The following is a 144179-nucleotide window of genomic DNA, read 5'->3' as shown; positions in this document are numbered from 1 at the left end:
AAGGACAAGAGGGTCACCCATATTGTAAACTAGGTTTTTATATTAAACTCTAAATCCTCGACCAACAGCCTGAGCGCGAGCAAAAGCCAGCCCTTCCTATGTTGATGTCAACAGGGCTACATTTTAAACTAATTTTGACCAATTTTGACGTCACACTCATGTGGAATTAAATTTAAATTTTAACACTGATGATGGACCTTAGTGTCCGAAAACCGGTTATGTTTTAAAAAAGTGTGTGCTGTCGACTGTATATAATGAATAATAATAATAACAAAAGGTTCTCAAATATGCACAGTAGGAAACCAAAACGCCCGCATCCTTTCCAGTTAGTTTCTGACAGTCCACAAATGTCGGTTGGATGTTTCTTTGGTTCTCTTTCTACAATGCAAAGTTTTCCCGCCTGAAGTAACCCTCTCACATTCCATGTAGCTATTGTTTTACCTTTGCAAAGTTCGTCTGCATTTGGTCGATCAGTAGCAGATTTACCGTGCGAGACCTGATCGTTCACCCCTGCACATCCGTTCGGTACATTTCACATCGTTCGGGCTGAACCCAAACTGACGCCGATCGCTACTCGGATCGCGCAGCATACCAGTATTCAATTTTTGACTCTGCATGATTTGCTCATGGGATGATAATCAGGTGGTTTCCCCTTGCCTTCCTGATCCTATGCCGTTGGCCATCCAGTGCCTCTTCCGCTTTTAGGGGCAGCTTCCCACCCCAAGGACAAGAGAGTCACCCATATTGTAAACTAGGTTTTTATGTTAAACTCCAAATCCTAAGTAACTGAAAAGAGAAGAACTGTTTGTGAAAACTTTTTTAGAGGACATTTAGAGAATTTACAAAGGTCCTTGCTCCACGAACTTGACATTTGCTTGTTTCTAACATATTTTCATGATATACAAGAAAATGGTGGGTGATGGAACATGTGCATATCCATATCTGTTTATAGCTCATAAATCGTGACATAATATGCCCATTTTTACCTATGTTGCAAAATCCTTGTTGACTAGTGTTATTTTTTCAAAATATGTGTAGGTGAGGACATTTTTTTCCATAGTACCAAATGATGTCTGCTGGCATAATGTTGTAAGCAATAATTTTTATAGTAGTTCTGAGATTTTGAAGATGAAAATCCACAGCCTGTTTCCAGTCATTCGACCGGGTCAGGAATGGGATGAATGAAGCCCCATCTAGCGGAGAGGATAGGAATTGTACCAGCTGCCGGAGTCTATCGCACTTCTCTGGGACAATGATTAATGAATGACAGATGAGATGATATTGGAGTGTGTTGCTGGAATGAAAGATGACAGGAAAAAGCGGAGTACCCAGAGAAAAACCTATCCCGCCTCCGCTTTGTCCAGCACAAATCTCACACGGAGTGACTGGGATTAGAACCCAGTGGTGAGAGGCCAGTGCGCTGCCACCTGAGCCACGGAGGCTCCAGTTTTGAAATTTTAGTAGGTAAATATATTCACTGATACGCATTTCTAAATGGGGAAGATTATACTTTATGTTCGCATAGAAGAAACTTTGGTAAGAAAAGGTTAATATTTCATCAATTGTGTACACAAATAAATGTATAAATACTATATTTTAGACGACAAATTTAACTATTTCATTACGTCTGCTTACAGATGTAAATTGTTGTTTAAAATCAGTTTAAAATCAATTCTTATTCACACTCAAATACACTATAACACTCCACGGACATAAGGTAAGGTAAGGGTGTATTCTGCCAGAAGGCAGGTCCGAACCTCGCCAGAGGTGTGCCTGAGCCGGAGTTTACGTACGGTAGGGTGGCCAGTTCCTTTCCGCTCCTCCAAATAACTATAAATTATAATAACGTTTATTATAATAATTTATATAGCCGTCCGGCACCATGGCTAAATGGTTAGCGCGCTGGCCTTTGGTCACAGAGGTCCCGGGTTCGATTCCCGGCAAGGTCGAGAATTGTAACCATAATTGGTTAATTCCCCTGGCACGGGGACTGGGTGTATGTGTCGTCTTCATTATCATTTCATCCTCATCACGACGCACAGGTTGCCTACGAGCGTCAAGTCAAAAGACCTGCACCTGGCGAGCCGAAGTCCTCGGACACCTCCCAGCACTAAAAGCCATACGCCATTTCATTTAAAAATAAATATAATATATATAATATAATAATATATTATTTACTTATAAACATGAATGTGTGGCAACCATTCTGGATGAAATCTAGTCGGGCACCCAGACTTTGAGGCTAAAAACTGAGTATTTTGTTAACAAAAATGAATTTGGTATTTGAATTCCTTGCCATAAATCATTGAAAATTACTTTAATATTTATTTCAGGCTCTTAATTATATCTGAAAGTCCGCCTACCAGGATGAATTGTCAGCGTATTAGCGTAGGGACCCGGGTTCATTTCAAGGATGAGTCGAGGATGGTGGCCCGCTCCCAGTAGAGAGTGTAATAACAATAAACAGCAGCAGCTGAGGATATTAACCATGTTTGGTTCATGTTCGTGATGAACTTACTGCACCTTCCTCTACACACAACATATCACACTACTAACCATCCCGGACATTTCTTCTTTGTTTTCTACCGCTTTTCCCACAACTGTGGATTCGCGGGTGTGAACTGTGTCCCACATGTAGATTTGGCCCTTTTACAGCCCGATGCCCTTCCTGATGCCACCCCTATACGGAGGGACGTAATCACTTTTGCGTGTTTCTGTAGTTAACCATCACAGAAACACACAACAGTAAATAAATCCCCCCAACATAGGGTGGGCATCTGGCTTCCATAAAACAGGGCTTAATCCACATTAGTGCCGATCCCAGACAACTGGGAAAAGGCCAGGAAAGTGGAAGAATCTCTTGACTACCTATATCTGAAACATGATCCGCATGAACTGATAACAACGTCAAAAAGTGAAGACTATGGTAAGTTTCTAGGATATAATCATTTCAACGTCCTACTCGTTGGCTGAATGGTCGGCGTACTGGCCTTCGGTTCAGAGGGTCCCGGGTTCGATTCCCGGCCGGGTCGGGGATTTTAACCTTCATTGGTTAATTCCAATGGCTAGGGGGCTGGGTGTTTGTGCTGTCCCCAATATCTCTGAAACTCGTGCATCACACACAACACTATCCTCCACCACAATCACACATGGCAGGTGGCGCCCACTAGTGATGGGCAACGCTCTCGCTCGAGACTCTCGAGACTGACGTCGCAGATCTCGAGACCGATCCTCCTGTGGTGCAAGCTGTGCGACGTACCAGTAACTACGACTGTAAACTTGATATTATATCATTGGCAGTTATTGCGTGAAATAACGTTCTCATATGAAAAGCCAATACATTTTGTCAAAAGCCTGGAAAAGTAAGCCTACTGCGTGTTCAACTATGAACCCCTTAATACCATTAATGAAAGTGAAAACCGAATGTCAGTATCTTAAACTGTTCGCGGCTCATTTGAGGTGGACATCTTAGCTGAATTAACCTGCATAATTTGTGAATACACCTACTTGGATACCAGAGCGTGCATTATTCGAACTAGAGACAGGGAAGATGTGCTTTGCTACATATGCAACCCCCATTACACATGAGTGGAACGTGTAATCTACAATGCCCGACTTTGCTCCAATTCTTTCAGCAGGGGTGATGGGCAACGCTCTCGAAACCGATTTTCGTGTGCTGCGAGCTGTGCGAAGCGACGTTCCAGTAACTACGAGTGTAAGCTTGATAGTTAGCATCAGCAGTTCTCATATGGAAACGTATGTGACAATAAATTTTGTCAAAAGCTTAGGAAAGCACTGCATGTTGAACTATGAGCTCCTTAATACCATTAACGAAAGTGAAGACAGAATGCCAGTATCTCAAACTGTTCACGAGTTATTTCAGGTGGACTTATTAGCTGAATAACCCGTATAATTTGTTAATAACTGTTATTAGGATGTAAACCTACCTGGATGCCTCACAATAGTTGTCGGCAGGGTAGCTTCTTTTGATTCAGACCGGGCCTGAGGTGTTCTGTGACTATTCCTCTTCATTTATATTATGTGTTTTTAAGTTTCGGGTCATCACAGAAGTATTTCTGCCGACGTATTTTACTTATTTTGATTAAACAACACAGCGAGCTATGCTATGTGGCATCTCTTCAAATTAACCGACATCCACGACTCACGTTGCATTTCGGACATTGTCTTCAAGTTGTCGCGAACAACTAGACACAATTACACATTGCACTGTCATATACCTAATTATTATTAACAAATACATCGCAAGTGAGAAATATCCCTGTGTAACAATAACCAGCATATTGATGTGGGCAAGTTTTCCTTCGTAAACAGGACCATAAGAGATTGGAATAAATTACCTGCAGCAGTCTTTGATAGATTATTTTCCGGTATCAAATCGTTTAAGATGATGATTAGTGCTAGTGCAAAGTAAAAGCTGTAAACGACGGACACTGAATTTATGATTTCCTGCTGGATTTAGAATGTTAAACTAGTAGTATTTCTTATAATATTTTCTCTCCGTGGAATTTTTTGTTGTACTCTTGTTGTTGTAGTTGTTGGGTAGTTATGTTTTAACTTTAATATCACTTGTAGTGTTAAGCTAGTAGTAAGTTCAACCTATAATATTGTAAGTCATAGTGTTAAGTAATGGAAATACTTAAGTTGTGTGTGAATTTGTGTATAATAATACTGGATTTAGAAGGTTAAACTAGTAGTAATTATTTTCATATTTTCTTTCGTTGTCGTTATAGTTATAGGGTAATGATGGTTTAACTTCACTTTATTATCACTTGTAATGTTAAGCTACTAGAAAGCTCAACCTATAGTATTGTAAGCAGTAGTGTTAAGGACTGGAAATACTGAATTTGTTTATGATGGTGCTGTATTTATAATGTTAAATTAGTAGTACTTCTTGTAATATTTCCTTTCCATGGAATTGCTTGTTATACTCTTCTTGTTCTTATTTGGTAATTGTGCTAACTTTACATATGACGTGAATACTCTATAACATTGTAAGGAATTATTTCCTTCGTCACCAAAATATCGGTAAACACAAGCAGTGGTCATAATATGATATTGAATGTGGGGTCTGATCACGATGTACACCTATCTATCGAAAGAAATGGATCAAACTCAAGCATTTTAGATTACACATTCCACCCATGCTGATTGATTGGTGGTTAGTGGTTGCATATGTAGCAGGGCGCATCTTGCTTCGTCTCGAGTTTGAATAATGCACGCCTCTAGTACTGTATCCAGGTAGGTGTACCTACAGTAGCCGTCAGTTTCTGTACTTAGCCTATTCATTCGCGTACTTACCATTGCATACAATGCCAGAATGCGTATCCTTCATAATTATGTTATACTACGTCAAAATAGAGCTCGCTAGAAATGAGAGAAATGGACGCACTAGTCGCTTGTTGACACGTATTTACGGAATGGAGAATGTGCGTGGTTTGCTATTCGCATACTCGGCGAAAACAGCGCTCTCGAGATCTCTCGAAAGTTCTTGCGAGAAATAGTGTCTGCGTTAGTCTCGAGAAATCTCGAGATCTCATCTCAGACTGCCCATCACTAGTCGACAGAGCAGCTTCTTGTGATGCAGACCGGGCCGGATGTGTTCAGTGACGATTCCTCTTCATTGATATTATGCGTTTGTAAGTGCCGGATCATCCCAGAAGTATTTTTGCCGAAGTATTTTACTTCTTTTGAACAAGCTACACAGCAGACTATGCTATGTGACATCTCTTCAAAATAACCGACATCCACGACTTTCGTTGCGTTTCGGACATCGTCTTCAAGTTATCGCGTACAACTAGTACAATTTCACATTGCTCCGTCATATATCGAAGTAGGCCTACCAATTATGACGGGAATACTCTATAACATTATAAGGAATTATTTCCTTCGTCACCAAAATATCGGTAAACACAAGCAGTTGTCACATGTTATTGAATGTGGGGTCTGATAACGATGTCACCTATCTGTCGAAAGAATTGTAGCAAACTGAAGCATTTTAGATTACACATTCTACTCACGCGTAATGGTGGTTGCATATACAACAAGGCGCATCTAGCTTCGTCTCGAGTTCGAATAATGCTCGCTTCTAGTATCCAGGTACGTGTGCCTACAGTAGCCGTCAGGTTCTGTACTTAAACCATTCATTCGTATACCTACCAGTGCATACAATGCCAGAATGTGTATCTTTTATAATTATGTTATACTGCGTCAAAATTTACTTCGGTAGAAATGAACGCCCTAGTCGCTTGTTAACACGTATTTACGAAATGGAGAAGGCCCGTGGTTGGCTATTCGCATACTCGGCACAAACAACATTCAGCTCCGACTATCTGTAGGCCTACGGCACGCTGCTCGCCGCACAATGCGGGGACAACGCTCTCGAGATCTCTCGAAATTTCTCGCGAGAAATAGTGCCTTCGCTAGTCTCGAGAAATCTCGAGACCTAGCCTCAGACTGCCCATCACTACCGCCCACCTCATCGGAGGGTCTGCCTTATAAGGGCTGCACTCGGCTAGAAATAGCCACACGAAATTTATTATTATTATTATTATTATTATTATTATTATTATTATTATTATTTCAACACTTTAAATATTTAGACAATCAACTTTTTGTTCTCCATTTTCTGTATTTATACGAAGCTAATACAAGGCTCAAGGGAAGCATTTTAGACAAGAATGACTTAGTCGGGAGTGTAGATAATTGAATGTACGTATGTATGTATATCCAACGCTTGTCCCGTTTATCTACGGGGTCGGCTATGAAGTGAGAATCTTCCTAGCGAGTTTTTATGACCGGATGGCCTTTCTGACGTCAGTCTCATCAGAGGATTTAATGAGATGAAATGAATGACGTGATATATGATAGTAGGAAGAGACAGGGTGAAACCCGGTGCCGGCACATAGCCTACACCCGTCGAATAGCACCAAGGGGTCTGCTCAAAGCTTAACGTCTCCATCCGACGGATGAATCGCCATCAACAGTGGCCTCACTCCATATATCCTTTGTGGAGAGGTTTGGAACTTAATCCAGGCTTTTGACATGCAATCTAGTGATTAGAATTTGTACACCACCACCTCCCCTACCCTGCCAGCCAACCTTCTGATGGTGATTTTTTCGACCGACGGGACTCGAACCGGGTAACCACGGTGTCAGACCGTTTAGACTTCAATGCATTAACGACCATGGCCACCAGACAGGCTCAGGATAGGTAACTGAATAATAGTACATTATTAAAAACATTTAAAACAATCAAAATTTGCCAAAATTAACATGTTCATTTTCTCAGTAAACTGAGCTATATTCAGAGATAAACCTCTAAGGATTTATAAAGTGTTATAGGTTAAATTCAATTATTGTTTTATTTTCCAAAGTCTTGATTTCATAATAGCTTAATGAGTTGAGTTTTTGAAGACCGTTATGTGCTGTTTAAATTTGTCATATTTTCTGTTTGGGAGTTGGAGTTTGCAGGTCACTGAGCGTACTGAGTAACCTCTCGAAGCCGATGACATACAGTCCGACGGGAGATGTGTGACCCAGAGGTTACTGCGATGTCGCCAACTAGTACAGCTGTTGTGCTGGTTAGACGGGCAATTGAGGCACGATAACGATCCTGACGCTGGGTTATAGCACGTGGTCGACCTTACCTGTACTGCCATTGAATGTTTTCTCCCTCCTGGAATCTTCTCCACAGCCGTGATTTGGTGCCACAGGCGACTTCAACTCCCGGCCCACTTCGCGCTGGCTGTGGCCGGTCTCTAATCTGCCGATGATCTGGCTATGTCATCGTGGTTTCCTACAACTCAAATACTATGTGCCAAACGCTCACAGCATTTGGTCAGAACCGCTGTACCCAAGACTTCTGCCCACACGGACTGTTTCAGGCACACTAATCGGTCTTGTACTGAGCCTGGCAGTTGATTTCATGAGTTTCCATGTTATTTGGCTACAGTTAAGTCCACACATCACCACAGTGGCAGTCGCCCCTCTTCCCAACCCACTTTGTGGAGAAAAATAAATGTGTATTTCATTTTGGCCGCCTGAAGCTAGGAAGCTGTTGTCCTTTTAGCTAATTCTTTCCTTTAATTTCTTTAATTATTACGAAAAATACAGATGAAATACGCACAAGCTGTCGTTCGTCGCGGCTAACCTATTTGTACAGCGCCACAACAAATAGTGGAGATGTGGAGACCCGCGCAGCAATGCATAGCATGCGCTGCGACAAAGAATAGTAGGGGTATATTTATGCCAAGGTCACGGACGCAGATACGATTTACCCGTTTTCCGTGCGCATACGTCAGTCTGACAGTCTCACTGAATTTGTATGCCATTTTTTTAGTGTATAGTCAAATAATAAATTACTTTTTTAATTGTATAATCACACTGTACTTCTGTTTAATTGTAATACATATGTAATTATTGTTCTTTTGGTGAAAGTTCGCTAACCCTGTTATAAAAATGGAACAGTCTAGCCTGTACTCTCTTAAGCTGATTAGGAGATGGATCACTCACTTCAAAAAACTTACTACGGATGCTAGCTCGATGGTGTTGTCCGTGATAGTGGAGAGAGCCTCATCAACTTCATTCTACCCCAAAACTGAGATACAAATTGGTAATTCTAATGACTCTTTCATTTTGGTGGTATCTGCCGCAACCGTGCCTCCAGATTAAACATTTCTAATAAGTAATTCATAAGTTAATTCCTCCTAGCGCAAGTACCCGGGATGGAGGACTTCACGAGGGCCAGACATGACGATAGAAAATTTCCAGCGACCGAGAAAATACTTAGAGTTCGGTGCGGATTCTATGTTCAGTCAAAAAGGGCTTAATTGAGAAGCATTCAACCACGCTCTGCTACCACTTGTTACGGGGACAGCCGTGGGGCAGAAAGAAGTTAAAGAAGGTGCCGGGGTGAATGGGTCTATCTACAATATCAAAATTAATTTAAAACTTGAACTGAAGGTTATATTTTTTCAGAAAACAACAACTTAACAATTTTCACTTGGTGAACATAAAAATATATCAGGTACAGTGCCAATCTTGAAACCAGATTAGGAAAAATCCAAGATTCAGAACCTTAACAATTTTGGTGTTCAAGCCCCTAGTTTTACAATTTTAAAATGGAAGTGGTATTACTTAGTTAAGGGCAGAAATCCCCTAATTCAAGAGCACTTGCTCCCTCAATCCTCAATCTCAATCCTCCCAAAATCCTTACAAAATCTTTGAAAAAGAGCAAACAGGCTCTCGGTTCCTTACTACCTACTCAAGGCAACCGTACATCAATCTCTTGCCTCCCAAACTACCATTTACAAATGGCCTACTGGGCCTTCATGGAAAAAGAATAGGTTAGATAACTGGCCCAAACACAAAATGAATGGAGGCGCACCCTGTGTTCCAAGATAATGAACACTTAAAGTCCTAAAGGGCTCTAGGCCGTTGAAACAGGGGCAATTCCCAAACTACTGAGGTGACTCGTATAGAAATGACTTTAACACATTACGGAAGGAAACCGTTACAAAACCTTAGACCAAGATGAAAGGGAGCTCGAGAGGGTACATCACTCTCTATCCCCGATTTACAGTTAAAGATTTTATGAAATTTTACATTAGCCGGAAGAAAGTTACATTTTAGAAACGTAGGTTACATGGTTAAAGATTCGAACCTTCCCCTTGGAATAATCTGCGGAGGTAGCTACAAAAAGAAAGGTGTAGTTTATGTGGCCATTACCATATAGATGTTCTGCTGCCGACGAAAGGGGCCACCCGCCTCCTGCTACACACACACACTCAGATAGACGTCGATCAATTGGCCAAGAAACGAGAAAAGCCGCAGTTCATAAACCCTCAGGGAAGGTTCGAGATCATTCAAGACTGAACCAGCCACACTCTCTCAATGTAATTGGTTGAGTTTAAAAGTAACACTCAGAATCGAACAAGAATCCTGTGATAGGTTGAAAATTAATTACAGAAATTTTTCATTAGCCAGATTCAAAACTGGCGGAAAGGAAAAGGAAATATTGCCAACCCAAAAATAAATGAACATCAATCAGTTACAAACACCTAGAAATACAAAACTTCTTTAAATTATAAGTTCTTTCACTTTGCACCAGGGTGCATGATCATAGTTTTTAGTAGTGTCACCTGTGGAGAGATGTCCAAACTTCTTGATGTATAGCAAACAAAACTAGGAGAAATTCAGTCAGTTTAGGAAACTTCACAATAACAAAATTACTCAATATTTTAGTGGTGACATCTTCTGATTAAAGTTCCAAGTTTGTGTAGTTTCAGTTTCACTGTTTTACCAATAGAGGAGTTCATTTGTGCGCTAATTTTGAATGCGCGGCGTTGAGGTGTACCTCCCGGTACAGTATAGTATTAAATCAATATGTCAAATATTATTACCGCCCTTTTAGTAGACTTTTTTTTGCTATTGGCTTTACGTCGCACCGACACCGATAGGTCTTATGGCGACGATGGGACAGGGAAGGGCTAGGACTGGGAAGGGAGCGGCAGTGGCCTTAATTAAGGTACAGCCCCAGTATAAGCCTGGTGTGAAAATGGGAAACCACGGAAAACCATCTTCAGGGCTGCCGACAATGGGGTTCGAACCCACTATCTCCCGAATACTGGAAACTGGCCGCACTTAAGCGACTGCAGCTATCGAGCTCGGTTTTTAGTAGACTGTCAACCTCTACGTCTCTATCGAAATTCGCTCATAGAGCATCAAACACTTATGATTATTTAGCTTTACATTGATGCCTAAACGCCGCCCACTATATCTATAGGACCCAGGTACTCTTCTGTTGTCTACACATTTTTGTGCCTCCCTTCCCGCTTCTAATTCCCAATCACCACTACATCGCCATGATGTAATGTTTTCCTGTGGATCTCGAAGATCCCTTAACTTAGGAGCATTAGTGTATATGGCATGTTTTTACGGCCGATGCCCTTCCTGACGCCATCCTCAGTTGAGAAGCTAACGAAGGTAAGTGATGTTGAATGAAAATGGGTAAGTAGGTGGAGGTGAGAGAGAAAGTGGCCAATGAATAGGAATTGTTCCAGCATTTGCCTAGAAGTGAAAATGGGGAACAATAGAAAATAGAAAAGCCGACGGTGGGATTCGATCCAGCGTGTTAGCTCACACGGCCACGCTCATCTACTCATCAACTCATTTTGCGCTACGACAAATGTTTGAATAGCTTCGGTTATTATGTTGAAAAATAAAGGAATGATCCTAAAATCCAGTATTCTCCATAATGACATGTCCTCACATATTCACTTACAAGACATTAGGTAAACTTATGTTTTGATAGGTTAATAGGATGCATCGTGGAATATCAGTGAATTGTTCACTTAATTCTTAAGTTTGACATAACTATTGACACCATGATCATGGCCACAGAACTTCAAATTATGCATCCACATCACAGGGACGTGGCTTTCCATTTCAATAAGTCCGCATGCATTGTTTGGGGATCGAACCATGGCAGCGTTAACGAGATGCCAGTGGAAATACCACTCGACTTTCTGGCTACCTTAAAGAGAAGAGTATGTGGTTAAAATAACGAAGAAGCGAAGATATGAATCACTAAATAAAGTCATATCATCGTGTTCCAATCCTGTCATATATCATCTTAAATTGCTTATAATTAGGAACGTTTCCCTTCCTCATTAGAACTGATGCATGCAGCCCATTCTAAATATGTTTAACTTCCACTGACATTATCACTTCTAAAAGTGCTAACAAGTATTTGATGCAGTATCAGATGAAATGGATTGATTTTATGTCACAATGAGCAGGCTTGCGTTCTCGAATTCAGCTCTTACAAGCGTGTTACCGGTACTGAAGATTCACAGGCAACGGCAGGAGTTCAGAACATGATTGTGGACATTGGTAAGGCCAATTATATAGTAAATATTTTCGTCACGATGAAGGGAATTATTGCACACTCACTTATTTATTTATTTGTTCAGTTATTTATTTATCGACTTAGTAAAAACAGTGTGTTCTGGTTGGACGAATAGACTAGGAAATTGTTTGATTCATATCCCAGCGTAGGACGTCCGCGTTAGATATTGTTGTTTCTTCGCGTAAGGCATTGGGGACATGTTGATCATAAATACTGTCCACTGCGTGTAAAGTTTTGTGATGTCTATCCCAGTGCTTGTATTAGAAAGACTCGAAAGTCTCGCCTACATCCACAGTATCTCCTACCTGTCACATGAGGCGACTGGAAATGAAACCCTCAGTGGCTATCAACTACGGAGCGTGGGTTGGTAACGAGTCCCCTAGCTGAGTCTGGCATTACTTCCAAGTACTTGCACTAAGCCAAGGCCAAATAGATAGAAAGGCCTCTTTGAACAGGCCATAAGGCTCCCCCTCCACTTCCGGCGCTACGTCACACAAGTAGCCGGCCGCTTCATTTTTCGCCAGTGACTTGTAGGCTGATCTGAACATGGTTCGCTTCAACATTTTTCGCATTTTCTGAGGCGTATAAGAAGATGACAGTCAACGTTCCTTATAATGCCTCACGCTGTGTATGTACAGTCTTTTACTGCAAAACTAGGCACGGGAAATTCGGGTATAGATTATTCACATTGGAATTACTTGAAAAAGAAACTAAAATTGTTAAATGAACATGAAAGATTTTGTAACTTGTTGTTGGACGAAGTCTATGTAAAACCTGAGCCTAACTATAAAGGAGGAAAGGTAGAGGGAGTTGCTTCTAGTAGCAAAAGTGGAGAAAATAACACAACATTAGCTACAACTGTACACGAAAGAAGTGAAGAGTTTAAAGAGGGTGATTGGTGTAGAACAATACAGGGCATAGGAAGATGGCAGGGGAGGAAGGAGAAAGAAGAAGTGAAAGTGGGAGGAAGCAACATGGAAAGGGAATGAAGGGAGAGACGATGCTGATAGCGGCATTGATTATAGTAATGCTATGGATCGGGGGAGTTGAATTGAACCCCAGGCCGATCTCCAGTCGAAGCATGAGTTGGGAAGACATGGAAGTAATCGGAAGGGTAGTAAAAGAGATGATAGAAGAAGTGTGCCCAATTGAGCAACTGAGATATATGATACAAGAGCAAACAAAGGAGTTCGAGAAAATGAAGAAATGGTTCCAGGGAAAGACAGACGACATAACATCCAAAGTGAGAAACAACGTCGAAAAGGCTGCAACATTAAGGGAGAAAATAAGAAGATTAGAAGAGGAAGTGTTGAAGCTTAAATCAGATGTAGAAGCCAGTAGTCAAAATCATAGAAAGAAATGCCTATGTATATATGGTGTTCCAGAGGAGAGGAGGGAGGACAAAGTGTTTACAATTCACTAAGTGGTGGAGCTAATCCAGGGGAAAAGGAAAATTAATTTTAGCGAAGTAGATATAGACGATGTGGAAAGAAAGGTAAAGTAAAAGGAAATAGGCCTATTAAAGTGAAACTGTTATCCACTTTGATGGCTGAAATAGTGATTAGAAATGCGGGTAACATACAGAGTGAAACAATATGGATTGAGAGAGACATGGGAAGTGAAGGGATCAAGAATGCTAAAATTCCTAAGAAACATTCGGTAAGTTCTAGACACCAAGGTTTGAACGCCTTTATCCGGGGACAGCAATTAGTTGTGACAAATGGCAGGCGGAGAAGAATTTCGACTGTGACCAAACTACTGGACCTAGAAGAAAAAGATGAAACAGGAGGAAGATAGAGAGATGAGTGCGGGAGAAAGGCGGGATGATGGAAAACCTCCTGGTGAGGATAGGCATGATAAAAGGGAAGTATCAGAGTCCAATGAGGTCATGGTAAATGCCTCGGAGGTGACACGTGATGGGGGAAGAAAGGGAGATGTTGGAAGTGATGGAGTGGACAGAAACAGTGATAAAGGGAGGCTGATGAATATGTCGCCGAGGACAGCTCTCAGGACTGTTATCACTGAAGCATATAAGGAGGCGTACTCGGGGGTGAATGCGGAGATGACGAAGTACCGCGAAGGCAGGAAGGAGTTAAAAGTGACACTTAGCCAAGGAGAAACTTTGAAGAAAGGGAGAAGCATGAGTTTAAAAGAGCTGTGGTGCAAAAAAGACAGGAAGGATTCCGTGATTCAAATCCCGGTCACTCCATTTGAGATTTTTGCTGGACAAAGCGGAGGCGGGACAGGTTTTACTTCGGGTACTCCGGTTTTCCCTGCCATATTTCATTCCAGCAACACTCTCCAACATCATTTCATATCATCTGTCATTCATTAATTGTTGCCCCGGAGGAGTGCGACAGGCTTCGGCAGCCGGCACAGATCCTGTCCTCGCCGCTAGAGCGGGGCTTCATTCATTCCATTCTTGACCTGGTCGAATGACTGAAAACAGGCTGTGGATTTTCATTTGTTTCACTCCCTCCTCTGGTGGTTCTAGGGATGTATACCCCGAACAGTATTTTTTCTAGATAAGAAGTCATGCTTGTACCAATTTTGGTTGATAGCTACGCCAGAACATACATACGTCCATTCTCTCGGTCATTTTGGACAATTTCTTTCTTATCCTTTCTCACCCTCTATGCCAAAGGGAGCTGAACTTGGACTTTAAAAAATCCGGAATGTCACTGTTCATCTCAGCGACAACTAAAACTATGGATTCGACACTATTTTCGATTATTTATACAGTATATTCCACCCCGCTAAGGGTGCTAGGTGTGTCTTGTCCCCACCTGGTTAGTCTCATGATAGTCGTAAGTGTACCAAGTTTGGTTCAAATCGCTCCAGTAGTCCTGCAAACTATGAATACGAAATTATTCTTGGTCGTTTTTATTTATATTCGTATTTCACCCCCTTATCCTAGGCTTTCTTTGGGTGTCTTGCCTCCACAGCATATTTCACAACTAGTAGGCCTAAGTAATATTTGTACCAAATTTAGTGTTTAGTTAGGCTGGAAAATACACACATACATAATAACGGTAATTTTGGTCATTTTATTTTTCACCCTTTTTCACCCCTATGCCAAAGGGGACTGAACTTGGACCTAAAAAATCCGCAGTGTCACTGGATTCGACACTACCGTATTTTAGATTACTTTATGTCTCAACCCCTCTCAGCCCCACCACAACGGCGGCTGAAATTGGACTTGAAAATATCCGGATTGTCACTATTCATGTCAGCAACCCAGAAAACTATGGATTCGTCACTATTTTCGATTTTTTGATATCTCACTGCCCCCCTCACCCCTGCCACAAAGGGGACTGAACTTGGTATTATAAAGAATCTCGAGTGTCACTATTCATCTCATCGACCCCGAAAATTGCGGATTCGACACTATTTTTGTTTATTTTATATCTCACGCCCTCACGCCTCCCAAGGATGCTAGAGGTGCCTTATCCCCACGTGGTTAGTCTTGATAGTAAGTTATATGTATACCAAGTTTGGTAGAAATCGCTCCAGTAGTCCTGAAAACGATGGTTCCAGACCAATATCGATCGTTTTTAGTTATATGTATATTTCACCCCCACCCCTGGGCGTTCTAGGGGTGTCTTGCTCCAACAGAATTTTTCACAAATAGTAAGTAATATTTGTACCAAATTTAGTTGTCAGTTGTGCTGGAAAATACAAACATACATCCATAATCTCGGTAATTCTGGTCTTTTTTTTTTACTTTTTCTCACCCATACGTCAATGGGTGCTGAACCTGGACTTTAAAAAAATCCAGAGTGTCACTGTTCACCTCAGTGACCCCTAAAACTTAGGATTCAATACTATTTTCGTTTATTTTATATCTCATTCCCTCCTAAACCCCCACCACAAAGGGGGCTGAACTTGGACTTACAAAAATTCCGGAGTGTCACTATTCATCTCAGCGAACCCCGAAAACTATTATCATTATATCTAACTCTCATCTCGCCCCCACCCCAAAGGGGGATAAAACTGGACTTTAAGAAATCCGGAGTGTCACTATTCATCTCAGCGACCCCGAAAACTATGGATTCAACACTATTTTCGATTATTTTTATATCCCCCTCGACCAGCCCCCTAAGGCATAAAAATTCCGGAGTGTCACTATTCATCTCAGCGACACCGAGAACTATGGATTCGACACCATTTTCAATTATTTCTATATCTCATTCCCGCTTGCCCCCACCCCAAAGGGGGCTGAACTTGGACTTAAAAAAATTCGGAGTGTCACTATTCATCTCAGCGACCCCGAAAAGTAGGATTAGACATTATTTTCGATTATTTTTATATTTCAAACGCCTCGCCCCCACCTTTAAAGGTACTTGTAGTGTCTTACCCACATGAGGTTTGCCTTCTGATACTAAGTCATAAGTGTACCAAGTTTGGCTGAAATCGCTCCAGTGGTTTTGGAGGAGAAGTAATACATACATACCCAGATACAATTACATTTATATAAATAGAGCTATATATAGATTACTTTGCACACTCGACGTTGCTGGTTGGGAATCCCCAGGCATTGCTGGTTCGGAATCCCCATTTGCTCTTCGTTAGGAGTAGGTGATAGATAACTCGTGTCATTCCACTGTTGATATTCTATATATTTCACAGTTTCTCAAATATTTTACACATCTAATACACAGCTACATTGTTCAAACTGGTCTTACCTATCAAAGTTGGTCCTATGACATGAAAGTACATCTCGATCACGACATGTTGGATTGCTATTTCCAAATAACAGGCATAAAAATGAACCTCCTAATGGCGGCGTGTTTCCATCCTCCTATACACAGCATTTATTACCGGACGATCATGATATAGCGTAAGCTGCTGTTGCCTAGCGACAATCTGTCCATTAGGGTCGATCCAATCTTGGTGCAGCTTTGCAATTTAATAAAATAGCATAGAATTACTCATAATAATAAAACTACCTGTCCGATTTCGTCCAAACCACTTCATAAACTCTCTCAGAAGTAATAAGACCAAAATGGTGAAATTTTCAGCGAAATCAGTCCAGTATTTTTTAGGTCTACTAATCTCAAATATACCAACATCCAATTATATATAAAAGAGATAGATAATGAGGAGCAAATAAAGATGCTTTACTGCAGTTGATTATTCAGGCAAGGATAGAAGTAAATAGAGGACATGGAAGAAGAAGAATTTCTTGGCTGTAGAACTTCAGAACATGGTTCAGTACCGTACCTGTTCAGATGTTACAGATAAAGGACATATTGTTATAATGATCGCCTACACCCGAAACGGATAGGCACACCAAGAAGAAGACGAGGTGACCCTTCCCTTTCCTTCGCCAATTGGTTCATTCTCGAAGGAGCAGACACCTGCCTTTTTCTCTTCTAAATACTGTAGCGTGATGAGGGGATATTTACCTTGATGTACACTTTCCCTTGAAACAATTACCATCACTAGTTCCGGAAGCCAACGATCCCTGACTATATTTGTGTTAAAAATGGCATCAACTGCAGTTGTGATAACAGAGCTCTGTAAAATATTTTTACTGTAGAACAGACAAGAGTAAGATAATAACCCAAAGTACAGCGGAACCGCGGTAATCCGAACTAATCGGAGCTGTGGTCTGTTCGGATTTTCCTAAAAGGCATGTAATACTCATGCCGTATATACTGTACTAGCAAGATACCCGTGCTTCGCTACGGTATTATACTGAAATTTATAATTGAATGTTGTTTTAGATATATAATCAGCCGAAATTCTCGATCTGAATCGTTTTCTGCGAGAATCCGCCAAAATTCGCGATCTGACTCGTTTTCTAATAGATTATGGCAAGTTTCCTCCCATTTTTCAATCTTTATTTCCAGCAATCGATTTCGTACTTCCCAGGCTAGGTCCAGGTATTCCACCCTGTCAGTTGGGTCCCTAAATCTTTGCCATCTTTTCTTATAAGCATTTCTAATATGGAACAAATCCTTCAGGAGATCCGGCGTGGTGTCGTCTTGGGTGCCTTGGCGGTACTGAACCCGCGGCCAGACTGCATTCTTAGTCATTACCCGTCCAGGACCCGTTTCCACCGTGGTCCGCACATTTGACGACGGTCCAGAACATTATTATTATTGTTACGGAGTTTTCCGTGGTAGGTAGAGGTGAAAGAAGGTGCGGGTGTGAATAGGTCTCCAGCTACGAAAGTAAAATTAATTTAAAATTTAACAAGGTTATATTTTCTTTTTAAAAACAAAGAAATAACAAGCATGACAGGTACAAAGTAGCAAATCAAAAAGGGTAGTTACAATATTTACAGGAATTGGGCTTCGCGCCCTGATTTTACACTGCTTGGGCAATCAGCTCAGTTTTACCCCAAACACGAGTTTTAACAGAGGGGCAGAAAACCCCATTCATACCTAGGAACCCTTGCTCCAAATTACACAGAAAAGCCTCCACGAGGCATACAACACTCAATTTTCAAAAGAGCCACACGCTCTCAAAATTTAAGCCTCTCCCAGGCCACACCAAACTCCACCTTCAAGTTGTCCTCACTGGACATAGACACAGGGGTAAAATACCCAACCTACTGAGGTCTATTAAATAAAAATGGGCAATTACATGACCTCTAAAATAACAATTTGAGAGGAGGCGATCTTGCACTCCTAATACACTTGTTTTTAAAAACCTAATCTGGCTCTAGGCCACTAATGCAAGGGCTAATCCCATACTACCGAGGTGACTTTAGAAAAGAGCAATTTGTTTTACATTAACGAAGAATAGGTTGAGAAAATAAGTTCACCTCAAGACAATGTGAGTGGGAGCTCGAGAGGGTTAGCACTCTCTATCCCAATATGCAGCTTAAAAGAGAACAGAAGAAAAGATCGTTACATTTTAGGAAAAGGTTACATGGAGGAACGCTTCGCACCCGCCCCGAGAGTTAAACTGCTGAGCTAGCAAAGAAAGAATTTATTAATCGGCCATTACCTTATTGATGACCGCTGCCGAGGAAAGAGGCGCTTCCCGCCTCCTGCTATGTACTTTATACACTGAAAGATGGAACAGAAGTGGCCCGGAGACCCTAAAATCAGCAGTTTAAATACTCTCGCAGAAGGTTCTAGGCGTTAGGGGAATGAAAACACCCTCCCGCGATGATTTTATTGGTAGATCAATAAACCCCCTACACAATACTAAGAAGAAACACATAATTGGTGGAAAATTAATTCAAGAAATTCGGGATAGGCTAGATTTAAAACAAGGGGAAAGAAGGGGTTAATATGCCAACTTAACCAAAGACTGAAAAAAATTTAGCAAAGAACAAACATTTGAAATAAAAATTTCTCCAACAAAATAGTTCTTTGACTCCGCACTAGGTTGCACTATTGTTGATCTTCAGTAGTGTCCTCTAGAAGAGAAAGTTCACACTTCTTACTTCAAGCGAAACAAAACCACATCAAAAATGACACAGTTCAAAAACTCAAAATTTTCCACGTGGTGACATCTTCTGAGAAGGTAGAGAATGAATAGCGTAGATAAAGTTCAGACTTCCTCCAGCAGAAGAGTTTCAACTGGCGCAAATTTTAAATTAGCGGAGTGGAGGTGTACCGCCCGGTACAGACTTCCCCCCCTCCCCCAAAAGTTCCTCCCGGGGTGACACATGAAATTGTTTGAAACCAAGGTCCAAGTTTTGATGTAGATATGGAGATTAATTGCCACAAAAATTTATAAGATTTTCTTAATTTGGTTTGATTCAGTTTCAAAATTTTGTTGTTGCAGGTGAAGTAAAGTCTTTATATTGTAGAAGTTGAATTCTGAAGATAAACATTTAATACTTAAAAGTGATGAAAAATTTTGCAATGTCCACCAAATATTGCTGTTGAATTCCCAAGTGTAGTCATTGCTTATCGTAACTGGCCATGTAGTTGAGGTTGATGAAGTTGGATGGCCAGACCGGCCGTTGCAGCTTGCGTCCAAAGGAGGCCGCTCGGACCCCTCAAGTACCCTGAGATACCGCTCGCCCGCACTATGAGGGGAGCAGAGGTGTTGAAACACGCCGCGCCCGCGGTGAACATATACAGGCTGCGGGCAAGTAGCAGGTCGTGCGCCGCACATCAGCCTTGGCCGGGAGGAGAGCTCCGGCTCGCCGTGCACATGTCGTCCTCGCTGGGGCCGAGGGGGCCCTTCCTCAAACCCAGTTGCGGCACGGCGCCGCGCGGCTGCGGGGGCACTGAAACATTAAAGCTAGGCGGCAGAATTGTGTTGGACCATCATGTTTCTTTTGAGGGCACAGGCATGTAGAGAGATTGAGGGGCCAGCGGCGTGCAGATATCCATGGCATTTCATCTAAGCCAGCCACTGTGTGTAGTGGAGCAGAAGACGGGAGCGTGGTAATGGCCGTGGCAAGGACAGGATGGCAGTTTAACAAATCGGGGGAGGTTTCACAGAAATGCTTACATATAAAATAAAATAGAAGGAGCAGAATGCCTTAAGAGTGGAACTCAAAAAAAAATATAACCTTCATATTCCTATCAAATTATATGAAGCAAGTTGACACAAAATTTACACCGGTTTCACCTGGGACAGGTGAACCCTAAATATCCTCTCGGTGGCTGGATTGCTTACTAACAATGTAACCGGCGTAAGAAAATCGAGAATGATGCATGGCCCATGAAATCTGGGGGCAAGCTTGCCCGCGGGAACAAAATTCTTGACCATCACCTGGTCACCTACCTTCAAAGTGGTGGGTCTCCGTCCACGATCATACTTTTCCCTAACCTTTTCATGAGATACCTTAAGATTGGCTTTAGCCTTCTTCCAAAGATCTTTAATATTATCCGGATCTATTGTCTCGGGTAGAATGTCACTCAGAGACCAAAGGTTAGAGAGCGGCGTGTTGGGAACAAACTTGAACATCAAGGAAGCTGGAGTGAACTTATGAGATTCATGAACCGCCGAATTCAAAGCAAAAGCTAACCAATGCAGGGACGTGTCCCACCTGGAATGATCTTCATGATGATAGGCAATAAGTGCGGACCTGAGATTACGATTAACCCGTTCAGCCAGAGATGGTTGAGGGTAATAAGCAGAAGTAGTTACATGAGAGATGGATAAGTCAAAACAGAATTTACGAAATAAGTTAGATGTAAAAGCCTTAGCATTATCAGATACAATATATTGGCACGGACCAAAAGAAGCAAAAATAGAATTTAAGCAAGTAATGGTAGACTGAGCGGTAGCCAGCTTAGTCGGAAATAACCAAGAAAATCTGGTAAAACCATCTACACACACAAGGATGAACTTGTTGGCATTACCCTTTGACTGGGGGAATGGTCCTACATAATCAATATACAGGCGTTCCATGGGGCGCGACGCTTGCTGAGAAGACAAGAGGCCTACCTTGGTGGACATGGTCGGTTTACTAAGCAAACAGGATTTACAAGCCTTTACTAGTTCACGGATTTCACCGTCCATACCTTTCCAGATGAACATTTCACGAATCTTTTCACGAGTTTTAAAGATACCAAGATGCCCTCCTAATGGGGTCTCATGATAATACTTGAAGATCATAGGTACAAGAACCGCTGGAACAACAACTTTCATCATCTTATCATGCCTCGAACGGCAACATAGAACACCATTCCTCAGAACATAAGGGACAACATGTTCCCCAGAAGAAAGGGTTTCCATTATCGGAGCCAGCGTCGGATCTTCACGTTGGTATTTCTCGATATCCCTAAAGAGCATGGGAGCATCTGTTAGGATGGCATTAACCTTAGATAGTATGGACTCGGAAGGTGATGAACTGTCGACCGGTTCGTGGGTCTCGACGTCGTTAGAAAACATACGGCTGAGTCCATCAGCAACAACATTTTCGGTACCTCTGATATGTCTAACATCAAACTGGAAGGCAGAAATACGGATGGCCAAACGGGATATACGACCAGTACGACGCGGCCTACCTAAGACCCAGCTTAAGGCTTGATTATCTGTCTCCAGGTCGAATTTGACATGTTCCAGATAGAGACGGAACTTCTCTAAGGCGAATAAGACTGCCAAACCTTCGAGCTCATAGATGGAATACTTGGCTTCTTGAGCCGACAATGTCCTAGACGCATAGGCGATGGGGCGCCTCCCCAGTTCAGTCTCTTGAAGAAGGACTGCAGCTACCGCTGACGACGATGCGTCGGTTTGGACAATGAATTTCTTCGAGAAATCAGGCATAGCAAGTACAGGGGCATTACAAAGAGCTAATTTAAGGTCTTCAAAAGCGGCTTGTTGAGAAGGTCCCCACTCGAATTTGATGCCTTTCCTACGAAGAAGGTTTAAGGGCGCCGCTCTATTAGCGAAGTTAGGAATAAACTTCCTGAAGAAATTCACCATACCAATGAACCTGGCGATACCTTTAATGTCCTTGGGAGGTTTAAAATCACGGATGGCCTGTGTTCTAGAATGATCGACTGCTACACCATCCGGTGACACAATATGCCCTAGGAAAGACATAGAGGGCTTAGCAAAGGCAACCTTGGACAACTTAACAGTTAACCCAGCCTTACGAAGGCGATCGAGAACTTCTCGCAGATGATCTAGATGTTCTTCAAAAGTCTCTGAAAATACGACGACATCGTCCAAGTAGTGATATAAGTACTCAAATTTGATGTCGGAGAAGACCCTACCTAGTAGCCTAGTGAGTACAGCTGCTCCCTGGGGAGCCCGAAAGGCACGCGGTTGTATTCGTATAAATTCCAGTCCGTGGCAAACGCTGTAAGATGTTTAGACTCTTCGGCAAGGGGAATTTGATTATAGGCCTGATTCAAGTCCAAGATAGTAAAGAACTTGGCCTTACGAAACCATGAAAAACAAGAATGAAGGTCGGGAAGGGGCACAGATTGTAACACCACCTTCCGATTGAGAGCCCTGTAATCAATGACAGGCCTGAAGCCTCCTTGGGGTTTCGGGACTAAAAAAATAGGCGAAGAATACGCTGACTTAGAGGGCCTAATAATACCGTCCTTCAACATCTGATCGATGATTTCTTTTAGAGCCTTCATTTTAGGTGGAGATAGCCTATAAGGTGGAAAACGGACAGGAATCGAATCCGTGACCTCAATTTTGTATTCAATAAGGTCAGTAACACCAAGAGTATCAGAGAACACCTCGGGAAACGACTGACACAATTTGCGAATACTATCAGCCTGCTCCTCAGGTAGATGTCTAAGGTCTAACAACATCTCATCCTGGGTAGGCGAAATAGAAGAACATGATGCAGAATTACACTTTAATAGAGGGATATTACAATTAGAGGCAAATTTGAAAGTGCAAGACCTACTCTGAAGATCGAGCACAAGACCAGTGTGAGAAATAAAGTCCGCTCCCAATATAATGGGGCAAGACAAATGCTTGGCCACAAACAATTTAACTTTCCATGTGAATTGAAAAATACGAATTTTGACATATAAGGAACCGAGAATTTCTAATGGAGAGGAATTAGCCGAAACGTATTGGATCGCCGACAAACAATAGTTAGGAAGCTTACAAACAGATTTCAATTTTGAATACCAATCAGCCGAAATAATAGAACAAACACTACCTGAATCTAAGAGAGCTGTTATAGGTTCGTTATTTAACTCAATTTTGAGAAAGGGGACCGGTGCGGGGGAATCCGCCGCAATCCTAAGACACTCTTTGGGACCTTCAAAAGATGAATTTGAAAATTGCTCGTTCCCTGAATTTACAACCTGTTTACCCGGGGCTGAGTCTCGGGAAGATGGATTAGTCGACTCAGCCGAAGCCACTAGTCACTTTTTATTATTGGCATAGGTGGAATTTGCACCAGAAGTTGAGCAGGAGGGGGTGCTATTCGAATTGGGACAATCCTTGGCGATATGTGAGAAAGCCCCACATTTAAAACAGCCTTGTGATGACCCGGCTCCATTCCTTGTCCCACTTGACTTGATCAGTGGACACTTGTTGCGCAGATGGTCAGGCGACCCGCAAGCATAACATTTACGGGGATTGACTGGTCGGCGAGGTGGAGGCCGAGTATTACTAAAGGAAGGCGGGGGTTCTTTCGCGACACGCAAAGAATCGGCGTATCTAACTCCTTCCGCTGAGACGGCCAATGCTTCAAGTTCAGAGAAAGTTTGCGGGCACGCCGCGAAACACAAATATGACCTGTAGGGTGGTGAAATCCCTTCCACAATAGCTTGTACAATCTGATCCTCAGGGAAATGAAGAGCAAACACCCTAGTATAAAACTTAATGTCCTGTATGAAATCAGCCAAGTTTTCATCCAAGCGTTGTACACGGTAATAGTACTTCTGAATAAGGGAGGACCTGGCCCTAGCCGGGATGAAGTTAGCTAGCAAATGGGCATGGAAATCCTCAATAGATGATTGCTCGGCAATGGCTCTTACGATTTTATCTGAGAGAATACCAATAGCATACGGATAGATAATTTGCAAAATTTGACATGGAGAAAGAGAAAACACAAGGGCATGATCCTGAAATTCAACTAGAAATCTTAAAAAAGAAATTACATCACTGGTGGTATTAACGGAAAACTTAGAGATACCTCTGAGCAACATTGCCAATGGATGAGGCAAGCTGCTAAACCCGGGTGACATAGTAGGTAAAGGTTTCAATGGCAAGGAAGTTAATTCAGAACGGATGTTACTCAATGATGCACGACGTTCAGATTCGTTGTCCAATGGGGCAGGGATAGTTTGAGCAGCAACGGTTATCCTATTAACTTCTCCCTTGGGAGGCGCTTCCTCACTACCTGCATTCACTGTGGTGGGTAGATCGCTTTTGGGAGGAACCTCCCCTGTTAACAATTGAGTGACCTTGCTAGATAATTCAGACATATTTTCAAGCAGCGTACTAGCTTCCTTCTTCTGAACGTCATTCAACTTTAGAGACAACAGATCGTTAACCCTATTCGAAAAATGATATAGCCTAGCTTGCACACGCTTAATTTGATTAGGAGAAGGATCATTTTCATCAAAAAAACTAACTACAGAAGCTAGCCCAGTAATATTCTCCGTGATCGTGGAAAGAGAGTCGTCAATTTCTTTCTCTCCCAAATTGGGGATGGAAATGGGCAAATCTAGGGACTCTCTAAGCTTGTTTGTGTCTACTGCAACCGTGCCTCCAGATTGTACATTTCTAATAGTCAATTCATAGATCAACTCCTCCTTGCGCAAATAGTTAAGATGGAGAACATCGCGAGGGCCGGGCATGGTGACAGAACAATTTTGAAAAACTCAAAAAATTCCAGCAACTGGGAAAATAGTTAGAGTTCGGAACAAACAATGTTTAGCCGTCAAAAGGGGCTAAATTGAGACCCATTCAACCACGCTCTGCTACCACTTGTTACGGAGTTTTCCGTGGTAGGTAGAGGTGAAAGAAGGTGCGGGTGTGAATAGGTCTCCAGCTACGAAAGTAAAATTAATTTAAAATTTAACAAGGTTATATATTCTTTTTAAAAACAAAGAAATAACAAGCATGACAGGTACAAAGTAGCAAATCAAAAAGGGTAGTTACAATATTTACAGGAATTGGGCTTCGCGCCCTGATTTTACACTGCTTGGGCAATCAGCTCAGTTTTACCCCAAACACGAGTTTTAACAGAGGGGCAGAAAACCCCATTCATACCTAGGAGCCCTTGCTCCAAATTACACAGAAAAGCCTCCACGAGGCATACAACACTCAATTTTCAAAAGAGCCACACGCTCTCAAAATTTAAGCCTCTCCCAGGCCACACCAAACTCCACCTTCAAGTTGTCCTCACTGGACATAGACACAGGGGTAAAATACCCAACCTACTGAGGTCTATTAAATAAAAATGGGCAATTACATGACCTCTAAAATAACAATTTGAGAGGAGGCGATCTTGCACTCCTAATACACTTGTTTTTAAAAACCTAATCTGGCTCTAGGCCACTAATGCAAGGGCTAATCCCATACTACCGAGGTGACTTTAGAAAAGAGCAATTTGTTTTACATTAACGAAGAATAGGTTGAGAAAATAAGTTCACCTCAAGACAATGTGAGTGGGAGCTCGAGAGGGTTAGCACTCTCTATCCCAATATGCAGCTTAAAAGAGAACAGAAGAAAAGATCGTTACATTTTAGGAAAAGGTTACATGGAGGAACGCTTCGCACCCGCCCCGAGAGTTAAACTGCTGAGCTAGCAAAGAAAGAATTTATTAATCGGCCATTACCTTATTGATGACCGCTGCCGAGGAAAGAGGCGCTTCCCGCCTCCTGCTATGTACTTTATACACTGAAAGATGGAACAGAAGTGGCCCGGAGACCCTAAAATCAGCAGTTTAAATACTCTCGCAGAAGGTTCTAGGCGTTAGGGGAATGAAAACACCCTCCCGCGATGATTTTATTGGTAGATCAATAAACCCCCTACACAATACTAAGAAGAAACACATAATTGGTGGAAAATTAATTCAAGAAATTCGGGATAGGCTAGATTTAAAACAAGGGGAAAGAAGGGGTTAATATGCCAACTTAACCAAAGACTGAAAAAAATTTAGCAAAGAACAAACATTTGAAATAAAAATTTCTCCAACAAAATAGTTCTTTGACTCCGCACTAGGTTGCACTATTGTTGATCTTCAGTAGTGTCCTCTAGAAGAGAAAGTTCACACTTCTTACTTCAAGCGAAACAAAACCACATCAAAAATGACACAGTTCAAAAACTCAAAATTTTCCACGTGGTGACATCTTCTGAGAAGGTAGAGAATGAATAGCGTAGATAAAGTTCAGACTTCCTCCAGCAGAAGAGTTTCAACTGGCGCAAATTTTAAATTAGCGGAGTGGAGGTGTACCGCCCGGTACAATTATTATTATTATTATTATTATTATTATTATTATTATTATTATTATTATTATTATTATTATTATTATTATTATTATTATTATTATTATTATTATTATTATAGATGTTCTGGATCCCACAGCAAGATGCAAGACCGCTACTTGGCGGTAAATTACATCTGCTGCCATTGTTATTGTTGAGAATGTGACCAGCACCAATGTCGCGCGTAGGCAAGTGTGCGGGATTTCTGGCGATACAAATGACATACTTCCGTGCATTATTGACCTTATTATGGAGGTGAACAACTGGACGGTCAATCTCATTCCTATCGTTTATTTCAAATGTGTTTAAATTTTTATTCATATGCCAGGAGAATCTACTGTAATATAAGAACGTTCTCCGAAGGAAAAGTTGGCTGTTGAAAACGAACCCAGGAAAATTAAAAAGATCGGTTTATGATCAGAATAAGTACATCGAAAATATACAGCCTGTTTCCAGTCATTCGACAGGGTCAGGAATGGAATGAATAAAGCCCCATCTAGCGGCGACAGTAGGAATTGTGCCGGCTGCCGAAGCACTCCTCTGGGGCAATGATCGATGAATGACAAATGAAATGAAATATTGGACAGTGTTGCTGGAATGAATGATGACAGGGAAAAGCGAAGTATCCGGAGAAAAACCTGTCCCGCCTCCGTTTTGTCCAGCACGAATGTCACATGGAGTGACCGGGATTTGAACCACGGAACCCAGCTGTGAGAGGCCGGCGCGCTACCGCCTGAGCAACGGAGGCTCCTTATAAGTACATTATGAACAGCAAAATCAATTGGTCTCACCTCCTTTTACACCCCACCGCCGTTAAGTTTATTTACCCCCCCCAAAAAAAAAAATTAAAAGAAGGAGTGTTTCTTTATGTTTAAAGGAGATTCCAAACCCCAATGTTCACGTCTATTACCTTGAGTTTTGAGATATAAGTATCCCCATAAAAATAATTCGCTTTTTTTACTTCCTTTCACCCCCCCCCCCTAAGTGAATTTTCCGGCAAAATTTACTTGTTTCTTTAATAGTAAAGGATCTTCTAAATAGCAATTATCACGACTCTAACTTCTTCAGTTTTTGATTTATGTGTCCTCATGAAAGGAATTCAACTCCTTTCCACTCCCGCCCACCAAGATGGTTTCCCCCACAAAACGCGTATTTCTTTGTTTTTAAAGGAGATCAAAATACCAATTTTCACGTCCGTAACAACTTTATTTTTTATTAGATGTATGTTTTCTCATACAATTAAGTCAATTAATTTTAGAATTCTTCCCCCCCCCCCCTTTCATTGGATTTTCCGAGAATACGTGTTTCTTTATTTTTAAAGGAGATCGAATATACAAATTTTTAGTTCTGTAATATATTCAGTTTCTGAGATGTATTCTCATTAAAGGCATTCAACCCACTATTCACCCTTTTACTCCCCTCCTATTGGGATTTTCAGAAAACGAAAAAATACTTATTCCTTTACTTTTAAAGGAGATTCTAAATACCATTTTTTACATCTGTAAACTTTTAAAGTTTTAAGATATAGACACATTCATTTTTAAAATTCACCCCCCTTTTCACCCCCCATTATCCGGATTTTTCAAAAACGAAAATATACGTGTTTCTTTATTTTTAAACTGGATCCCCAATACCAATTTTCAGGTCTGTAATATCTTCAGGTTCTGAAATATAAGTAGCCTCGTTAAAGGCATTCAACCTCTTTTTCACCCTTTTCCACCCTTCCTATCGGGATTTGCAGAAAACAAAAAAACGTGTTTCCTTTTTTTTTAAAGGAGATTCTAAATACCATATTTTACATCTATAAACTTTAAAAGTTTTGAGATATAGATACACTCATTTTAAAAATTCACCCCCCTTTTCATCCCTATTATTTGGATTTTCCAAAAACAAAAAAATACATGTTTCTTTATTTTTAAAAGAGATCAAAGATACCAATTTTCAGGTCTGTAATATCTTCAGTTTCTGAGATATAAGTATCCTCATTAAAGGCATTCAATCCATTTTCACCCCTTTTCACCCCTCCTATTGGGATTTTCCGAAAACAAAAATAACGTGTTTCTTTATTTTTAATGAAGATTCTAAATACCTATTTTTACATCTGTAAACTTTAAAAGTTTTGAGATATAGATGCACTGTTTTTAAAAATTCACCCCCCTTTTCACCCTCCCATTAATTGGATTTTCCAAAAACAAAAAAATACGTGTTTCTTTATTTTTAAAAGAGATCAAAAGTACCAATTTTCAGATCTGTAATATTTTCAGTTTCTGAGATATAAGTACCGGTATCCTGATTAAAGGCATTCAACCCACATTTCCCCATTTTCATCCTTTTCACCCCTCCTATTGGGATTTTCTGAAAACAAAAAAATAAGTGTTTCCTTACTTCTATAGAAGATTCTAAATACCAATTTTTACATCTGTAAACTTTTAAAGTTTTGAGATATAGATACACTCATTTTAAAATTTCAACCCCCTTTTTCACCCTCTTAGCGACGGAATATCCAAAAATGCTCTCTTAGCGAGCACCTACATCTTAATATGAATATATCCCCAAAATTTCATTTCTTTATGTCCAGTAGTTTTGGCTCGGCGATGATGAATCAGTCAGTCAGTCAGTCAGTCAGGACAAGTTATTTTATATATATAGATTAGCAGCTGGTTGCTTTACGTCGCACCGACACAGATAGGTCTTATTGCGACGATGGGACAGGAAATGCCTAGGAATAAGAAGGAAGCGGCCGTGGCCTTAATTAAGGTACAGCCCTAGTATTTGCCTGGTGTGAAAATGGGAAACCACGGAAAACCAACTTCGGGGCTGCCGACAGTGGGGTGAACCCACTATCTCCCGGATGCGAGCTCACAGCTGCGTGCTCCTAACCGCACCTCCAACTCGCCCGGTATGTATCAGCAGCCGTAAAGCACAATACGCAATAAACAATTGCTTAGGCTACAGTATTTTGTTTCTATTTTCAGAGTTTGATTTTTATTACAACTAGAGTACGGTACACTATAATTTGCTTAACAATGTGCTGTTCTGTATTTGGACTTTATTCACTGAATAAGATAAAGTACCTAAAAAAGAAATTATCCTAATAAGCAATACTAATAAACAATTTCCTCCAGGAACTGCTCTTATCTTCTGGAAATATATAAACTTGTTGTTTGTGCTTATAAGGCATCGTGTCATCAGTAACGAAAGTGAAGCGTAACTGAGAACGTAATTTTGTTTTGTGCAGCTTTCCATTTTTGATAGTGACTTAAACAAGAGTTCAAACAGCTAAAATTACCGGCTCAACTTCTGAGGGCGTCGTAAAATTTGCAGTGTAGCATATAAAAATATGGCTCCTAATCAGAAACAGTATAGTTTAATAGGAGCTCAAGGTAGGCCTATGTCTTATTACGGAACAGTGAGATTTGAAACTGAATGGCTCCTTAAATTGAAGTACCTTACCAAGGATGATATTGGTTTTGTCTCTCTTCTTTGCGGCAGCTTTGTCTTCGTTGCTTCAGATACGTTTGATGACTTTTTCTACAACATTTTTCAAAAAATGAAAGAGTGATAGGGCCTTTAATTTTAGTCCTCACTCGTTTCTCTACGTTAGAGCGCTTCGTAATTTCGAACTAATGATTTTAGTAGTCTACATTTGTGATGATGTCACATCTACAAATATTAATTTGGACAAAGCATTTTTACTTTATACAATCGAGACATTATTGCTGTGGAGGACGCCACTTATTCCCTTGGGATCAAATGTAAACGAAGAGAGCTATAAACGTTTGAAATTACCTCTGCTAGAGTCAATGTGGGGACCCCATGAGTGCATGTCTAAAAAGACGTTAATAAGTTGAAAAGGTTGGAAACGCTGCTCTAAAACAATATGAAATATCGACACTGACACACACTATAACTGAAAGTACCAACATTGTCAACGAATAGACACCATTAAATGCACATGAAATGGCCATATTTTACAAAACTTAATTTCCAGTCTCAGGGTTGAGAGTGGACACAAAATATCATATGTTCCTTTTCCAGATATCAGTTGCTGAGAGCAGCAACATTCAAAGCGGACTAAAGTGCTCCACGAGGTTGTTCAATTACTGTTTTAAAACAGTAGAAGAGTTGATCTAAACTTAAGATGTCACTAATGTTTAGTAACTTATATTTCGATCAACTTTCATTATAGATATCTTTACCACATTTTCATTTCTTGCAAAGGATAAAAAGTACCTAATTTTCTATCTTTTTGCGCTACTGTCTATTTAGATTAATATGAACTCATTTCTCACAAGTTAAAGTAAACTTATACAGTTCTTCGCCTGCTCATTCTTATTTCTCTTATTTATTGCAGGTTTATACACCAGAAAATCTGGCTATAATGAGACGAAAGGCTTGAACAGGACTGTCGTAGTCTTGATGGAGAACGTAAGTTCATATTTCCTATTTCATTCTTCTACTATGCTGGAATAAATATAGCATTTCTTATAACTGGTATATTGAGAACAGCCTAGATACATTTCTGTCAATAGAAAGTGTTTACAGTGTTTTACGTCTTCTGGTATGGACTTGGATAGAACTAATTTATTACTTTCCACTGAACTGTCTTAATCTTACCTTGGCTTTTTTTAAAGTGTAATGCCATTCCTTATGCAGCCAGTCCATGTCATGAATGTTGTGAAAATGTCGCTCAATGGGACAGCTGGTGCATGCCTTTCTGTGGGCGTGACCGATTGATTTGTAACGACCACAGTAGTGTAGCTAGGTATTGTCTGTTGTCAGTACTTTTTACGTGTAAGGACAACAGAGTAGAGCCCTCAGATAAGTAACATGCCTGAGATACTAGTTCTTCAATCAATCAATCAATCAATCAATCAATCAATCAATCAATCAATCAATCAATCAATCAATCAATCAATCAATCAATCAATCAATCAATCAATCAATCAATCAATCAATCAATCAATCAATCAATCAATCAATCTCCTCAACAATCGCCTTAAACTCATCCCAGAGTCTATTTACATTTTTATTTACCGTTTTCACCGATCATAACTTTTAACTAGTATCCATAGAAACACACTCGTAAGTATTTTGTGAAATATTCTGAACAGTATATCGTACGATTAAATAGGAATATGTTACGTTTATTTTCAAAAGGTTGTTGTCAACTTGCCAAAGTTGAAGGAATATCCTATAGATCTTTCATCTCTTCGAACGTTCGAGATTCATATCCATCCTGGCTATTTGAAAATCAGATGTTCCAGCTTCTTTGTTTCAGACAAGATATTAACTCCTTGAAGCGGTAATTAGTTTTTTAATCAGACGGTTGAACTTCGAATACCACCCTTCAACGGCATTGTTTGTTCGGTGGGTGTCGTTTCCATGACGATTCCACAGCTCAAATGGTATTATTTTGTAGATTGTCCAGTCATTGAACATTGAAGAAGTCGAAAACATCTTTACAATAAATAACAACAAATCCACCCTAAACGAAGCGAAATACGGCACCCAGCTAGTAAACTCAAAGAACTGTTTTAACGTCCCTGTCGCCTATGCAGCTACAGTTAGTGTAAAAAGTTGTCCGACATCTGCATTTATTCACACATAGCCAAAAAAAATACAAACATAGCAGTAACAATGCCTGGAAAATCACAATAAGAAAGAAAACGTCTCTTTTTGCGGCGACAAAATGTATTCGGACACCTGGACATTTGGGGATTTACGCGGAGATCACGAGTGCGATAACGTCGTCATATGATTCCCATTGTTCTGCCTGACTTACAGTATCAGACAAACAGGTCAGTGGACGATCAATATAAAAACACTCTGAGAAATTGCAACGCTCACGGAAAGGCCAAAATTGACGGTGTATGAAGTCATTGAATGTTTTGTACACCGGAAAATGGTGTAAAACAAGTCACGAAGTGAGCACCTTCACTCCCTTACGGACACGGAGAGGCGGTTCATCGTACGACAGATAAAGAAGAACCCCAAGACCAGTGCTCCTACAATAGAAGCCGACATACGCAAGACAGGAGTGAATGTATCCGTGAGTACAGTGCGTAATGTGTGTCGCGCAGAAGGGTTTCATGGTAGAGTAGCCCGCAGAAAGGGATGGATAAGTGAAGCCAATCTTAAGATGCGACTGCAGTTTGCAAAGGAGCATTATAATGACTCCCCTGAGAACTGGGACAAGGTTATTTTCATTGACGAAAGTAAATTTAATTTTTTTGGTTCAGATGGACTCCAAACGGTATGGCGGAAGACAAATCGGGAACTACAACCGGCGAATCTAAAAGCTACGGTGAAACACGAAGGAGGCTAAGTAATAGAGGGGGGGGGGGTCTGTATGAGCACCTTGGCGGTCGGAAAACTTCATGTTATCGACGGCATCATGAACCATATGAAATACATAGACGTTAAAGAACAATCTGGTGGCTAGTGCAGAACAGTTAGGAATTCGTGACAATTTTGTATTTCAACACGACAATGATCCGAAGCATACGGCGCTAAACACGTGGCTGTCGGTGCTATGTAACATGCCCAAAAGACTAAACATGCCACCTCAGTCGCCGGACCTAAACCTCATCGAGTCCCTGTGAAGTTTTCTCTAGAAGGCAATCCGGAAGAGACATTTCGAGTAAAGCAAGCCTCATAACAGCACTACAGGAAGAATGGGATAAAATACCAACATCGTTAACCAAATCCCTCGTCAAATCAATGTCGAGCCGTCTTGAGGCTGTAATAAAGGCCAAGGGCCACGCAACAGAGTATTAGTTTGTGATATTTGGACAATGTGGGAACCTTGCCCTGCATTAAATCATATCTATAATGGAGTGTCTGAATACTTTTTGTCGCCGCAAAAAGAGACTTTTCCTTTCTTATTGTGATTTAGCAGGTATTGTTACTACTATATTTGTATTTTTTGGTATGTATGAATAAATGCAGATGTCACTGAACAGAAAATGCAATTCTTAAACCACTATATCCCCGTCTTCACGCATATTAGGGCGCCTCCTTGCAAAATCCGCGGTTGTCCGAATAATTTTTGCAATAACTGTACCCAAATTTCCCGGATATTTTGAGACTCATTAGCTTATTTATTCTGGCTACGTTTCTGTCAATTTCGTGTTCGAATATTTTGAAATTGCACCTCAGAAAACAACCATACGGGAGGATAGAATAACTCGGAATCAATCAATTACTGAGCCTAAGAAATCTGTGAGGGAAATCAGGGATTGCTTACAAGGGCACCACTGTTTTGAAGAGTCGCTATATCTAAGGTTTTCTAAAATTGCCAGAAAGCTCCTGTCTAAAGCATCATTTTTTGGGGAAGCGCTTCCTTCTTCATTTCTTGCTGGACTCGATTTCAGAACTTCTCTGGGTTGACAGGCACTATACCACATTTACTGAAACCAGACTTAATGTTTCCGAACTTTCTTAGTTCTATTTCCTCAAGAAGCTTGAGGAGAAGACGGGGAAAGGCATCCTTTGGCACACTTGTCTCCTTCCTACCAGGACCTTTTTTCTACGATTCCAGTACTGATCTTCAAGCATTTTGCAATGGTCTGCAGAAGGCCACGCCTAGGGGTTGCGTTAAATGCGTTGAATTACTCGGTAAGAATACGAAGCTGATATTATGGTCTGCACACAAAAGATAATCTCAAATCAGTATTTTCCTTTCTTGAAGCTGAGAAAAGTAACGAAGAGCAATATATTTGACCCAGTCATCAAAGCAAAATGAGTCTAACCATCCTGACTTGGTACGAGTATATCTCGTTCCTTTCGGCACCCCGTTAGTCTAAGATTGATACAAATTTGTTGCCTTATATACAACATAAGGGGCTAAGAGTGTTCCATCCGCAGCAGTTGCAAACATGATTGACGTGACCGATTTACTTTGATTCAGAATATTTGCATCCTCGCTTGGCAATTATCTTCCTTTTCCCAGGATCATCTGATAAGATTGTTTAATCAAAATGCATTATATTAGATGGAGGGACTCTTCAACCAATTCTTTTTCCAGTTTGTCAAAGTATAGGTCACTTGTGCTCGTGCTCGTTTTATGTTCTGGCTCACACGCAGTGATAATTTTCTCCGTGTGCCACTTTAGAAAACGGAAAATGAAGTCCCGGCTAGGCATATTGTCTCTGAACTTCTTTACGATCTTCCCAAGAGAATCAAGTATTGTTTTGCAATAATCCTCACATCATATGGGTCCATGGGGCAACCCCACTCAGCACATACACTTAACCTATCTACAAGCAATTCTTCTTCTTCTGTAGTTAATACTGTCTGTCCACCTTGTTTCTTTATGGTATCCTTTCGAGTCAAATGACGGTACAATACAGAATAGTTTGTTTCTTGGTTGCGTCTCTATAGCTCAGGCAATTGATTGTGATGTCATCAACTGCTGCCTGGACCGCTTCTTGGCTGTGATTGTGATAGCACTTGCACCTAGGATCGTGTTTATAAGTTCGGAATCAATCAATCAAGGTGTTCTTTCATTCCCACCTACAAGTGAGGTGGGCGGGCCACAGCTAAACGCGTAGCATTAGGCCGTGAGAATTGAGTTTAATGTTGTGGAACGTTGCCGGTAATTGTTTGATTGATGTATGTGGCGTACATACGTGCGGGAGTGAGAGAGGAGTGGGGTTGGCGCAGAGGTACCGAGACCACCCAAGTCGAGCCCCAGAGCAGGGCCGCATCACACCCGCCCGTATTAACCCCCGCCATCCCCCGTTTATTGAGCAATATAGATATACAAGACATGATTATATCCTTGAGGTAACAAATCCAATGTGCTTGAGGAAAGGTAACATTGAGCACCGTATCATCACTAGAAGTACAACGACAAGAACACGCACACGAGCTGGTGGGTAACAAGCGAAAATGTTCTCGTGCCAAGTCCTTGAGCACAATGTTAACGTAACAAAATCACACTGGGGTGCAAATAAAGGAAACTACACCCTTAATTAAGATACAGACAGAGTGAGATGTATAAAATAAAACTAGGAACAATAAGAATAAGAACAATAATAATAATAAATAGGAATAAACAACATAGTAATGAAAGGAAGAACAGAAAGAATAAATTAATACATGAGCGTACAAAATAATAATAATAATAATAATAATAATAATAATAATAATAATAATAATAATAATAATAATAATAATAATAACAATAATAATAATAATTAGCGGAGTGCGATGAAAAAAGTTACCGGGGAAAAGTTACCAGTAATGGACAAAATGACGATGGATTACGCAATGGAAAATGAGAGGTGAAATGAAAAATGAGGCAAACGCAACAGTATGAGCAAGGAATATGAAAGAGATGGCACGCTAGTACGGTACCTTAGAAACTCGCTGAACAGCTGTAGGGGCTTCTTGGATATGACGATACGAGATGTGATCGGAGCCGGGCGAGGTGTTTTTGCGATGTTTCAAAAAATTGGTGATGTCGGTAGGGGTGATAGGAGCATTTAAGGGATGCGTGTAGTCAACTTGGGAGAAGTTTAGGAAGGAAGGTTGAAGTTCAGGTAGGTCAAGGTGGGAGAATTGATTAATAACATGTTCGTCAGGATGGACAAAATTGGGGTTTGAGAGGGGGAAATCTGTCCGATAATAGTCAGCAAAAACGTCGGCTTTATCCTTGTCGGTACGTGGATGTGTAGGAGAATGGGGTAGGTAGGAAGGGGTTTAGTAGTTTTAGTTAATTGTCAAAAAGTTGTCCAGAATTTTCTAGGTTCATGATAGTCGGCTAAGTCACTACATTTATCAATCCAGAGTTTACGTTTTATAGCTTTAATGTAGGAACGGGCATGACGTAATGTTCGTCGGTGTTGTTGTAAAGTTGTCAAGTCTTTGGTACGGACATATGAGTTGTAATATTCGTGACCAATTTAAGGAGACGTAACGCCTTGGGAGGGATGGTAGGAGTGACGGGGGATATGGAGGTTATCGGAAACTATTATAGCTCGTTCTATTGTATCTATGAGAGAGTGAAAAGTGGGAATGGATGTAGGGGGAGAAGAGCCTTGGAGAAGTACAGTAATGGTAGTGCGATAATTAATCCAGTGAGTATGTGAGAAGCGGCGGTTGGGTGGAGGGCGAGGGGGGTAAAGGCGACGATTAGGAATAATTCCGGGAATGGTGAGGAGAGCAGGTGCATGATCGCTACGAAGAGGGACGAGCTGTTGGATGGTAGGGGAAGAGGCAAGGGAAGGAGAAAGGATGAAGACATAAGGGGTGGATTGGTTGACAGGTAGGGTATGAAATGGGAAAGGATATCGTATGCCCTGGAGATGATTACATAAATCAATAAATTCAAGAGATTGGAGTGGAGTATAAGAGGTAATGTTTAGATCAGCTAAAATTATATAATCAGTGAAGGTAGAATCGATATGTTTAATAAAATCAGAAGGGGCTGATAGGCCGGGAGTAAGATAAATAGTAGCAATAGTAATTGATTTATGAAGGGTAAGTACTTCTAAAATAAGATATTCGGAGAAGTTATTGGGAAAAGTAAAATAATGCCGAATGACAGTATACGTTCGTCTGACGCCTACAGCGACACCGCCGCGACCTTGACCAGGACGGTCAGCACGGTATAAGACAAAAGGGGTGAATTGCGGATTGTAAGTAGGCGTCAGATATGTCTCATTAAGGACGAAAACATCCGGGGCATACAAGGAAAGGGAAGTTTCCAGAAGCGGGAGGCTGGTGCGAACTGATCGTATGTTCACATAATAAACCTTGAACATACCGCATAAAATGCACAGTATTTAGGGGAAAGAATGCGAGTATGCAACATCAACGTGAGTATTAAGCACCACCCGAGCCGCTAACTGGATCTGGATCTGGGCAAGGATGTGAGGGCATTACAAAACGAATGATGTTTTCAGAACTAGGGCACGGGAGGGAGGAAGAGGAAGCAGGGGTAGGCAGGTCTTGGGATTGGACTGGGACGGCGGTTTCAGGCTTGTTAGGTTCAGGAAGAGGTTTGGTTTTACATTTATAACTGAAAGACGGATGGTCAAGGTTACACTTTACACATATCGGGTTAGCTTTGTTCGGACACACTTGAGTGGGATATTCCTGACTGGAGCAAATTGCACATACCTCAGGATGAATACGGGCAGCTCCTGGAGCGTGATCGAAACGCTGACACCTGGGGCAGCGGATCTCCTGCGGGAGAGCAGACCTGAAAGGCTCCACTCTGTGGCGCCGGGCGTAGATCATAGCGCCGTCCCGCTAAAACCCGTCCAGTGTAGTGACATCCCGCGACAGGATGCGAACCAAGGACGTTGGGCCGCTCGCGTTCCGGATGCGGATGACTTTAAAGATATCATGGTCTTTCAGTTGAAGTTGGGCGGCCACCTCGTCATCCGTGTAGACCCTGTCCACCCCGTAGGCCACCACAGACAAGATGGGAGCTGGGCGGGCTGGGGGCTCTGGTCGTCTGGCAGGTCGCTGCGTGGACATGTTGGTAGCCCTGACATGCTGTCCCAGTTGATGGGCTCCTATCCGATTGGTGAAATGGGAGAAACAGGGCTTGCAAGTTTTGATATTAAAGCCCCATCACGGGCACGCTGGATTTCTAGCTTGTAGTCAGCAAAGTTCGGCGTATAGCGGGTCAGAAGTTGGTAGATGTTTTTGGTGTTAGCAAATGCAGGATCGACGTGCTGGAGCTTAATAAGGTAATATGGCGGTTGAACTGCAGCCTGGTGTGACGTTTCGATGACACTCCTGTTTCGAATGTTGGGCGGAATGGCTGGGTTTAAGGCAGCCTGGGCGTAGCTTCATACGTTGACAGGCATGTACGGAGTAGGCTGCTGAAGTTGGTAGTTCGTCGGATAAATCGGAGGCAATGGATTAATGCCCAGCTGACGGTCTGGTTCGACCGCTCCAGCTGAATTTTGAACAGAAGGTGGTGACGTATAAACCAAGCCGGAGGAGGCAGCAGATTGGAGGTCCGGAACAGGGCGAATCTTTTTCGTCGACGCTAGAAGTTTCCGAGTCCATTCGGCACCTGGCTTGTTTCGCCTGGGAAGTCCATTTCTGGAGTTGGAGGACGGTCTTGCGAGTTCCGCAGAGGAGATGCACTCATGGCATCGTAGCTTCCGTGGGATGAGTAGAGTCTGGTCGATTCTCCGTTGCTCATAGTAACTGGGCTGATCATATAGCCGAAAACTGAGAGTATAAGTTCGGGGCATGATGAAGCTCTTGTTTCTATTCACCCCGCAAGTTGACCATTTGTGCTGAAAATTAAATTGAGGTTAGATATACAAACACACATTTTAAAAAATGCCATATTTATGGTATCCTTTATTAAACATCAGGCTAAGTATTTCATAAAATAAGATTAGCCAACACCAACATTTTACCTGCTGTCTGAACTCTGAATGGAGTTTTCCCACGCCAGTTTCCTCGTGGTGATTTGGCTCCACTTTACTTGACAATGGCTTACACAGAACAATGTGGGCAACCTTTAAAACATGAATTTCTCTTCAGTACCGTATATGTTATTTCACAAATATATCCAACAAATTTTAAATTACAGCAATCAGTATTATTTACAGCAAATTACTAAACTTTCCTGGTTTTTGTTTCTGTTCACCCCACTATTTTTCTATTCACCCCATTTTACAGTGCCACATGGAAGAGTAAAGAATGGTTAAGTATTTTATGGAGTAACTAAAGTAAGTTCAGCCTCGTCTTGTGTGACGTTAAGAGGTAGGCCTACGGTAGCCTATATTCGTCGACCAAAATATCAGACAAACAATATGTGATACATTAAACATAAATGTGGTTGCATCATGGTGTGGTTTTGTTTTTTTGTCTAAACAAGGAGTTAGTCCTCTCATACGAATGGAAGGGATAGTGGATCGTTTTAAGTACCGTATCATGCTATTCTATAATGTATAATGACACATGATTTGACATGGAAGGAAGAATATGGCTTCAAATTGGATATTTCAACAAGACAATAATTCAAAACATTCCTCTGGCCATGTAAGAAATTTCTTTTCAGAGCAGAAAGTCAAAAGATTTGGAGAAACATAGCCAAAGCCCAGACCTTAACCCTGTTGAACACATCTGCAAGAAATTGGACTGATGTGTACATTGCAGGAATTACTCAATTAAGATCAGTTCTTTGCTGCTTACAAGGGGAATGCATCAACCTTTCATCCATACATTTTGGAGAAGCTTGTGAATTCTATGCAATGAAGATATGTTACCAGTGGCGTATTCTGAGGGCTACCAAGCACATTATCATGTAAGCATCTGGCACATTGTTCCATTTACAAAACTTGAAAGCAGTGAGAAAAAACGTCGCACGTATTTCTGAGAACAAGGCATCGGAGACTGATATCGCAGCCCAGACTCTCGCCTCTCTCACCTCGACTCGCCCCGTGTGGCTTGCTGCTGTATATCGGCCAGGAGCGGGGACCAGGGCGGATAGGTGTGCTAGGCTTCGGTCCGTCAGATCGCCACTGCTAACTATCAACCATGCGTTACTCATCGTATATACTTCACCTCATACTTCTGACTTAATTATATAGATAACAGAGTGCTGGTATTTCACTTTCATTTACTTCTACATCCTTATAGGAAGACACTGCAGGGCTGCTGTTATAGGAGTAATGTAGTTTTCTGTTTATTCGTAGAAAATGAAATGCAATCTTTCAGGTTTAGTGTTCTCTTTCGTTAGCTGGAATCGAACCCGTGATCATGGATCGAACACTACCACTGATCTCCCGATGAAGCTAATTAACCAGTGAACGATGGGCACGACCGCTGTAAAATTCAACATTTTTATTTAATAATAATAATAATAATAATAATAATAATAATAATAATAATAATAATAATAATGGTGAATGGCATCTGTAAAGGCTTGGTGGTGACCTAATGAATATAAAAGGAATGGTGAATACGTCTTAAATACCCAGTCCCCAAGCCAGAGGAATTAACAGTATGAGGAGGTTGATCCTGAAAATTGAACCGGGACCATCGGACCAAAGGCAAGCATTCTACCCATTTAGCCACAAAGCCGGACTTGAAATTGCTAAACCTTAGGCTACCATCTCCACTGATCAGGGGTTGAGCATTGGCAGTAGCAGAGGCCTGGGAAGTAGCTTATGAAGCAGCCTTGACAATACAGCAGGCAACTTGCAGTGGCTACTGGCTGCAACTCAAAACGCTGAAGACTTGACTTTCACTAAACCAACCATTGAAAAGAGGTAACCTATGTCTAGTGGTAGCCCATGTCTTGATCCCAGCATATGCCACTGTATGTTACTGTTGAAAATGAATGAAAACCTACAACCTGTTTTCCAGTCCTTGACCGGGTCAGGGATGTGATGAATGAATCGTATATAGGCTGTTATTACGATGGGGTCGCCACTCCCAAAGTGATTTATATTAATGGTATGTTACTGTTATCAGTGCTTATGTACATGCAACTAAGTACCAGTACCACATTTTTTACCTCACTATCTGACATATTTTTGTGCTGCTGTAATGTTCTATTTACAAAATACTTCTGATCCACAAAATTCTAAGTTTACGTTTTTTAATGGGAAGTTATTTTTAAATGAGAATTGTTTTAATACTAAATCAATCTCAAATTTGTACGTGTTTACATTGGTAACTGATTGTTAGTATTTTAAAGGTTCTCTTAAAATAATTTTGAACAAATGCTGCCCACAAAATATTTTTAGGCGCTTCCAGGATGAATAGAAATTAATAGTGTGACGTTGTGTGACGACTCTCTCTGAATCACATGTTATCAGACAGTATACTTGTTCTCCGCCGCCTGCAGAACTGCTGTCGATAAAAGGTCCAAGTACACATGCTTTTTGTCAGCTTTATGTGGAAGTGTGTAAACATTTTGTGGTCTTTTTCGGTAGTTTTACAGTATATGTTCTCCAGTTTTATACGTGCAAAATATCTGGTGTTAACTTTTCTGAACTGAAAAGTGAAAAACATTACGCATTTGAGAAGTAGGACGTATACTTTGGCATATGCTTCAATTTACTACCGCATCTGAATATATTATACCTATTATACATCTTGCTATGTTCCGAGTTGCAAGTCAGGTTACGATAAACATTCGAATGAGAAACAAATTTTTTTCACCCCCAAAAGATCCCACTCTATTCTCAAAGTGGTGAAGAGTATCCCACATCAAGATATGCCTTTAAGTGATAAAAGTCGCATCTGTGATCTGCAGTTTGCAGCCAAACTTATCCAAAAATGTGACAGTTTCATTATTAATGGTGAAAAAGTGGAAATTCCAAGACAGAGATGGAAACTGGATATCACAGCAGTCCCACACATTTTTTCCTAATCTTCCGAAATATTTATCATGAAACATCACAGTAAGAAGATCTCCATATCAATGCCAGTCTACTAAATTAGATGTTCCCTCCACTTGTGATTATTCCATACTAGACTCCCCTAGTATTAGCTTTGTATGCTCTAGTGCTGGTGATAAATTACAGGTTAGTTCTGATAATCAGAGGGAATTCATCTTAAAAAAGAGAATTAAGAATCTCCAGAGGATGGTTACTTTTTTAGCAGAAGATTAAAAGAAGAAAAGAAATATAATGCTGAACTAGAAAGGGAGCTTCAAGAAATTAAATCATTCAAAAAACAGGTAAATACCACTAATGAAAGGCTAGGCTAAGTAGGAAACAAGATAATAATTTACACCATATTGATGAAGATCAATACCAGAAGTTCAAAAGGCATGCGTTATGATCAGGAATTTCTACTGGAAGCACTCCTATTGGAAATTAAGCCCCGAAAGGTTACAGGCATTGTAGGCAGCATGAACTTCAGCCACTGCCATCACCATCACATCTTCACAGTCTGTTGAAAGGCCTGAAGTGTTCATACAGTATCAGTCATCATTCAGTGAGTGCCATTTCTCAAGCCTTTAACACTTATGATGATGATTGTGACAACAACAGGCTGGGAATAATAATATTTGATGAAGTTAAACTATGAAGAAATACAGTTTAATAGCACTTTTTAAAAAATAGATTGATACATGGACTTCGATGATCTCACATCAGAAGATTAACAAGCAAATATTGCAAATCATGCCATAGTGTTTATGTTTGTACCACTCTTAAAGCACTGGGTACAACATATTGCAATATATGCAAGTCGCAATTCCACACCTGGTGACATACTGTCAAAGAAAATAATCCAAGCTGTATTCAACTGGAAAATGCTGGAATTCACATTGTTGGATTTGTATGCGATGGGGGTCAGACAAACAAGAAAGCTTGGCAAAATCTTGATATCAGTGGTAAACTCAATAACTTAAATGTAATCGTTCCCAATCCTGTGAGCTCCTCTAGAAAGGTTTGGGCATTTTCAGATGCAGTTCATATCCTGAAATGCATTAGAAATTATTTTCTTGCCAAAGAAAATTCTACCTATAAAGGCCACAGTATCAGATTCAACTACTAGGTACAGACTAGTTTACGAAAATGACACCCTCCAGGATTCTGCAGGTTTGTGGGTATGACCAAAAATAACCTCATCGCATATCAACCCTAACAGTTTTCAGAAAATTAATGCTTGTTTGGCGTGCCAGTTATTCATCAGGGCTATGGCAAATGCATATTTTTTTTTTTTTTTTAGAGACAGTTACACCAATGGTTTTGAAAGAAGTGTAGCCCCAGGCATTTTAACGAGGGACTTCAATTATGTTTTTGATGCATTGAACGCCAAAGCTCTTAATAGAACTTACACAGTATTTGTGGAGCCATGGTTCTTTTATGTGCTTACAGCCAAATTCAACCAAGACCCCTTGGAAAGGCACTTTGGTATCCTATGTGGAAGTGTGACTATCTGATAACGTCATGAGCTAACGCTCATAACAGCTGTTTCTCGTGCACGCAGAGCTGTCAGTCACCTCATGGCCATGATTTGCCTTACCTTCAGTAACAACTTTGGAGAAGTAAATTTTCAGCCTGAACTCCCGATGTATCGGCAACCTTTCTGCTTTATTCATGCAGCAGGATGATCTACTCTACAGGAGACAGCCTCCAGTAATGGAATGAAGAAAAATGTAAATAAACAGTTTAATTTTATTACTGTAAGGTGCCTAACCAAAAAGATCAGTCAGTGTGCTGTGGCATAACCAGTTATGGCTGCTAGCTCTGTACTTGAGAGACAGGTGGATTCAAATCCTCCCTCGGCTATTCTTGAAATGATTTTCTGTTTTTTCCCATTTCAACTCCAAACCAATGCCAAGATGTTACCTTTGTCAAGGACACTGGAGCTTCCTTACAGTTTGTACCTCATACAATTACACCTACATACTTCCACAAACAACAGCCTCACACAGCAGTACATGTAATTCATCTCATAGGGTGTACCGGGAAAAGCAGCTATAGAACTGGTGAGCCGAATATGTCGTCGCACACTTCCAGTATTAAAAGCCATATGCTAAAAGATCTGTGTAGTACCATTTTATCTACAAAATATGTTGAAAATGTCCAGCTTTTTGTTCAGCACAAAGCACTATAAGCCTCATAACACTTCTGTGCAATCTTGACAGCATGAAGGGCTTGCTGCTCTATTCCTTCCTACAAAATCATCCCTGTTATCAGGCAATGTTGCAAAAATTATGTCAGGCATGTAGCCCCACAAAAATAAATCCATTTCTTCGACTTTCCCCATACACTAACAGCAAAGCCACCAACTTGTTGTTACTTTGATGCCCCTGCTCCCTTCAAAAACAAGCAAATTGCAACCAGAAAGTTTTCTAATGTTCTCCTTAAGTAAAGTCATAGCATCAACCAATAACCCTCCCCTCGTGTACAATACTGTAAGTCCATCTAGTGAATCATACAAATACTCCTTTTCTTGTAATATGAACCTGCAGCATTCACCTTTAGTAAGAGTAAAGCATCCTGCTGCGCAGGTAAAGCAGAGAGGTTGCCAACACGTAGGGACTTTTGACTGAAAATCTATTTCTCCGAAGCACCTGTTACCTTAGGTCACCCAACTTATTGAGCTGCATGATGTATCTAAAGCACATAGTACTTCAAATGGGAACAATCATTCCACTTAAATTGCTGTCTAAATCCTTGTTTTTATGGGATCTAACTCGAGCGTGACTTTCCTTTCAATAAGCCTGCCTGGTGGCCATGATGGTTAAAGCATTACCAGTAAGTCTTTATGGTTCGACACCAAGGTTAGCTAGTTCAAGATCCATTGATGGAAAAAAACACTATCAGAATTTTGGCCGGCACTGTAAGAGAGGTATTGATGTACCATTAATCACTAGATTGCATGCCATACCTCTCTGTAATTCCTGTAGGGAGATGGTAAGAAGTCAAATGTTGGTGTTTTTTCTTTCTCTTTATGAAACAGGATATTGCTGACATGGCTTTAGCACAATTTATTTCCATTAATATATTTCAGATGTATCATTTGTCCAACCCTTGTCCCGTTTCTCTACAAGATCGGATATGAGGCGAGAAGAATCTGTCATGGTGTTTTTTTTAATGACTGGATCCCCTTCCTGATGTCAGCCTCATCAAAGGAGTTAATGAGATTAAATGAATAACATGATATATGATAGTAGGAAGGGAGAGGATGAAACCCAGTGTTGGCACATAGCCTACTCCTGTCGAATAGCACCAAGGGGTCTGCTTAAGGCTTAACGTCCCCGTCCAATGGACGAATCACCATCAACAGCGTCATGTGCGCTCTCTCCATATGAGCACTGCAGAGAGGTTTGGAATTTAATCTAGGGTTTTGGCATGCAATCTAGGATTAGAAATTGTATAACACCACCTCCCCTACCCTGCTGGCCAACATTCTGATGGTGAAATTATTTTCGACCAACGGGATTTGAACCGGCCAACCATGGTGTCAGACTATTTAGACTTCAATGCCTTAATGATCATGGCCACCAGGCAGACTCCATTACTATATTTCAGATACATTTTTGAATTACAAATCATTTTACCAATTGAAGAACTTTCCTTTCACAGACTCTTAGGACACCACATTATTACTGTAGATTATTCTTGAAAAGGTCTTATAAATTCTTTGGTTGTATCAATATTAGGAGTGCAGAGTCTTTATTTTGTAACAGTGCAGCAGAAGCAATGATGCCACGCATTGTCACTAATCTACTGGCCGACAAAATGCGTGCCATATCTGCGTATTACCCAGCATCGAATAACAATCCTAGAAAGCTATTTCTTGTGAAACGAAGAAATGAAAAACTTATCGATACTAAAAGAGATAATACCAGTATAGTTGGAACCTTATTGGACATTATAAATTTACCAGCTAACTCACTAGCCATTTGTCTCGGTAGGTGTGCTATTTACCAACTGATGAGCCCAATTGGCAACCAGGAATGAGTTAGCTGGAATATATTGGTATTATAAATTTACCCTATATTGGTATTATAAATTTACCCATTCGGGATAAATATTTCAGGTTCCGTATGGAAATCACCACCTGTATTATTAAAAGAGACGCTCAAAGTGACGTGTCTCAGCTCTCAAATATGTTTGGCACCCCATTAACAGTTTAGCAGACCCTCAGTGAATCTCATCCTGTGTGATGTTCAATATCTGTTGTTGTTCTCTTATGTGAGGGTTGTTGGCGTACACTTTTAATTCCAACATTCTCCACAGGTAATCTCAGGGATTTAAATTGGAGAACCCTCTAAAATGTCCCTTATTACTACCATGGACCGAATAGTAGTGTGCACCACTGTTCTAATGTAAACATCACCTTTTAACCAACAATTTACAAGGCGACAGTCACACGGGAACTGCATGGCCAAAATAAATGTATTAACAATACAGCAAATAAACTCCTGCCAAAGTCAATAACAATGAAATTGAAATAATAAATAAGGTAGTTCAACCTATTCAATACAAATAAATATGAAATGTAGTGCTACATTCCTACTTAATTATAAGTGGAAGCATATTTATTTGTATTGAATAGGTTGAACTACCTTATTTATTATTTCAATTTCATTGTGATACATTTCAATACGGAACATTATGAAATTTTTATCTTTAAAAGTCAATAACGTTACTTCATTTATCAGTTTCACATATTAACATCACCCTGCCAATTAGTATCATGCCTACCTTGCACAACTTTCAAATAAAGATCCTCTTCCATTACCAGATAAAAATTAATAAACTTATTGAAATATCAGTTCATTGTGTCACCAGTCTTCTTTCTCAGGAGACGTCTTTGAGATAAAGTCGTTGGTTCTTGCATGTGTTCTGCCACTTCTTTGCTACCTTGTAGTTTCTGTAGCTTTTTTCACACAGATGCCGCCCTATGTGGTAGTCGAGAAACATGGCCATATTTCTGGTTATATGGGAGAAATGTGGCACATTCTTGAGGATTCGTTGCAACTTCATTCAGTGGTGGTAAAGGAGGAGTTCAGAGAAAGTCAAGAGATGCTGAAGATGGGCAAAGGAGATGTGATTCTCCAGCCTACCGTGATAACCTCCGAGGATGTCGACTCTATGGACTTCACCAGTGCCGTCGGCTCCATCTGGTAAGCCAGCTTTGTGTGTCCACAGTGATATGATTACAAGGCAGTAGCACAGGGTGATATTATCGGGCGTATATCTAGATTCCCGCAGCCTGCTGGCGGGAGATGAGTGGAAAGTTCCTGAAGACCCACGTCGATAACAAGCGCGACTGATACCATGCTGATGCAGCTTGTCTGCTGGCAGTCTGAGCTGATGTAATGATCATGTGCGCATACCTGCTCTCCTCTTTGGAAGTGATAAATTTTCTGTCGATGCCTTATCAACTGATTACTGAATAGTGTATTTTGGTGTGTTTCAGATTCCTAAAGCATGAATCTCTTGGAAGAGAAAGAAGGGAATTTCATGATGAGTTCTTCAGTGCATGAGTTCCAACCTGTAATCCAGTAAGGAAAAAATTATGAATAAATTCAAACGTGTACATTCAGTGTTAAAACAGAATCAGTTAGAACCAAAAGTGTTCTAGGATGTAGAAAAAAAAGGACTAGAGCTATCCCCGAGGAAATCCTTAAGAAAACTTGTGCATCAAGGTGATGATTCATATTTTACTGCACAGAGGGCAACGTGAAAACTGGAAACTAGGCAGTTTCTTCTGTCAGTGAACAGTGATGGTTTAAACCTTGCACCGGTTGTTTTCTGATGAGGCGTGATTTCATTTGAATGAGTGGGTAAATGCACAAAATAACCGGTATTGATCCCATGAAAACCCAAGACTAATTCATGAAGCTCTACTTCAGTCCCTCAAGTCGCTACGCCCCTTCCCGTAGTACTGTACAATTGTTAATTATTACAGAATAATGAAATTCTAACCGTTATATTGAGTTGGTCCTGAACGTTTTTTCTTCCCACAACTGACTGAAGAGGAAAGAAAAGGACACTAGGATATTTTCAATAAAATGGGCTATAGCTTGTATGGTACATAACTCAGTGACTGCAGTAATGTTTCCAAGGAAAGTGTAATGAGCACAGGTTTATGGCCAGTTTGCAGTCTTGATTTAATGCCAATGCAAACTTTATTTGTGGGGAAATGTATAGCTTAAGGTGTATAAAATAAATCTGCATAGAACAGTAGAACAGAAAAACGCAATTTGTAGTGAAATTCTCCAGATTCCTACGCCTCAGCTGTGAAGGGTAAACAGGAATATCGTCTCAGATACAATGCACATCTGCCAGCATTTGCTGTAATGTGACAAGTAGTTTGTCATTTTGTTTTATATTTCATTATTCTGTAATAATTAACAATTGTACAGTACTACGGGAAGGGGTGTAGCAGCTGTTGGCCGCAGCGCTTGAGTCATTGGCAAGTTTCCACTCATCTTCTGGCAGCAGGCTGCAATAAACGGATGCACTTGGAAATATCACCCTGTATTATTCAACTTGTAATTTACATGCTCTCAGATATTTATGTCATATGAACTGTGTACAAATGTGTCTTCCCCACCATTGTGAACTCTGTAATACACCCATTCACCATGGACTGCAGTGCCACAGAGGAAGGGCACGTAGGATTCAAACCTTCGGATATGTGGCGCATAGTTACCACAAAAACTTAAAACATCGATTTTCACCCTTCAAAGTAATCCCCTTGGGTAACTTCACACTTTTTCCAGTGTTGGTAAAGCTTCTGGAAACACTCTAGAACCTATCTTTTTCAACCTCCTGTAATGCTACCTGTGATGCTGCTTCTACTCCATTTGCAGATAGAAAATAACACTTCTATAGATGTTGATGTGATAACATCTTATAATGGTAGGAGTAATTACAGCTTAGTAAAGTTTGCATAACGGAATTTGGTGGTAATTAGAAGCCGTCTTACGATAGAAAGTTGCTTACGGATTTCATCAATGTAGGTATCAATGTATGGGGCATATCCTCCACTACATGACTAGATGTGCTGAGAGGGAGGGAGGGGTGTCACGCACATTTGAAGGGGATAAGAGGCAGCATTGCCAACCAGTTGAAGCAAAAAATCTGCTATCATCATCACATAATTCTGCTACTTATTAATTGAATGAATATATGATAAACTCCTCTCCCTGTAAATGAATATATATACACAGTGAAATCTTGACACAACAATACCTTGAGGACAGAAAAAAAAATTGTTGTAGAGGGAGTTTTCATTATAGGAAGGGATTTAGAATAATGGATTTTCATGTCAAATGGTAAACACAACAACATCTGAAAACTCAATTATATAAACTACCTGCCACATCATGTTATTTAATTTGCACAGAAACAAACAAAAAGTATGAAATGACAATACCTTACCTGTTAAAGCAGAGTATGTTCATACTGATCATTTAATTTTAAATTATCACTTGTAATAGCTGTTATTACTATGCACTACCATAGTTAAAGAATCCTGAAAAGACAGAGAAATACACAAAGTTCAAATTGCTTTGAGATTCACTGCTACAGTTACAGCAGTCCTTAAAATGTATGACAATGTGTCAAAACAAGATAATGAAGAGGCTATTTAGTTTTAAGCAGCTGTGCAATAGTTATAGTAGTGCCATTTAAATCCTTCTATTAGGCACAATATCTAGATCTTCCTGGAATTCCATAGCTACCATCAGTAGTGGCGATTGGGAATTAAAAGTCTGGGGGGGGCAAAATTGTACAGACAACAAAATGTACATGGGTTAGTGGGATATAGCGGGCGGAGGGGCTGGGAGGGAGGAGGACGGCGTGGTGTATGCATGTAAACTGAAAAAAAAAAAAAAAAACCCCTCCAAAGTGGGAATTATTTATGCTCTCTGAGCTAATTTCCACAGAGAGGTAAATGTTTTACCAACTTAAGTGGCAATAATTTGAGATTCTGATTCAATAATAGACTATACAAAAAAAATTTCACCAAAGGAACAATATATACATCTATTACAATTAAATAGAAGTACGGCGTGATTATGCAATTAAAATCATTTAGTATTTGACTAGGCCTATACACTAAGAAACTAATAGACAGTAAAGAGACTGCTAGCCGGATGAATGTGCGCGGCAAGTCGGTGAATCATACCTCAGTGTCCATGATCTTGGCAAAAATTATACCCCTGGTACCCTTTCTCACAGCATATGCAAAGTCCCCACTACTTGCTGTGGCGCTATGCAAATCAGTTAGCCATGACGAGCGACATTTTGTGCATATTTCTGCTAATAATTAATGAAAATAAAGTAAAGAATTAGTTGATAAGAAAACAGGGCTTGTACAAAGTGCTTTTGTAAAAAAAATACTCCTATATTCCTAGTTTCAGATGGCTAAAATGGAATAATTTTTTCTCCACAATTCAGTCATGAAATCATCCATTTAGCACTTCATGCAGTCATCCACTCATTCAATTCAGTCATAATGTATGTTCTACTGGTAGGATTCTCCATAAGACTTGTGACACAAAAGGGTTTTTTATTTTTACAAGTTACAGTGACACAAAAGTAAGCACTAAATAACCAAGCTAAGGAAGGGGGGAGATACATGTCGTCCTAGACAATATAGCATTGTTAACGTCTATAGCAAAATAAATTGTATTTAATGTAGTGATAGTTAAATAATTGCAAAAAGGAGAATGTAATGCATGTATCAAATTTAAATGAATTGCAGTAACCGAGCTCAATAGCTGCAGTCGCTTAAGTGCGGCCAATATCCAGTATTCGGGAGATAGTAGGTTCGAATCCCACTGTCGGCAGCCCTGAAAATGGTTTTCCATGGTTTCCCATTTTCACACCAGGCAAATGCTGGGGCTGTACCTTAATTAAGGCCACAGCCGCCTCCTTCCCACTCCTAACCCTTTCCTGTCCCATCGTCACCATAAGACCTATCTGTGTCGGTGTGACATACAGCAACTAGAATTGCAGTAAACGAGTGCTCTCTCCCCAGTTTCAGGTGACCTGGAACTAGTGGATGGAAGTATTCTATTCTTTATAGAGAGTATATGTTAAACAGGATTAGGGACAGGTTACTTCTTTTTGCATCATGATCTCTGCTGTAATATAGTCTCTAATTTTTATGTGAGTTCTTTGATTCCAGCATACTTTCTTGATGATGTTCACATCTTTATTGTCAAGCCCAACATGTTTCAGCTGATGTGCAGGGACATCATGTTTAACATTAACTTTTCCATAATCAGTTAAACAGCACATGTTAGATATTCTTTCATATAAATAAACTGTATCACATGAAACAATTTGTATGTTTCTTCTTGAAACTCTAAAGGCTTTTCCAACTGCAGGTACCAGATGTATGTGAAAGCTCCCGAACCACAAGCTTATTGGAACTCATACTTAACCGCATGGAGTCCTCGCCTGTGGATGGCTACAGCGATGACCATCGTACTGCTTACAGCCGGCCTGTGGGTGGCTCTCAATCTGGAGCCCAGGATGCAACCAGAACCCACCCGCGGAGTGGTTGTAAAGCGCCGCCGGCAAAGCTATCTCCACCAAAGGCGTTACTCAACCTCTCTGGGTAGTTGTTTCCTTTCAGTTCTGGGAAGTATTGGCAATGCTGGTAAGGAAAGAAGTTGATGTTCTTTATAATATAGGATTCTGATTTGTGTGACATATTTTTACCCTGGTCTTGTGATGCTGGTTATTATAGTTTTAAGAGGAAAACTTCCCGGTCAGGTCAGGAATATGCTGCTACCGTATTTGACAGTAGACGGTACGACCCGTGACTGTCTGGCTGAGGGTCAGGCGGCCATTACCATATCTGACAACCAGAAGGGGAACCAACGGCTTCGAGCGGAGGAGTTCCCCTTTAGGAGTCCAGATGAAGCCTTTGTGCAGGAAATGGCACATAAATTCATCAGAAGTTGGCAGTCAATGGCTACAAAGGTGGAAGAAGGAACCTTGTAAACACCTCAGTGGTGGAGTAAACAGAGGAACTGTGAACCACAAACTGCTGCCTTGTAGATAGGGAGAGGACCCCAAAGGCTAAGGGGAGATACCCTGACAGAAAATGGTCTGGCATGACAGCTAAGAGGACAGCCCTCTCATCATGCCAGTTTCTGTAGGACTAATAACCCATGTGGAGCGAAATTAACTATTCAGAGAAACAAGAGAGTAGCCGGACGGATATCAAGGAAACAACCTGGCGTGAACCATTATATGAGAATTGGTACCTGGAATGTGACCTTGCTGTCAGGGAAGGAGGTAGAAATAGTTTAAGAAATGGAGAAGTACAAGCTTGCCATACTTGGAGTCAGTGAAACCAAGAGAAAAGCTAATGGCCAAATAAACTTGGATAAGGGACATGTAATGAGATACTCAGGAGTCAGCAGGAATGAACAGGCAAAAGAAGGAGTGGCCATCATTATGTCCAAAGCAGTAGAAATCAAAGAAAGTAGTATGCTAGTGCAGGTCTATGCCCCCACTGAAGATATGCAAGAAGTAGATAAGGAGCAGTTCAATGTTCAAATGCAAAAAGCTATAGACAAAGCCAGAGAAAGAAGTAGACATGTTATTGTGATGGGGGTATTGGAATGCTAGGATTGGAAACAGGTTATGTCGAGGACATGGATGTATGGGCCAACATGGAGCAGAACATACCATGAATACCAATGGTAAAAGAATGTTAGAATTCTGTATTGATAACGAGCTAAGGATTGGCAACACGTTTTTCACCCATACAAGTATCCATAAAATAACTTTTGAGGCAGTAGGCCATGCAACAAAGAGTTGCATTGACTACTTTTGTTACACCAAGAACACGACTTATGCAGTGCTAGATGTAAGGGTCTTCTACACCCACACCCTCTCATCTTCGATTCAAGAAAGTAAGAATTTTTGCATTCAGGGAGGAAGAGGTAAGGCAGAATTATGTTCAGAAGTTGGGGGAAAAACTTCAGCAAACAGAAAGAGAAGAACCTGAGAGAGGCTGGAACTTAGGAGAGAGATGGAGGGAATTTAAGACAAATATTATCAATGTAGAAGAAGAGGTTTGTGGGAAAACTACAGTAAACACATGAAGGAAATGAACAAAGTGGTGGACTGATGAAGTCAAGGAAGATATAAGGAGGAGACAGAATGCAAGGAGTACATGAGAAGAAGAAGGGCAGAGGACTGGAGGATTTATGTTGAAGCACGTCATGCTAAGCGACAAGTACAAGAGGCAAAAGAATGGAACTGGCAGGAATTTGGTGAGGAAAGGGAATCAGAATACAGAAATAATCAGAAGAAGTTTTGGAAGATACTAAGATCCCTCCAAGGCAAAACTGAAAAGAGAATCTGAAACATTAAAGACAGGAACCAGAAGATCCAAACGAGGCCATGGGACATTCTTGATATGTATGTATGTTCAGTCTTCAGCCCTAAGGCTGGTTGGATCCTCAACAGCTCTGCCATCAGCTGTCATAGATGGCCTAGGCATCACTGAAGAGGCGTACTAGGGAAATGAGGAGTGAGATAGTTTCCCGTTGCCTTCCTCACCGAGCCAGAAGTTGCTATTACATATCAGTCTGCCAAGCCCACTGAAATGCATGCACCAACCGACCCTATGAGCAACATTTTCACACCATTCATAGCAGGGACTGGCCACAGAAGGAATGGCATTACTAGCATCGCTCATACCTCAGTCACTTTCTTATTGTCAAAGCCAAGGATAAGACAGAGACAGATCAATGAAAGTAACAAAATTGCTCTAACCCATATCAGCAGACATAGTGCACTGTAAACACTAGGTCTTGCCAGCAAAGGCATATTCTTGATATATGGAGCACTTATTATGAGGACGTGTTCCGTGCAGACCAGAATTCACAAGACGACTCCGGTAATGGGGCACAAGAAGAACTAGAAGAAGGGGAAGCAGTTACGCAGAGTGAAGTAAGAGAGGCTATCACTGAAATGAAGCTGGGCAAGGCAGCTGGTTGGGATGGAATTTCACTGGAATTGATGAAGTATGGAGGAGAGGCTGTGGTGAAATGGATGTCAAGGTTATGCCAACAAGCATGGAGCATTCAGGGGATTACAAACGATTGGGAGAAGAACATTATTGTTCCTATCCATAAAGAGGCCAGCACTCTGGATTGAGCAAACTATCGAGAAATTTGTCTTTGCAGTGTGGCCGGAAAAATATACTCCCGCATATTGGAGAGGAGGCTGAGACAAGAAGTAGAAAAAATTGGAAGAACAGTGTGTTTTCAGGCCAAATCAATAAATGCACAACTATATATACACACTAAGAACCGTTATAGAGAAAAGGCTTAGTCGTGGAAAGGATGTTCTAGCAGCATTTGTCGACCTAAAGGCCACATTTGACTTGGTCCCCAGGGAACAGCTTTGGGCAGCACTTGAAGAGGAAAAGGTAACCAAGACTCTCTTACGCCACATTAGGAGCATATAAAACAGAGTCCAAGGAGTGGTGAGAATAGCTGGTGAATGCTGTAGGGAATTTGAAATGGTGAAGGGAGTAAAGCAGCTGACAGCTTGAGCCCTCACCTCTTTGTGATCTTCATGAACCAAGTCATTAAGCAGTGTAAAAGAAGAACTAAAATAATTAAGGTTGGCAACTGGAACATGAGACATTCTGATTTTGGCTGGGAAAGAGGAGGCTCTCCAACAATCTCTTACTGAATGGGCTTATGCCTTCCAGAACCTTGGGATGGAAGTGAATGGAAGCAAAACCGAGGTCATGCAGTTCACCAAAGGAGAAAAAGTACAGCTTCAGATCAAGTGGAACAATGAGGATGTTGAGCAAGTAGAATAAATTGAGTTCCTGGGCACCATCTTCAGAGAGAATGGAAAATTAGAGGCAGAAATAAACAATAGAATTAGAAAAGCTAATCAAGTATAAACAACACAATCATAGGGAAGAAAGAAATTATTAGAAACACAAAAATTCGGGTATATATTGCCGTGTACCTGCCAACCCTCTTGTACGGTGCAGAGAGTTAGACAGTGCATAAAAAACTGGAGAGTCGCTTGGTCATCGCTGAGATGAGATACTTGTGGAAAGTTTCCGGGAGAACTCGAAGAGACCATATTAGAAACACCACAGTGAGAGATGAGCTTCAGCGGGAGCCATTAATGGATGTCATTGAGAGGAGAGGATTGGGCTGGATTGGTCACCTAGAAAGAATGGAAGATGAAAGGAAAGCAAAGCAGGTGTGGCGAGCCAGACCAACAGGAAGAAGAACATGAGAGAGGCCACGGATTGAATGAGAGGAGTACATCTTGGGACTAATCGGGAAGCGAGGGAAGACCCTGGGTGATGTTCAGAGAATGGTGCACAACAGAAGAACCTTTAATAAATGGCTGAAATGCCCCGACGCTTAATGGCACAAAGGGAAAGAAAAAGAAGATGATGAAAAGCAACTGCGCAGCCATCCTCTCTTAACACTAATTAAAGTGGAAAAGAAAGAATGAAGGTGTCAGTAAACAAAAGGGAAGGGCCTGGAAGGGCTTGAAAATAAATTGCTCTCTGGTCCTCACAAACCTAATATCAGGGTCAGAAGAGAACAAGTATTGAGGAAGCGAGGTTAGGTGGTGGTGATTATTGTTTTAAGAGGAAGTACAATTAGGCAACCGTCTTCTGTATAACACTAATCAGAGAGAAAAAAAATGGAAGGGATCCGACATCTGACACTTCAAAAAATGAAGGTATTGGTCGAAGAAAGACAAGGGCCATGAAGGGGATGGCAATGAAAGACTCCCTAGGTCTTGAATGTACTAATACTGTTGGGGTGGAAAAGAATAAGAGTTGATCAAGGAAGGTTGGATAGGATAGATTGAGGAGCCTAGCATAATAAAGTGGTATCAATGCCAGACTCAGCTATAGAGGTACATCGATCACTATCTCACGCTCTCCAGTTGAGAACAACTGGGGTCCCCTTTCATTTGCCTCTTACGACAGGCAGGGGATACCGCATACATATTCTGCTGCTCTTACCTGTAGGGGGTTTACCCTGATCTCTTTCCACAAACTTAAGTCAAATTAAGCGCATTTCTAGCTTTTGTGAACATGATGATATGGTTTTAATAGGTCATCTAAATATATATTTTCCTATATTTCATCATTGTCAAATTTAACCAAAATATTTGGTCATATTATTAGGATTGCCCAAATGAAACTAAGACTTTAGTACGAGCATCATTATTCAAAGATAACAATGCGCTTGTATCAGTAGATGGCCACGTATGTCAGAAAGAAATCTATTATCATCACAAATTATTAGCATGCTGTTTGAACATGTGGAAGCAAAATGACTATGTATGGTTTTGCCATGAATTCGTCCAGAATTGCCCAGCGTCGGTTATAGACGGGAGTTAAATATTGTAACATGATAATGTATCCTTTTCCATCACAGTAAACTATTCCACAAACATAATGTTCCACCGTAGACCCTAATATAAAAGTAACTGTCTCAGTGAAACACAAGCAAAGGCAAGGGAGTTCATGATTGGCTGACAGACATTAAACTTTAGCACAGCAGCTTGCTCAAGCATGGACTGCTGTGCAGGCACAAATTATAGTTTTGTTACAACTTAGAGGCAGTACTGACATTCCTTCTCTGTTACAATATAGTTCTGAGAGTATTTATGACACTCAAATATCAGGTCCTGAATAGCCATTACAAGAGCCCCCTTTCCCTCTTGAATCTTTGTCACCAACTGCAACCTGTGGGGCAGTGAGGCAACAGTTGTTATTATTGTTTTTACCAATACAACAGAAAATAAGTGATATACAGAAGAAAGAGCTGGACAAGCCACTTCCACAGCTGCAGATTTCCAGCCTTTTTCTGTGGTGGAAGACAAAGATTTTGTAGCCTTTTATGCCAGATTTACCAAGCAAGTTGGCGATGCAGTTTGGCTCCCTTAGTTGTTTTCTTGCATTCAGGAGATAGTGGGTCCAAAATTCTCTGTTGGCAGCTCCGAATATGGTTTTTCCGTGCTTTCCAATTTTTCACACCAGGCTGTTCCTTAATAAGGCTAAGTCACTTCCTTCCTAGCTCTGTACTATCCCATCATTGTAATAAGACCAGTCAGTCTCAGTGTAATGTAAAAAAAAAAAACAAATAGCAAAAAAGTTCTGGATTAAACGTTGCTTCCTTTTTGTGTGGTAGGACTATTTCCTCATCTCTCATTCTAGCAGCATATGAACACTGTGTGACACTCGTTAGTCTACATATTTTATAAAGTTGGGATCTGGTGTCTCTTTAATTACAGATCCTTGGACATCTAGGAAAACAGAGAGCTACCTAGCTGTCATTGTGCATTTTATAAATTAAAATTTTGAAATATTAGTTCTAGGAATTTAAATGGACAATTATACAAATTTATTGGAATAATTAAGAATGTGAGTGATGAGCTGGTGAAAGGGACAGTGGGACTGAAGAAAGTGAGATGTAGATATAATAGATTCTATTTACATACCAAGTAAGATGTGGTTAGGGTCTGCAAGAAACAACAGGTACAGTAGGCCAACTGTTTCTCCCAAATCTGGCATGTAACTTTTATTATGTTACTTTTGTATCCTAATAGTCCAACCTTATACTACAGCGTAATGGATATACAGGAACATGATACAGGAAAGTAACAATTTGTCCCAAATCTAGCATCAGTTATTCAGTTTATGGTGGCAGATGGTGTTAGCAGAGCTGACATTTACTGTTGTATGAAGGATGTGTATGGGAATGAGTGTGTATCATGCTGTACAGTGTTCAGATAATGTTGGGAATTTCATGATGGACGAGCAAGGACGTGCCAAAACTAGGTCAAGCACAGTGGGCAGCCTGGTGAGAAAATGAAAAATGAAAAATAAAATTTAAATCAAGGAATGCTGGTTTTCAGTAATGGTTCTGCCACTAACTATGGATGTTGTTCACTCAGGGTATCCACCATAATTATAATTATTTTCACACCCAGAGCAGTGATTTTTATTAATATACAGTAAGTACACAAGACTGAATGAAGCAGTAATTACCACATGGGATCAAAAGGTTTATAATTATAGGGCTTGGATTTCTATGAGCTAAAAATCTCTGGAAAACTATATGCATTTATGCCCTAAAAATACCAAAATATGATATAAAAAGCTTGGCAAAATGATGTAAAAAAAATGAATATTCTCCAAAAATTGCTTTGAGACCTACAGGAAACTGAACACATTCTTAACATTCTTTTGACAACTTACTCCTGGCAAAACTTGTTTCCTTGAAATTTCATTTAACCACAAAATATATAACTAAAGGAAGGAAATTTAAAAATTAAAAAATTAAAAAAATCACTTGGCATTATCAGTACAAAACATGTGAATCCTGGAGAATAGAAAAAAATTGTTATACAAGGGTTGCTCAAATTATAATTTTAGGGCACTGAAAGGGAAAATGTTATCAGTTTTCACTATCACATCACTAATAATAAGATTTTATTAAACACACAGTGTACTGGTACATAAATGAAAGACATTGCTGAAAATTACTATCTTTTGCATAAAAAGCTATTGACTTAGTCCTCTTTGGACAGAGGTGTATGTGATACTGCTTGCAGCACTTCCCACACTTCATTGGTGAGACTGTCTTGTCTGGCAGTTTTACGTGGTTTGCATTGGCCCACAAACTCTTGTGTGTTTTGGGTGGGTTCTACATTTATTTGAGTCACTTTTGGTCTTCTAGATTCTAGGATTTTTTTTCTCTAATACCTCTTTCTGGGTATGCAGCTGTCTTTTCTCTCTCTCAAAGCAGCTTTATACGTGTAATTTTTTCCTTGCTTGGAATATTCTGCTAGTGCACCTTCTGATTCAAGCGTGTTTCACCTGTATAGCTTTTCTAGAGTGGCCTTTCTGTACGTACACCATTCTGAGTCAAACCAGGGTTTACTTCTCCATCTTGGTGGCTTTGCCCTCACAAAGCCTAAGAAAGCCGTTTCGATGAGATCCAGTGCTTCGTCGATGCTACTGCTGTCTATGATGGATATTATTGCATCCCTCTCCATGAAGCCATTGGGGTAGTCAGTATTGATATGTCTAGGAATCCATTGCTCTTCTAAGGCCTCGACGGTGAAGCAAGTCTGTATTGGTACGTATTTCTGCTGTGTAATGTTAATTTCTCTTCTTCTGTAAAATACAAAGTCTATTACACTTGAGCCATTGTGACATGTATGTTGGGATAGAGTCCCTGTTGACCTATTTGAAACCCTCTTCTTAGAGAGTGTTGAAGTCTGGTGGTACCTTCCTGTTGGGCTTGTCTCTGCAGCAGTTGAAGCTGGTAGAACTGGTATGTCAGAGCTCATGGATTGTGATGCCTGAAGAATGGTTCCTATGATAGTCTCTGCCATGGCAGAGAGACTTAAAAACATTGCGATGACTGCAAGTCTTGTGAAGATGATGACAACACTATTTACTTCTATATGTACACTCACTGGTTGCTCCATTGTCAGCATAAAAAAGTGTGTTACGCTCCCCAAAGGTCTACCCTCTTGCCTTACTTCTGTAAAGGCATGAATATCATAGTACCATTTGATATGAACTGGTTTCAGTAGGAAAATTTCCTTTAGAATTATCGTATCATTGTCCAGTAGACATGCTTCGGGAGCATTCAGCAAGGATGTTAGTCCTTTAGTCAATGTTTTTTTTTTTTTTTTTTTGTCGAAGTTTACAATCCTGTAACTTATTCCCTACTCTATACAGTATAACATCATCTGCAAAAAGCCTTAACTGTGATTCCAGTTCTTTACTCTTATCATTTATATACATAAGAAAGCAAAGGTCCAATAATATTGTCGTGCAGGACTCCCCTCTTAATCATTACAGAATCAGATAATGCTTCACCTACTCTAATTCTCTGAGAAATTCAACCACCCATTCAATTACTGTTTTGTCTAGTCCAACAGACCTAATTTTCGTCAATAGTCTCCCATGATCTGTCCTATAAAAGTCCATAGATAGGTCAATAGTGATACAGTCTGTTTGTCCTCCTGAATCTAAAATATCTGTTATATCTAGCTGGAATTCTACAAATTGAGCCTCACTGGAATAACCCTCCCTAAACTCAAACTACCTTTTATAGAACCAGTTAGTAATTTAACAAAATGTCTATATAAAATTAGGGAGAATGCTTTCCCAGAGCTTAAATACAACACATGTCTGGCCGACTGGCCTGTAATTTATGTTTATCATCAGGGCTAAGATTTATATATCATAAAAAGTGGCTAAATATGTACATACATTTGGGCTAAAAAGTCTCAAAATATGGAGTAAAATATAGACTATATACATGCCACAAACCAATATAAAAGAATTACCTCTATACTGTAATTAAAATTTTATTATGAGCTGAGTTTACAATTATTATTATTTTTGGGTGGGAGAAGAGGCACATCTTAATCTTTTAATGAGAACTGTCTATTTGCAAAGCAGTGGGTTACAAAACAGTGCTGTTTTAAATGTTCAAAAGTGAAACTGCTCTCTCAAAATTGCTTTGTACTTGCTGAAACTCTGCTCAACATTAAGAGAAGTTATAGGGACCATTCTAAACTTTGCAATGTCTTCAAGAGATAAATCCATATCTAGTTTCACACTTAATTCTCCATTTAAAATTGCACTGATTTTGCCTATATCATTTTGTCCTGGATTCTTGGCTAGCACTGTGTTTAACTACCCTTTTGCTACTTCTCTAACCTTTCCACTACAGCAGTTGAAACGTTCAGTCACTTCCCTTACAATGGCAAGGCTTTTGGGCAGAGTGGATTCTTGCTTTTGGAGAGCATGTAATGCTGTTGTGATGCACAACCGGGCAAGTTGGCCGTGCAGTTAGGAGCGCGCAGCGGTGAGCTTGCATCCGGGAGATAGTGGGTTTGAACTCCACTGTCAGCAGCCCTGAAGATGGTTTTCCATGGTTTCCCATTTTCACACCAGGCAAATGCAGGGGCTGTACCTTAATTAAGGCCATGGCTGCTTCCTTCCCATTCCTAGGCCTTTCTTGTCCCATCATCGCCATAAGACCTATCTGTGTCGGTGCGACGTAAAGCAAATAGCAAAATGTGATGCATGAGATGTTTGCCTTCACTGTTTTGTCACCAACAACTTACTTTGTGGATGCAATTGAAGCAGTGCTGTCAGAGTCTAAACCACTTAACACATTCTCAATGGCTTCAATTTTAGCTGCATTTGCCTCTAATCACGTTTCCCATCCAATTATGATTGGTTTGGTTGGCAGTGGAATATCAGGGTACATCTCTCTCAAAACCTGAATCCTGCTAGGAGCCTTCAAAAACACTTTCTTCATTGAACATACCAAGAAGTACTTAAGGGTAGCTAGCTCAAATAAGTTCTGCACACCAATGAAGCAAGTGAAGAAATCAGTTTCACCAGTTTTGACCATATATGAGGCTGCATTACTCAGAAACATTTGCACATTTTCATATCTAATACTATTTGGCCATAGAATTCCACGAACGTATAGATAGTTCCCAGAGGCAGCTCATGATAAATTCCACCAGTGGGGCCTGATATAAAATTGTTGACCATGAATATTAGATTGAGACAGGCATTTTTGAAACATGGGTTTCTGTACTCTACTGTAGTATACCTACTATACTGTACCACAAAAACTCCAAACGACAGTATATATAGCAGAATACAACGGCCTAAATATATGCAGTAAATGCAGTAGTTAATAATAAAGAAATAGAATTTAACTCACCAAATGGCACATTACTTATACAGCAGTTGAACACACCTATTCTTCTGACTGGCAAACATTTCAATGACTCTGTTGCTGAAGCTGGGAATTTCACCAGTTTCCTCATTATGAATTGAACAAGCAGCGAGTGAATTCAGTGTGTTTTGACCCATACTATTCCTAAGGTAATTATTGACTCTTTTAATGTGCTGAAACTTTGCTCTGCTTCTGCTGTTGAAACTGGTGTAGTGAGTGCAATTTGTAGAGTTTTGTGTATCTCAGAGAATGATTCTTCGAAGGAATGTTTCATGGGGAATGTGAACAAATCACAAACTGAAGGAATATCTTTAAAGGTATCATTGTGATAAATCACTGAAAATTCATAACTCAATTTATCTTGGGAAATAAATGGACTGTAACTCAATGAAAAGGTATTGACTAAATTCGTTAGGAAAATTTCTCTGAATGTAGCAAACTTTTTTGGATCAATAATTTCGAAACAACTAAATATATGAGACTGTTGGAATCTGTCTTTAATTTGGTTGATCACTGTATCATGCACTTCTTTGGCATCTACAGTCAGATTTACACCAGAGCTGTATTTAGATCTTTTTGTTGTTGGAGTAGAACATTCATCTTCGTGTACCTGATACCTTTCAGTGTTCTCTCTTATTTCAGAAACAACTATTCAAAACATTGTAATGCATTGGATAAGGTAAATGCATTGGCACTCTGCATCTGAATCGTGTTATACAAAATATCAACATGTTTCTTCATCTCTCAGTAAAAACAAAAAAATCTGAATTAAGTAACTTTTTAAAACCAAAACACTCCCTTATTGTAACATCTTCAGTCTCAATCTTCTCAAAACATTCTAATAAATGTGATTTGTTTTCATGAACACTACTCACAGCCCAAACTGACAGCTCCATCTTGTTGAAGAAATTATTGGAATCTGCTTATTGCAAACTGATTGCAATACGTTCCTTCTCTTAGGTGATGAAGAGAAAATGTAGTGAATCCAGTAATGTTTGCAAAGAGCAACCGAACACATTTTATGTCCTTGCTACAAGCATTTCATATTACCAAATTTAGTTTATGAGCATAACAGTGAACATACTTGGCATACGGAAAAGAATTCTGCATCAGAGCCTGAACACCTCCCTTAATGCCTTGCATCACTGTGACTCCATCAAAGGCCTGAGCTGTGAGCTTTTCCTCAACATTGAAAGGTTCAAGCTTTTTTTCAGAACCTCACTGAAATCATAGGCTGTCCTATCAGTAACATTTTCAGAGGGAAGGAATCTTTCAACAGATTTATTGTCCTTAATGTACTGCAATATGGTAACAAAATGTCTGTTGCTTCATCTGCCTGCAAACAAACAAAAGTTGCAGCATTGATATCTTTGACCAAGTTTTCAATGTACACTTAATGCATACAATCCAATAGTTTGTTTTCTATAATGTGTGACGTATATTTAGAAACTGATCTGCGAGTGCTGTTCAGCTGATCATCCAACACACTGTCGAGATTACCAAGAAGATATAACAAATCTAAGAAATTACCACAGTTTGCTGAGTCCTATATTTCATTATGGCCTCCACAAAATTTTAAGCACTCTACTACTCTGTTTAGTATGTGTCTATTTTTTGTGACTACTTCATTATGTTTCTAGATTGAGATTTTATATACAGAGTCAATTTGTGCACCAATGTTAAAAGTCTCAAATATTTTGTATTTACAGGCCTTGTCTATGTGTAATGTGCTTTCCTTATGTGTTTTAATTCGTTCACTTAAATGTTTTAAATTCTTACACCCGGTTGTTAACCACAACCCTTTACCATGAAATAACACCCAGTGAAAGCAAAACAGACTTTGTTTCTCTTCACTCACTTTTTACTGAACTATGTGTTACAGAAAGTTCTCTTTTCCTTGCCATCAAGTTGAGATAACATGAAATCATTTGCTTGGTAAGCACCTAAACGTTTAACTTTAATCTTTTCTTCTAGACTTAATGAATTAAAGGGCATTTTTAATAAACGATCCATTCAGTTCATTTAAAATTAGACACTCGCTTGTCCACCAAACGATTGAGAATAGCCGTATCTCAATAATCACACTTCCGTGCACAGCCAAATGAAATGTGAAATAAAGCCAGCGTAAAGCGCCAGCTTCCTCTGGCTCCAAACAGTGCAATAAATCACCAGCAACACCCTGTCACTCTGCCAGGCAGCCGAGGAGGGGATGTAAGCGTCAACTGATGCGCCACTGAGAACATGTGGGGAGATGAGGCGGTTGTGGCCAACAAAGGCTGGCCCGCTCACATGGAATCAAGGCCATTGACAGTCTATTAGCATTGAGTATCATACTCGCTTCATAGTGTTTGCAATAACAACTACAAATAATAAATTACAAAGGATTACAAGGGTGGGGCCTGACTCCTCTGGCTCTTATAGTAGATCAGCCCTGATAATTCCATTGACTCTGCTGGACAAGAATCTGTATCCTACTATGTACCATAGGAAAAGTTCCTATAAATACATAAAACAATATGGATAATGGAAAAATGTAGTAAAATGTATATCAAGATTGTTTCATTAATATTTTGACATGACTACACATCACTGAGATTTAAAGAGATTCTGGGATATAAGTCACTGGTAAGACCCCGATTAGAGTACAGTTCCAGTATATGGGACACTCACCAGTCACTTGGTTACTGGAAAAGATAAAAGGAAAGTAGCACGATTTGTTCTGGGTGATTTCTGACAAAAGAGTATTGTTACAAAAATGTTGCATACTTTGGGCTGGGAAGACTTGGGAGTAAGGAGACGAGCTGCTCGGCTAAGCAGAATGTTCTGAGCTGTCAGCAGAGAGATGGCATGGAATGACATCAGTAGAAGAATAAGCTTGATGGAGTTTTTAAAAGCAGGATAGATATTAAGATAAATCGGGAATTCAAAAGGACAAATTGGGGAAAACATTTGTTTACAGGAGGAGTTGGGGATAAGAATAATTTACCAAAGGAGATGTTTGATAAATTTATAATTTCTTCATAATCATTTTAAAAAAATACTAGAAGACCCATGCTGCTCTGTAGCATTCATTATAAATAGATCAAATACAGTAATGTGTTTTGATATGAAATTGTTCCACGTGTTGCCCGGGTACTTTTTTCAATGTTTACTTTTAGGATTTATATCACCTCTTTATTGTGTGTCAGTCTGCCTCTGTGGTCTAGTGGTTAATGTGATAAGCTGCCACCCCCGGAGGCCCAAGTTCGATTCCTGGCTCTGCCACAAAATTTGACAAGTGGTACGAGGTCCACTCAGCCCCGGGAGGTAAACTGAGTAGAGGAGGATTCCTTCTCTCTTCCTTGTCTATTCCTTCTAATCTTCCAATCCCTCACAAGGCCTCTGTTCAGCAGAGTAGGTGAGGCCTTCCAGGGAAGTACTGGTCCTCCTGAATGGTAAACGAATTAAGAAAGAAAGAGAGTGATAAATGTATGTATTTCCATGTTGCATAGATATGATGTACATGATTCAGATTTCTGGGGATATACTAAAGACAATGGGTTGGGATATAGTACCATATCTGAAGTACTTATTTGATTATTGTTTGGTCGGAGGAGCTATACCAGATGAATGGAGAGTTGCTATAGTAGCCTCTGTGTATAAAGGAAAGGGTGATAGACATAAAGCTGAAAATTACAGGACAGTAAGTTTGACATGCATTGTATGTAAGCTTTGGGAAGGCATTCTTTCTGATTATATTAGGCAATTCGTTTTTAGGAAAGATTATTCCACTGAAGCTCAACTTGTAGGATTCCAGCAAGATATAGCAGATATCTTGGATTCTGGAGGTCAAATGGACTGTATCGCGATTGACCTGTCTAAAGCATTTGATAGGGTGGATCATGGGAGACTACTGGCAAAAATGAGCGCAATTGGAGTAGACAAAAGAGTGACTGAATGGGTTGCTGTATTTCTAGAAAATAGATCTCAGAGAGTTAGAGTAGGTGAAGTTTTGTCTGACACTGTAATAGTTGAGAGGGGAGTTCCTCAGGGCAGTGTTATCGGACCTTTATGTTTTCTTATATATATAAATGATATAAAGGAGTGGAATCGGAGGTAAGGCTTTTTGCGGATGATGTTATTCTCTATAGAGTGATAAATAAGTTACAAGATTGTGAGCAACTGCAACGTGACCTCGAAAATGTTGTGAGATGGACAGCAGGCAATGGTATGTTGATAAACGGGGTTAAAAGTCAGGTTGTGAGTTTCACAAATAGGAAAAGTCCTCTCAGTTTTAATTACTGCGTTGATGGGGTGAAAGTTCCTTTTGGGGATGATTGTAAGTATCTAGGTGTTAATATAAGGAAAGATCTTCATTGGGGTAATCACATAAATGGGATTGTAAATAAAGGATACCGATCTCTGCACATGGTTATGAGGGTGTTTAGGGGTTGTAGTAAGGATGTAAAGGAGAGGGCATATAAGTCTCTGGTAAGACCCCAACTAGAGTATGGTTCCAGTGTATGGGACCCTCACCAGGTTTACCTGATTCAAGAACTGGAAAAAATCCAAAGAAAAGCAGCTCGATTTGTTCTGAGTGATTTCCGACAAAAGAGTAGCGTTACAAAAATGTTGCAATATTTGGGTTGGGAAGAATTGAGAGAAAGAAGAAGAGCTGCTCGACTAAGTGGTATGTTCCGAGCTGTCAGCGGAGAGATGGCGTGGAATGACATTAGTAGACGAATAAGTTTGAATGGCATTTATAAAAGTAGGAAAGATCACAATATGAAGATAAAGTTGGAATTCAAGAGGACAAACTGGGCCAAATATTCGTTTATAGGAAGGGGAGTTAGGGATTGGAATAACTTACCAAGGGAGATGTTCAATAAATTTCCAATTTCTTTGAAATCATTTAGGAAAAGGCTAGGAAAGCAACAGATAGGGAATCTGCCACCTGGGCGACTGCCCTAAATGCAGATCAGTATTGATTGATTGATTTTGTTTTTATATATAACTGTCATTGGGACTGACTGTCACAAGTTTGCCTTGGAAACTCAAGACGCATGGATTAAACACTAATTTTGGTCATTTTGGATATTTTCTTTTTCAACCCTTCTAACTCCCATGCCAATGTAGGCTGAACTTTGACTTAAATGGCATCTGGAGAGTCACTTTTCATCTCACCGACCCCGAAAATGATGGATTTGACACTAATATTGGTCATTTTCAATTATTTTTTTCATGTCACTCCCTCACAACCCAAACCGTAGGAGTGTAGGGGTGACTTACCACCATAGTATTTCTCTCCAGATAGTATTAAGTCATATGTTTACCAAGTTTGTTTGAAATTGCAAGTTTTCCTGTAGACGCGCCTGTCATATCTAATCATTAGGCTGGGCTGAGTGGCTCAGATGGTTGAGGCGCTGGCCTTCTGACCCCAAATTGGCAGGTTTGATCCTGATTCAGCCCAGTGATGTTTGAAGGTGCTCAAATACGTCAGTCTCATGTCAGTAGATTTACTGCCATGTAAAAGAACTCCTGCAGGACTAAATTCTGACACCTCGGCATCTCCATAAACCATAAAAGTAGTTAGAGGGACATAAAGCAAATTACATTATTATTATTATTTTATTATTTTTATTATTATTATTATTATTATTATTATTATTATTATTATTATTATTATTATTATTATTATTATTATTATTATTATTATTATCTAGTCATTTGGCTTCGCCGATATGTTTGCATAAAGATAGTGCTCCTTAACTGTGCGCAACCCACTTAGTACAGTCATTTAGTGATTTACTATTATTCGTCAAAGTTGACTGTACTTAGAGACCTGTCAATGCCTGAAGATTCTTCAGCAGGTAATTGTGGTGAGAATAAAACAGAATGAAGTCAATCAGTCTGGTAGATCAGTTGAACGGACTGAGCAAAGCTGTTTTTAGTAAACTGTTTTAATATGTAGACTAGTTCATAGCTTTTGACTATTTATGAAGGATATTTTCTATTGCTTCGACTTGACAAGGATATCTATACTGCTGTGCAAAACTTAAATACAAAAGTAACTTTTGCATGTTGTGTCACTGCCAAGTAACATAGCCCAATGAAACTTGAACCATACATCAGAAGAACTGCTACAGTATGGTACGGTAGACAACTGAAAGGAATATGCGATGAGATGAACAGAAATGACACTTTTATACAGAGATAATAAATTACACGTAAGTCACTGTGACTCATGATGGTCCCCTGGACATCACAAAAGAAGGGATATGGTTCTTAAAAGGGCCTGTGATCGTTACAGACAGCAATGCATGTTCTGCAATGTGTTCCCATGGCGGCCACAAGATTGGTAAGAAGTTCTTGTGGTAAGGCGTTCCACTCCTCCAACCAGCGCGGTTGACAACTGCTGGATGATATTTCAGGTTCGCTATGGGAATCAGTATCTATATCAACTGATGGATGGTCGTTGTTGCATGTGGACATGCTGCATTACATCTGCCCAACATGTTCCACATGTGCTTGATGGGAATTAAGTCTGGGGAATGGGCAGCCCAGTTCATTCGCCAAATATCCTCTCGTTCCAAGAGCTCCTTCACCTGCGTTCTTCGATGTGATCGTGCATTGTCATCCATGAAGATAAAGTCAGGACCAAATGCACCTCTGAAAAGGTGCACATGGGGAAGGAGTACACTGTCACAATACTTGACCGGTGAGTGTAACCCGTTCAAAGATTTGGAGGTCAGTACGCCCATGCAACATTATGCCTTCACACACCATAACACTTGGACCACCAAAATGATCATGTTCGACAATGTTCCTGGGTGCATTATATGTTCCCTCCTCTAACCAGACAAGGGTACATCTAGAATCATTCCTCAGACTGAATATGCTCTCATCTGAGAAGAGCACACAACCTCACTACACGTCGGTCCAGACCTGGTGCTCTTGGCACCATCACAAACAGTGGGGCCATTGTGCAGGTGTCAAAGGAACACAACATAATGGTCGTTGGGCAAACAGACCACCTCCATGCAGTCACCGTGCCACTGTGGAGCGTGAGACTGGGTGCCTTGCAGTCCTGTTAAATATGGTTGCTGTTCCGGCCTAGCTATGGCTAGACCACCTAGTTACTCGCTACCACTTTAGGACAGATAGCAGCACCCTTCAGTGTGTACTTATTTGAAGGCCCTCAGCTGGAAGTGGTGTGGACGGAAGGGGATGAGAGACTGTTATGCTTGGGTGCCTCGAGCGAGAGGACACGAGAACATGTGACTGACTATTACCGAGAGCATCAGCCCATTAGTACTCAGTATTATGTATTAATAATGTGTTATAAGTGTCGTAAGTGTAATAAATGTTGTTATTTAATCAAGTGAGTGATTTAGTTCAAAACATGGTCCTCCGGGCCGGATTATCTACACCACGAGGACCTCGTGAAAGCAGCGTGGCGTGTAGTTAGTTTCAACAGTCACATGGAAATACTTGGAAGTTCACTTTAATGACATCATCTGGCAGTACCGGGTTCGATGTTCCAGCACCAGAGGTAAACTAAACTGAGAAGGCAGGTCAGTACTATTCATTTAAGGCTCTCCTTTTCTCCTTGGTATTGTCTTACCCCCTCTATCATAGAATCCTCAACAAGGCAAAAGCTTCTTAAGCAGAGGTCGCGATTTAAAGCGCAACTTACCCGCTCGGAAACTTTCGTTGAGAATTTCATCGCTCAACAACATTCGAATTTGCATGAAATTAAACTGCGATATGAAGACATGAGTGCATTAATGTCGAAGTTTGATGACGTGCAGTCAGAATTAGAATTAGGAGACGTTGACAACGAGCAAGCTCATGATCATGCGCGTGCCGAATTCGAAACCAAATACTACAAGGTAAAGGGCGAAATGAGTAAAATAATAGCGAACCTTGAAAAATCATTACGCGACACGTTAGATTCAGGAAGAACTCAGGTCAGCAGTGTCGCGAGTTTAAAGTTACCGGCTATAAACATTCCACATTTCGATGGAAAATACGAAAACTGGCTCTCATTCGCAGGCAGTTTTCAAGTTATGATTCATAACAACAATAATCTGCCAAGTGTCCAGAAATTTCACTACTTAGCATCTGTTCTCAAGGGCCCAGCCAGCCAATTAATTCAAAATTTACCCATCACAGAGGCAAATTATGAGGTAGCGTGGAAAATGTTGAAGGACAGATTTGAGAACAAGAAACTAATAGCAGCTACTCATGTTAAGGCACTCTTAACTTTAAAACCAGTCTCCAGTGAAACAGCCACAGAACTGTTAAGGTACTCTAACACTTTTAATAGTCATTTGAATGCACTCAAGGCCCTAGAACTTAACATTCCACTGCATGAAGTTATTTTGACTCAACTGTATGCTCAAGGACTTGATACTTGTACTAGACGAGACTGGGAATTATCACAAGCAGACACTCGGGTTCCATCACTTGATGACTTGCTGTCATTTGTTGAGCACAAACGGCAAGCTCTGGAGAACTTCCCTAGCTCACAGCACACTGCACCATCGCACAGACAACAAGTTGACAGAAATAAGCCTAAACCTCAAGGGGATACTTAACCACGTTACACTTACACCACTACCAGTCTCATAAAGTGTTCCTGCTGTCATGGTAATCACCCGATATTTAAATGTGAAGGGTTTGCAGCTCTGAGTGTGGAAGATAGACAAAGAAGGGTTAAAGAAATGGACTTATGTTTTAACTGTTTGCGTACACAGCATTCTGCCAAACAGTGCAAATCACGTGGTTGTAAATTATGTAGTAGGAAGCATCACACCTCATTACATAATCCATCAGGTAGAGAGGGAGGTACAGCCCATCAAACTGCATCCAACTCCTCTCACACATTCTGCAATACAAAAGACCCTGTAGGGGTTCTGCTGTCCACTTCCATGGTCAAGGTACTAGATTCTAGGGGGCAAATGCAGGTCTGCCGGGCACTTCTTGACAGTGGCAGCCAGGTTAATCTTTGCACTGAAAGTCTAGCACAGCGATTAGGCCTTAAGAAAATGAAGAATCCCATACCAATCAGCGGCATAAATGATTCCATTTCTCAATCAAGGTACAGTGTTCAGTTAGAATTGCAATCCACTGTAAGTAACTTCACTGTGAGTATGACTTGCTCTGTCTTTCCACGTATCACAGGTAACATGCCCAGTAGTTACATTCAGCATGAGCATTGGAACTTGCCCACTGATTTGAAGCTTGCTGACCCCAAGTTCTTCCAGCCAGGTGACATTGAATTGTTAATAGGCGCAGAACATTTCTTTTCATTACTGAAACCTGGGCGCAGAACTCGATCACCAGATTATCCTGTCCTTCAAGACACTGAACTAGGATGGATTATTGCTGGACACTACCATCGTAGGGGAGAGAAAAATCCTACTCTAACTACATGTTTCTTGAAGTCAGAGGACAGGTTAGACACCCAACTACAATGGTTCTGGGAAATAGAAGAGCTTACGTCACGAGTCATGACAAGAGAAGAGAGAGCTACCGAAAAACACTTTACAGAGAATACTACTAGGGATGCTACAGGTAGATTCATAGTTCGCTTGCCCCTCAAGCAGAAACCTGAGGTTCTGGGAAACTCCTTCAATCATGCCATGTCAAGACTAACTCAATTAGAACGGCGTTTCAGCAGGCAGCCCTCACTTAAGCACGAGTACTCTAACTTTCTTCACGAGTATGGGGCGATGGGGCATATGGTTAAGGTGGATACATCTATTCAGTCAGGGAATGAAGGTGGAAGCTATTATCTACCCCATCATCCATTTTTTAAGCTTAGTAGCTTGACTACCAAAACTAGGGTAGTATTTGATGCATCTTCTAAAACTTCTAACAACATTTCATTGAATGACATATTAATGGTTGGAACGACAATACAACAGGATCTTTACTCTATCATTCTAAGATTCAGAATGCATACCTTTGCCTTCACCGCAGATATTGCTAAAATGTATCGGCAAGTCATGGTTCATGCAGATGATAGGAAACTTCAGCGGATTATCTGGAGGGAATCACCTAGGGACCCACCCTCTCACTATGAACTGACAACTGTAACATATGGTACAGCATCAGCACCCTTCCTAGCTACCAGATGCCTGCAGCAACTTGCTGAAGATGAAGAATCGAGGTTCCCCAGAGCAGCACAAGTTGTTTGCAGAGATTTTTATGTTGACGATTTATTAAGCGGTTGTGACGATATCCAGGATGCTCTTCAGTTGCAGTCTGAAATTATTAATTTGCTAGAGAGTGGAGGATTTCACCTCAGGAAATGGTGTTCAAACCACCCAGCATTACTAGAAGCAGTTTCAGAAGAGGACAGGGAAACCCAGCTGCCTTTAAGTCTTGATGAAGGCACTAGCATGAAATCTTTAGGCCTGTTATGGCATCCAGTTACTGATCATTTTCTCATTTGTGGCAATCTGTATTCAGACAGTCCCTATCATGCTGACTCTCATGTAACTAAATGAAAGGTCTTATCTGTTATTGCATCAATATTTGATCCACTTGGGTTGGTCAGCCCTTTGGTAATTTCTTACAAGGTTTTTATGCAGAAACTTTGGCTAGTCAATCTGAACTGGGATGACAGACTACCATCTCAACTAGTCAGAGAATGGGAAGAACTTCACTTTAAGCCACAGGCAGTAAGAGAATTTTATATTGAGCGGTTAGTCACATGTAAGGGACCCCCTGTTGATATACAAATTCATGGTTTTTCTGATGCTTCAGAACAAGCTTATGGAGCTTGTCTTTATGTACGGTCTGTTGACAAAGGGGGACAGACCTGTGTCAGATTATTATGTTCTAAATCCAGAGTAGCACCAGTGAAGAAACTGACACTACCAAGACTTGAACTGTGTGGAGCGCTACTACTTGCCCGACTACTCCACAAGACCCTTCCAGCTTTGTCTCTGCCAGTCAGCAAGCTGTACCTATGGACGGACTCCACCATTGTTTTAGCCTGGATCGCATCTCCTGCTACTCGCTGGAAAACATTTGTGGCCAACCGAGTCTCTTCAGTTCAAGAATACACTCACAAGGCTGAATGGAGACATGTTCCTACCAGTTGTAATCCAGCAGATTTAATATCCAGAGGTGTTGCTCCAGAACAACTACGAGGCATGAACCTGTGGTGGCATGGACCATCCTGGTTAACTGAGCCCACTGAATCATGGCCAGACACAAGCTCAGCTCATGCAGAAGAGGAACTACCTGAGTCACGAAGCACACTTCCTGTAGTTATGTTGATAGGTACAAACTGGGATGAACTTATGCTGAAGTACTCGTCACTGTCCCGACTGACTCGAGTTACTGCATATTGTTGGCGATTTATTCACAATAGTGCCAATCCTCAAGACAAGAGGTTAGGGATATTAAGTACACAAGAGCTGCAGATGGCCTTGCACTCCTGTATCAAAATTGCACAACAAGTGTGTTACGCTCAAGAGATAGCCAGTCTCAACTCTAAGTGTTGCATTTCAAGGAAGAGTAAAATTGCAGATTTACATCCTTTCTTAGATGATAAGGGAATGCTAAGGGTAGGAGGAAGACTAGTAAATTCAAAACTACCTTATGACACTAAGCACCAGCTTATCCTTCCTCCCCAGCATGCTCTCACAAACCTTGTTGTGATGGCAGAACACATTAGGCTTTTACATGCAGGTGCTCAATTAGTAATTGCATCATTAAGAGAAAGATTCTGGATTCCCACGGCTAGGGCAGTTGTTCGAAGAGTCATCCATAAGTGCCTGACCTGTTTTAGATTCAAGGCGTCAACAGCTGAACAGCTGATGGGACAGCTCCCAGTTACCAGAGTGCAACAGAGTCGCCCATTTCTTAATGTAGGAACTGATTATGCTGGTCCTTTCTTCGTCAAGAGGGGAAATGTGAGAAGCAAACAGACAACGAAGAGCTACATTGCATTGTTCATCTGTCTGGCTACCAAGGCTCTTCACCTGGAGGTGGTGAGTGACCTCTCTACTGATGCCTTTATGGCAGCCCTGAGGAGATTCATAGCTCGACGTGGGAAATGCTCCATCATCTATAGTGGTAATGGGACTAACTTCATTGGTGCCAATAGAAGAATGTAGGATCTCCAAAAACTATTCCTTTCAACCAGCTTTTGTGAAGAGAGAAGGAATTCATTAGCGATGGAAGGCATCACGTGGCACTTTATCCCTCCCAGCTCTCCACACTTTGGCGGACTGTGGGAAGCACCTGTCAAGTCCATGAAGTACCACTTGAGAAGAGTTGCAGGTAATGCGCTACTGACATTTGAGGAGCTATGTACCCTTACTGCACAGATAGAAGCCTGTCTTAATTCTCGCCCCCTATCTGCCTTATCTAATGACCCCAGTGACCTTAATTATTTATCACCTGCTCACTTCCTAATTGGTGCCCCCCTTACAACCATTCCTGAGCCTGACATTACTGACCTGCCCATCAACAGATTGTCTCGATGGCAGCGTATCCAGTCAATGCAGCAGCAGTTGTGGAAGAGGTGGTCTGCCGATTACCTGAACTCACTGCAGCAGAGGAAGAAATGGACCTGTCCCAAGGAGAACCTAGCTACTGGAACAGTTGTTCTTCTGAAGGAGGACAATTTTCCTCCTCTCTGTTGGAAGTTGGCTGTGGTGGAGACTGTTCACCCTGGGAAGGGTGGACTTGTACGAGTGGCTACCATCAGAACAACCAGTGTTCTTTTTAAACGACCTGTTAACAAGTTAATTCCATTAACTATTGAGAACTAAACAGGATCGTTGTGACTAAAACATAATCTGTTTCATGTGAATATTTTTTCTTGTTCATTTCAGAGTGTAATTATGGTGCTGTGTGTGTGATTTGAACTGAGAACTTATAGTGTGCTTAATTCATACTGCATAATAATGGATGAGGACACAGTCAACCTACCTTAGTACCTTCTGTTAACAGTGTGTAAATATTTTGTTGCTTATGTTTCTGTTTTGTCTATGTTTATATTGCCCCCATTTTTCCCGAGCTAAGCCCAGCCATCGAGCGAGAGATCCCAAGGTGGACCGTTCGATCGTTGGCTATCACTTTCTAGAGGCATTTAAGGGATGTTAAGGATTGATGACCAAGCAGGATAAAAAGAAATGTTAAAACAACACTCTGACATTTATTCACATAAGCAAACAACAAATGAAAATATTCTTCCTGATATGTTTTATAACATAGAACTTTCATGATATTGCATTTCTTCCTCCTTATTTAGAGTGACACGTGTTCTTAATCTCCAGCTTTACTGTGCTGTAATGAAAACCAAAGAAAAATTAGGCCTCTTGCCTTCCCAAATCAAAATATTTGATTGAAAGAATTAAATAAGTTAACATAGAAGTCCATAAAATAACTAACAGCTGTCTTGCTAACGAGGGTTTTACAATAAATGTGTTCAAAGTTTTACCAATTCAAAGTAGTCTCAACACGTGGTTTTAAGATGTACTCAACTGAATTTATCATTTACAGTATTTAATATTAGTCAATGACACCAACATGAACTTCAGTAGAAAATGAAAATTGATTTCAAAATTCTCAAGAATAATTAATTATTATTCTAATTATTATTATTATTATATATTTCTCATCATTTAATTAACCTATGTTTCACTGTCACACGATCGTGTTCTCATTACTTTTCCACTGCATCATTTACCCAATGATCGTCATTAGCATTTCAGAATAATTATTTTCAATTAATTATTATGACTTGGTTTCACCATAACTCAAAGTAATCATGCGGCTGACGACTTCTACTTCTGATCTTTGTATTTCATTTCTATTCAAATCAATCTTAAAATATTTCAAAGTTCAACCATAAATGAGTCGGAAATTTACATTATCCACGTGAGAGCTAGTTAAATAAATTTTATTTACAAATCGAGTGCCTTCGTAAAATAACGAGATGATCTTTCCTTTTAAATCTCGCTAATGAAGAAAATAAATCCCTTTTCTAGTCTTCCTCGACTTAAGTTGATCAAACTTTCCCTTAAGGGCATGAAAATTACTTCTTAAGGCAACACACAACGATGAGTGTAATCTGCGTCGCAGCAAGTGCACGACCAGATCAAATTAAATGGGACCAACATGACACAAGAGAAATATACATATTTACACACATACACACATTCACACTAGGAAACACATCTTTTATGTACATTATTTACATCGAATCCTGTTTTGGCAAGTTTATTCATGATTTTTACGAGTGGTCAGGTCGCGTAATATCTAGCAGAAATAATCTGTATACTGAAATTATCCTTCATTAATGGTGGCTAGTGATCGAAGTCATGGGTATCACTTGGTAGAAACACATTTCGCATATCAATGTAAGTTCATCTAACTCATGAAATTATAATGGAAGATTCTAGTAAAATCCATAAGCACTACCATCGTTTGGGCTACAGGTAGAAACTATCGCAAGCGTGAGCCTTAATCGTACTATTTTTATTCCCTACCTGTGAAATACACTCGCAACACGTGCTCCAATAATTATAATCTATCTTGCGCTCCCAATACACAAGAATAAGTCAAATATCATCATTAAATCATCAATTGCTCAATTATACGTCAAATATCCCTCAGGATTGGTCATATTCCAGACCCTTCATGAACAGAGCACATTCAATCTCACATATAAGGACTCTACAGTAATTTTATGGCTCACGAGCGTTTAATTCTGTTTTACCCGATCTTTAGTCAATATTATTATTATTTAAGTGATTATTACATCTACTGATCCTCGTGTAATATTGTAAAATTAGATGACTTCATCATAAATACAACAAGTGATCATGAAAGACACTAGGTTCGACCCTATTCACTCAAAATGTACACGCAAATTTCAGTCCATTAACTTTCAACATTACAAGAAAAGTAGATTTATCGTGTGGTCAGTGATTATTAAGTATAAAGCTCCTAAGCATGGGAAATCATTCAAAGACAACCTACATGTCTACTCTAATAGATTCAAAATTTCATTCGCATGTACCTAGTCTACCACGACACCTTAAGAAGTGGAAAAATGAAATATTTCTAACTACAACAAACTAATAGATCTACGACTTAAAGAAGAAAGACCTCTAGTTGTACAAAAGGTAAGACAGATAAATTAAATTAAAAAGGTACTCAAGTTTTAGATGGAATTCGATTCCCGTCGACAGTCAATTATTCCAGCATTTTCCTCTGGTCAGTCTCCTTCCAATTACCAGATACGCCTCACATTTTTACAGCTCCATGGAGGCTCTGTAGCAGGTGTCCCTCGATGAAGTTGTGTAGTCGGTGGTTGCGGAATTGTCCATCTTGAGGTGTTCAACTTCTAAGACGACTTCCGTAGAACGCCGGTCACAAGCTGTAACTGAGATGACAAAATTAAGTATTTTGCACAAGCACACGTCGAATATTAATAGCTCGTCTACACAGTCACACTTAACTTGGTTCTTAAGACATTTTTATTCCATAGGAATTCACTAATTCTCGCTAAATTCTAGCAGAACAGGCATCGACTTGAACTGGAAATTACTTCTCCACGTGGTCCGATAACGTGGTGTCCCACACAGCAGCACAGCAAAGAATATTCAGGGTAAGAGCAGGATATTCAGAGAGCGATTTACTCGAAACAAGGCCTTTTTATCTTATCAGCCTGGGAGGTGTGATCTTCAACGAGAACGGTAATTGGCTGATGGTCTCATTTAATTGGCTCAGACTATTCCAGATTGTGAGTTGCGCGCGTGCAGCGGTAGTCACGTGGTTTACTCTGACCTTGGCACAGTCCTGCCGGTGTATCACCCCTCTGAAGGACGAAAAAAACTCGTTCTTAGCTCGCCACTACTCCCCAAATGACATGCTGCAGCTCCAAGCAGACAATAAAACTTTTACTTTCCACTTGTTGAAAATATTCATAATATCGCCAATTTTAACGGGGACAATATGTATATTTTGTTGAATGATCAACTCATTTTGGTTACTGTACATGAACTCTGTATGTCAGTGCCTGTGATATTTGAACTGAACTCTCATGAGGGCATATCAGGAAATTTAATTCGGTTGAATCATGGTGATTCAACGGTGGGGAGCATGTTCCAGCCTAGCTATGGCTAGACCACCTAGTTACTCGCTACCACTTTAGGACAGATAGCAGCACCCTTCAGTGTGTACTTATTTGAAGGCCCTCAGCCGGAAGTGGTGTGGACGGAAGGGGATGAGAGACTGTTATGCTTGGGTGCCTTGAGTGAGAGGACACGAGAACATGTGACTGACTATTACCGAGGGCATCAGCCCATTAGTACTCAGTATTATGTATTAATAATGTGTTATAAGTGTCGTAAGTGTAATAAATGTTGTTATTTAATCAAGTGAGTGATTTACGTTCAAAACAGTTGCAATTGTACCCGCTGTTCGACGTGAGTCTCTTCTTGCCTGCTGCACAATGTAGCAGTCATCTGCTGCTGTAATTGACCACGGTCGACCCCCTCCTCTCCTTCGGGCAGCAGTGCCTGTGGTTCGGAATGCTCTCCATGCACGTGAAACAATGATGTGAGCAGTACCAAACTCCTGGACTCCACTCGTCACACTTCGTCCTTCTTCTAGTTCCCCGATGATTCTTCCCTATGTGAAGTCATCCAAATGTTGTCTCCGGGCCATGTTGTAACAAATAACACCACCACAGTGCACCGTAACAGCTCGCTGGTTGACTCACACTGTCTTATCCTGTTCCTTCAACTGCCTATTTTTGTAAGGCCAGACCCATTTGGCGCTATAGTCACAATGACCTCACGCCAGATTTCTATGCACGTGTGAGAGACCTCAGGCAAAATGTTACCGCACTTTCATTCATTTCCACTGAGTAGTTGATATGTCATGATGCATTATGTATCTCGTCCTTAAGTTTTGCACAGCAGTGTATATTTCAAAAGGTCAAATTTGATATCATCAGTGTCATTTGGATTTTGTTTTGGTTTTATTTAAATATGAGTTTGCTCTTTTCCATTAATTGCCACCAAAACCAAAGTTTGTTAAAGTTCTCATTTTTAATCCTTTTCAAAGGATGGTAGGAATTTGGAACCTGATTAGTAGTGGCAGTGGAATAGTTACTGATTATTACATCTAAATGATCATGATTTGAATCTTGAAGAATATCTAGCAAAAACCTGCAATGAGCTAGAGTGTTCTCCAGTAACCCAAGATTTACATGGAATATACTGGAGATCCTTTGGTGTTAGTGCAAAAAGTACTTGTTTTAATGTCATACTGACTTCATTCACTGACGTCATTTACAAATTGTCTGCATGAAAGACATCTAAGGATTATGAAATGTAAGTAGCTATGTATGGTACTATTTAATCATGTTTATTATGACAATGTAAATGCTTTCACAGTTTCTGGAGATTTCCTAATTGAGGTGATAATATACTTTTTTTTTTTTTTTTTTTTTTTTTTTTGCTATTTGTTTTTATGTCACACCGACACATATAGGTCTTTGGCAATGATGGGATAGGAAAGGCCTAGGAAGTGGAAGGAAGCAGCCGTGGCCTTAATTAAGGTACAGCCCTGGCATTTGCCTGGTGTGAAAATGGAAAACCATGGAAAACCATCTTCAGAGCTGCCGACAGTGGGGCTCAAACCCACTATTTCCCAATTACTGGATACTGGCCGCACTTAAGCGACTGCAGCTATTGAGCTTGGTTATAAAAGTTTACCTTAAAGAACATGGGTTTGACTCTTGGCCAGTCTTCTTCTTCTTAGCCTTTTTCCCTATTTCATGAGGTCAGCACTTTGTGTTGATTTGGCCCAGTTTTCCTGATGCCAACCCTGTATGGAGGGATGTAATTCATTATTGCATGTTTCTGTGGTGGTTGGTAGTGTGGAATGTTGTGTATAGATGAAGAGATGTGTATATAAAAGAGTATAAACACTCAGTCGCTGAGCTATATGAATTAACCATATGCAATTAAAATCCTTTTCCTGGTCAGAAATTGAATTTGGGGTTCTCTGAACCGAAGGCCACTATGCAGACCATTCAGCCTAGGAACTGGACTTAGATTCTCCAACAGTGATTCAAAAAATGATCCCATCATTTTTAAAGAGGTATGCGAGCCTGAGGTTCAAGCAGCTTGTGACAGTCGAAATGAGATTTCTGTAGATAAGGGTGGTCAGACATGGAGCTAACCACTATGAGGAAACCATTCTACTTTGAGATCAGGAAAATTCAATGTTGTTGATATAGTTGAAACACTACATGTCAGGTTCACATGTACTATACAGTATATGCTGCCAATAAATAATATGTATTTTCTTCAGAGAAAATTCACTTTTGAGTGATGTAAAAAACATCTACCTCTGAATAGGAAGATGATCTATAGGAGATACGAGTTACTGTACATAAGGTTGTCATTATCAGAAGTTGCAAACGGATCGAATAGACTTTAACTTGTACCATAAGCAGCGGATGATGAATGAGTCATTGTAGTGATCCATTTAAATCTGAAGTGTGACATTTGATCCCTCTCTGCCCCTCAAATATGTGTTCTGTTGTGCTAACACAGGTGTGACATCCTTACCATTCAGTTTAGGCAATTGGAATTGGTCATTAAATTATCTACAATGTTGTCAGCCCAATGTACATTATGGTGGTACTAACTGGCAGCAAACCTGCCTGTCCACGAGCTAACGAGAGGAATTGCTCTTGACTTGACATGAGGAGACTGACCTAACCAGTCATACGTGAAATCTTGGTGGGCAAGTAGGAATTGGGAAAATGGGGCAGTAATTCATGCCATAGGTAGAAACTTTCTCCTGTTGTGGGAGATATTATTTTAACTTAGTTTCATATACCGGATGATTTAAACACATGATTTTAAATATCCTTTTTCTTAAAACATTTTTGTTGATGGGGCCATTTAGATTTCCAAATGGGCCTTTGAATTAAGGGTGAAACATCATACTTATTGAAGATTACTGATTGTATCTTTACGTGTATCTATCATGATGTTCTCATGGGGATTTTCGAAAGTATTTCCCTCAAAATCCTCTTCTTCTTGACTGACGACAAAGTTATTGGCTTTTCTAACGATACTGTCACACAGTAACATGAGATTATCGCTTGTATTATTGTGCATTTACGGCCCATTAGGATTTGTTGCAGAGTGATCTTGTACCTTGGATTTCTTTGTGTTTTACCCTCAAAAATCCCTTCTTCTTGATCGATGGTAACTTAAACTGTTGTATGTTGTTATTTTTCTAAATTCCTGTTTTGACTTCACAGTAATATGGCATCAACCCTTGCATGATGGGGAAATTTGTCCCCCTGTAGTCTTATTATGATTTCTGTAAAATTATGTCTCCTGCCTCTCCTTTGTACATATAAAGTTACTTTGGGATTAACCTCTGTTTAACTGAGGATCTTCCATCCCCAAGGTAGGTTTCCTTCCTTCTTTTCTCTGTGATCAATACTTTAATCATGTGAAAATCTGATTATGTCAAGGGATTCTGTTTGTATTTAGCAAATATTTTTGTAAATTTATATTCACTCCTTTTAGGCAGTATATTTCCTGACTGCTCCCATGCTTCAATCAATCAATACTGATCTGCATTTAGGGCAGTCACCCAGGTGGCAGATTCCCTATCTGTTGCTTTCCTAGCCTTTTCCTAAATGATTTCAAAGAAATTGGAAATTTATTGAACATCTCCCTTGGTAAGTTATTCCAATCCCTAACTCCCCTTCCTATAAATGAATATTTGGCCCAGTTTGTCCTCTTGAATTCCAACTTTATCTTCATATTGTGATCTTTCCTACTTTTATAAACGCCATTCAAACTTATTCATCTACTAATGTCATTCCACGCCATCTCTCCGCTGACAGCTCGGAACATACCACTTAGTCGAGCAGCTCTTCTTCTTTCTCTCAATTCTTCCCAAGCCAAACATTGCAACATTTTTGTAACGCTACTCTTTTGTTGGAAATCACCCAGAACAAATCGAGCTGCTTTTCTTTGGATTTTTTCCAGTTCTTGAATCAGGTAAACCTGGTGAGGGTCCCATACACTGGAACCATACTCTAGTTGGGGTCTTACCAGAGACTTATATGCCATCTCCTTTACATCCTTACTACAACCCCTAAACACCCTCATAACCATGTGCAGAGATCTGTACCCTTTATTTACAATCCCATTTATGTGATTACCCCAATGAAGATCTTTCCTTATATTAACACCTAGATACTTACAATCATCCCCAAAAGGAACTTTCACCCCATCAATGCAGTAATTAAAACTGAGAGGACTTTTCCTATTTGTGAAACTCACAACCTGACTTTTAACCCCGTTTATCAACATACCATTGCCTGCTGTCCATCTCACAACATTTTCGAGGTCACGTTGCAGTTGCTCACAATCTTGTAACTTATTTATCACTCTATAGAGAATAACATCATTCGCAAAAAGCCTTACCTCCGATTCCATTCCTTTATATCATTTATATATATAAGAAAACATAAAGGTCCAATAATACTGCCTTGAGGAATTCCCCTCTTAATTATTACAGGGTCAGATAAAGCTTCACCTACTCTAATTCTCTGAGATCTATTTTCTAGAAATATAGCAACCCATTCAGTCACTCTTTTCTCTAGTCTAATTGCACTCATTTTTGCCAGTAGTCTCCCATGATCCGCCCTATCAAATGCTTTAGACAGGTCAATCGCGATACAGTCCATTTGACCTCCAGAATCCAAGATATCTGCTATATCTTGCTGGAATCCTACAAGTTGAACTTCAGTGGAATAACCCTTCCTAAAACTGAATTACCTTCTATCGAACCAGTTATTCACAAACATGTCTAATATAATCAGAAAGAATGCCTTCCCAAAGCTTACATACAATGCATGTCAAACTTACTGGCCTGTAATTTTCAGCTTTATGTCTATCACCCTTTCCTTTATACACAGGGGCTACTATAGCAACTCTCCATTCATCTGGTATAGCTCCTCTGACCAAACAATAATCAAATAAGTACTTCAGATATGGTACTATATCCCAACCCATTGTCTTTAGTATATCCCCAGAAATCTGATCAATTCCAGGCGCTTTTCTAGTTTTCAACTTTTGTATCTTATTGTAAATGTCATTGTTATCATACGTAAATTTTATTACTTCTTTGGCCTTAGTCTCCTCCTCTATCTCGACATCATCCTTGAAACCAACAATCTTTACATACTGCTGACTGAATACTTCTGCCTTTTGAAGATCATCACATACACACTCCCCTTGTTCATTAATTATTCCTGGAATGTCCTTCTTGGAACCTGTTTCTGCCTTAAAATACCTATACATACCTTTCCATTTTTCACTAAAATTCGTATGACTGCCAATTATGCTTGCCATCATGTTATCCTTAGCTGCCTTCTTTGCTAGATTCAATTTTCTAGTAAGTTCCTTCAATTTCTCCTTACTTCCACAGCCATTTCTAACTCTATTTCTTTCCAGTCTGCACCTCCTTCTTAGTCTCTTTATTTCTCTATTATAATAAGGTGGGTCTTTACCATTCCTTACCACCCTTAATGGTACAAACCTGTTTTCGCATTCCTCAACAATTTCTTTAAACCCATCCCAGAGTCTGTTTAGATTTTTATTTACCGTTTTCCACCGATCATAGCTACTTTTTAGAAACTGCCTCATGCCTGCTTTATCAGCCATATGGTACTGCCTAACAGTCCTACTTTTAAGACCTTCCTCTCTATCACATTTATTTTTAATTACCATAAAAACAGCTTCATGATCACTAATACCATCTTGATTCTATACTGATTTGTGCTTATTTTGTGTTTATTTTCTGAAGAGTTGTTTACAAATTTTTCTTTTTTTTTTTTTCTTTTTTTAATATGAACTCTCTTCTATTTATTTGCATTGAAGAATTGAACTGATCTTACTTTATTTTGTAAAATGTAATACCTTTTTTTCTCCCTTGGTTGTTATTTAATCCTCAGCTACTGATGTGGAGTCTCACAGACTCCTGTAGATGACGAGTCATTCACTTCCGTTCAGATCTTTCACTTTACAGTACATCCTTGTTCTTCCTGGTACCCTCCTCTTTCATTGTCTTAAGCAATCATGAAGCTGGTCATTATTGAGCAATAATGTGGAACCAAAAATGTCCAAAGTAATGTAGGAGTCTCACAGACTCCACGTCGGTACGATGAAGTACGGGTCAGCTTTCTAATCAGGTGTGATAAAAGAAATATATTCTGTAAATTTTTATTTATCATTGTATTTATTCATTTATGCATGGTTTAATTTTTATTTGATGAGAACAAATGTGATTGTTAACAATTTTTCTGTCATTAAAACATATGTCACGTTTATTACAAGTCAGAAAACATGTCATGTCGAATCTTACATCAGACCATCTCCTACAGTGCATGTTGTCCCATTGATAATGCTTTGTACATGCAAACTTAAACTAACAGTCCATAGTATGAAATTTATTTCAAGGACTCTCTGAGACCCAACGTCAGTAACAATATCATTCAGTTCTCACCTCAGCAGCTGAGGGTTGAGTTCCTGACCCAGACCTCAGGTCTGAACCTTCTTTCCTGCTACATAATGTAAACTTTTATGATGTGAAACCTGTTCAGGGTGATCGGATCTGTAACCTCTCTTGAATCACCATGAGGGCCAATGACTAGATGTTAGGCCCCTTTAAACAACAGGCAACAAGAATCACCATGATATCATATTTAATAGATTTTCACACCAAAGGAGATTTAGATGGAGTGAACATTGGTGATCACTTCTGTGACTTTCTTCACTGCAAGTTGAAAGTCCAATTTGATCATTCTGTAAATCCTGACGATGACATGTTAGTGAAATGTAACTTCTATGAGTATCTTCTATAGACCATGATCCTATTTGTAAGCAGATAACTGTGTGAATCACTCAAAGATAAGATTCTCCTGCAGAGAAGATTTTTTCCATTCGTCATCATCATCATCATCATCATCATCATCATCATCATCATCATTTTACAGTTCTGGTTTCCCTGGTACTGTTGGCAAGCCTCTTCCATTCTGTCTTATTGAGATATGTTCTGTTATTAATGACATCCTTCAGTGCAATGTCCAGCTTTATGATGTCCATCCAGTGGATTCTTTTTTTTTTTTTTTTTTTTTTTTGCTAGTTGCTTTATGTCGCACCGACACAGGTAGGTCTTATGGCGACGCCAGTGGATTCTTGGTCTTCCCACCATCCGCTTTCCTGCCACATGTCTCTCCAAGTATACATATGCTGTCTTTGTTGGCTCCATCCTCATTACATGCTCAAACCACTTCCATCCCATTAATAACTAATATTGTGCATGTGACGTTGATCTTGTGTAGTACGTTCAATAATATGAACTACATTGTGCTTTCCTTACCACTAAGTAGGATGGGTTCTTCGTTATAGCTGAGCCTTTACTCCCCAGGGAGTTCATGACTGATACATTACATGTGTTGTTGGTACTCTTTTTCCCAGGCTTACAGGCAGTTCCCATGAGTGCGGCTGCTCGAGTACTTGTTATTTCCATTCTTCTGTTCTGCATGCTCATGTTCAACTCGTACTCTGCGGTGCTTACCTCTCGCTTGGCTGTTGTGGGAGGAAGTTTACCTTTCTCATCCCTGGAGGAGGTGGCCAACAAAGGCACACATGCACTCTGTGTGCGCAAAATGAACTACGCCTATTTACAGTTTAAGGTAACAGCAATTGATTCATTAAGTTATATTTTACATGAACTCTAGGGCAGCCTTTCTAAAATTCTTTCACGTGGGGGCCACTTTTATAAGTTAACATGTTCTGTGGACTACACTATTCTTGCCCTGCTCACAAACAATTCTATCATCTATTTCTCAAATGTTTAAAACTGTATTTTTCACAATTACCTTTTTTTAATAGTAAGACTAATATGAGTTTAAAAATAATTGAAGGTTGTCAATTTATTTTTAGAATAGAATTTGCACATTTTATACCTCAATTGAATTTTTAAAATGTAAGCATAACTGGTACTTAGCTCAATCGAATGAATGAGCCTGATGACCCTCGCACATTTGTTCCATTTCTTTCTTAAAATCATATGTTCAACACTGCTCATGACTTTATGGTGTTTGATAGTTTCATATAGATTGCAGCTGAACAAAATTCAAAAATGTGTTAACATTGTGAATTGTACTTCAAGACACATTCAGCGCATTCGTGTTACACCACAACCCAAGGTCGTAAGACGAACCCTAAGCTACGTTTTCGAGAAATCATTATCTTTAAATTTGTGTACAGCAGTCTAACCATTATAACTGAACCTGCCTATCTAAAGATATTACAAAAATGGGAATCTTCTTTTTCTTTTCCTTCAGTGTTTGTCCTTCCTGCTGAGGGGGTCCGCTACGTGGATTCGTTGTCTCCATTTAGTTCTGTCCTGGGCCATATCAGGGTGGAGACTGATACTCTTCAGATCTTTGTAAGGGTATCGGCCCATCGCTGTTTTGGTCATCCTTTTGATCTCCTACCGGTGACTTCTAACATGTAACCCATCTTCACGATCGTGTCAGCGTTTGCCCTTGGTACATGTCCAAATCATCATAGATGACTCTTGCACATTTTTTTCTTGAATCGGTGCAATGCCAAATCCCTCCCTGATGGATTTATTAGAGATGTGATCCAATTTAATGAAGCCAGCTGTCTATCTCATCATCTTAGTCTCCATGGCACCCATTCAATGCTCTTTTTCAGTCATAGTTGGCCAATATTTGCAACCATACAGTGCAACAGGCTGGATGACAGTATAAAAGTTTTTTGATTTAAGGTTATCTTTCATCCTCCAGCCTCAAGTGATGCCAGTTGTTGTTCTCCATTTCATCCAGGCTGCAGATATCCTTGCACTGATCTCTTCGGCTAGTCAGCCATCATCAGTGATTGTGCAGCCAAGATACTTGAATTTTGTCACTCGCAACAGATCCTCACCATTTACCTGAATAGTTCCAATTGCTTGTGGATCTGATGTCATATCAGTATTTTTATTTAGGTGCAGGCCATATTGTGCCAGCTGATTGCTCCATTCATAGTTTTGGCATTGCAGATCACCCTGGGTCTCAGAGGCCAACATGACATCGTCTGTGTAGAAAAGCGTCTGTGGTTACACAAGAAGACTATTTTATTATTTCTCATAATTTGACTATCTTATATACATTGTAATTCTAAGAGCTTTTTAGATGTTAGTGTTTGTAGTTCTGCACTTCTTTCATTTATTTATGACTGGAAAGTCAGTGATACACCAATGCTGTCTGATCATGCTTTAATAATGATACCTCCAAAACCTACAGAAGAAATAGCTACAATACAAGCTACCAATTACATAACTCATTTCTGTAACAAAGAATATTAAATGAAATCATTTTCGTCCGTCTTCCAAAAGAAATTTGCTGACAGTAATGAAAGACATAGAGAAGCCTCCGTGGCTCAGGCGGCAGCGCATTGGCCTCTCACCACTGGGTTCCGTGGTTCAGATCCCGGTCGTTCCATGTGAGATTTGTGCTGGACAAAGCGTAGATGGGACAGGTTTTTCTCCGGGTAGTCCACTTTTCCCTGTCATCTTTCATTCCAGCAGCACTCTCCATTATCACTTCATTTCATCTGTCAGTCATTAATCATTGCCCCAGAGGGGTGCGACAGGCCTCGGCAGCTGGCACAATTCCTATCCTCACCGCAAGATGGGGGCTTCATTCATTCCATCCCTGACCCGGTCAATGACTGGAAAATAGGTTGTAGGTTTTCATTTTTATAATGAGAGAAAAAGAACTCTGTAGTACAGCAGACGAACTAGATCAAGCTGTTAACAAATTAAATAATTATATAATTAATCTAGCTGAAACTAATTTACCTAAACTCTCTCAGAAATCGTGTAAAAATTTCTGGTGGAATTCTGAACTTGATCTTATGAGGAAACATGTTCTTGCCTGTTATAGAGGATATAAATGAAGTTGTTGTCCTCTGCTGAGTCAGAGGTATGAAGAAATATATATGACAGCTAAAGGGGAATACAAAAAAATGTCAAAAAGGAAACAAGAAAGGTGGAAAGAATTTTGTTCAATACCAACCAAAAATAACCCCTGGGGATTCATTTATAAGTTATCTACAAGGCCAGATAATTTAAATAATCTTACTACAGTTGAGACTAAAAATAGATTCACCACTTCTTTTCAAGATACCATTGAGGTTTTAATGAACGGATTCTTTGCTGATGAAGTTGATGACACAGATTTGCAAGAAATGATTAGGATATTTTTTCAATTTCCGCCCAGTACTGTAGATGACTTACCATTCTCAGACCAGGAGGTTGAACGAATCATCTTTTTACAAGATGATAAGAAAACTCCTGGATGGGATGGCATGTCTGCTAATATAATTAAGAACATTCACTTATACTTCCCACACATATTTGTTGTTCTATAACAAATGCCTCGCTTTACATTTTGTTTCCTACTTCCTGGAAACTTGCAATAGTTAAAATAATTCCCAAAGATAGTTCCTTAGTATTGTGTACAGTTAAATAATTCAGACCTATTTGCCTCCTTCCAATAAAAAAACCAAACCAAACCCCATGGCACTACAGCCCTTGAGGGGCCTTGCCCTACCAAGCAACCACTGCTCAGCTCGAAGGCCGGCAGATTATGAGGTGTCGTGTGGTCAGCACGACGAATCCTCTTGGCCGTTATTCTTGGCTTTATAGACCAGGGCTGGTATCTCACCATCAGATAGCTCCTCAATTCTAATCACGTAGGCTGAGTGGACCTCGAACCAGCCCTCACGTCCAGGTAAAAATCCCTGATCTGACCGGGAATCGAACCCGGGGCCTCCGGGTAAGAGGCAGGCATGCTACCCCTACACCACAGGGCCGGTGCCTCCTTCCAATATTAGGGAAAATTCTCAAGAAACTGAGAATGGATTGAGTTATGTATCACATGTATCTTCACGGTCACTTAAGTTAAAAGCAATATGGTTTCACACCTCAAAAAGTCACTGAAGATGCTGTTCTGTATGTGGTTGATTGGATCAAAAACATCTTAACAGTTGATATCTTTAGATATAACAGGTGCTTTTGACAGTACTTGGTGGCCTAAAATTTTATCTCAGTTGAAAGAGAAAAACTGCCCAAAGAATTTGTATAGATTAATACAAGCTTACTTCAATAATCGGAAAGTGAAACTTCAGATTGGAATCATGATATCTGAATGAAGTATTAGCAAGGGATGGCTGCAAGGATCAGTATGCAGCCCTGGTTTTTGGAACATCTTATATGACGAACTTCTACAATTACCTCATCCGATGGGATGTAATATCGTTGCTTATGCTAATGATGCCCTTCTTTTGGGTGAATCTGATAATGTACAGAATTAAAATTATCTAGCAAATTCAGCTTTAAGCACCTTAGCTCAGTGGGGCTCTGTAAACAAACTTTAATTCAGTCCTTCAAAAACTAAAGCCATGTTTGTCACAAGGAGAAGAAAAGTTAAAAAACCCAAAATTATTATGAATAATCAGAGAATAATACTATATGATCAACTTCTATATTTAGGTGTTGTGCTTGATACACAGTTGACTTTCAGAGCACATCTAAATAGATTAAAATTTATATCAAGCAAACTTCTACAAGGGCTTAAGATTGCTTGTAAACCTTCTTGGGGACTTAACTCTGAAGTTCTACGAATAATATATTCTACAGCTTTTGTAACTTTAATACTGTACTGTGTGTCCACTTTCCGTACTACACTGGAAAAGAAATGAGCTCAGGATAAGCTGTTGCAAATTCAAAGAGGGTTTGCTCTAAGAATTTCTCATGCATAGCGCACTACATCTACCGATGCAGCACTTGTAATTGCTGGAATAGAACCATTGTTTTTAACAGGAATTGGCAAAGCCAAGCTGTCGTTACTGAAGAAAAAAAGAGTATCACCTTTGCCAATTTTCAACATTATTATAGAGCATAAGTATCACTTTTTGGAATCTGCTCATCCATGTCAATTCAAGAAACTTATGCATAAAGATTGCTATAACACACATGACTGTATAATATACACTGATGACTCCTGCATACCACGTTCTGATGGAACTGATATTGCTGTCTGTGAGAACAATGCTGAAATATTTGCAGCTCAGTGTAAACTTTCTCTCCACTGCTCAATTTTTCAGGCAGAACTTTGGACCGTAAAGTGTGCATTGCAATGGTGCAAAACTAACAACAAAAGAGCACAAATCTTCAGTGATTCACAAGCTTCATTGAACTCAGTAAACAATAAATATGACTTTAAATCTAATAGCTATCCATATCAAAGCAATAGCTCAAGAGTGTTCTCACATCTGTACATCCTGGATTAGAGGTCACACTAGGTTTACTGGTAATATAAAAGCAGATTCATTAGCTAAATCAGCTGCTACATCTCTTTTAGATATTGCATACCATAAATCTGCAATATGTTATGTTCAAAGACAAACCAGGCAATATATTTTCCATCACTGGAATATTTTATGGACATATAGTTTGAAAGGATCTGTTATGTGAGAAATATTTTTTCTGGAAGTTCAGAATCGACTATTATGTAAAGCATTAGTGCCGAACTTTGTTTTAACTCAATTTTTTTTTTGCTAGTTGTTTTACGTCGCGCCGACACAGATAGGTCTTACAGTGACGATGGGACAGGAAAGGGCTAGGAGTGGGAAGGAAGCGGCCATGGCCTTAATTAAGGTACAGCCCCAGCATTTGCCTGGTTTGAAAATGGGAAACCACGGAAAACCATTTTCAGGGCTGCCGACAGTGGGGTTCGAACCTACTATCTCCCGAATACTGGATACTGGCCGCACTTAAGCGACTGCAGCTATCGAGCTCGGTAACTCAATTTTTAATTGGTTATGGAAAATTTTAATCTTGTTTAGAATGCTTTAAACTTAATGTTACAGATGGTTACTTCTGCTTTTGTGGATCAGTTGAGACAATGCATCATTTGATATTTGGGTGTCCAGTGTTTGAAATGAGAAGATATTTTTTACTATGCCACCTGAATGGTTGTAACCTGGTATTTTCTAAACCACTGTATCATGTACTCAAGAGACAATGTTGTTATGTGCAGTTTCCCACATTCATTAAGAAAATTTTTTGTAAACTAAATTTATAAGAACATCTCTTTGTTATGATTTTAAACTATAACTCTAATATATCTCTGGTAAAATAGGGTTTCTGTATGGTTTTGTGAATGTTAAATAATAATAATAATAATAATCATAATAATAATAATAATATTTTTTTTTTTTTTTTTTTTTTTTTGCGAGGGAATGTGGAAAATCTTTCATAAGACGCTTGTGAGGGTCCGCACTCAACAAGTGTGTGGAGATTCTTACCCACTAAAAACCACACTCCCTTTTCCCACGACGTTTATCTCCGCCCCGGAAACCGCTCTCTCATTACTTCAGGGCGGATATCGTGCTTAATGCATCTTGTGCTTCATCTTCCTTCTTCTGCTTTACTATCTGTCGTAATCGTCCAGGTCCTTCTTCTTCTGACGCAGAATATTTTCTACAGAGACTGCCACCTGGTCCCAAGATTCTCGACTTCGTCGCATTACTGACACGAACCCTTCTGGCGTCAATTCTCCGTGCATAACTTCTAAGCATCTTCTTTGTGGCAGCCAATGAACACACACAAAGAAAGTATGTGATACGTCATTGATATCACCGCAGTATATGCACACCGGACTAGTTGCTAGCCCTAGCCTATGAAGAAATTTTCGGAAGTATCCATGACCTGTCAAGAACTGTGTGAGATAGTAGTTCACTTCACCATGATTTCGGGCAACCCATACGCCCAGAGAAGGTATCAGTCTTTTCGTCCATTTCCCTCTAGAATCATCTTCCCATCTTGTTTGCCATTATTGCATTATGCGACTATGAGCCAAAGCCTTTGCCCTTTTCCTTCCTAGCTCTTCTTGTGTGAGCCAAATTTCTTGTCTTTCGAAGGCCAACAAGTCAATGGGAGCTACTGCTGCTACTACTAGAATCGCGGGTTCTGATACTGTGCGATATGCGCAAGCAATTCGTAAAGCTGCTCTCCGTTGTACAGCCGCAATTCTTGTCCGATATTTCACAATTTTTAACGATTCAGCCCAAATTTCCGAACCGTATAGCAGTATCGATTGAACAATCGACATGAGAAGCCGCCTTTTACTAGATATCGGTCCCTTGATATTTTCCATGAGTCTGCTCAGTGCAATCATGGTTTTCGCTGCCTTATCTGTTACCCGTTGGATGTGGTCCCAGTATGTAAGCTTAGTATCAAGCGTTACACCAAGATATTTTGTGCTCCTAGTTGTTTCGATGGCTATCTGTCCGATCTGCATCGGTACAACAGTATTAATCCTGTTCCTCGTCAGGAGGACAATTTCCGTTTTGTGATCTGCGAGTTCTAACTTGTGATTTATCATCCATTCTTTGACACGTCGCATCACCTGATTCATTTTAAATTGAGCCAGCTCTAGGTTACGGGTTACCATCACAGCAGCCACATCATCTGCATAACCCACAAGTTTTACATCTTCTGGCATCTCCAGCCGTAACAAATCATCATACATGATGTTCCAAAGGTGTGGTCCGAGAATTGAGCCTTGCGCTGCACCAGCTGTGAGCCGTTTTCTTCTCTGACCGTCTTTCGTGTCGTATAACAATGTACGGTCTTTCAAATAGTCTCGCAGTATATACATGAGATATTCTGGTAGCTTGAAAGTGTCTTCTAGAGCTTCCAAAATATCACTCCATCTTGCCGAGTTGAAGGCATTTTTAACATCTAGAGTCACAAGAAGCGTCAGTTTCCTAGAATAATGATTACCCGTTTGAGCTCGTTCTGCTGTCTTCACCACTTCCTTCACAGCATCTAGCGTTGACTGACCTCTGCGAAATCCATGTTGTTGGTCGGATAGGTCGCCAGCTAATCGGACTGCTGCTAGTATTCTCGGTTGTAGGAGCTTCTCTAAACCTTTCCCGGCAGTGTCCAGCATACATAGAGGTCTGTAACCCCCAGTTTTCCCTTTACTGATCAGAACCAATCTAGCTATCTTCCAACGAAAGCTAAAAATTCCCGCTTTCAAACAATGATTATACATTCTCAACAGCAGTTGAGGACATAATTCGACTGCCACCTTTAGTACTTCTGCTGGAATACCATCTGGACCAGGGGCTTTCTATATCTAAGGGAATTAATTGCTGTTATCAATTCTTCAATTGTAAAAGGTGGTGCATTGTCTAGTTCTTTCTCGGCCTCATCATCAATCCTCTCTGTATGATCAGGGAATAGTATGTGTACTATTTCTTCCATGGTGCGTGGATCCATGATAGGGCTTGGTAGCATCCCGAATTTCTTCATGATAATTTTATACCCTAATCCCCATGGATTTTCATCCACTTCATTAAACATTTCCCACCACTTGTCGGCTTTTCTCTTTTTAATTTTATTTCGCAGTCTTTTCTTCATAGTCTTATACTCTACTGAGAGAGCTGCGTCGTTATGTCGTGCTCTTTGTGTCCTTCGTCTGAGTCGCAGGCATTGTTTCCTCAACTCAGCAATTTCTTCATTCCACCAATATGCTGGACGCTTGCCTCTCCGTTGTTTGATTCTGGTCATTGATGCGTCGCATGCTTGCTGAAGGAGTCTCATGGTGTGTTCCACGCATTTATTAGCAATAATGCTTCTTTTGCCTCCGTGACATGTATCCGTCATACAATTCATTCCATTCTGTATTACTTCATGAAATTTTTCTCTATCCATAGTGGCTATGTTCCATCTTTCTGACTTGGGCGTGGTAATCCTTAGATTCGGAGTCTCTTGAAGTACACGAAAAGTGATATACTGATGATCGCTTCCAGTATATTCTTCAATTACTCGCCATTCAGTTATCCTAGACGCAATGTCTTCAGAAGCAAAGGTTACATCTGGTATGGTTCCTTGACACCCTGGTCGCCGAAAGGTTGTCACATTACCAACGTTGATAACCATTAATCCCAATCTCGCGACCATCTCCATTGTACGCCACCCTCTAGAATCTGTTTGAGGCATGTTCCATTCAACTGCTTGAGCATTAAAATCACCAGCAACAACTAGGTTAGTGTTCATCCCTTGCAGAGTATCTTCAAGCCCATCTAGTTTTGTCTGGAAGTCAGAAATAGCCTCGTTCGGGGTAAAATAACAGCTGACAAAAATTACCTTCTCAACTTGGACCCAGACGAACCCATCTCCGCATCCTTGATTTGTAACTGAGTATTTTCCAAGGTCTGGTACCCATATCGCAGCTGTCCCTAGATTGTCTGAAAACCAGCCTGGTTGTTCTCTGTCTTGATAGGCCTATTGTTCGCTGAGAATCAAGATGTCTGCTCCTATCTCATAGATCATCTGCGTCAATAGATCATTGGCAGTTAGACTCCTGTGTATATTGGCTTGAAGGCTCTGTACCATTCACCACTGCTTTTTGGCCTTTTCTAGTGCTTCACGAAACACAATACACTTGCCTGAGCCAAGAGCATGATGTCGTTTTGACTCTTCAACGCCCATATCTGTGCAAATTATGCATCGTGGATTCGTTTTGCATCCTACTGCCTTGTGACCAGCTTCTCCGCACTCAAAGCAGAGTTTACTTCTGTCCAATCCTTGACAGTTTCGTGCTTGATGCCCATATGACAGACATCTAAAGCACCGAGGAACTACGGCCCACCGTCTTGCTCTGCAGTATAGCCAGCCTAGTTTAATTTTGCCTATGTCTAACAGCTTTCTTTCGTGCCTCGCTATCTTCTATCTCCACGATGGCGAGTTTTTGTCCCCTGCTGTTCGGATTTGTGATTGAGACCTTCAATTCTTGATTAAGATTTTCTAATTCTCGCCTTACAGCCTCCTCTACGTCGGAAATAGTGGTGGCACTGTCCATATCCCGAATTTCCAATGTAGTTCTAGGCGTCAAAACCTTTACTTCGCCATCATGTCCAAGAGCGCCTTTAAGTGATTTATTAAAATTGTCCCTATTCTCCTTTTCCGTGGCCTTATTAAATTCAAGAAGAACTGCTCCAGACATAGTTTTCCTGATCGATCTAACACTGGCGCCACTGTCTTCTGGGTTCACCTTGCTGCGGATATCCTTCACAACATCTGCAAAAGTCTTGCCATTCATCGGTTTAATAAGTACGGCTTCTGGGCGGCTTCTTATAGTTGAACGTTTCCGTTGCTCGTTCTTTTTAACAGTTTCAGATACCGGTACTGGTTCAGGTTGAGTACCTTCATCTTCATCTGCCTTCTTCTGCCTCTGTTCCCTCTTCTTCTTCTTCTTCTTCCTCTTCTTCTTCTTCTTCTTCTTCTTCTTCTTCTTGGATAACGCTATTTCCCAGTTATCCTGTTCTACGTTTCTGTTTGCGGTGCTCTGTTCTACTTTCTCTTGATCGGGCAAATCCGTTTGCATTAATGCTCTAGTTGCTTTCCAGGCTTTTCTGTGCGTAGATCCCGCATCTAGGGCTTCCTCCAATTTCCTTAAACCTTGCTGAATTTCAATCTTCATATTTTTCTGCTGAATTGCAAGAATACTTTTCAACAGGCCCCTGGCGATTTCCAGTTGTTCTTCCTTTTGTAGCATATCCTCCATAATTTGTTGAGTGATATCAAGCCTCAGATTCGTTTTCGCATTCTGCTTAATACTTCTATTGCATGTATCATGCGTGCGCTCCACGTCCATGATATTATGGCCATGTTCCATAGATGCTGGATTCAAATCCACAGAGTCGCACTGGATTCCAGCTCCCGACATCGTGCCGTGAGTAGGGAGTCCAGCTGGCCGTGACTCAGGTCCAGTGTTGCCAATTTAGCTTTTTTCAACCTAATTCTAGCGTATTTAAACCAACGTTTAGCGGCAAAAAATCAATATTCCCGCTGTAGCCTTTTCCCCGCTAAATCTAGCTTATTTCATCCAACGTGCCTCATGTGACTTGGTGGTGGTATTCCCCCAGTTATGGAGGAAGGTTTACTATCTCTCTCTCTCTCTCTCTCTCTCTCTCTCCTTGTGTTTGTTTCTTGGATCATGTCACTGATTTGATAGCAACAGCGGAACTAGCTATCATCGCTTGGACATAGTACGTGAATCACCCCCGGCCCAGCCGGAGCAGTAGATATTGGTCAGATATATTTAAGTTTTGTGAGGTCATCGGGCGATAAGGATTAGCTTTTGCTAGAAGATATTGGCAGTGGGCCTTTTAGTATAATTATCGATGAGTCTAACGACATCAGTGTTACTAAAATCTTGGGGATAGCAATTCTGTATTTTGGTGTTAAGACTGGAGGACTGACATCCAGATTTCTATCTTTTTCCGAACTACACGGCTGCGATTCTGAACCTATCACCGCTTGTGTGCTGAAAACATTGAGAGATTAACAGTTAAACATAGGCAATTTAAAAGGGATTGGTGTCGATAATGCCTCCGTCATGACCAGCGTCAATAACGGGGTTTATGCCAAGTTGCACAAGGAATGTTCAGGGCTTGTAATGATACGTTGCGTATGCTATTCACTGCATTCGTCGCATTGGGAAGTGTTGCAAAAACTACCAGTTTCCCCCGGAGGTGTTACGCAAAGTAGGGACAGCAGTTGCTTATAGGGGTGATCCAAGTGGCATTAAACCTCGTGCTGGTACTTCACAGCAAAGTTCTGCAGAAGCAAGTGAGGAAGATGCTGATTTGTCCCTTCTGTTCCCCGAAAATTCAGACAGTGGTCCTGAAGATCCCCTAGAACTTCACTTATAAATCAGGTAATAATTGTAATACAAATAATTTCGTTAAAATATAACTGAACTTGTGTTATTCCTAGTCTTCAGTGTAGAATTACCAAATTGTAGGTCCTCCCCATATTTTTAGGTTTTTGACCTTAAAATACATCTTGCATTATTTATGATCCCATCTACGTTTTCTAGGAGGAATTAATATCTCGATTTACGGCATTCCAAATTATACAGTACACTGACTTATCAGCAAGTTCTTTAATTTATTGCAAATATTACCTTTAGTTTCCATCACAGAAATGTACTCATTTATAAACATATTCTTTTTAACTTTCCAATATTCCGTTGCTTGGCAAAATGCAATTAATGAATTGAAAATTAGAGGTTCAATAAACGTTAATGCTGTACGGTAACTTAAATGGTACATTGTATTTACATATTCTTAGTCAGACTAGTGATAAACCTTTCACGCAATCGTTGGGTCTGTACTCTGCAAAAAATTGTATAGACTGTCTTTCCTATCTTTTCGTGGAGAGAAAAAGAAAGGAAGATATTTATCTTCCGTTTTTGTTGTTTTTGTTGTTGTTGTTGTTGTCTAAAACCAGTCTGCCAAGACTAGCTCAGTGTACACAATTAAAAGTGCATGGTTTACAGTTATAGTCATTTGCTAATTGAACAGAACAAAGAACAATTTAATTCCCTATCCGGTAACCAGTGCTACAGAAGTTTGGCTTATTTTTTTAACTTTTTCTAGTTATGATTTAGCTTTTTCTAGCTTATATTGGATGATAGTCTAGCTCATAAAACGAGAATTGTGTTGGCAACACTGCTCAGGTCGCAGAGATATATCTATTCTCTGTCATTTTCTATGACGAAGCTAGGTAACCTTTAAACGCATTTTCACTAACACACAATGTCAATGGCATGTGTCAATTGCCCGCCAATCTGTCCGTTGTCGATTCCAGTTCCCTCTTAGCAGTGCTCGTGTGCAGTTGAGTTGACAGTCGCTGTGAAGAGGTAGCGTGGACGGTATTGAGTAGTGATTCTACGAGTGTAATTCGTACGTTATGGGGGAGCAAAGTGGTGGTGAGGAGTCTCCTGATCCTTCAACCCTCACAGTTGCTCGGGAAGAGACAGTACAAATGGACCAGGATGAGGATGATAGTCTAAGTGAGAATAGTGGTACAGTGAGTAAATCGAATACACCCAATGCGGTGGTGAATAAAGAGGCTGATGCTTCGATTTCGAAGACTGAGTCGCAGGAACTTTATCCTAGTACTCATTATGGACCTTTCATTATTTTTGTGGAGTCCACAGCAACAGGCAATGTCGGTAACATGCATCCTATGACCCTGGGTAGAATTTTCTATGAGAAAAATATTCCCGGCATAAAATCAATGGGCCGCAAGGGACGAAATAGGGTACAAATAGAATTTGTATATGCCGTACAGGCAAATTTATTTTTGAAACACCCATTATTAGTTGAGCTTAAGTTACGGGCATACATACCTAGCTCTAATGTATTGCGGGTAGGAGTTATCAGGGGAGTAGAGAAGACCTTGAAAGAGGATGCTATATTAAAGCACTTAAAGTCTCCTGCTACTATAAAATCTGTAAAGCGTTTGAACCGTAGAATTGTTAACGAAGAAGGCACACAGTATGTCCCTACTGGATCTATAAAAGTGGTTTTTCGTGCGCAGAAACTTCCACAGTATGTGTCATTATATCAGGTGCATTTAGAGGTGAAGCCATATGTTTTTGCTCCCATCATCTGTAAAAAATGCCAACGGTACGGTCACGTTGATAAGCATTGCAGAGCGACAAGTCCCAGGTGTGGGAAATGTGCATTGCACCATACTACGGCGAACTGTACGGAAACTTGCCTGCAATGCGTGCATTGTCGCGGCACCCATTCAACTGGCGATGTTGACTCTCCAACTCACCAACAGCAAGTCCACATTAAAAAGATCATGAGCCATCAGAACTTATCGTTCAAGGACGCTGTACAAAAAGTCCAACCTAGTGAATATAATGTAGTAGACAATTCCCAACATTTTCCCCCTTTAAATGGGGAGGAGCAGACTCCTACACAGTCGAATCCCCGTAAGAGAAAATTCACACAAGTAATTTTAAAATCACCGCGACCAGTACCAGCCCCAGGATATGATAAGGAAGGTTATCAAAATTTGGTTCGAGAGATTCCCCGCATGGAGATGGCAGCTTCAAGAGTTACACCTGTTTCCAATGGCGCAAGCCGGCGGATGGAGGCACCTTTGGACGAACCTGTTGCCACGAGTAGCGCCTCAATGGCGCAACCGCTTTCGTCATTTCATAGGCAAAGAGAATATCTTCAAAGTGGTCTTTATCATTCTATTCAGCAATTGGTACAATTATTGGGTGATCACCCCGCGTTAGCTCATAATGTATTCCAGTTAAGGGACAGGGTTTGCAGTTTTATTCAATTCTATGATCAGAATCACTCAATGGAACGCTAGAAGTCTCATGAACAAGCGTCATGAGCTATTTAAATTAATTCAGGAAAGAGTACCTCACTTTTTAGCTATACAAGAAACTTGGTTTAATCTTGAGACTCGCATTAAGTATCCTAATTACAAAGTTTTACGTAATGATGGACCCGGTTACAGTGGGGTTGCCTTTTTGGTCCACTCGTCCGTGACATATCGCATCCATTCGAATATTCAGGCCATACCCCATACATATGTTATAGGATTATATTATATGCATCTTTTACTTGTGAATATCTACTGTCCTCCTGACTTTTCCATTACTGAGAGACAATGGAGCCAATTCTTTCAACAATTTACTACCGAACCATATGTTTTTATCTTTGGGGACTTTAATCTTCATCACACACTGTGGGGAGGAAAATTGGATACACTTCAAGGTACACAGTTCCTTAATGAAGTAAATAACCATGCTTTTGCTATTTTGAATGATGGCTCTCCTACGCGTTTGACTGCGCCTTCTGCCCCTCCTAGCGCAGTAGATTTAACATTGTGTAAGCGAAATATGGTGTCTACCACTACATGGCATACTTTGAGTGATACTTATTCCAGTGATCATTTCCCTATTGTTATTTCTTATGGTGTCGGCAGACCCTTTTCTCCACCGCACCACACATTTCAAAATAACATGATTCGATCTTTGAGGAGATTTAAACCGCAAATATATACCGCTTACATTGAGGATGCGTTACAAAAAATACCGGACAATAATTTTTCATATCAAACTTTACTGCAAATTTTAACAGATTATATTAATCTTCACCACCCTATCATCGTTTCACCCCTTTTATCTTCTAGGAAACCTGTGCATGTTAAGTGGTGGGACGAGGAATGTCATTTGCTGATTCAAACCCGCAAAGTACTTTTTTGACAATATAGGCAGCACGCAACACCTGAAAATTACTTCCGGCTCAAACGACACATAGCACACACCCGCCGAATTTTCCATCAAAAACGTCGTGTCGCTTGGAGGGAGTTTATATCGTCCTTCACGCGTCAGGTTCCAATTGCAGACTTGTGGAATGCCATCAGGGCAATCACACGAGTTACGCAGCACTCCCCTGCCAAGACCATCCCAGGTCAGGTATTATCAGATTTTCTTGTTAGAGAGACCCCAGATTTTGTTGTGCCACAGTATGTTCATTCCCAAGACCCACTAGACGCACGTTTTTCCGTATTGCTACAACCCTGCGATTATCAGGAATTAGAGGCAGTACTCCAATCGTGCTCAAATTCCTCCCCAGGTCCAGATAATGTATCATATAAAATGCTCCAATTATTACCTATTAGAGCAAAGAAGGCATTATTAAACAGGTATAATTATATTTTTCGCAATCATAGTACACCTGTTAGTTGGAATGAATTTTTTCTAATTCCCATTCTTAAAAATAAGCAGTTACCCACTGAGGTCAGTAATTATCGCGGTATAGTACTCGCTTCGTGCCTCCGTAAAGTCTTTCTAAAGATCTTACTTCGAAGAATCCTATGGGTATTAGAATACTATAACTTGACGCCTCGATATCAATATGCTTTTTTTAAGGGACGCAGTACATCTGATGCATTTAATAGTTTTGTTATCGATTTACTATTAGCTCGTGATAGAAAACATAGTACCATAGCGGTTTTTCTTGATATTCAACGGGCTTATGATTCCGTACCTTTGAACATATTATGGGAAAAACTTGCAACTCTTAAGATTCCTGAGGGATTTATTAGCATTCTCAGACAACTTCTGACTTATCGAACACTCAGATTTAAATCGACACCTTATACAATCCAGCCCCGGCAGGTAAGTAATGGGTTGCCACAGGGCGATATTCTGACTGGTATTCTTTTCGCTCTTTTCATGAAAGATTTTGAAACGGTCATTTTACGTCATGCTCGACTACAGGCGTATGCTGACGATTTTTTGCTTTATTATACACATGAATATTTACAGCTCTGTAGACAACATATTGGTTTCACGCTTCATGAAGCTAGAACATGGTTAGAGGCCCATGGGTTAAATCTTTCCATAGCGAAATGTCGAGCAATGATATTTACACATCACCGAACCTATGACCGATCGCCACTTGCTTTTGATCAGTATGAAATACCAGTGGTTAGTCACCATAAATATCTTGGGTTATTCATCGATCAAAAACTTACATGGAAACATCATTTTTTATATTTGCGTTCGAAGAGTGAACGGTATATTCAGGTAATACAAGCTGTAACCCGTAGGCAATGGGGGGCAGATCCCGTTGTGGTGCTATCTTTGTACAAAACCACTATTCGATCGATATTGGACTACGGATCGCATATTTTTGACGTAGCATCGTATACTAACTTGAATATTCTTAACACTTGTCAATATAAAGCAATACGCTCCTGTATTGGAGCTTTAAAGTCCACACCTACCAATGCACTTTTAGTTGAATCCTGCGAAGCTCCCTTACAAGTACGTAGGAAAATACTTGCGACGAAATATTTACTTAAAAAGTTTTCTTTAACAAGTCATCCTTTAATTCCGAAGTTACAGTTACTCTCGGAGTATTATTCCGTACGGCGCCAGGGTTTACGCAGATTGCCCGTACTGTTTCATGCTTTTACTACATTGAAGTCGAAACAGTGTACCTTAATACACAGTGTTAATTTAATACCCTATACCTTACCCTGTCAGGTTTCTTATTATAAGCCTCAAATAATATGACCTATACGTAATGGCTCTACTAACGTTACTTGTCTGCAGGGGACCGAGATATGTCCTGTTAAAAGAGTGAAATTTTCTCATATTCCACGAAGCATAAACATTTTTACAGATGGGGCAAAGATCATTAATGGAGTTGGTTCCGCTTATTATATACCTTCTCTAAATGTTAAAGAACAATATGGTTTGCCTAGTGCCTGTTCGATTTTTACGGCGGAGTTATTCGCTATACAGCAAGCTTTACTTTTTGTTCAGAGACAGGGATATACGCGAGTTACAATCTATACGGATTCGCTGAGTGCATTACAAGCTTTGGTTTCGTATAAGTTATCCTATAATTGGTATGTATACAATGTCAAGAGCCTCCTTTATATGCTTGACAACGTCGGTATTTACATAACTTTAGTATGGGTACCTGGTCATGTGGGTATCGAGGGCAATGAAAATGTAGATTGTCTTGCAAAACAAGCTTCTCGTCTTCCTGTTCCGCATACTAACAATATTGTTCCTGCTTCTGATTATGTCGTTGTTATCCGACAGGATGGGCGTCAAGACTGGCAGAATTTCTGGAGAGAGACTGCACAAGTCAAAGGTAACTTCTATTATCATTTACAACCAACCCTCTTGGTTAAACCTTGGTTTATACGAGGATCATATTCTAGACGACATATTATTAACATCATTCGGTTACGGTTTAATCATGCCCTTACACCACAATATAGATCACGTTTCCATTTAACGCAGGATACAAACTGTTTGTGTGGTACCAATATTAGTAATGGCGACTCCAACCACATTTTATTTGAATGTTCTTTATATGCCAACCCCCGTAAAAAACTTATGACTAACCTCAAGCGACTCAAGCAGGTCTTTCCAACCAGTGTTTCTTGTTTGCTCTGTAATCTTACAGTCGAGATTATTAGAGTGCTAAATTTGTTTCTAGATGAAGCCAATATCGTGTTATAATTCTGTCCGCAATATATGGTGAGATTTTCTCATGCTTTTGATAGTTCCATCTGAGTGATTCCTCATATCATTAGTGTATTTCGTGAGGGTGCTATTTCGGATTATCAGAGTGTGTGAAACTTTAGAAGAAGTGTGATTGCAAGATTGGAAGTTTCCCGTATGAGAACAGTGTGCTCTAGCAAAATAGGGTTATTATGTGATATAGTGAAGAATAGTGTTTGGTGCTTTCTACTTGCAAGCTCAAGCATCAATTATTGAACTGAAGTTTTTCATTTATACTAGTGTGTTTACATGAGTAAGCGAGTATTGACTGGGTGAAATGTCGTAGACACAGCCCATAAGCATCAGCAAGCAAGCAAGAATGTCAATGTCTTGAACTTTTCACCCACTACCGTAGTTTATCCTATTAAATATTGAAAGCACGGATATTAAATATTACTTACACTCACTTTCCATGTCAATATCCGGGTGATTACCAACGAAATCTTCGATCATTTCATTTTCTATGACGAAACTAGAACTAGGTAACCTAAAAACGCATTTTCACTAACACACAATGTCAATGTCTTGAACTTTTCACCCACTACCGTAGTTTATCCTATTAAATGTTGAAAGCACGGGTATTAAATATTACTTATACTCACTTTCCATGTCAATATACGGTTGATTACCAACGAAATCTTCTATCATTTCATGCACAACAGATAATAACAGATAATAATAATAATAATAATAATAATAATAATAATAATAATAATAATAATAATAATAATAATAATGCAGGTCTGCTGTTACAGTGTCCATTACTAGAATAAACAAGAGCAGTGACAGTGCTGAACTTGCCACGTTCTCGCAGTGCCAGCCATATTAGGTCATGCGGTATGCGATCAAAGGCCTTCTCAAGGTCCAGGAAAGCTAGATGGATAGGCTTGTTCTTTTCACAGTGCTTTTCAATCAAGAGGCATGCAGCATGGATTGCATCGGTTATGCTACAATTCTTCAAAATTCCAACTTGGTTTCTGGAAATTTCAATGATCTCACGTATCCTTGTACCAAGAACCCATTCGAATACCTTCATCGCATGACACAAATGTTGGAACAGTCAGTAATTAGCACATTCAGCTGGGCTCCCCTTCTTTTTGAAGATGGGTATGGTGATGCTCCGTTGCCAGTTGCTCGGTGTTCGACCCTCGTTAGTAACCTGCTTGAAGAATCGTGCTAACCTTTCTGCCATACCCCAATGTTCAGAGTACCAGAGTTCTGCTGGAAGATCGTCTGGGCCAGTAGCTTTCCCCGGCTTCATTTCCTTTAAAGCAGCTTTGACCTCTTCAATATCAATGTCTCTGACAGGTCCTTCTACAGCCGCAGAGACTGGGAATGGTGGATGGAGATGTTCCTCAGTTGAGATCTTCTCAAAGTAGCTACGCCAGCGCTCTCTTGCCTTCTTCCAATCAACCAGTAAGTTTCCTGTTTCTTCGTTGATGCCACAGAAGCACTGGGATGTTTTGTGTTGCCTCGCTTTGGTGATTTGGTATAATTCCCACTTGCCCACACGCGTGTCTAGTTTTGCATAAAGATTTGCAAAATGTGCTGTTTTGGTTGTTAGGTATGATCTTCTTTGCATCACTACGGACTATTTTGTAGGCATTCCATTGAGATGGTGTCTTGTCGGCAAGAAACTCATGGTAAATATTTTCTTCTTTTGTACTGCATTTCTGACCTCATCACTCCAGAGTCATGTATCTTTGTCAATTTTTCGCCATCCTTGTTTGGTTTTGCTGATCCAAGAACAGTACATGTGATGTCATGAGCAGCCTCCTTCAGTTTGATCCAACTCTCTTTGACTGTAGTAATTGGTGGTAAAGTTATTCACGTGATGACATCAGCTTCTTTTCCCTTGAAGCACCACCATTTGATTCTCGCTGGTCCTGTACAAAAAACATATTCGGGTTTTGTCGATTTGATACGCATCTTGCAGATGACTGGTCGATGTTGCGCCGTGACAGTTTCATATGTTACAACCTTTATGTCTAACACGTCTTTGAGGTCTCTGTGCCTGACGAGGATGTAATCGATCTGCGTTGCTCTTGTGCCACTGTAATATGTAAAAAAAATGTGACTCACATTTTTTGAATCAGGTGTTCATGATGACCAGGTCATGAGCTTCTGCATAATGGAGGATTCATTGGCCATCATCGTTCTTTTCTTGGAAACCATATCCACCATAGGCTGCATGATCTTCCTTTATGTGACCAACATGTCTGTATAGATCACTAGCGATAATAAGGTAGTCTTCTAGAGGTACTTCAGCCATCTTCTCTTCAAGCATTCCTCAAAAGACATCCTTTGTTGCTCCAGGCAGACATGTCTGTGGGGCGTATATGCTGAAAAAGTGTACTTTTCTTCCCTCTGCGATGAAGATAATCTTCATCAGATGGTCATCATACTGCACATCAGAGATCCAGCTGTCAAACTGTGCTGACACAACAATACCAAAGCCACTGGTTGTTCCAGGGGTGCCATTGTATATCAGCTTGTACCCACATCCGATGTATGATTTCTGTCCACTCCATCGTGTTTCCTGCACAGCACAGGCATCGATCTATCTTATTTCCAGAGCCTTTGATAGTTTGCTGTACCGCCCAGATGTAGTGTTGAGATTGAGTGAAGCGAGACATGTTGTACGGGCTAGCTTGTTTAGCCGTTGACGCCCGTGCGATGGTAACCCTTGCATGCTTCTCATGTTGGTTGGACCTCACCAACGTGCGTCACCTAGGGGGGACGCCCTAGCCTTGGTAAGACATCCAAAAGACATCATTCTATGAGATTGTGACTGACAGCTTTTACAGCCAGCTTGTCACATAGCCTGTCACCAAGCATTTTAGAGTTGCTGCCAGCATCTTCCTAGGTGTTCAGGTTTGAGGTCAGGCATTTCCTCATACCTCAAATTGGTATGGTTTCCCCACCAATACTCGGGTGGCTGATTGCAGTGGTTTCCCACTGGGCGATGGAGTCGCCACATCCTGATGCCAATTTTTTTTTACAATAATGAGAATAATACTAAACAATGACAACCAACAAGAGCAAAACTAATTAGAAAACAGTAAACAACCAAAAACAAAAGTAAGAACAACTGGAAGGTTACAATGTTGAAAAGAACAGCACGTTGAACGTCAAAACACTGGCTGAGTTGGCCGTGCGGTTAGGGGCGCGCAGCTGTGAGCTTGCATCCGAGAGATAGTGGGTTTGAACCCCACTGTCGGCAGCCCTGAAGATGGTTTTCCATGATTTCCCATTTTCACACCAGGCTTCCCATTCCTAGGCCTTTCCTATCCCATCGTCGCCGTAAGACCTATCTGTGTCAGTGCAACGTAAAGCATATGTTGCCAAAACTACCGCCCTTAATCGTTTTTGTACGAAGTGACAACAGTGTTATGATTACTTTCTTTACAGCCCTTGTACATTACTAGACTTCGACTTTCATTTATTACTATAGATAAGAATGTGTGAGCAAAGTTAGGAGGGAGCTGTTTATCTTTTTGATTCATATTAGGAATTTGATGTATCTCTTTTCATTAGCCACAAGTCCTCGTATTATGATCTGGTAGTGAAAGATATGCTCAATGTTATTTCACATAGTTGTAGGTAATAAGGTCTATGGCTAGGTTAGGGAGGTCAGTCCCATGGTGTACCAATGAAGTCTCATTAAGTCTCTTACTCAAAGCTCTGTGTTCATATACTAGTTTGTCCAAGCACGTTACCCTGCTTCGAAGGTTGGAACCTGGCTTTGTGAAGTCAGTTGGCAAGCTGACTGATACCAAAGACAGCAAAACAGATCATTATAGCCAAGCAATACCTTTGGGGAATTGTCGTGCTGACAACGTGGTACTCCAGCCTTCTTCTCCTTGGCCTCTTTCCTAATTTATTGAGTGTGGTACTGCAATATCTGCAGACTATTTGATTAGGCAGTTGTGGTCTTGGCAGACTCAGAGTTCTTGAAGGGCTGTATGAGTTCACTGTGTAAATATCTTTGGGTATTAAATAAGTTTCTACTTCAGCATTCACAGCTCAGAATAGCCACCACCAAGACCAGAATTCTAAACTTCGTTTTCTGTACACGGCAGTTTTCCGATCATATCATGTAACGTAGTTCAAGTGGGTTTTCTCACTTCTTATCTAACAATAGAACTAGATAATTACACACTGTGTGAGTTGACTATGCAGTGCAGTCATGTACGTAGCTAATAGCTATGTGGTGGGTTTGAACTTTACTGTTATAATCCCCCTATCCCAGCATTTCCCAAAACCTGTGAGTGTTAAGAGTGATGTTAAACATCTAAAAGATAACATTTTCATTCTCTCTGTTGTCCTGTGACAGAAGACAGAGTCTAGTCCTGAACTGGAGCCACAGTGGCGCCAAGTGGTGGAGAAGTTCCCCTGTGCTGGTATCAGGACAACTGAGGACATAGCCAGTGTGGTATGCTACGACCGTGTAGTTCTGCTAGAGACACCGCCCATCATGGGCAACATCCTCAGTCAACGACTGACCTGTCGGATGGCGCAGATCAAGGGGCGATATGCCACAGCTTACATGGCTCTCCAAGTGCGGAAGAAGTTTCCATTCACCAGGCTAATCAACTCCCAGTAAGAATTCTTTTGCTTCCTGCAGTTAATGGATGTGTAGTCACTGAGGTAGGACAGTTATGGCAAGCTCAGGCCACTTGGATGCTTACAGGGTTTGCTTGGAAGTTCAGGGTAGATGATGCAACAACAGTAGGTTCAACAAGTAGAGAGTAAGTATAGCAGTTTATGTTAGCAATCACATCGCCATCCGTCCATCCCTCCATCCCTCCATCCATCCATCAACAAGTAGAGGTTCAACAAGTAGAGAGTAAGTATAGCAGTTTATGTTAGCAATCACATCGCCATCCGTCCGTCCCTCCATCCATCTGTAAACAAGTAGGGGTTCAACAAGTAGAGAGTAAGTATAGCAGTTTATGTTAGCAATCACATCGCCATCCGTCCGTCCCTCCATCCATCCGTCAACAAGTAGAGAGTAAGTATAGCAGTTTATGTTAGCAATCACATCGCCATCCGTCCGTCCCTCCATCCATCCGTCAACAAGTAGAGGTTCAACAAGTAGAGAGTAAGTATAGCAGTTTATGTTAAGCAATCACATTGCCGTCCGTCCCTCCGTCCCTCCGTTCATCCGTCCATCCATCCATCCATCTGCATTTAGGGCGATTGACCAGGTGGCAGATTCCCTATCATATTTACATTTCTTTACAGTTGTTTACCTAGCTTTTTGTTAAATATTTTCAACGAACTTGGAAATTAATCTAATAAATCCCTTGATAATTTATTCCAATCCCTTACTCCTCATCCTATAAATGAATATTTGCCCCAATCTGTCCTTTTGAATTCCAATTTTATCTTCATATTATTGATCTTTCTTACTTTAAAAGCTCCACTCTAGCTTATGCTTCTACTTATGTCATTCCATGCCAACTCGCCACTGACAGCTCAAAACATACGGCATAAAGTCAAAGAAAAATACTAGATCATAAATTCTACCTATTCAATATATAAGAGTTTTTAAATTTAAATTTAAGAAATAGGTCTTAACATATTAGATACAGGGACATGTTTCATCCATAATGAGGGCATCATCAGCCCCATAAGAAAGGGCAAAACGTATCCCAACTCTCATTTTAATAATGTTTTTACTCAAATGTCAAAATTTTGAATTGTATTGAATAGGTGGAAGTGAAATAAATTTCTTACATTTATTATATGACAGCTGTTTGTTGGAGTTGTTTACATTCTTTATGCAAGTGTAATCTGTCATGAAAATAAATCAAATTAAAATGTGTAAACTGAATTAAATCAAGTAAGTACCATATACTTTTATTGCTTCTAACCTCAATAACATAAATCTGCCAATTCATTGCACTATGCCAAGATGCACAACAGGCAGATGGAGAGGGAGTCCTCCAACCAGAGGGCATTCTACACCATTGCAATGTACTGCAGATCGCAGAAGAACAAATTCGAGACATGACGAACAAAGACAACTTCGACTTCAGAAAGATAGTAAAACTCAGCACGATTGAAGACAAGACAGATTCAGTGCTCAACTACAACAGTTAGTGCAAGATAACAACTCTGTGTCATCAGTTTACCTACTTCACCTCCATCAAAACATCAGCGCAAGAAGACAACAATACAAACTTCCAAAAACATGTTGTTCTGCCCGTCTTTTCCCTATGGACAATGAAGTGCAAACACATAGTATTGGTGATTTGGACAAAAAGTGCATACATTGCTCTGCAAGGTTGTTTGCAGGGGAGTTCAGTGGCAATTCCGAAACATTGTTATTACGATAGTACTATTATCACTATATTCATTGCCACAGAAATCAATGAACAAAATGTTTTACAATTCTATTCAATGGTGATTTTATGTCCAAAAAAACTATGATTGTACAAAAATTAATGAATACCGGTATGTCATTTCCAATTTGTTACTTGAAGAGGAAAAGCTTTACCTCAGTTCTGATTCTGTCCAACATGCAGTAGTAAACAACGTTCAATTGTACCCCATGGAATTCTTGAACTCCTTAAATCCGTCCGGTTTACCACCTCATAAATTGCTTTTAAAGAAAAATGCTATTATTATGTTAATTAGATATCTTAAGGCAAATCAGGGATTAATTAATGGTGCAAGATTAGTGGTAACTCACTTAGGCGAGTACATAATCACTATAGACATGATACCGTATAGGCTTTTGGGCTTATGCCTTGTCAAGAAAATAAAGTGAAATTCTTAATGTTTCACAGAGAACTGTGCTCTGCATCCTCAGAAGAAATCTCGACTGTCCACGAGAAAGGCTTCTTAAACAATAAACTTTGAATGTGGACGTTATAATAGAAGTGGAAATGGTACGTTCATTCGCCACCAGATGGCCCCCAGGACGTGGCACAACGCTAAGCTTAGTCTGATTGTGATGGTTGGGTCAGCTTCTGCTTCGAACGCTAGCATTGTGCCTCATCCTGGAGGCCATCTGGTGACAAATGAATGTACCATTTCCACTTCTATTATAACGTCCAAATTCAAAGTGTCATTGTTTAAAAAGCTTTTCTTGTGGACAGTCGAGATTTCTTCTAAGGATGCAGAGCACAGTTCTCTGTTAAACGTTAAGAATTTCACCTTATTTTCTTGACATGGCATAAGCCCAAAAGCCTATACAGTATTATATCTATAAATATGGGCCGTGAAAGCATTAATGGCAACTACATAATCACTCCTTAATTCATTCAGTCCCATAAAACTGTGCTCATTCCCCACATTAATCTCACACCTTCTGATCCAACCATGCCTTTCCAAATGATAAGAAAACAATTTGCAATAAAAGTAGCCTTCTTTATGACCATTAAGAAATCACAAGGTCATATGCATCAAAGGGCAGGATTTTATTTACTAGAGCCTGTTTTTTTTTTGCATGGACAGTTATACATGGCTTTTTTAGGAATTTGTAGATTCAGTGATATTTATGTTTGTGCTGAAGACACATATGTCTACAGTCAAAAGGTAAATAATAATGATGGCGTATGGCCTCCGGAGAGGCCTGGTGCAGGTCTTTTTCTAGTAGACGGCCTATTAGGCGACCTTCATGTCTGTGAAGATTAGGGCCCTACCTAGTATGATTTCTAATATTGAATACGTCACACACACCCAGCCCCCGAGCCATTGGAATTAACCAATTAAGGTTAAAATCCCCGACCCGGCCAGGAATTGAACCCGGGACCCTCAGAACCGAAGGCCAGTATGCTGACCATTCAGCCAACGAGTCGGACAAAAGGTAAATGATGATCACATTATAACTGCTAACATTGTTTTCAAATAAGTTTTGTAAAGTAAAGAAGTCTGAAAAAAAAATTTGCATCAGACAAAGACACTATCTATTTTTTTTTAATATCTACTTTTTAAATGTTTTACAATTATACATGTTGTATATATAATTATAACAACCAATTTTTTTTGTACTGGATTTACGTCACACCGACACAGATAGGTCTTATGGCAATGATGGGATAGGAAAGGGATAGGAGTTGGAAGGAAGCGGCCGTGGCCTTAATTAGGGTTCAGCCCCAGCATTTGCCTGGTGTGAAAATGGGAAACCATGGAAAACCATCTTCAGGTCTGCCGGCAGTGGGATTCGAATCCACTATCTCCCAGATGCAAGCTCACAGCTGTGCGCCCCTAACCACACGCCCAACTCGCCCGGTATAACAACTTTTTTGAGACTGATATTTATTAGTACTCTTCAAAATCAAATATCTTTCATTAATAAATACTTGCACTTAATTATTTCCACACCGAGCTCAATAGCTGCAGTTGCTTAAGTGCGGCCAGTATCCAATAATCGGGAGATAGTGGGTTTGAGCCCCACTGTCGGCAGCCCTGAAGATGGTTTTCCATGGTTTCCCATTTTCACACCAGGCAAATGCCGGGGCTGTACCTTAATTAAGGCCACGGCCGCTTCCTTCCACTTCCTAGGCCTTTCCTATCCCATCGTCGCCATAAGACATATCTGTGTCGGTGCGACGTAAAGCAAATAGCAAAAAAAAAAAAAAATTTCCACATACAGTATTATCCATTCAGTGACTGATCATGATACTGTGCAAAATATTCACACCAGTCAGCTAGTATTACATATGTTACAAATTACAAAATCTCATAAATTACTAAATGTGGACGGATTATTATTAACATCACTCATAATAGCATCATATATTGGTTCTAAGGGTCTTGAGGTTATCAGTATTCATAGTGAAAGAAGTATATACTGTATAAAAACAGGAAAACAGCTAGAATTACGTATAATTATCCAAGGCCTACTTTAGATATTGAATGTTCATTGAAAAAACATGATACAGTATTCATAGCAGAGACCATGTGTAATTTATTCTTAGTGGATGGTTTTCTATATGATCAATGCTAACAATATGTGCCATATGTATCTGAACAGGCTAGAGGGCTGTAGACAAAAATTGGCATAATACAAAGTGAAGAATTAGAGCAAATAAACACATGCACACACTAAACAACACCATCTTATGTAAAAAACACATGAGTGCATCACATGATTAAAATGTAAGTCCCTAAAAAAGCACAATGCCAGAAATCACAGTGCAAACATTCACACAGTATGAATAGAGCACCAAGCTAATCTATGGTCACCAGTGCTTTTAGTGCTGTTAACATACTGGATATTTAAACCAAGGTTTATATATTATAATATTAGTTTTAATGTTAAAATTTTAGCTTTCTGGTGCCAGTGAGATCAAAGTGTGAAAGATTTTAAAAAATGCATTTTAATCAGCCTACTGAACTCCCCTCAAAACCCAAAGCATTCTGCCAGAAATGAACTTAGAACCAAAACTTGATCGTATTTCCAGGATCCATCGCATGCACGAGACTGGACTGCTCGATTACCTGAACTCTCACTGGGTACAGCAACGCCCTCAGCAAAATGATGTGCAGCAGGATGTACAGGTGTCTCTGAGCCGCGTGGTTGTCATCCTGGTGTTTTATGGAAGTGCCGTGATCATCAGTCTCATCATGCTTGTGGTCGAGATAGCATACCATAGACTGGGATGTACCTTCTTGTGAGACATGGTACTGGAACTATGTATTAGAGAGTAATATTCTGTATTTTTAGATTTGTGCAAGGTAACTGGAACCAATTGATGCAGTTTAGAGATTTTGACCTGCTAATTCATTGAGTCACTTTTTACTGCCTGCATGTTTTTTTTGCATCATGTGATGACTGTATTATGCCTGCAGGAAATGAGACATTACTACAAGAAAGCCAATTCTTCAAATATGAAAAAACCACAACACAACCAGCCAGAGTCATTTTATTGCCTTAACTAACTCACTGTCCATATCCAAGCATAATTGGCAAGGCTTTGGACAGTCACTCATAGCTTCATGGTACATCTCTACTGGAATAGCCCGAAGCATGTTGATGTTTCATGGTCTCATGTTAATAACTTTGCATTGCGGGCACCACAAGTTGAAGATTGAAGGATTTCACAATAATGATTAGAATTAACAGTCTCCTCCAAGATTTGGATTCCTTACAAGACTTCTTATCCAATTGTTGCACTAACTGTGACTGATCATGATTTTGAATGTATCTCTTCAATAGCTCTGGCATTCTTTCTAGTATAATAATTACAGTTGTACTGATTAACTCTACTGTTCATCTGAAAAATAGCTTTGTCACCAAACTGTAATTTGAGAAACCAAGATTCATTGTATTCACATTCCGTTAAATGGCTATGTTACTATTACCTCAAGAGAACAAATGAAGTTCCAATATTTATATACTATTCATCATTACCTTCAACAATATACTGTAATATGCTGCCTTTAGATTAAATGTGTAGCTATATTTCTGACTCACCCTGTAAGAAATTATACCGGTACTTTTCATTGTCATGTTCTTATCATTTTCTACCACCACCCTCCAGCACCCTTTAGCAAATTTTTGATCTCAAGGATTACTTAAAAGGGAGTCAATGACTACTAATTATAATGGAAAGGACTCCTTTAAGATATTTTTGGAGATCATCCTGCATCTTCTTTCTAGCATTTTAAGGGTACCTTCATGCAAACTTGCAGCTTTCTAGACCTATAGTCTTTGATAAATTATTTTGACCTAGAATACAGTTAAAATTCTTTAAGCCAGCCATTTGATAAATAACCACCTATTGATCTTTTAGACTGGTGGTCTTCCTAAAGAAGATATCAAACTCCATACCTACGACTACTGACATATAAATTGCATGTGAAAACATAACCACACCACAGAGAAGAATAAGAGAAAATGTAGCTATTACAAAGCCGTAAAAATAATAACATCCTAATTTCAAAACTCAACACTCAGCATTAAAAACCATAAAGAGCTAAACAGAAAACAAAAACCTAATTATCACAAAAGCAGATAAAAGGAATACAATAATCATAATGGAAAAAATAAAATACATGGAAAAACAAAAGAATTACCGTAATTAACAACAATGAAATGCAAGAAATCAAGGGTGACCCCACAAATAAATTCTGTAATGAAATAAAACAAGAGATTAGAAGGACAGACCTTAGTCACACAGCAAAGAAAAGAAAAACTCACTACCGGTACCAGAAATCTCAAACTCCTCAAAATACAAAAGACTCATGTCCCATCAGTCCCACAGTAAGTTTCATAGACACACAGAGTTATAATGTTAGCAGACTACTCAATCAAATGCTAAAAGAAAAAAATCTCTATCAAAGAAGATGATAAAAAACACTAGAACTAACTAAAGAACTAAATAAATGGAAAATAAGAAAGAGCATTAGAATGATATACTTTAACATCACAAATACAAACATCAGTGTATACCAATAGAAGAGTCAATTGAAATTATAGAAAATTTTCTAAAAGTTAACAATCTAGTACAGGAAACAAATGAAGTAATTAACATACTGAGTACAACCTTAAATCAAAACGGCTTCATGTTCAACAACAAAATCTATTATCAAAAGTAAGAGTTAACCAGTATCAGGAATAATAGTGATAACATTACAATAATAACACCGAAACCAATTTCTTAACCAACCAGCTATCTAATGGGAGTTTACAAGGGACCAAATACATCAATGATGTAATATGCATATATGGCAATGACATCACAAGTGCACAGCAGTATTAAATACCGTACACTGAATTCCTTATACATTTCAATCAAATTCACTAGAAACTAACAATAATATTAACTTTTTGGACATCACATGAGAAGAAATAACAACAACATGTCTTACAAAATATACTGGAAATGCTTAGACTTCACACTCAATAGAGAATGAATCCAACCACCAAAACATACCATACACAAAATAGTAGGATACAATACACAATTTCCATACTGATGAGCACAACAGATTTCAAAAATGAAATACAGACAAAAACAAATGCTAAAGAAAACAGTTACCACTACAAACATTAGATTGATTAATAAAGAAACAACAAAAAACACTGGAAACAAATGCATAGTTCTCAATTACAAGAACACAAACAGAATAGCTAATGTTTTCAATATGTGAGGCTTAAAAATAGCCTTGAGAATGAACAATACAACAAAAAGACACATCAGCAAATGCAACCTACACAAACAAACAAAAAAAGGGCACTTCCTCTAAATTAAGAGTTTCTGAACTAAAATGTCAAGACCCCGGTGAATAAGCTGATAAGTCACATTAGCATAATTGAGATATCAACACCAATTTATTCTCCTATACATCCTCCACATTCATACATAAACAGGTGAATACTGACCCTTCTCCTTGTCACATACAGAGAATGTGTATAAGTACATATCTACATTTTGAGATTTCTGATTATGCATTTAACCAAATAAGTACATTTTATGACTTATCAGCTTATTCACTAGGGGCAGAGATTTTATCATTAAAAATAAAATCTCACACCATATTCATTAATTCACTACTACACTTTTATTATCATGCATTTTTTTTCCAGTACACAACAGGACCATTAACGACAGTTAGGAAAGTGCCCCCCCTCTCCTCACAAAACAAAAAAGGTATCCTTTTCCCACACCCTTCACAGTCAAGTATGTTAGGAAACCACAAATAGAAGCAATTAACCTGGACGAAATACAATACACTACCTCAGAGGCTGTTGGATTAATACAGAAACTTCCTCAAAGTTACTGAAGTGCTAACAGCAAACTTCTATTCATAATCTATCTATCTTATTCAAAAAAAGGCAAATTATTGAACATTAAGCTCTGGAAGTTCTCACCACAAAAATGACTAACCAAGTCCACCTCAACAATCACACACAGTTAAAATCTTCCCCTTTTTCACACTTCTAAATTTAAAAACAAGATTCCACATTATTTTCCATTAGCTCTTAAAAAGTCCCACTGGAGGCTACTCTGACACAAAGTACATCTGGAATATGGGTCATGTATTTATCTGTACTAAATTTAATGAATTTAGGCAGTGGCTTGAAACTGATACCATTATATAGGTTATCTTTTACCACTAAAACATAACATTTTACAAGATAGGCTACTCTTTAAATCTTCACTACACATTTATTTCCCTCCAAAGCTATTACCTTTCATGGCAGCTCACAGAAGGACAATTAGTATCAGTCAGGAGAGTGTTACCATTTCCCCATGGAAATGAAAGGTATCCTATAGACAAGTATGTTAAGAAACCATGAATAGAAGTAACTGAAGCTGGGCTCGCTCATCAGTCCAACACTTAGCACCGCAGAAGCTGATCAAGTAAGTACAGGAAACTTTTTCAATATTTCATAAGTGCTAACAGAAGACATCTATTTATAATTCACCTTACTTGTTCATAATATCTCCATTCCACAATTATTTACTTACAATTACTAACAATCTTGTATATATGCATGGTTAAAAGTGATTTACATGAATCTGAGGATGTTCTTGTGGAATAAAACATGTCATACCAATTATAATTCTCCATTTTTACCAGGTATATTACAGTATTCTCAAGTGTTATATTTCATGTTTCAACAGACCGAAAAGCTTATAAGTTTTAGTAATAATCTTGTTTCACTGTTCCACTGCTAAAAGTTTTCATTCTTTACTCTGATGGGGTACGGTGGGCTTTCTAGAGCAATGGTCTGCAAAGTGGAAGGTGCAGGGAATAATTCAAAGGATGTGGCTATGATCAGTTCAAGTAACATTGCAAACTTCATCTTCTTTATATATTACATTACATTACATTATATTACATTACATTACAGGTTTATTACCCCACCATAGTTACAAACCATCGGTATAAGGAAATGCCATACCCGTAGCACTAACTAGTGATGGGCAACGCTCTCGCTCGAGACTCTCGCGAGAATCTCGAGACCGATCCTCCTGTAGTGCAAGCTGTGCGACGTACCAGTAACTACGACTGTAAACTTGATAGTTATTGCGCGAAATAACATACTCATATGAAAACGTATGAGCCAATACATTTTTTCAAAAGCCTGGAAAAGTACTGCATGTTCAACTATGAACCCCTTAATACCATTAACGAAAGTGAAAACAGAATGTCAGTATCTTAAACTGTTCGCGACTTATTTGGGGTGGACATCTTAGCTGAATAATCCTGCATAGTTTTTGAATAACTGTAGATAGGATGTACACCTACTTGGCTACTGGAGGCGTGCATTATTCGAGCTTGAGACAGGGAAGATGTGCTTTGCTAGGTATGCAACCTCCATTACACATGCGTAGAATGTGTAATCTAAAACGCCCGCCTTTGCTCCAATTCTTTCAGCCGAGGTGATGGACAACGCTCTCGAGACCGATTCTCGTGTGCTGCGAGCTGTAGGATGTAAACCTACCTGGATGCCAAGCAATCGTTGTCGACAGGGTAGCTTCCTGTGATCAAATACAGTAGAGACAATACGCGACACTCTGCGAGATATCGAATAGGACTACATTTTCGCCAAGGCTTCTCTCTACAGTATCTCCCACTTTTCCCGTGTAAATTTCAAATTGTATGAGGTAGGTACTGTCACAAAATATCCATACCTTGTATCCTCGCTTGACAAGCTTGTCCCACATATACTCTTTCATTCCAATTCTGCCTTTAAATTTTATCATGGGTTCATCGACAGCCTGATACTTGCTGGGCATGAAATATTTCCAGAACAATTCAGACAGTATTTCAATCAATGGCCGCAACTTGTATAGTTTATCATAGGAAGGGCTACCTTTCCTTGGCTGCAAGGAATTATCATTCACATACAAATTACTTAGTAACCATCTAAAACGATAAAAATTGACGTTAGAGAATGGAGCGTAAAAAACTCACGAGCGTGTGGAAATAAAACTAATTGAAATAGCATCCATCAGAAGGGAATAGAGGTAAGTTAGGTTATATCAGGGCCTTTCAAACGCCCAAAATCTCATGCGTGCAGACTGCGGCGCAAAGTTCCTGTGCACAGTGCATCGGTCCCACTCGGTTTGGCTCGGGCCAACGCTTCGCCTCTGAGCTACTCGGCTAAGCTCGGCTCATCTCGGCTCGGATTTGGAGCGCTACGGAGCAAGTGAGGAAGAGGGAGACAGGGGGAGTGAGCGAGACAAGCGTGGGGTAAGAGAGAGAGACAGCGCTATTGCTCCAAATCGAGAAGTGGGGGTCTGCACTCTGGTCAACCAAGCGAAGTCTTCTTTTGCACCGTCCACAGTGCATGGTGCATGCACTCTGAGAGGCCCTGGGTTATAGCATTCATGGTCCATGTTTGCGTAGTAGAAGCATGGTGGCAAATAAAACATTCCACCCACTATTCCCAAGCGAGGAACATGAACATCCAAAAGTGCAGTAAAGTGATTGTCACATACCTTAGCTCTAATATGTAGTGAAATGCTCAGCGGAAACAAACCACACAAATGTAGGTTTCTACAGCCACAATCCGGTAAATAACAACAGGTGACGCTTCAATGCTCACTTCCCTGAAGTAAGAACACCCTTATGCAGCCGATGAGAAGAACGGAGCATAGCGCTCACTCTGTCCGCAAAGCAGAGAACTAGCAGAACAGCACTATTCCAGAATGAATTTAAAAGGTGGTATATATTTCATACCACCATGCTTCAAAGAGATAGGCGTGGAAGCATCGAGGTAAAAGTGGTTCGGATGATTGGGATGGACCTATTCCGAAGATTGAAATCTGTACACAGTGTATGGATGAACTTTTCCCTTCATTGCAGTACATGATAATGATATAGAAAGGAACAAAACACATTAATAACAAAGTAAGAACTGCATTAACTTCTTTGTAAAGCATAACATACATAGCATAATATATTTTTAAATAATTTCATAAACAATAATTGTTTCATTTAATTTGAATGTTTCAGGGGACATTAAATTTTGGAAGCATGCTACCTCTTCGCAGTAAGCTGATAAGTAGTACAGCAAACTTGTCGGTAGCACAACCATAAATGTTGTATAATCGGTAGTAGTTTGGTTAATTTTGTAAATTAATACATATTTCATTTAAATTCAAAATGTTCTACTTATTGCATTCCTTTTGTGTCCTCACACCTACCCAAAATATTTACACTCATACTATAAAGGCTTGAGATTACTAGAGTGTCAGCACAACAGATCCTCTCATCCGTTATTATTTGCAATCTAGACCGGGATCTACAATAGATAGCTCTTCAATTGTATAATTAATAACAAAATTATGATTTCGTTTGTTCGAAAATCGTAAATGTAGATGTACATTATTATTCAACACATTAGCTAATTGGTCATTGTTTAAGCCTTCGGTTTAGAAAATCTCGGGTTTGATTCCTGTTTAGGTAGTAAGGAGGGATTTTATTTCTTCTTGCTCGGGGACTGTCCGTTTTTAATTGATAGCGACTGTGAGGTGCGGCTTGCTCTTTTATTCAACATCTACTTCTGACATGTGCTTATGTTGGTAAAACAAGTGCACATGGTCTTGTTCTTAAATAAAAAGCACCGGGCGAGTTGGCCATGAGCGTAGAGGCGCGCGGCTGTGAGCTTGCATCCGGGAGATAGTAGGTTCGAATCCCACTATCGGCAGCCCTGAAAATGGTTGTCTGTGGTTTCCCATTTTCACACCAGGCAAATGCTGGGGCTGTACCTTAATTAAGGCCACGGCCGCTTCCTTCCAACTCCTAGGCCTTTCCTATCCCATCGTCGCCGTAAGACCTATCTGTGTCGGTGCGACGTAAAGCCCCTAGCAAAAAAAAAGCACATAGAGTGAGGTTACACACCCCCACCAAGACGACGTCCGTGAGGTTAGATTTGTTCTCTTATTCAAATTCCGCGCCTCACACCAGTCAAAACAAATGTGCGTGCTCAAAAGTGAGGTTACTACCCTCTAATATGATGTCTGTGAGGTTAGGCTTGTTCTCTTATTCAAAATCTCCGCCTCCCACGTGCTTATTTTGCGCACACTTTTTTAAATACTGCGCCTAACACTTGTTAAACAAGAGACGTAGTCGTATTCAAGATGAGGAGGAGGGAAGGGCATCTGACCGTAAACCTCGGCCCAAGATGGGGACTGTGTAGTTAGACCCCTCCAAAATGGAATCTGTAAGGAGGGAAGGGCATCTGTCCGTAAAACTGGGCCAAAGATAGTAACTTCGTAGTTAGGCCCCTCCAAAAATGGTGACGAAAAGGGCATCTACCCGTAAAACTGCGTCAAGATGGCGACAGTATATTTAGGCCCCTCCAAAATGTAGTCTGTGGGGAGAGTAGGGCATATGACCGTAAAACTGAGCCCAAGATGGCGGCTATGTAGTTAGGTCCCTCCAAAATGGTGACGGGAAGGGCAACTATCCGTGAAACTGCGCGCTGTGTATTTAGGCCCCTCGAAAATTGCGACGGAAAATGCATCTGACCGTAAAACTGGGCCCTGTGTAGTTAGGCCCCTCCGTAATGGCGAGGGAAAGCTATCTGACAGTAAAACTATGCGCTGTGTAATTAGGCCCCTCCAAAATGGCGACGGGAAGGACATCTTACCGTAAAATTAGTCCATGTGTAGTTAGACACCTCCAAAATGGCGAGGGTAAAAGTATCAGACAGTAAAACTAGGCCCTGTGTAGTTAGGCCCCATCTATGAGGTTAGGCATGCTCTCTTATGCGAATCCCCATTGCCCTACTACACAAACTGGCGTCGGGAAGGGCATCTAACCGTAAAAGTGAGGTTAGGTCCCTCCATGAGAAGAGGCTTGCTCTCTTACGCGAATCCACATTGCCCTACTACTCAAGATGGCGTCGTGAGAATTCCCATTGCTCTACTACTCAAGATGGCATCGGGAAGGGCATCTACCTGTAAAAATGAGGTTAGGCCCCTCCAAGATGCAGTCGGGAAGGGCATCTGTCCGTAAAAGTGAGGTTAGGCGTCTCCAATATGGCGACTGTGAGGTTAGGCTTGCTCTCTTATGCAAAATCCCCGTCGGAGAGGGCAACTGGCCGTAAAAGTGAGGTTAGGACCCTCCAAGATGGTGACTGTGAGGTTAGGCTTGCTCTCTTATGCAAAATCCATGAATCGGCATTGCCCCACTTTTATACTAGGGGTCAATGACCTCATATCCCCTCTACTGGGGGTCAATGACCTCGTGGGAAAATGCTGATTCAGCACCCATTGTTTTAGAAGATACATTGCCCTACTACTTATATAGCACAGAATAATATTCTTGCATGATCGGGGGAAGTGAATACTCACTGGCTTGACAGGTAGTAATCAAACATGACTACATGCAATGATATTACTAAGGATGAAAATTACATATTAGGCTATATCAGATTAGTAATGAAGGTGTTGGTCGCTTAGCAACCTGCTGCATTGCGGTTAGGGTAGACCTTCGTCTGCAATTGTTGGAGTGATCATTTAATGATTTGATTTTATGATTACTCAAAACTGGCTGTACTTAGAGAGCTATCAATGTCTCATGATTCACCGGCAGGTACTTCCGGAGAGAATAAAACAAAAATTAAGCAAATTGGTCCAGCAAAAAGGACGGACGAATTTTCCAAAGCTGTTATAGTAAATTATTTTAATATATAGATGATTACCATAATATTAGATGACTAGCAAATGTACCCGTGCTTCGCTACGGTATTCTACATTGTATACGGATATCGACGTAAATACTGTGCGTGCAGCAAATGAGATTGTTTTAAAATTGCACGTCTCTTAGCCTTATCCGAGAAATAGCATGGGGAGGTCCACATATGTTGTTTCCAATGTAAAGTGAGGGTTGCGGAGTTGTGATGATAACGGCAGGCTCACTTGCCTACTGCCATTCACAATCGAGTTGGCAAGTTTACATTATAATTGCAGGCCCCAATGCATTTTCCGAGAAACTGCATGGGCAGGTCTCCATACGTTGTTTCGAATGGAAAGTGTGAGTTGCAGAGTTGTGATGATAACGGCAGGCTTACTTGCCTACTGCCGTCCACAATTTAGTTGGGAAGTTTATACTATAATGGCAGGCCCCATTGCCTACTGTGCGGTCACAATCTATTTGAGGAGTTTTTATTATAATGGCAGTCCCCGTTTTCTACTTCCAGACAGATTACAGTTGAGGAGCTTTTATTATAATGGCAGGCAACCTCCCTACTGCCAGTCAAAATTGAGTTGTGCTATTATCCTTATAATGCCAGGCCCCTTTTCCTAATGCCAGCCAGCTTACTGCCAGTCACACCGAGGTGGTAAGTTTTCATTAACATAACAGGCTACTATGCCTAATGCCAGTCACATTTTAGATGGATACATTGGTTCATAATGGCGGGCGCGCTTGCCCACAGCCAAACACAATCAGGTAGGGGAGTTTTGAACAAAATTTCACGCTCTCTTGTCTTCTGGAAGTCAAATCGAGAAGGGAATTATTCATTACAATGCTAGACCCTCCTTACTAATGCCAGTTACACAAATGTTGAAAGAGGACTCCATTCCTACTACCAGGCAAATTCGATATGGGGAGTAGGCCTACTGATTACAATAGCAGTCGCACCCTTTCTCGATCGCTAAAAATGTACAACAGTGAACATATATACGAATGTACATGCACGTTTACAATATTTCAGAGCTTCATTTAGAGATTAACTGCCGCCAAACAGTAAGTCATATCGTCAAATGGATTGTAGCATAAAACGTCGTGTGTAGCGGTCTAAATTGCTGGTCCTGTGATATTTTCTCCTATGTCATGTAGTCATGGATCAGATTGAGTTAGAAACGTTGAATAGGGTGACATTTGGGTAAGATTGTCTAACAGTGCATTACTTTTCGGATAATTATGTGACAGCTACAAACATAACATATGGGTCACATACGGATACCGGATGAGTCAATATCCGTGCCGAATTTGATGATTCTATCTTACATAGAAGTGATTCAAAGTATGAATTATCGTGTAAAATGTGAAAAAATTATTTACAATGGAGAAATAGAGAAATATAACATATAAGGAATAGAGATACGACAAAAAGTAATAGGTCCAAAGTTGTAGATTACTCCAAATTGAACTAAGATTTAGGGATCCGTTTTGTGATAGGACTTAATGTTTAGCCACGAAATACCCCGAAACCAAGGTCTGCACTGTCATTAAAATTGCCTCTATATTTCGAAACTTATCCGGGATAAAAAGTGAAAAATTTTACGTCAGTTACAGGCTAAAAGGTATAATTTTGCCAAATTTTAATTTTCTAGCTCGTATGGCAGATTGTGCCGCCATCTTGATTTTGAAGGAAGGGGGATAAAAATTAAGAAATTCCTGAAAATTAATGGAGACGTTACTAAGAAACTACAAAGAAATGAGCTGCCGTATGTCACTGAAGGTACACATCTTGCATTTTCTTTGGACTTCTTTCCTGAGAACTTGGCGGCTGTAAGTGATGAGCAGGGAGAGTGATTTCACGAAGACATTGCTACAATGGAGCAACGGTATGGAGGAAGATGGGATCCTCGGATGATAGGCGATTATTGTTGGTTTATACAAGGGGAAGATTCCAGTTCACATAAGAGAAAAAATAAGTAGTTTTTATATGTCTTAATAGCTGGTCAGTTATTAATATACCAGTTGTATCATATCTAAGCTACCCTTGAAGACTTTCATACAAAAATGTGAACACAGTAATTTTTAACAGATCAAAAATCCTGATTCATTCAATGTATCAAGTAAATTTTATAACGTAAAATCGTGACGTGTTATGAACTTTTCACTGTCATTTTCGTGTTCAACGCATGCATTTTAGTTAAGATGAGGGTATTTTATTAATGTTATTATGGGAGAAAAGTTCAAATCTGTTGATCGTTTAATAAACAGTTTAAGCTGGTGTTCTTCAAATTAAAGGGCTAAGATAAGTTAGTTTATCTATCAGTTCTGTCTGCCTAAGTTTGTAGTATCTGGAATATTCTGAGGAGACTTTTGGGAGTCTTCTTTCTTTTTGCTCGAATTGTTCTTCTACCTTTTTTCCACATCTGTAGGGTGGCGGGTACGAACCTTGTCACGCATGTGGATATGGATCTGTTTTACGGCCATATGTCCTTCCTGGCGCCAAGCCTATAAGGAGGGTATAATTAGTATTGCGTGTTTTTTTTTTTGTGACTGGTGGTGTCGTGTATTGTCTGAATATGAAGAGGAACGTGTTGGGGCAAACATAAACCCAGTTTGCGAGCCGGAGGAATTAATAGGAGGCGATTAAATTTCTCGAAACAACCGGGAATCGAACCCGACACACTGTGAGCCAAAGGCCTCGTCGCTAACGATTCAGCTAATAAGTCGGACACAAGACTTCAGGGATTATTATGTTAAAACATAATTTCCATTTGGAGGAAACTTTACAGTCTAGAAAAATTGTGTATTGATCATCGCTTAGAAGGAAAAGTTTCCCATTGGGTGCAAAAATTGTTACACTTGCTTATTTTCGCGGTTTTGCTCTCGGTGTCAATTTCTAGGAACACTCTCCCTATTTCGTCGCGTTTGGGGAGAATTGAAAGTTCGATTTTCCTATGAATTTTGTGATTATGTTCTATGTATGGTACCAAGTTTAAAGTTTGTAATGTGCCTGGAGGTGCTTGATGTTTTGGTGACTACTTACATTTTTAATATAGCTTTAAACATCGGTACCCTTCTAATTTCATATGTTAAAACGGATTGTATTATTTTAAGAAAATACAGGTGTTTCGCTGTAAGGCATATTTTTCAGTGTTCCTTAGTCCATTGAGGTAGGTTACTGTAATTAATCCTATCCTTTATTGAATCGCGTAGCAACGACCGTGAATGGAAGATTAATTATATTTTGCTGTATACTCTATTTGTAGCAGTCTACTATTCTCACTCCGACTACGGCATTGAGCTGGGTACTTCAGTGGAGCACCTCCTTATAAACTACGTTAACTGTTTTCCCGTTGGTTGTGAGTAGATATAGGTCACGTGGAGAAGTCACGCGTGAGCAGGCAACATATAATTGGCCGTGGGAAAAGCAGGGCGAAGTCAAATCAATTCCTGTAGTTTTGATTGTCTGGCCCTGCGATTTATTGATTGTCATCCCAAAGCATAGCTTCACCGGGAACTGAGTCCTCCTAAAAGGAATAGGGTAGTCTGAAGGTACCAGTGGAATGCGAGGAATGTAAACACTTTCTCCCCTACCGATGCCTGTTATTATGGTTGCCTCTATTACCCTAGCCATTAACTTGTTCACCTGCAGCCTTGTTCCGTTACATAGAGCAGGGGGCTTCAAGTTTCTGAGGCACATTATGGGAGAATTAACCTTGAGTGTAAGTTTATTTGGAGGCATCCCAGGAGGGGTCAGAGAATTGAGAAACTCAATGGGGTAGTTGATAGAATCACTCTCTTCGACTGTGCGATCAGTTGATAGGTAGGTTCTTTCTTCGGCCGAGAAAAGGTGCAAAATCCTACTGTTGATGCTATCAACTGTCTCGTTCCTGGGGGCGAGAATAGCTCTTTCGCAGAACCATTCCAAAGGTTTGGCATGAAGGTTGCCGATGTCTGGATACACTCTTGAGATTAGTCCTTCTATAGAATCGACCTTATTTCCCAGTTCCTTAGACAATTCAATCTCCCCGTTGATCTCTAAAACATCCCCATTCCCTATCTGCAGTAATAAGTCGGCAAACCTTTGCGCCTCAAGGTCTCCTGAATTGTGGACTCTCATGTTTGTTGCAAGTTTAAGAGTCTCGACATACGACCAAAGGTGAGAGCTCTTCATTGATGCCTTGACTTCATCAGCGCGAGTGCCTCTTGGTAGGACTGGTAACGTTTGCCGAAAGTCGCCTGAGAGCAGAACTGTCACTCCACCCATCACTCTATGAGTGTCATGCAGATCTTGGAGAGTTGTATCTAATGCTTCCAGGGCTCGTCTGTGAGACATAGAAATTTCGTCCCAGACAATTAGAACACTTTCCTTCAGCACTCTGGCGTCCACTGTCCCCTTTTTTATATTGCACGTAGGATTATCCTCGGAGTTTAAGTTGAGAGGCAATTTAAAGGCAGAGTGAGCTGTCTGGCCGCCTGGCAGTAAAGTGGCTGCAATGCCTGATGAAGCAACAGCTAAAGCTATCTGCCCGCGAGACCTTACATGGGAAAGTATTAGACTAAGGAGAAATGTTTTCCCCGTACCACCTGGTGCTTCCAAAAAGTATAGCTTCCCCAAGTGTTTATGGACACTGTCTAAAATGGCATAGTAGGCAGACCTCTGCTCTAAGTTTAGAAGAGGTTCATTGGCGTTGACAAAGATCTTCAGCTGGAAAGTATCATAGTTCTTTTCCACAGAGTATCTACTGCAAATGTCTCCCGCGGCACTGCCGTCTGGAGCAGGTAGGCCGAAGCTGTCCACAGTTCTACCACAGGACTTCAGGAGTTCCGTCTGAAGAGCAAGTAAAGTCCGGTTATAAATGTGTTTGACGTTAGTTGCAGCGTCTGTGATTCTAGCTTCGTGCAAATGATCTTCAGAGAGGTCATCTCTGAATTTCATCCACAGTTGTAGGGGGTCGGACACTTCACAGAAGATTAATATCACGACGAAAAGATTTCGTAATTTTTTGGGAGAGTCTGTGATCGATGCCTCTGCAATAGTCTGCTGCCATTGATCGTCCTCCTCGAGTAGTCCAAGAGCCTTGCACGCTGATTGGTAATCAGGGTGAAGATAGCCATTTACTGTCCTGAGGGCCTTGTAGGACGTGGGCCCTCTCACGTGATGAAGTAATAGCCGTAGGTAGAAACATTCCCTGTCCTTCATGTGAACTGTGTAGACTCGGCCAATGGCATTTGATTTCCTCACATGAGGGAAACCATGTACAAGAGCACCTTGCTTTCGCTGTGAGAATTCTTTGTTTTTCCACGTGTAGTATGATGGAACCTCAGGGTACAACAAAGTCTTGGCAAAGTCATCAGTGCTGCAAAGACTGAAGAAAGCAGTGAGTGTCGTAGCAGGTGGGTCACCAAGTTGGACGTTATTAGGGTTGAAATACACACGTTGACCATTCTCCAAGTGGACTGCCAGGTGCACAACAGTCGGCTCTCTGTCATGGATTGGGAAAGAAAGCATTCTCCACACGGCTTCAGAAGTGCTAATATATCGTCCTGTCTGGTATTGCAAAATTTCATCCCTCCCATTTTGAACAGTGAACATGGCCTGATCTGATCCTTTATTAATATACTTACAAATATATTTGATGGATTTCACTGAATTACAATATTCCATGTTGATGTGGGCCTTGAATAATCTACACAGTAATGGCGAGTATGGTACTACCCAGCGGTTGTCAACAGTAACGGCTCCTTGTCTCATAATCATCTCGAAGGACACCCCTCCGTCTGCAGGGCTTCTCCGCCTGTAGGTAGGGTACCCATCACCTCCTGTTACAGTTTCCTTTATGAACCTCTTAGCGTAGTTCTTTGAGCAATGTCCGTCTTTCATACACGGACTGTTGTAATTCAGAGCACCACAGGGCCCATGAATCATGTTGGATTTTACGATGTCAAAAAGTTCGGGATCGGTGTGAGGATCAGGGAGCTCAGCAGAGATGATTGAATCAATAGCATTAGCTGCAATTTTGTTTTCAAGCCATATCAAGATATGTACGTGGGGAAGGCCTCGTTTCTGCCACTCGATGGAATACATGTGGCACCGGACAGATCCAAAGATATTTTCTTTTGTGAGTAATCTCATGAGGCATTTTACTTTCAACTGAAACACTCTCGAGATAATGTCGTGCCGATCATGGGGTTTTTGGTGTTCGAACAACTCCAAATCAATCTCTTTCCATTTGGGGTTACATGTAAAAGTTATGAACAAATCGGGCTTGCCATAGTGCCGCACATAAGTCATCGCGTCTTGGGTTTTTTCGTACATGTAACGTGGACCTCCCGTAAAGGAGGACGGTAAAATGAAAGGTTTCCCCACGTCGTTGGCATTTCCATCACTCATGATTGCATCTCGCAAGTGGATGTAGTTTTCCACACGGAGTGCTGTCTGGTTCGCTCGTATGTAACATAAGCGTTCACTTTCAATTTTGGCGTACATATCTACTAAGAATTGACTCCATAATCTCCTAAAATAATGCAAACTATTTAAGTCATTCTCTCGGATCATGAGCCGGTACGCATAAAAGTTCATAGCTGAAACTTTGCCCTTGCCATCAGCGTGTTTCAGTAGGAAATGGTATCCATCCTCGCCTCTAGGGAAGAGCAGTGGATATTGGAGGGCGTCATACGACCTGTGTGTTTCAGAAATTTTGGTCAGTTTGTCATCCTTTGCTTTAAGTAAAATGTCCCTCCGTTCAAACTGCTGCCCTACTATGACCGCTGCTACTTCGTTGCATGTGGGAGCATTGTAACGTCCTCTGTGAGAATTGAGAGGAATTTTGTCCGCGTGAATGATAAGTGATAAATCTCCAGATGGGTTGTTTTCGAGAGTGTTTTTGAAACTGCGGATATATGTATTGTTATTGTGCAACATATTCTGCAAACCGTTCACGAGACTGGGATTGAGAGAAGGATTATTTCTACAACGCAAGTTTGTCTCGTCGTCACCTGTAAAATATATCTGTAAAAATTTTGATTTTGATTTGTCATCAGTGTGTAAAGGTGACCCAATAAGGTGATAAACTTGCCCTTGTATCTTGAACGTCGGCATAAAATTCCCGTGACGAATGACTTGAGCGCCGAATGACGTCATTTGGAAAGCCGAGTTATATTTTCTGGTGTTTTCAAGGAATGTTTTGGAGTATTGATTTGTACCAGTCAGAAGACCGTACAGAGGCTCAGGTGGATCACGGATTTTCTCTAACTGTATTTTCCCTTTAAGGCAGCAGGTTCGAGGGGGCTCATCACGCCACTTACGAGCTTGACAGTACTGACATACTACTGTCATTGTGCCAATTAGAACAGCTGGGTCGGTGTCGTAAGCCACCTTGGGGTCGTAGTGGAAACCTGAATCTTTCTTAACTCCCCAAATTGTCAAGTTTTCAAAACTATGTTTTGAAGTTCGTAGGCGTTTCTCTCGCTCAAGGTCTTTCTCAAATATTTTACGCCGTTTGATCTTTAATTCCTCCAACCTTTTCCGTTTTTCCTCTTCAGTTTCATCCTGTATTTTATTCCTACGATATACCCTGAAATTCTGCAACCTTTTCTGTTTTTCCTCTTCAGTTTCATCATGTGTTCTATTTTTACTATACACCCTTAAATTCTCCAATCTTTTCCCTCTTTCCTCTTCAGTTTCATTCTCTATTCTCTTCGTATTTTGCTTTCGTAAATTTTCCAATCTCCTCTTTCTCATCACTTGGGTCTCATTTGCAATTTTCCTTTTATTTCTTTCTCTTGAGTCCTTCAGTCTCAATTCGTGCTCTTCTTGTGTTTCGCTTCCAGTTCTCTTTTCGTTTCTTGTCCTCAAGTCGTCAAGTCTCTTTTCCCTTTCTTCCTCTGCTTCGAAATCTATCAAAGCTTCTTTCAGCCTTTTAGTAACACCCAAGGAGGCCTGTTCAGTAGGCCTACTATTTTTCCTGGTTTTGATCGGGCCTGGTCTCGCTTTCCTTGGCCTGCCCCTTTGCTGAACAGGAAGAAGAGTACGAACAGTTTGAGAGACGTCGGAGGCTTCTTTACTCGCTTCCTGATACACATCAAAATGTCCGCCACATGGGTTCCCAGAGAACCTCAACCTCCTTACGCTAGCTCCTTCTCCAAAAGACACGACCCATGCTCTATTGGCGTAAACCTCGAACTTGTATTGTGGGTACACCTCGGCAGCTGCCTGTACCTCGCAAGCAGAGCCAAAACACCCATGTTTACCCATAGCCTTTTCATACACGCAAGCATTTGGGTAGCTCATATCATCTGCTGTAAGTGTACGCATGCTGTACTCCTTCCACCTATTCACGACATGACGTACAAGCCGTCGCCTCACCTCCATGTGGCGTTCGGCGTTACCATACACACAGAATGACAGAGCCCGGAATAAACATGATCCGTCGCTCTGCATATTAACAACACGGAGATAAGCGAACGATCCACTCTCCAGTTGCACTTTCTCCATATCTCAACGACTATCTATCAAAGGTACTTTAAATATTGTAACTGAAATAAGCTACCAATTACTTCAAGTACTGTTCTGAATGCAATTAAGACACGTATATACGGACTCGAAAGGAATATAAACAAATGCCATATTGTTATTATGTCTATCTTTGGCGCAGACATCACACTTCTAAACATTCCACAATTTAATGGCACAAACGAAATCCAAGGAAAGCAGACGGTGAAGATAATAAACACCATGTTGGAGATGTGTGCGCTTTGGCGCCATCATACATACAGAAATACAGAATCCGGAATAATCATGACCCTTCTTCCTATATATGAACAGAGCTTAAATGAGTGGTTACGCCTTTAAGGGTAAAGCGATATTCCATCGCCGAGGGTTGTTATTCAAAGTTAATTGTAAGCTACTTGTGTCTTATAAGAATCTCACGATAAATAAAAATCTCAAATTTTGGCTTGTAAATGTGGAAACTGCTGAATGTACTGATTCCACCGTCTCAGGGTTTGCTTTTGTCCTGGTCCATGGCCAAATGGTTAGCGTGCTGGACTTTGGTCAGAGGGGTCTCGGGTTCGATTCGCGGCAGGGTCGGAAATTATAATCATAATTGGTTAATTTTGCTGACACGGGGGCTGGGTGTACGCGTTGCCTTCATCATCATTTCATCCTCATCACGACGCGCAGGTCGTCTACCGGAGTCAAATCAAAAGACCTGAATCTGACGAGCCTAACTTGTCCTCGGACACTAATGGCAATAAAAGGCATACGCCATTTCATTTCTTGGTTTGTTGTTAAAATGTATATATACACGCTGTTTTTCTAAGAGTTTGAATATAAATAAATATCATTATTCTCACTTATTTCCAATTATACTCCATAATATGTCGAATATGATGTTAAAAATAAATATGTATTTTCAGAAAATTTATCAGCCCAAGAAAAGTATAGATCAAGGCTTTGCAGTAAATTACGAAAAGTTAATGTTTTCTCATCTGCATAGAGAAATCTGGAATCATGGATATGTTTTTAGGCTTAGACGAATTAATTTTCTCACCTTTCAACGAAGTACAGAATTTTCATTAACGTTTTTCGTTAAAATTATTAGTCATTGCTTTGTATACAGTGTCTATTTATAGGTCTAATACATCCAAGATCAACATCTTCCTAAAACATGCCTTTACGTCCACGCAAATAGCGTCATCCTTCCACACACATGACGAACACTGCTTGCCTGGTTACGGTGTCGGAATTTTGTCCATGCAAAACTGTCCACGCTAATTTCAGATAGACACGCAGGCGGAATATACGCATTCTGCTGCTAAACGGTACGCGATATAAGGTGATTCCACCATCATCCGCAATCGTGATTGGTTTATGGGGTTGGTAAATAACATTTTCAGCGTTAGATTGAAGTGTAAAATTGGTTAGTATGAAATTTGTGTACATTTAAAACACATTACCTTATATTTCGTATACTTATGTGCAAGCTAGAATCATAAAATGAGGGTCGCATAATTATGTCTTCCTTCCACTAAGTTCAGAGTTTTCATTAACATTTTCCCTTAAAATGCTTAGCCATTTTTAGTTTAGTCTCATTTCATACGTATAATATGTAGAAAATAAACTTTTTCCGAAAACATGCATTTCCGTGTACCAAAATGGCGTACGCTACTTCTTCCATGCATATGAATTACTCAGCTTGCCAGGTTACGGTGTCCGATATTTGTTCACACAAAACTATCCATGCTGATTTCAGACAGATGAGCAGCCCACAGACGTATGCATGTTAAAAAGATGCAGTGCTGATAAACTATACGTGCCTTAAACAAAGGAATTCGCCATGAGCAGCCATGGTTAGTGATCTAAAGGGTTGGTACATGATATATTCTGGTGTGTGGACTCCTTCTGCGTTAGAGTGAGTGAGAAACATTGATTGGAGTGAAATTTGTGTATATTTTAAACACATTAGATAATATTCGCATAATTATAGGGAAGAACAACGAAATTTGGCCCGTACGTCCAATATGAATATCTTCCAAAAACATGCCTTTCCGTACACCAAAAGGTTGTCGTTCTCCACCCATATGACATAAAGGTTGGCTGGTTAGGTGTCTGACAATTGTAGATGCAAAACTGTGTTCGCTAATTTCAGATAGACACGCAGATCAAAAATATGTCCATGTTATAAAAGGATTCATGGCCCTAAAGCGTAAGGCATATCGACAAACGGATGGCGCAAATAGACACAATTTCGAGTGGTCTACAAGGTTGGTGCTACGAGATACACCCTGTACTTATGAGCGAAATTGAGTTAGAAATTTTGAATGCCGTGAAATATGTGTACAGCTTGACATATTCATTTACTGTTTGCATACGGGTACTCATGTGGGAGCAAGGGTCATGAAAATAAGTCGCATACAGCTACCGGATGACCAATGAGTGCACCGAATGTGATGATTTCATTTATTTAATAAGTATCACGTACCATAAAATATGCAGTTAAAAATTGCAGACCTCGACTTCGAGATTCACTGCCACTAAACGGTACATGATATCAACAAACGCTTTGCGCCATAAAACGCCCCCTTTATCGCTCTACATGTTTGTTTCTAAACCATTTCCTAGTATCTCCCATATTAAGGGGGTAAATTGAGTTCAAATTTTGAATAGGGTGAAATTTGGGTGCATTTTTAACATTTTACATTACATTTAGCCTACTTATGTATAAGCTAGAATCATGAAATTTGGTACACATATGTCCCTTTATCGTGCCAATGTGCGCACACAACGTGATGATCCTATCATTCTTATAAGTGTGTCAAACAATAAAATATACTTGTAAAAATCACCAAATTTACGAACAATCCAGAAATACGGCCAAATTTAACGTATAAGGGAGAGAGATACGACAAAATGTCACAGGACCAAAGTTGTAGATCACTCCGAATTGAAGGGACATTGTGCCATCCGTTTTGTGATACGACTTACCGTTTAGCCAAAAAATAGCTCAAAAGGAATGTCTGCGCAGTCATTAAAATTGCCTCCATATTTCGATATCTTTGGGGTTAAAAAGTGAAAAATTTGAACACATTGGAATTTTTCCGTCGGTTAGGGACCAAAAGCTATAATTTCACCAAATTTCAATTGTCTACCTCGTCTCGCAGGTTGTGCCGCCATCTTGATTTTGGAGATGGGGGATAAAAATGAGGAAATTTCCGAAAATTTTTAAGCCCACGGAACCTATAGGTTATCGTTTTGGATATACTATACGACTGTGTTCTTATGCTGAGCCCAAAATTTGAGCCCCCCCAGCGTGCCCCCTTCAGGGAATTTTGAGAATTTCCGATTTTTCTAGGGATCCTGGGGTCATCAGTTTCCCTCGTACCAAGTTTCAAATTTCTGAGATTTCTGGAAATGCCTCATTAATTCACGTCTTTTTTCATTTTTAAATATTTATATATACATCGCTCCAGCCCGACTTGCTTTTATATATATAGATAGATGACGGATAAGCATGAGCACGTTGAAAAGTGCAGACTTCCACTTCGAGATTCATATCTCCTAAACGGTTTATGATATTAAGAAACGGTTTGCGCCATCAGACGCCTCATTTATCGCTCTACATGTTTGTTTCTAAACCATTTCCTCGTATCTCCCATATTAAGGGGGTAAATTCAGTTCAAGTTTTGAATCGGGTGAAATTTGGGTGCATTTTTAACATTTTACATTACATTTTGCCTACTTATGTATAAGCTAGAATCATAAAATTTGGTACACATATGTCCCTTAATCGTGCCAATGTGCGCACACAACGTGATGATCCTATCATTCTTATAAGTGTGTCAAACAATAAAATATACTTGTAAAAATCACCAAATTTACGAACAATCCAGAAATACGGCCAAATTTAACGTATAAGGGAGAGAGATACGACAAAATGTCACAGGACCAAAGTTGTAGATCACTCCGAATTGAAGGGACATTGTGCCATCCGTTTTGTGATACGACTTACCGTTTAGCCAAAAAATAGCTCAAAAGGATTGTCTGCGCAGTCATTAAAATTGCCTCCATATTTCGATATCTTTGGGGTTAAAAAGTGAAAAATTTGAACACATTGGAATTTTCCCGTCGGTTAGGGACCAAAAGCTATAATTTCACCAAATTTCAATTGTCTACCTCGTCTCGCAGGTTGTGCCGCCATCTTGATTTGGGGGGATGGGGGATAAAAATGAGGAAATTTCCGAACATTTTTAAGCCCACGGAACCTATAGGTTATCGTTTTGGATATACTATACGACTGTGTTCTTATGCTGAGCCCAAAATTTGAGCCCCCCCCAGCGTGCCCCCTTCAGGGAATTTTGAGAATTTCCGATTTTTCTAGGGATCCTGGGGTCATCAGTTTCCCTCGTACCAAGTTTCAAATTTCTGAGATTTCTGGAAGTGCCTCATTAATTCACGTCTTTTTTCATTTTTAAATATTTATATATACATCGCTCCAGCCCGACTTGCTTTTATATATATAGATAGATGACGGATAAGCATGAGCACGTTGAAAAGTGCAGACTTCCACTTCGAGATTCATATCTCCTAAACGGTTTATGATATTAAGAAACGGTTTGCGCCATCAGACGCCTCATTTATCGCTCTACATGTTTGTTTCTAAACCATTTCCTCGTATCTCCCATATTAAGGGGGTAAATTCAGTTCAAGTTTTGAATCGGGTGAAATTTGGGTGCATTTTTAACATTTTACATTACATTTTGCCTACTTATGTATAAGCTAGAATCATGAAATTTGGTACACATATGTCCCTTTATCGTGCCAATGTGCGCACACAACGTGATGATCCTATCATTCTTATAAGTGTGTCAAACAATAAAATATACTTGTAAAAATCACCAAATTTACGAACAATCCAGAAATACGGCCAAATTTAACGTATAAGGGAGAGAGATACGACAAAATGTCACAGGACCAAAGTTGTAGATCACTCCGAATTGAAGGGACATTGTGCCATCCGTTTTGTGATACGACTTACCGTTTAGCCAAAAAATAGCTCAAAAGGATTGTCTGCGCAGTCATTAAAATTGCCTCCATATTTCGATATCTTTGGGGTTAAAAAGTGAAAAATTTGAACACATTGGAATTTTCCCGTCGGTTAGGGACCAAAAGCTATAATTTCACCAAATTTCAATTGTCTACCTCGTCTCGCAGGTTGTGCCGCCATCTTGATTTGGGGGGATGGGGGATAAAAATGAGGAAACTTCCGAAAATTTTTAAGCCCACGGAACCTATAGGTTATCGTTTTGGATATACTATACGACTGTGTTCTTATGCTGAGCCCAAAATTTGAGCCCCCCCCCAGCGTGCCCCCTTCAGGGAATTTTGAGAATTTCCGATTTTTCTAGGGATCCTGGGGTCATCAGTTTCCCTCGTACCAAGTTTCAAATTTCTGAGATTTCTGGAAGTGCCTCATTAATTCACGTCTTTTTTCATTTTTAAATATTTATATATACATCGCTCCAGCCCGACTTGCTTTTATATATATAGATAGATGACGGATAAGCATGAGCACGTTGAAAAGTGCAGACTTCCACTTCGAGATTCATATCTCCTAAACGGTTTATGATATTAAGAAACGGTTTGCGCCATCAGACGCCTCATTTATCGCTCTACATGTTTGTTTCTAAACCATTTCCTCGTATCTCCCATATTAAGGGGGTAAATCAGTTCAAGTTTTGAATCGGGTGAAATTTGGGTGCATTTTTAACATTTTACATTACATTTTGCCTACTTATGTATAAGCTAGAATCATGAAATTTGGTACACATATGTCCCTTAATCGTGCCAATGTGCGCACACAACGTGATGATCCTATCATTCTTATAAGTGTGTCAAACAATAAAATATACTTGTAAAAATCACCAAATTTACGAACAATCCAGAAATACGGCCAAATTTAACGTATAAGGGAGAGAGATACGACAAAATGTCACAGGACCAAAGTTGTAGATCACTCCGAATTGAAGGGACATTGTGCCATCCGTTTTGTGATACGACTTACCGTTTAGCCAAAAAATAGCTCAAAAGGAATGTCTGCGCAGTCATTAAAATTGCCTCCATATTTCGATATCTTTGGGGTTAAAAAGTGAAAAATTTGAACACATTGGAATTTTCCCGTCGGTTAGGGACCAAAAGCTATAATTTCACCAAATTTCAATTGTCTACCTCGTCTCGCAGGTTGTGCCGCCATCTTGATTTTGGGGATGGGGGATAAAAATGAGGAAATTTCCGAAAATTTTTAAGCCCACGGAACCTATAGGTTATCGTTTTGGATATACTATACGACTGTGTTCTTATGCTGAGCCCAAAATTTGAGCCCCCCCAGCGTGCCCCCTTCAGGGAATTTTGAGAATTTCCGATTTTTCTAGGGATCCTGGGGTCATCAGTTTCCCTCGTACCAAGTTTCAAATTTCTGAGATTTCTGGAAGTGCCTCATTAATTCACGTCTTTTTTCATTTTTAAATATTTATATATACATCGCTCCAGCCCGACTTGCTTTTATATATATAGATAGATAGATAGATGACGGATAAGCATGACCACGTTGAAAAGTGCAGACTTCCACTTCGAGATTCATATCTCCTAAACGGTTTATGATATTAAGAAACGGTTTGCGCCATCAGACGCCTCATTTATCGCTCTACATGTTTGTTTCTAAACCATTTCCTCGTATCTCCCATATTAAGGGGGTAAATTCAGTTCAAGTTTTGAATCGGGTGAAATTTGGGTGCATTTTTAACATTTTACATTACATTTTGCCTACTTATGTATAAGCTAGAATCATGAAATTTGGTACACATATGTCCCTTAATCGTGCCAATGTGCGCACACAACGTGATGATCCTATCATTCTTATAAGTGTGTCAAACAATAAAATATACTTGTAAAAATCACCAAATTTACGAACAATCCAGAAATACGGCCAAATTTAACGTATAAGGGAGAGAGATACGACAAAATGTCACAGGACCAAAGTTGTAGATCACTCCGAATTGAAGGGACATTGTGCCATCCGTTTTGTGATACGACTTACCGTTTAGCCAAAAAATAGCTCAAAAGGATTGTCTGCGCAGTCATTAAAATTGCCTCCATATTTCGATATCTTTGGGGTTAAAAAGTGAAAAATTTGAACACATTGGAATTTTCCCGTCGGTTAGGGACCAAAAGCTATAATTTCACCAAATTTCAATTGTCTACCTCGTCTCGCAGGTTGTGCCGCCATCTTGATTTGGGGGGATGGGGGATAAAAATGAGGAAACTTCCGAAAATTTTTAAGCCCACGGAACCTATAGGTTATCGTTTTGGATATACTATACGACTGTGTTCTTATGCTGAGCCCAAAATTTGAGCCCCCCCAGCGTGCCCCCTTCAGGGAATTTTGAGAATTTCCGATTTTTCTAGGGATCCTGGGGTCATCAGTTTCCCTCGTACCAAGTTTCAAATTTCTGAGATTTCTGGAAGTGCCTCATTAATTCACGTCTTTTTTCATTTTTAAATATTTATATATACATCGCTCCAGCCCGACTTGCTTTTATATATATAGATAATTGTTTTTATTACGTATTTTACGACGATGTACGCGATTTCGGTCGTTACAGAGCTGATTGCCATTGCTCTTAAACATATCTAAGCGGAAATAAGTACGGTGCCGTATTTAAACTTTCTAAAAGGAAATGTGGAAATACTGTGTAACACACACCTTTGTATGGACCTTGGTCTGCCTAATAGGGATGTGAATTCTTCTCACTCGAAAGTCTCCATGTCGGAGCCAAAACCTCGAGGGCTTCTTAATTAGGATCCCAGTCGCCCCGTTTCGCCAGAACTGTCCCATCTTTTTAGAAATATTGTCTCGCTGTCTCAATGAAGTCTAACTGGGACGCAAAATGTCCTGCTTATCACTAAAGGAGTTGAAATATATTTCTCTTCCCTTGCATTATTCCCATAAAATCGCAGGGTCCATACATTTTCAATGGCCACTTGTTGCGGTCGAATTCATCTTCTGGTGTGGCATTGACTTTTCTCCTGCTTTCCGTAACTCTGCCTAAAAACCAGTTCCTGGGTTTAGCACGTGGCTATTTTCCGACTGGCTCCAGTCTCAAAGCCGTGTTATCAATTGAAACCGGGGCACTTCAGACAACGCGCCATACCATTTCACCTGCAACTCCCTACGACCCATTCGCAGACGGACAGTCCCATTCGGCATATGATCCCATCGTTTCAACCCAACTCTCTGACGCAACAGCCAATCACATGGGGTGCTTATTCGTGCTTTGATATTTCCGGCCAGCATTCTGTTCCACAGAGAAGAAAAGGATGAACGACAGTATTGTATATCTTTGCCTTGAGCCTTTCAGACATCCGTCGATCACAAAGGGCTCTGATGACTTGTCGCCACTTCATCCAGGTTGAGTTAGCTATACTGCGGATATCATATCATATGACAACTGCTTGTGTTTACACCGATATTTTGGTGACGAAGGAAATAATTCTTTACAGTGTTATAGAGTATTCGCGCCATAATTAGATAGTTCGATATATGGCGGTGCAATGTGTAATTGTGTCTAATTGTAACTTACGCGACAACTCTAAGAGGATGGCCGAAACGCAACGTAAGTCATGGATGTCGGTTGTTTTGAAGAGATGCCACATAACACAGCCTGCTCTGTTATTTGTTCAAAAGAAGTAAAATACGTCGGCCAGGAATACTTCTGGGATGATCCAGCAGTTAAAAACACGTAATATCAATGAAGGGGAGTCGTCACAGAACATCTCCAGCCCGGTCTGCATCACAAGAAGCTATCCTGTCGACAACAATTGCGAGGTATCCAGGTAGGTGTACATCCTGTCTACATTTATTAACACATTATAAGGGTTCTTCAGTTAAGATGTCCACCTGAAATGACTCGTAAAGTGTTTAAGACACTGATATTCTGTTTTCAGTTTCGTTAATGGTATTAAGGGTTTCATAGTTGAACATGCAGTACATTTCCAGGCTTTTGACAAAATTTGTCGGCTCGCTCGTTTCCATATGAGAATGTTATTTCACGCAATAACAGCTTATGCTATAATATCTAGCTTACACTCGTAGTTACTGAGACGTCGCACAGATCGCAGCTCAGGAGAATTGGTCTCGACAGCATTGCCCATCAACCCTGTCGAAAGAATTGAATCGTTCGTTGTTGAAAGGCACTAAGTCCACATTTTTTACAAATTCGTCTTACAGCGATTTTGCGTTCTAAGAAGCAAGATGCATGTTTTGGTGTTGAAAGGAACCATGTCCTGGCAGCGCTTGTGCCATTACCACAGCCATTAGGTTAGTTATTCCGTGCTGAAAGGAAGTTAGTCCTGCATTTAGTGCGTTCCAACATAGATGTTGAATAATCACAGCAATAGAACCAGCTTTTGGGTGGTTAGGCCGTGGGGCATAATGCAGAGTTTCGTCCAGACGTGCCATTTGGACTCATCAGCTGGAATGGCACGCCCCTCCAGGACTCTGCATAGCAGTGGCAGACCAAACTGTGTTGTAACTCCAATGGGGGAGCATTTTTTGAACGGAGAAATCTTTTCTCCTTTAGCAGGTTAGCAAACTTGATTTGCTAACTCGGCGGGGCCACACAGTTTGGTCTGCCACTGCTATGCAGAGTCCTGGAGGGGCGTGCCATTCCAGCTGATGAGTCCAAATGGCACGTCTGGACGAAACTCTGCATTATGCCCCACGGCCTAACCACCCAAAAGCTGGTTCTATTGCTGTGATTATAAGATCTGCGGCCGTGAAAGCCTTTTTTGATAGATGTTGAATGTTGTCATTGACATTATATCCTACGTGGTTGTTGTGCTCTGCATTTTATTAATCTTCTTCTTGCTGTGTTCTGAAAGATATTTTCATCATGAACAACGAAGTTATGGCAGGAAAGAAACGTAAACGCAAAGAAGAAAATTATGCCAGGAATAAAGTAAAGCGATCAAGGGTAAAGTGCACTGCATTTACAAGCTATGCAGGAAAGGCAGTTCCTCAGAAAAGTATTGGACCTCCCTGCAGGTATGACGGTAATTATCGTTTTTACCTAAATATCATCTGCCCAACCATTTCACTTCCATAAAAGGGATTCGAACTATTATTGATACTGAAGTTATGATTACTTAATGGATGTCTGACAAAGAATTTACCCAGGTAACTTGTTTGTTTTAGGTGCAAGCGGCACTGCTTCAATATATTGCAAGAAGAAGAGAGGCTGCAGATATTTAGTGCTTTTTACAATTATGAAACCAAAAATGAACAGGATATCCACTTACAGAAACTGATTGAATGGCATCCTATTAAACTGCGAAGATCTAGGGCTGTTAATCAAGACGGAAAACGACCAAAAGTGGAACATGAATCGGTACAGCCTCCGCAAAGGCTGACCAGCGCAGAACAGCTGTTTAATGTTCATTTGTCATTGGGGATGTAGGTCAGTTCAATTAGTTCGTGGTACCAACTTTAATTAGTTTCTAGTATGACGTACCAGTAACTAAACTTAGTTCCTAATACTACGTAGCACGAAGTACCAACTTGGCCGGACGATAAAGGGGAGGGCACTGATTGCGCGCGATGTTTAAATATTCTTTTTCTTTATTTTCCTTGGACACTAATCGTGCGCGATGTTTAATTATTCTTTTGCTTTCTTTTCCTTGGGCACTAATTGCGTGCGATGTTTGATTATATACTTTTATACTTTTTATACTTTTTCTTTGCTATGCTAATCAACAACTTACTATTTAGAATGTATGTCGCTGGTTGTGGGCACTGCTGTGTGAAAATAGTAGATTTTGCACAATTTAGGTCTAAATTTGAAGACTTATTATAGTTTTATGTTAATCACGGCCTCATCACGAGGGAGAGAGAATGTGAAAAATGTGGAGAAAGCACCAAACTCAGTGTTCGTCGAGGCAGCGATTTATTTTTTAAGTGCTCTCGTAGATACAACGGTGTCAAATGTGGATGGTGGGTTAGTGAAAAAAGAAATACGTTTTTTGAGAAATCAAAACTTTCCCTATTCGACACAGGATATTTCGTTATACTTTGGTGCACTTTAACCTAAGCCGAGATACGCTGTTTTAAAGACAGAACTTGGTTTCGGTCACACAACTTTGGTAGATTAGAGTAGTTTTTCCCGTGAAGTTTGTGTCGCATGGGTAGATCGCAACAGAGAAAAAAAATAGATGGATCGAATGTTATTTTGGAAATAGATGAGAGCAAATTCGGCAAGTCTAAATACCACCGCGGCAGATATATTACAGGGCAGTGGCTATTAGGGGGTGTTGAAAGGGACGATCACACCAAGTTTTTTATTGTTCCAGTAGAAAGTAGAAACAAGGATACGCTGCTGGAAGTTGTTAAAGAGTGGGTATTGCCAGGGTCAATTGTGATTTATGACTGTTGGAAAGCTTACGATTGCTTGGAGGAGGAGGGGTACATTCATCATAGAGTCAATCACTCTATACAATTTATTGATAGCAGCAGGAGCGGACCAGTTAACAGGAGTAACAGGAGAGTGATGCCTGATGATAGGCCTTCTGTACATACACAGAACATTGAAAATAGATGGCGACATTTAGAACACGGCAGTTGTTCCATTCCGACATTTGGCAGGAGGAAATATAATTTCGTCGGCCATCTTTCTGAATTCCTCTTCAAAAGTGCCTTTCCAATAGAGAACAGAGTATACAATTTCTTCCCAGCAGCTGCTAATCTCTACCCTCCTCTCCATTAAGGTACGTTCAATGTCACCATAAATGTTCCTTTTTTCTATATCCTTCTTTATGTGTGTGTACTTCTTTCCCCCTGGCTACAGTGTACCGTTATTTTTTCTATATCCTTCTTTATGTGTGTGTATTTCTTTTCCCTGGACCACAGTGCACCGCTATCTCTGAAGCATTTAAACATGTCATTATTTGTGTTTCTTATTGACATTGAATCATGAGTGACACTATTGCAATCAGTAAGAACAGCGCAATCTATGTTAAAGTGTGCAATTCCGTAATTACTGTCTCCCTACATTGCTCTCGATACCTTAGGTCCGGCTAGTGACAAAATCATTGGTCTGTGAACAAGCAAACGTTAGAAGCCGCAAAGCGGCTTTAGGCCTCTATTTCTTATTAATATTAAATCGTAAGTGGCGCAGTCTATGATTTATAGTGTTCGGAATCGTAATTACTGCGTTGCTACATCTCAACTATTAAAAAATCATTGGTCTGTCAACAAACAAACATTTTAGGCCTCTATTTCTCATTAATATTAAATCGTAAGTGGCGCTGTCTATGATTTATAGTGTTCGGAATCGTAATTACTGCTTACCTACGTCTGAACTATTTCAACATATTGTTATAAATCTTCGGTGTTTCTATATAATCATGGCTGGCGGTGGCACGAGTAGACTCTGCCATTCCCTGAAGATTTGCCCCATGAAACGTCACTCCCATAATTCAAGACAGCGACATATTGTTATCCTATTTTATTTCATTTCCTTACTCTTTGGCATTGCCTCATTCTCTTAGGTCTTTTCATCGCGCGTAAGTTGGCTATAACTTCTCGCTGTCTTGAACCATGGTAACGACATTTCATTGCCCTAATCTTCAACCAATGATACAGTCCATTCGCCCACCGTCGGCCATGGTTACCATGTTATTTATTCCGGCGAGCCTTACCGGGAGTTATACCACACGGAGCAACGCAGAAGCGTGCATTCTTTTGTTTTGTTTTTTCGGGGGGGGGGGGGCGAAGCCTGCTCCCCCTGCGAGACCATCGACTCAATCTACATGGCTTCCGACATGCTATTAGTTCTAAGAAGAGAAAGATAGCAGGGAGGAGTGAAAGTGTGATACTACAGGAGTATCTGCCTGTCCCCATGCTCAGCATGCTACCAGGCCAGATGTGGTGGTGGGTATCAATAGTGGTGTAATCGGGTAATAACGGTCAGGACAAAACCACATAGGCGGAAATAGAAAGAAGCCTACATGTAAAACCTGACATTTTGTAGATAGCACATGCAAGGATGTGGTTCTGGAAAGGTCCAGTTAATTGCGTTAGTTGGGAATAGGTATCATTCTCAAGTCATAAGCATATTCCACGCCAGTCCAGTTACTCAGGGATCAGTCCTTCTGGGCACTGCTGTAGCTAGCGTGGGCCTTGCCGGCTGCGGAGCCATGCGTCGAGTACCACTAGGGCCCGCCGCACAGCGCCACCTCTTTCACGTCCCTCGTACCCAGACTCCGATCCCGGAGAATGAGGCCAAGCCCGCCGAGGCGGGGGCCTCCTGGAAGGGGGTGGGTCATGACGCCGGGCCTCCTTCCTCTCTGCTCGCGCAATGGCCCGGTATACAGGGCAACTGCGATGGGAGGCCGGGTGGCCCCCTGCGCAGTTGGCGCACACCAGTGCCTCCTTAAGTGTAGCGGAGGCCGTGTAGTGGTGATCACCACCACAGCGGTTGCACCTCACTTGGAGCCCACAGCTGACCTGACGATGGCCCCACCTCAGACAGCGGAAACACTACAAGAGTTGTTGAGGGGGACGTTTCAATCTCACCTGATTGCCGCTACCTGCAGAGGTCCTCTCCTGATTGGCGTCTCGGTCGACTGCTGTCCTGAGAGCTGTCCTGGGTTGTGGCTGGTAGGCCCTCTCCTGGTGGGCCGTCGTCTTTTTCTTCCTCCTGGTCCTGGGGCGGCGTCTCCTTCTCGGGGGTCTCTTCTCGGCAGGGGAAGAGGCCTCTTCCTGGTGGCCCTCCTCCCAGCCTGGAGACCTCGGAATAGCGGGTGTCCCCACTGAGTCGCCGTCTTTTCCCTCCTCCTGGCTGGCAGCGGCGTCGCTCGTTGCTGGCATCTCTGTGCGATCCCTGTCCTGTAGGGTGCATAAGGATGTCTGCATCGTGAACGAGGTGCTGGGAGGCCGGGCCTGGGTAGCTGC

At 40.3% G+C, this 144179-nt stretch overlaps 1 protein-coding gene across 1 annotated transcript; it reads left to right on the top strand.

Moving 5' to 3' along the window:
- The first annotated feature begins 31132 nt into the window (after nucleotides 1-31132).
- On the top strand, nucleotides 31133-113543 carry LOC136875929 (glutamate receptor 1-like). Its single transcript, XM_067149548.2, has 6 exons — nucleotides 31133-31201; nucleotides 47125-47357; nucleotides 51579-51853; nucleotides 85541-85758; nucleotides 107402-107667; nucleotides 112485-113543. The coding sequence occupies exons 1-6, from the start codon at nucleotides 31193-31195 to the stop codon at nucleotides 112696-112698; spliced, it is 1215 nt and encodes a 404-aa protein (XP_067005649.2). The 5' UTR covers nucleotides 31133-31192; the 3' UTR covers nucleotides 112699-113543.
- Nucleotides 113544-144179: the final 30636 nt, after the last annotated feature.

Source organism: Anabrus simplex, chromosome 6 (genome assembly GCF_040414725.1).
Source record: "Anabrus simplex isolate iqAnaSimp1 chromosome 6, ASM4041472v1, whole genome shotgun sequence".
Lineage (NCBI taxonomy): Eukaryota > Metazoa > Arthropoda > Insecta > Orthoptera > Tettigoniidae > Anabrus > Anabrus simplex.
Note: the sequence above shows the minus strand (reverse complement) of the source record. Positions and strands in the feature narration are given on the sequence as shown.

What these genes read in the sequence shown, in the direction of transcription:
- LOC136875929 (XM_067149548.2), top strand. An exon ending in AGTGCCGTCGGCTCCATCTG is followed by an intron (nt 47,358 to 51,578) that starts GTAAGCCAGCTT and finishes TTCCAACTGCAG; the next exon opens with GTACCAGATGTATGTGAAAG. An exon ending in GGGAAGTATTGGCAATGCTG is followed by an intron (nt 51,854 to 85,540) that starts GTAAGGAAAGAA and finishes TCTTTTTCCCAG; the next exon opens with GCTTACAGGCAGTTCCCATG.